Here is a 144,179-nt window from a genome sequence, read left to right on the forward strand (position 1 = left end):
TATAAAACGAAATTTAGTATCCTAAGCCACATTGCAGACAGCCGACTTACTGTTTTACTCGTATATCCATCCTTTAGATGAGAAAAGAGCTTGTGTGATTCAGTACACGTGATAGAAAGAAAGCCTGAATTTGTTTATTATTAAGTTGCGTACTTACGATTCTAAAAATCGTCAAATTTAACTTTGACCTTGAAAATTTTCTTTTCGTTGTATCGATGAAGGTTCGCTACAAAAATGCCTATCATTAATTCGTTTCTCATATCTTAGAACTTTAATTTGAAACCAGAAGAGTGTTCAATATGACATAATCCTAAAATAGTCCAATTTACAAAATAAGCAGACGCTTAGCGAAGAGTGTTTCTCAAGGCACCAATAAGAACTAATGTGCGAAGTAAAAGGCACTCATAATATAAAGAATTCAAGATAATTCGTGTCTGACTAGGTTCGCTTGGAGTAGAGATAGTACAATTGTCTTTAGAATATCTCTAGTATTTTGTTTTATCACATAACATTTCTGATAGTAGTACACTAAATTTTAAATATTGATATCAAAATTAAAATATACTTTATTCAAGTAGGATTTTACAAATAATTTTGAATCGTCATTTTACAAAACTATATTAAGCGATTTTAAATTAACATGGTTATTTTTATTACTAACGGTATTTAAAACGGGATATTTACCATGTTTTTTATTTTTATTTGGTGGTTGATCAACATCTACCCGCTAACGTCAGTCTCGTGAACAAGACATTCGTAGATAATGTCGAAATATCGAGCTCCACCAAATAAAAATAAAAAACATGGTAAATATCCCGTTTTAAATACTATATTAAGCGAAGCTACCACTGACTTGTAATGTAGATTTCACTGAAAGCAACCGACAACAAACTCAGTCTATAGTATATATATAATATCTAACTCAAAATATAGTACATTAAATACGGATTTGTAACGAATATTATATGTTATTTTATGAATTATTAGGGGGTAAAAATGTCTCAATAGGAAGAACTTTGCATCAGAATACCAAAAATAATGGAACCACAAGTGAGATTTCTTACGTGAAGGTTTCTGTTATATTCTTATTTTGTTTAAGTTATAAATTGTTAAAAAAAACATCCTCAGCGACCATCCCCAGGGCTTCAGTTTATTTGAAAATCAACAAGTAAGTTTTCATTCCGACTTAAGTCAGTTTTCTTGGGCTCTAGAGATATAAGCCCCTAAGTTTTGAAGTTAGCAGACAATGTGTTAAATACTTATAAATATAATATACTATATCATACTTTACGGAATATTTCTTGATAAAAATGTATAAGTACTTTCATTGGTGGATGAGTGTCGGCCCCTTGCTCATAAACTCATTATTTTTAGAGATTCCTCCAAATAAATCTGAGAAAAGGAAAAGTGGGTCCAACTGAATTTTGGTTTGGATTTGTCAACGTAAAATATAAATACAGTTAGATCATAATCTGTCTCGAGAAATTGTAAACTTTCGAAAGATTGTGAAAAGAAACTTAATAGTTACAATTTAATTTACTCTTCGATAGATTATAATCTACCGAAGGTAATGAAAATTAAATTATAAAAACTCTAACCTAATCAAACTGAAAGATGATAAACTATCGAAAATATATACGTTTTTTTGTAGTTGAATCACCAATCACATTCTTCCGACAGTTTACAATCTCGCAATATACATTATAATCTAACAATATTAACAATTCTACGGTGATAGACACACTAATCAAAAACTACATAAACAATACGTCCTTACAGAATAAGGAACAAATTAAAATGTGTTTTTCTTAAGAAGTGTCTAATGAATTTATCAATGGGCAAGTTTGATCATCAACTGATGTTCCCAAGAACTTTCTCCATATGTAGAATATCCTTTTTTATAAATTTTAACAAGTACCTTTTTAAATATAGTTTAATGGAGTTGTTCCGCAAACTTATGAGCAACACTTCCAAGGATTCCCTGTCCGCTTCTGTTGTATTTAATTACATTTCACTTGAACAATCGTGTTTATTTCTAAGAAACTATGTTGGTATGAACGTAATCCCTTTTAAATATCTTAAAGAATTAAAGACGACGCGAGTTAATGTCCAACTTATTATCATTGTATTATGGTAGAGGAAATTACGATATTTACAAAGTCATCGGTTTCATGGAATAAGTAACATTTCTCGTATAAATCGTAAATGTAAAGTTAATCTAATTTTTTATGTTATGTTTTATCTAAATATTTTTCTAAAAGAAGTCCAGACCATTTCTTCGTTCATAATTTGTAAATCTGTCTAACACGAATGCTTAATCCGAGATTTCTCTGAATAAGAAATGTAGGCAAAATTCGAAATGGATTCAATTCAAGCTTTCAAACGACCTAACTTTTATATTCAAAGTTTACTGAGTCGCCATCTAAAATGTTTTTCTACAATCAACAGTACATCGAAGTTCTTTTTATATATTTTATCTTATGACATTAGAATTATCTGTGAAAACAAGAAAAAATATGAGAAAATTTATCATCGTTTGTTGTTTTATTTGAAATACATACGACTCGAAATACGGCAATAAACGGAACATGTTTCATAGTTTTGTTTATTTTATAAGTTCTATTGTTTTATAAGTGATGATAGTCCTGACCGATTACGGCCACGGCGGTTCATCTCTAGGGAAACCAGCTAACTACGCAGGACATAGTACAGCACAGGTGTGTATGAAAACATAGGTTCGATCAATTCCCTCACCCTATTAATCCGATAGGACGACAAATACAACAAGACCGGTAAGAGTTCAGGCGCAGGACCGCTTTAGGTGCTTTTGGAGGCACGGCAGGACAGCCACCTATGAGGCAGTCTTGCATGATGAGTAACTCTTTTAAGAGGTAAGTGCAGTCACAAATCACACGCTTATTACATTTTGTCGAATTCAAACTTCGAGACGAACAGAAATAATTAATATCAATGGATTACTTGCTTAAGTTTCTATTTATCTTTTCAAACCATTGTTTTACTTATAAGAATTGGATAGAGTTCAAATTTTCCAAGATGTGGAAGTCATAATAGAAATCTTCGTGCCTTTTCATAACTTTGGCTACCTGTGAACTTTCTTGTTCTAGAAATAAGTAATCGTCTTTTGGAGTTTTATCTCAATCCATCAAGTAGTTTTCGTATTTTTAACTTCTCTATTGCCATGAAAGTTTTCGGTTCAATCGATGAATTTGAGGATTTATTGGTTCTGAACAAGTGTTTTAGTGATATAAGGAATTGTGTGAACACTTTTTAAACTACATTACAAAATTATAATTATACCAACATTAATCTCATAAAACTAATAACAATATGCACTTTTTTAGTTATTTATATAGATACTGACGTTTATGAGCATATTATTAGAAATATTATAGAATTTTAAAAATGAATTATGATTATTATAATTAATTTTTAGATGAATTTTATGAATTATATGCATTTGTATTGTAAACGTTATTTGATTTAAAAATCATTGTAAATAATTATCCATAGGTCCGGAACTAATGGTCTAATCCTAAAACAATCTCACTCGCAGAAAGTTACCTTATTCTAAATGCTATAAATTATATTTATCTCTATCATTTTGTTTATTAATAAATTTAACCTGTTCCAACCGGGTGGTTCGCTAGTATATTTTAATTTGATGACCCAAAAATCAAGAGGTATTTAAATTGTTGTTGACTATTTTAATAACGCCAGAAGTTAAAGAAAACACGAATTGTTTCAAGCAAATATTGAATTAACATGAAAATACATGGAGATGACAATATTATGAAAGACTTTTTTTCATATGAGTATAAAATTTATATTATATACCTATATAATGCGAGACTACTTGATTGTTTGGAAAGTCAAAAGAAAATTTTGCATTTTAGACTTAACATATTAAAATTAATGTAACAGAATACTGTAGTTGAAATGAGTACCAATGAGATTTCACGTTTTTGCTTTTCCACACAGAACAATATAAAAGTTAATCAGAATTTTTTCAACGTATCGTATTACATTCGGATACCAATTACGTGAACAGATACATATTCAAATCGTATTGGTATCGCACTGGGTTGCAAAGTTTGAATACAATATCACGGTAAACGAGCAAAGTGGTCCAAATTATAAAAAGGTTCATGTAATTGATTATCAATGAATTGCTCATTATTCCTTGATCAATAACACTAAAGCTAAATTTTGTTTTCAACTTGATAATGTATCTGTTTCTAGTACTACATCGGTCTATGCGTAGATAACATACTTCATCACCGACTCAAATGTATATATATGAACAAAATCAAGTATTTCACCAAAATTTTGATCTTCTACGTTCCTGTGAACTTGTATAGGTATACTTGATTCTGGAGTTTTAATATTTATTTTTGTATAACCCTTTATTTTTCCATGCTTAACTCTTTAAAGTCAAATATCAGGATAATGTTACTAAGTGATATGATGTGCAACTAAATATGTACCGACGCAGATAAGGAAATATGTATAAAATAAAAAATATTAACTTTATAATTGATGGTATTAAAAAATTATCCAATTGCAATTATGGTGCAATTCATTGTTCAATCTTTAACTTTATTAGCTAATCCAGATTAAGCTTGTTAATTTGGTCCAAGGCTCAAGCAAATAGGATAAACACATTGTAACCGACGTTGTTGATACAGCGAACCTATTTTGTCAGTTTTGTATAGTTAGATTTATAGTGTCTTGAATTCTGTGACTATAAATGTTACGCGTGTCGACGGTGATTTTAAAGTATTAAATGTATTGATGTATAATTACTGTCTTTGGTAGGATTGTCACCTTATGTCATTATGAATTTTTACGAAACAATAATAAATCAATTACTGATAGTCGCCCATGGGTTTGGTCGCGTTTTAGTGGTTGTTTGCCGGGTGTTAGCCATGAAAAAATTAACCTATGTCCTTCCTTGGGGTTTAGGCTTGCTTGAAGTCCAAAATTATAAATAGACCGGACGGACTCTTTTGTAAAATAAAAATAGTTTTAATAACTGTAGCGTTAGCGATATGTAATATGCCATAAGACTATTATAAAAATAACCAAAATCTACTCGTCAGCAGGGTTATCCATATCAGTAAGTCAAGTTTTAGAGTTACATTAACATCAAACCTGGTAACTAAGATGTCGTTTCCTCTGTGCCTGTTGCACAAACTCACTCACCCTTCAAACCGAAACGACAATATTGTTGTTGTTTTGCGGTTAAATATGTGACTGGGTGGTTCCTGCTTGTTGTTGGATTTGTGCAAAGCCCTACCACCAATGTACTTATGAATAACATGTGAAAATATTGGAAGCTCTGTGTGATACAAGCAACAGTACGGTCCAGAGAGAACTCGATTTTAAATATTACTGCTATATGTGCCACATTTTCTTTTTTTTCTTAAAACGTAGGCTTTAAGTCGCGTCACAATCTACAGAATGAGGTCGGAGAGACGCCGGTGAACGTATTTAACTTGTTACTTAATTAAGGTTTTTCAACGTTCGCTATTAATTCGTAAAGGCCTTAGAATTATAGGTTTCCTTTTAGGAATATTTCATGTGGCTTATAATTTTATTTCTCTTTTTATTTTTTATTTCTGATTCCCAGCTTTTTTTTTAATTTAAAGGTTCATGTTAAAATTAAGTTACTAATTAGCTTGAAGTATGTAAATTTCCTTTTTTTATTTTATTTAAAACTGCACTTTATCATCAGCTAAATTATTTTAAAATTAAATATTATTATAAAGCAAAACGTTCTACAAACAAGTATAACAAGATTTTAGTTGAATTGTTTACTTTTCAAGTAGTTTTTGAGATAAATAAATCATGAATTCAGTAGTCCTCACGATAGTTGACTCAATAAATCTTTGCTGGGCTATACCTCCGGTTTGTTTGAAGAGAAGGTTAGACACTTATTTTACCACGCTACCCTAATGGAGGTTGGTAGATACACATGTCCCGGATTATTGTACGATTCATAGCCGGCATGTTTTATATAAGGATGACGAACCGAGCATGAGATTAAATATAAACACAAATAAAAAACACGAAAATACGGTCATACTTACAAGATTAAAACTTGCGCTTAAGCTTTGGGAAACCACATTAACAACCTGTAAATTTCACACCCCTGGGCTAAGGCCTCCTCTCCCTTTAGGGAAGGTATGGAGCACATTCCATCACGCTGCTCCAATGCCGGTTGGTGGATACAAATGTGTCAGAATTAAGTTGAAATTAGACACATGCAGGTTTCCTCACGATGTTTCATGCACGAAATTAATTATAAACACAAATTAAGCCCATGAAAATTTAGTGGTACTTGCCTGCCACTTGCCACGCGTTCTAACCAATGGGTTATCTCGGCTCTCATGGGAAACCACGGCCCTTAATATTTTTAGTAATACTACGAAACATTTCCTATTGAGCCTAATAATTAAAAAAATGGCAAGACACTTTATTTTACTGCCTAACTCAACAAACAATACAAAACATGTTATTGCGTGCATTCAAATTTTAAAACGTGTCGTTCATGGGAATCACTTGGGATCAAAACCCTCCTTTATCCTACCAAAAACGGAAAAGGTATTCCCACTGCCAAGGTCTTTTAAATCACCAAAAGACCCCTTAGTTTTTAAATCGTAAACTAATAATAATAACAGTATTGCTTATTCCAAGTTCTTAATTGGAAAATAGGTTAGAATATAAACATTGCCGATAGTCTTGTCGGCCAAAAGTTTTTTTTTAACCTAATTGCTGAATGAGGACACAAGCCACGACAATAGAGGTCGTTCCAAATGTGACCAAATTGTTTGCTATCGACGGGACTGTCCTATTTCTGCATTCTAGCATCTGTTACTTTTTAGAGTAACTAGAGGTAGCTGAATAAGAATTACCGATGACAGCTTCATGTCCTTGAACCGAATAGCAATAGTAGAAACAAATTAAAGTAAGACTTTTAAAGATGAATCGTAACAATATTTATATCTGTAAGAGGAAAAATACACATGACCACTGGCTTCAAGCTGGTAGCTTTCTAATTTTATATGTATTTTATATTGAGAGTTTTTGCAGATCCATCGGAATCTCCGATGCTACATTGGCTTAAGTTACACAATATATTAATATTAAGATAGTTATATTGAAAATATTGTTAACTAACATTAGTATTTAAGGTAATTGTTGTCTTATGGGTTTGGCCTGAAATAAATGATTATTATTACAATTATTATAACGTAACCTCTCTTTTATCTTGTTTAAGTTTTTCTTCAACTTTCTGGAAATTTCCACTTCCGAAATAATCGCCTGGTTAGTATAGTGATATGGAATGAGCCAGCTTTAACGATCAATGGTTTAAATCACAGAATAAATAATTTTATAGAAGTGTCATCTAGAATTTCATCTGGCTCCTCACTTTGATATAATTTTGATCTGTAAAATATTACAAATATAACAACTATAAATCTATCAATCTTATTACTACATATTATATATGGTAAAGTACATGAAGTTCATTATGTAAGACTCAAGTGAAATAAATTTTACATAGTGTAATTCATGTTATGTATCATTAGATTTGGGAAAAAGATAAACTACTGAGTATCTTGGCACTCTTGTCCGTAGAATCTGTATTATTTATTTAATCCCTCTATTGACGAATTAAGGGCTTGTTCATGCCTACTTGGATAAAGTTAATTAAGTTAATTTTATAATTTTCACACTAGCTTAACACATTACTTTTATAAGGTTTCTTATATAGCGCAACAATGCAGTTTTAAATAATATCATATAGTATAATAATGTCTCATACATTTTTGCATGGACATTAAAACACACAAACGATTACGCACACCTACAAACTATTAAATAAACGATGAACTTCAACTTAATATAACTTTATTGATATATTTGGTTCTGCTTAATGTAATAAGTACTGAACATCTTAAAAAAAAAAAAAGATAACGGCTTAGGATATACATAATTATTTTATACTAATTCTCAATTGCACTTTCGCTCACGTTAGTGGTTGGTTTCAAGTATTAGGCAAAAAAGCCTCTGTCCTATCTTGAAGTTCAAGCTTGCTTAATATCAAACATCATCAAATTCGGTTCAGTAGTTTGGCCGTGAAAGAGCAACAGACAAATAGACAGATAGTATTACTTTCGCATTTATAATATCAGTATTGAATATTTTAAATATATTCTAGCAACATCTCAATGAACACAGTTACGATGTGAGTTGAAAAACTTATATAAAAATAAATATTCCTTTCTTCGTGTCGTATGCATTCCAAAACTATGAATACGATTGAGTTTAAACTTTGTACAGCTGTTGTTGACACTTGTAAAAAGTTTTATAACATTCCACATCACACACGTCGTTCAATTTATAGGTTAGTTAGTAAAAGACAGGTAGATTAAAGTTGGGTAAAACATATTTCATAGTTAAGACTTTTTTTTAATGGTTAAAGTATCCACCATATTATAAGTGGTCACTGCCCATAGACATTCGCTTTAGTCATCCCTCACATCGTCCACGTGCTACTAAACTTGGGAACTAAGATGTTCATTCACTCGTCAATCTAAACACGCATTACTTAGTATTATTTTACGATAGAATATAATATGATTTGAGGATGGTTAGAGCCACAGGCTTATACAAAGTAATGAAATTAAATTAATTAATAAATACCATTTCCAGAACACTTTATGTTCTAAGTGATACAGTATTGTTTATTCCGCACACGTGGCTCCAATGTTTGGACACAATCACTAGTTTGATTTACTGTTTCTCTCAGCTTTTGGGTCTATATTTGCATAATTTGTCCTGTAATCTATGAAATGAAGTATATGTTTAGACAGATAGTTCAAATAATAAATCAAAAAAGAAATCCAGATAAACTTATCGTTTCAAATAATAATTACTAGAAAAATATACATAAGTTTGACAAGTCACTTTTGCTGATATAAGATTATAATTACTGTAAGACTGTAAATTACTGTCATTTATGTTATGGCTAACTTACATCACTGAAGAATTCGGGGTCCTGAGTTCAAACCCCGGGTCGAACCAGTAAAATAATCTTATGTTATGCTTTACTAAAACACTCAACAGCAGCTCGGAGTCTGTTAGTTGACGGTACTAACGCTTATAAAGAACCTAAGCTCTCTCTCATGTCCTGTCGTATTTGACGACTCATTGGAATATGAGTTAGGAAATATACGCACATCAATTAATTTTGTGCAAAAATTTGAGCACCATATATATATTTAAGAGTCTAGTTGGCTAATCTGTTAAAAATGGTCGCCGTGACTTAAAAGGTCAGGGGGACGTATTATTCATATGAAATATGAGGTACTATTCAGTTCGTGTACTTTTCTGTAAAGTAAACAAACGTTATATACGATTTCCAGTTACAATAGCGATGGATGTACAATCTTCTAATAAATATTTATACAACGTCTAAATTACCATCATAAGTCTCATGTTTTCCGTAATAGTTTTGTCAGCATTCGCCAGGAAATCCTTGATTGGAAATTTATCTTTCCCTACATTGACACAAGTAACGACGTCACAGTATAACATATAAATATGCTTTATATTATATATCTCTTTGCAAATCGAAATATAATTGAGGTTAAAACTGTCGGAGGTTCGTTTTGATTTCATTTGATTTCAATGTATTTTTTTTCCTTTTTTTTGTTATCTGGGACTTTTAATTTTAGTGGCTTGTTTGTCCGCTAGTTAAAATGTTCGAAAAGTTGCAAAGGATGATTTATAGATGCCATTAACAAAAACAAATTCATACGTTCTTAATTACGATTTAAATTAGACAAATGGAACATGCTATTCATAAAATATTCTGCTAAATTGTTTTCAACAATATATCTATATAAGGTACTAGAAAAAAAAATTAAACCAGATTATAGAAGCTTAAATCTTTGCCGCAATGACTGCAATAGTTAATCTCATTCGACGATATGCGTCAGTATGCTTATTTTAACACATATTAAGTCAATTATTCTATCTGCCCATATTACTTATATATTACAGTACATATATGTGGCTTCAGATAACTCGATTTGCAAGCGTTCCACTGAACATAACCTTGTAAGGTTTCCCCGGAGCGAAGACGTGGAATTCATATAGGTATCATGTTTGAATGGTGAGACTGACAAGTTATTATAATTTTATGTATGTAAAATATAACTTATTATATTTTTCGATGAACTGTAATGTATGTTTAACTTGCCATTACATTTTTCGTTTTAAAAAAATATTAATTTCCAATGTATTAAATTATATTATGAGAAAAATAAAATATATTTATAATATTGTGTATTTGGTACATAAATTCGGAAACCGCTAAACTTGATCATAGCATCGCATAGTTTACGTTTGAAGTTTAGTTAGCAGGCAGTTTAGTTTAGGAGCAGTTCCTGAATATAAATAATGTTTAGTAGTCTATACCTTCCGGAGCGGAAAACGAGTAGGAAAAAATAGTGTCCAAGGGTTGGCACACACTAGTCAAGTAGTATGTGATAGTTACGATTGACAAGTGTCAAGCGTAGCCGTCACGCAAACAAAAATAATAAAGTAGGCTCGTTATATGTAGATATATATAAAAATTAAGGTATATTCATATAATATTTTCTAGAGATTTTTGTCAATTGGAAAAAGACCTTTAACTGTGTAATAATTAGGTATATTATTCAATAATTTCTAAACTGAACAAAAAACAAGCAAATGTTCCGCTGTTGGTCACAATTTTTCTCTTCTTGAGGTATGAAACGTGTCCCATTCTTTTTAATTGTTACTTTACCGTATGCTCTATGAAAGAGACTTGTAATATTTAACTTCCAAGATTTAACACATTTTATAATAAACTTCGCATAAAGTTTAAATCTCATAAAGATTCTAACGTTTACCCGCATTCTATTATAAAAGTTACATTGGGCGATAAAACGTAGCTTAATCTTGTGAAATGAAAAATATGCTTAAACACATATAAGTTATATATTATTTATTGTTATAGTAAATAGTTTATTTGTTTGAACGAACTAATCACATGTCATATCACTTTGAATTGAAAATATATTTTGGTGATAGATAGCCCATTAATTGAGAAAATATAGTCTATGTAATATAACGCTGTGACTGAAATCGCGTGGAGCAAATGAAGCTATAGCTGAAGAGTTTGTTTCTTTATTTAGACGCGATATCAGTCAGATTTGAAGATTTTTTTTTTTGCGTTAGACAGCCCGTTTATTGAGAAACAGTATAAACTATATCACATTTAGTTATAGCCCATTTTATTTTAACTATAGACGTACGGGAAATAAAGTATGATCGTACTCAATACAACTTTCAAACTTAAACCTCAACTTGGAAGTTTCGGACGATGAACGTGTTTTATAAACTGTCTGTAACTGTAACTGCGTTGCCTTGCACTTTGTAACTACTAATCGTATTTGAACTTTGGACTATTATTTTGATTGTTATTAATAAAATAAAGATTACTTAGCATCCAAATATTGGACTTAACATTACATTATATATGCAAGTAAAATATCATTTTATACGTGCTTTTACTAAAATTTTCTGTGACTAAAAAAAGCCTTTGTAAACAAAAAAGTAAAGTAAAATTGGTGTTGCCAGATCTTTGGGTTGATTGGACCACTTGACATAAGTAATTACCACATAAAAATATAGACATTGGTAGCGTAAAATATATTAATTACACTACCAAACTTGGGAATTAAGGTCTTATGTCCCACGTGCCTGTAGTTACACTGGCTCAGTTATCCTTCAAACCGGGAGACAACGATATTAAGTATTGCTGTTTGGCGGTAGAATATATGATGAGACTACCATCAAGTTAAATTAATTAATAAATTAACAAATACATTATTATTAATCTTTAACTTTTTAATGGTGGTATATGTATCCTTATTACGTATAATAATATAACAAGATTAACTACCTAGCTAATCTGTGAAACCGCTATACAAGGCACTACAATAACTCCTTCGTAGATAGCTTGCTTGTCTGTCTGCGCAAGCGTAGATGAACTCTCCTTCTCAAATTTTCCTGACTCACAAAGTTTAATGAGACAGCAGAAGAAACGGTATTACGAGCTTTCTAACTGCTGAGAAACATGTATTCAATTTATTCGATTTCAATACTACCGGCGTTATGACGTAGCCTCTAGACCGACGATGTATAATACCTATTACTTATTGATACATCTATCATCAATTTATTTAATAGATATTCTGTGGTTAACGATGCAGATTTTGCAATTAGTGTAGGTAATTACTTCGTATATACGTAATGACATTGTTGGATCTTTTTACATATGAAACAATTAAAAACTTCATTTACTACTCGAATAATTGTGACTTAATTATATAATATCTAATAAATTGTCAAAAAATATTTAGGTTAGTAAATATTTACGTTACTTCTCTCGTTTTGGGGAGGGTAATATTCGAATCTCACTTCGATTTCGGTGGACATTCTCGAGTGACGTTATAACGCACAAATGTGTGCGCAAACATAAGTGCATCTATTGCCGCATTCCAAAAACCTTCAACAATTTAAAATATCAAATATGAAAAAGTATTACTTTAAATAGCCCCGCTAGCAAAGTCTATCTTCAGAGGAAATTTATTCAAGTACAGGTTGTTCTACTCAATCCGGGTTTCGCGATACTTTAAAAAATTAATTATATTTGAGACGTCCAAGATTCCTCACTTATATCTGCATCTATTCTCGCATTCCAAAAACCGATGGGATATAAAATCCGACTTAATACTGAGCGTTTCTCAAAAGAAAAAGCTCTAATTGAATATTTTTTATGGGCATGTTATGCAGAGGAATGAGGACCATGTTGTGAATAAGGTCTTGAGCAGGGACGTGGATGAATATATAGGAAGGGGACGACTAAAGAAACGATGGATGGATTGTGAGAAAGACGATATGGCTGGAAAGAATGTTACTTGTGAGATGACGTCAGACAGAGAAATATGCAAGAAAAAGACATGCTGCGCCGACCCCAAGTAAAATTGGGATAAGGGCAGGAGGATGATGATGATGTCATTTTTTTATAGTTAAGACCCAGAATATGAACGTGGAAGAACCTCGAGATCTATGGCTTTATAAACTAGGTACTAGACCAACGCTATCTACATTATAAGGTAAAAAGTCCAGTATATAATATTAAATCCACAATAGCAAAATAAATCTGAATCAGAATTGATATAATTTAAAACAAATCTCAACCAAGCAACTTTGAATAAACTACATTATTTAGTTTACAAGATCGTATTGTGACCAGTACCAAAACGATATGTAAAATTTCAGCTCGATCGAATGAATGGAACTGAATGGAATTGATTTCAAATTCAGTTGCAAGATTTCAACCAGACACTGACAATTGAAGTTAAATAAAAGGTTTTAAAAAGGCATTCATATGGTAAAGTTAACTTTTAACTTCGAGTTGACGGACAGGATGCTTGACTGTTTGCACACACAATGCAATATTTGTTTACTTCACTAATTATTATAATATTTAATTTTGTTTATATCAATAATGTTATTATTATTAACATCCCTCTACGTAACCGTAACTACTTCAACAAAGATGCTTCAATGATTGTTTCCACTTTTGTTTATCACCATGTCATCTAATTTAAAAAGCTTGTTAAATTCTGGTTTAGTAAATATAAAAATAAAGTAATATAAACGTCCCATGGCTGGGAAAAGCCATATCTCCACTCAAGAAGAGAGTTTACAGCTTATTCCAAGATGCTGTTTCAGAGCGGGTTCGGGGGGAAATAGTTTAAATTTAGTTACGAGCTTTGACACACACATGCAACAACATACATAGATGAAACATATGAAAACTTGTTTATTATAATTTAATCCAATTAGTGTTTAGGTTGAGGTTTATTCTAAGAGAGCGCCGTCTTTACGCTTATGCGCTGCTGAAATTTAGCCCTTTCCAATATCGGAAATCTGTCAGTTGTATTTAAAGCCTCTACTTAAGTATCACGGAGCCCCACCTTCAAAATTCAATTAAATATCCTACGATTGTTCAGCTGAGAAAACAAGATAAATAATACTCAGGCAATTAAATTCATTATTTTTAAACGAATGATCTAGTAGAGTAAAATGAACGGTTCCAATTCATTGTGTTTTTGGTCAATAAAATAAAATTTATTATACGTACGACAATTTGTTTATTATAAGCATTAAAAATATTGCTTTACTGGACGGGAGAGATCTCTAGCAGTAGATAACAATGGACTGATGATTATGAACATTTTAAATGAAAAACGTATGGATTATTTTGTACTTTTCCGGCCACGACTAGGTGCTTTTTCGGCAATACTAGGTAAAATTTATCGGTTGAATATGAGTTGTTTTTGATGAATAAAATGTATGAAACTAAATTAAACTTAAGCAAATAAGTTTCGAATTCGATTTAAAATAAATACGGGTAGACTTATTAACTACGACCGTGTAACTAAATATGGTTTTTAATGGTTAACTTCAACAATTTAAAATATCAAAAATGATAAAGTATTACTTTACATAGCCCCCGATAGCATAGTCTATCTTCAGAGGAAATTTATTCAAGTAGAGATTGTTTTACTCACCAATCAGTGTTTCGGGATACTTGTGTGACAAAATTTTATTTCAGACGACCAAGACTCGCACAACCACTCTTTGGAACCAGCTTTCGCCGACGGTTTTTCCGAACCGATACGACTTGGGAACCTTCAAGAAAAGAGCGTACTCTTTCCTGAAAGGCCGGCAACGCACCTGAAAGCCCCCCGGTGTTGCAGATGTCCATGGGCGGTGGTAGTCACTTTCCATCAGGTGAGCCTCCTGCACGTTTGCCACCATTGACGTAACAAAAAAAAAATAATTCCTCATTTAACTAATACCTACATGCTCTATCAACTGTCTCATCTTTCATTCAAATATCATGACATGACATGTTCCATTAGATCTTTAGCTAAACCTCAGAATTTTTTCGACTTCCCAATTGGATGAAATAACTATTCATGATTAGGAGGTGAATTATTTTACAATGCTGTCTCTTCGCCTTTCAGATGTCAAACCAGTGATCATTGCTTATTTAAGCACTGTTAAACAACCTAAGTATTCAAGTAGTGTATTATATGAATAGCATTCGTTTTAGTTTCATACGGGATAAATATTAATTGTACTTAATCAACCCAACTCTGATAATAATTGATGGAATAGATTAATTATTGAACAATAACTGGTTTTGAAATTACGTTCCAAATCGCTGGTAACATTAAATTAATTTAAGCTTCTAAAATGATTCGATCGTGCTTTTAAAAGTCTAATATATCTATATATATTTAAAAGATTATCTGTGATTTTCGTCAAAAAATATATATTTTTTGTGTCCACATGGACTAGACATCAGATTTATTTAAATTTATATTCATTTAAATAATGTATGAATATTAAATTATTGAATTCAAGTTAACAATCAAATGTTATTTTTAACGTTTGGCGCTGACGTTATACAGGGCTGGTAGTTTTGATTAAATTAAACTTTTGCTAAGGCTTCTATTGTTTGCATTGCAAATTTTCTTTATCATGGAAATTGAAATAAAGCTAAGACTTGGAAAACTGCCTTTTCTTAGGAGAGGAGCGAGAAGTTAGTTTTGTTTGTAATTTTTCGGCCTAACGATGCGTAATAAAGTTAGCCATTATCTCAATTTAAAAGTCGGGTCGTTGAATAAATATTATTATTATAACTGTGATTTCATATTCATTTTAATTTCGAATGAAGATAATTTTATTTGATTGTCGAAACAAATCATTCTAGTACCGACTTCATATACTTGTATATAAACGACTTATATAACCGCATAAGTGTATTAAATATTTAATTCGTTTTATCGGAAAGGGCTTTGTGAAAGCCCATCTGGTAGAGTCCCATCCAGTCATCATATACTCTACCGCAAAGCAGCAATACCTACTGTTGCTCCCAAGGCTCGTACTTTAACTATGTAAGGAATTATTAAAATTTCTTACGATGCCAACCAATGTCAATGGTCTATGGTGACCACTTACCATCAGGTGGTCCATTTGCTTATCCGCGTACCTATGTAATAATAATAGAAAGCAAAACTATTTTATTCAAGTAGCCCTTCGCACAATTAAAGTGTAATTTTACAAGGTAATTTAAATTTAAAACAACTACCGGTACCAGTATAGTATATACCATATTTATATTATATTTTATTTATTCATTTATTTTTAACATATATTATATACATTTATGAATAATAATTGTAACCGATGTTGTGCCAAACGACCTGTTTCAGTGACCAGTCAGTCTAAACATTGTATTTCTCACCGCTGCTCTGAAAAAATTACGTTTACATATGAGTTTTGTGTGTGTAATATCAGTTTTATATACCCATTCCCAAATAGCACAAGTACGCGATAAGCTTTATGTAATATAACATACAATAAATAAATATACTTTAATATTATATTATAATACGTGTCCATCTTAAAACAATTACATTTGTAATTGATAAATTATATTATATTGAAAAATACCAAATTGCCTGGGTGGTAGGCCTTGTGCGAACCCGTCTGGGTAAGAAGGTGCCACATCGGATATTCTAACGCCAAATAGTAATACTTAGTATTATTGCGTTCCGGTTTGAAGGGTGAGTGAGCCAGCGTAACTTCAGACAAGGGATATAACAGCAGGACGGTGGTGTATTGGCGATGTAAGAAATGGTTACTAATCCTTACAGGGACAATATCTATGGCGCTGGTGACAACTTACTATCAGGTGGCTTGTCGACCTACCTATATTTCAAAAATAAAATAAAAATATTAGTAGTATTTGCGTGTAGCCGAAAATATATAAAATAATAAAGAAACAGACTTACATCCTTATATCAGTATTCTATATTTATATATTGCTGATAAAATTATTTTGCTAAGAGAGATAACAATAAACGTTTGCCTACGTCATCGCTAGAAAAAAAAATCGTTGAAATATAATTTCCGAGCAAAGAAAACTGTAAACAGCCACATTTTTATATACCCTCGCTTCACTATCCGCATTGCTTCATTTTATTTCATGTATTATAATTGAAACGTACGACAAATATTCAAGCGCTCGAAAACTTTGCTTAGAGAGACAAACCTGTGATTTCAAAATAAATAATTGCATTATAATAATAATTGCAATTTCAAATTTAAAAAAAATATTTCCATTTTTTAAAATAATTATACCACATTAAAATAATTTAATTCCATTCTTTTATTTATTTTTATACTAACGGTTGCCGTTAATATTGAAATAATAAAAGCGCTCTTAAAATATGATAGGTCAATAAAAATTAATAGAAAAATATCTACGGACCAACAGAAACCATTCATCAATGAATCAGTCAACAAAATGTTGACTTAGTGCTTTCTACGCCGTAAGGCCCGAACTCCAATGACATTCCACATCGCGTATTCCAGCTATGGAACACAGTGTCTCATTTCGAACTTGAGTGCAATAATTGCGATCCAACGCTACGAGACGGTAACACAGTGAATTGCGAGGCTGTCGAGTGGGGGAGGGAGGGTGTCGCCAGGCTCCAGGGCCGTAGCTTACATAACGCTGAGAAAAGCGGATGTACAACCCCGGCGATTTGTTCTCTCTTTCGCACTTTGTTAGGGCGCATGCTGTATGGATGAGAATTTTCCAATATTTTATGGATCTTAATACTATAAATGGTAATAAACTTATTATAAGTATAATTGGTAATAAGTTTAAGCATTACGTGAATGTAAAAATTTTATAAATAAAGGTATTATCATCTTCGTAATACCGAATAACAGTATACGTATAGAAAAGGCATGTTTTAACAATAATCTCATACTCGTACGCACTCATTGTGTTATTTTGCCAACACAATAATTTAACTAGAACTAAAAACGAGATTTGATTCTGTGACATTTCCTATTTTCCATCATCATAACATAACTATTAAGAGCATAACGATTTAAATCACTTCGACACTAAAGTTTAAAATAACTCCGTCAGCCCACGTTCGTTGTAGCCTCGCAAATTGCATAAGTCACTATCTGACACATGTCGAGTCGCAATTACGTCAATTAACGAACGATCGAACGGTAGGTGGAAAATCAGTCTCAGTATGCACGCGGGCTTACCTCGCCCCGCACATGCCGACCGCGCTGACATTTACGTAGTGAGCCTCGTGCCGTCGCCTAGACGCACGTCTGAGCCCGCCTTTATATACCATTCGAAAATCGAATGCTCTTTAATTTTTTTTGTGACACAGTTAAGGTGTATATCAAAGAAGGTTTTATATTCGAATCAGTGCAGTCGTTTTTTATTATTTTTTTTTTAATTTTAAAAAGTGAATGTTTCAAGGGCCGTTTTCCCGGGATTGCTATAGCAACGAATGACGTCAAGTTCAGGGGCGGTTGGTGCATTTTGGTTCAATAATCACCCTTCGAGCTGCTTTGTTCCCCGGTCCTCAGTTTTGTTTACATTTTGGATCTGAGGTTTGTGTAATTTTGGTAACCGTTAATAATTTTAGACAAACTATTTTTAATCGCCTAGTAAATAGTTTTCATTGGAGTTATTAATTTCGAAACACATAAAAAAAACAATACACGTACGTTCTTATTTTGAAAATTTATAAACGATTTTTGATTAAAATTACGAAAAAATATTTATCTGTATTCCAAAGAGATTTTATTTCACACGTATATTTTTTAGAACCTCCAAAATATACGTGCGACACTCAATAGAGGTTGTATAGCTCTAGCGACTGCATTATTGATATCAAAATCAGTTCCATTAGTGCGCTGCATACGACAATACTCAATATGACAATAGAACGCAATTATAATGCGACTTGTAGATTTTGAGACACTATAAATTATAAAAATTGCTACATTTTGGTTTTGCTCGCTAGGTAATATATTACTTACGTGTAGTGTATTTGATTAAAGATGATGAAAATTATTCCGTTTTTCTATTCAACTGTTAATTTTTGCCTTAAAAATTGGTTATGATAATATCTAAATATATATATATACATATATTTAGAACTTACTTATATATCGGGATGTAATACATATATCGTTGGAATTGTAAATAATAATAATAAATTTATCAGTCTATACAGACATAAATATTCAAAGGGTTTAGTTTGAGTCAGTATTGCACACACAATGGTAATACAACACTTAGAGAAGGACACGTTTAACAAAGTAGCAAACAAACACACAAACAAGTATAACTAGTTAGTTAAAGAAGAACAAGGACATCGAAGACAATGAATCATCCTAGAATTACATCCAGTACTATATTAACAATACAATCTGAACTCGATTTGAATATGATATTACCCACAAATTTGTATTGAAGCAGCGTGGAATAATCTCCAAACCTACTCCCTCCAAGAGGAAAGGTATCTTTTAAATAATCAATGTGATAAATAACCCAATCGGACTTACTATAAAAAGGTCTTAATTGTACTAAGAAACTGCCTGATACCTATGAATTATGCCAGAAGATAAGATATTACGCTTCTAAGCTACGTAGTCATAACACACTCAATATCACAAATTAGATACATCCTGTCTAAAGTAAGGGAACTTAAATCAGTGTTTTTGAAAGTTAAAATCGTTACTGTTTATTTATCTACTATTCTATATTGTCTATTTAACAAACATCATAATTTTCTATCATTAAAACAAATCATATTAGTCTATACTCATATTATAAATGCTAGAGTAGCTGTATGTTTGTTACTTTCTCATGGCCAAAGCACTAAAGCGAATTAGATTAAATGTGCTATGGAGCAAGCTTGAACCCCAAGAAAGAACATAGGCTACCTTTTTATAACGTGAAATATCCTAAAACGTGACGGCCCCTGAACGCGAGCAAAGCCGCGGGCGACTATTAGTTGTCAATATGTCTCATACGTTTCCGAAATCTGTCAGTAATCATTCATTGATATCGAACTCGATCCAGACAATTTTATAGTCATTTCTAAAATTCAGAACGTTGATTTGAACATGACACCTCATAATATATGACACAAACGTATAAACATACTGATCAATATTTATGACCTACAAGAGAACATACTGACATTCAAACTTCTAAAATCATAACGTTCGTTTTAGCTTCAACGTAGTTTGGTGAAAATATACGGGTTCAAATACGATTCTGACTGCTATAGAGTATCCAATCCACTCTCGGCACAATACTTGCTCTTAATTAAAGGGGGGGAAATTACAGTTAACAATGGTTTAAAAGTAGATGTTATAACTTACTTTAAATATTTATATATATTTTAATTATGTTTCGTTCTTGATTTAATTTTCAATTGTACTTAAGGTACATCTAAAGTTTTGCCCCCAAAATATAACAGACGTATCTTCCTTGTTTTGATATCAAACGGACATAAATGTGTTTTTTTTTAATTATTTGAAGTGTATTTTTTTTTGTATCATGTTGAAATTTAATGCAACGGAATATGTTAAAATCGGTTTTAAACGTGTTTATTCCTTTATATTTAAGATCGCACTATTTCGGTACTAGTATGTGTAAGAAAACTCCTTTGTATAGATTAAGTTACATTAATTATTATAAGTCACACTTAACCGTTAATTCATCAATTTCTCATTTATATTTATATTTGTGATCAACTATAAAACACACGCTATTTTTATTTTTTTAAAAAGACGCTATTTTTAATCTGTAAAAAGCCCGCCGAAACATATCTATCCTTTTTCCACAGATAATAAAATTTTAAGTTAAGTCATAAGTCGATTAACAAAACCTTTGATTCCAGTAGACATTATTAATAATAATAAATATTCTAAATTATAATATTACAAATTATAATCATTTGTTTGCATAAATAAAATTAAAAAAAACTTCTCTATGACTAAAACTGACACCATTGTGACATCTTAGTTGATTTATATATGTATTAGTAATACTAAATATGATTTCACACAATAAAAATAATATAATCATTTAGTAAGTTACGAAGAACAATATGGCATAATTTTGTTAATAGTTTAGGTAAAATTGCTTTTCTTTTAATATATATTATAATATCAATAAATAAAATAAATCACAACATAAAAGATTAATTGTAGTAAAGATAATTATAAAAAATAATATAAAATTCCAATTTCAATATTTCAATATCAAAATAAAAATAAATATGGCATTTAAGTTTATGCTATATTAGCGTTTATGATTATTAAATATTATTATTAAATTTCATATCATTGATACTGACTCTCATATATTTTATAATTAAACATTCCTTGAAATACATTACACATGTGACACAATTAAATCCTTTATAATATGAAATATATATATATATATTACGGACTGTTTTTATCTTCTTGTTATATCTAATGACTGTCAATGACTCATATACCTGATTTAATTAGCGTTCATTAAATTTATTCATAAAATAACTTTATTAATAAACAATACAGTCATACTATTTATCCACATACCAACCAACAATGTTAATACATTTTTGTTTTCAACTTAGTAACAGGTAACAACGTGTATAGAAATCGTAAAAAAAGTTCGTAAAATATACTTTTAAAAATAATTATTAAAGCAATAAATATATATTTAGGAGGTTTTTTTTTTGTTTAATAATATTCGTCAAAAATAATTTGACAGTTTTTTATTTGTAATACATAAAATTTATAAACCATAATACTAAAATAAATAAAGAATTTAAAAATATAATTTTAAGGTTTATTTGTAACGGAAAATTTAATATCTGTTAGTAGCCTAGCATTTTATAATAGTTCAGTTGCATAGGTAATGGTAGGCAACTGAACCGAACACATCATTAAGGAAAATATTTCATACACTACAAAGATACAAATGTATCGAATATAACAAGACTTTTATTATGAACATTTTCGTATCTGCAACATTTTTAAAGACTAAAAGAATTTCCATACATTTGGTAACATTATTAGCACCGATACTTAGTCTCTATTTGACTTACTTATTTTGCTAAACAAAAATGAACTTTAATGTCATTGAAATAAGATGTTTTCGGTCGTTCTTATGCATTAGAGATTTGGCCGAGGCCTCATTGCGTAACGAAATGTTGACATCGCAATCACCGATGGTGCGTGTATGGTGGGAGCGGTATTACTATATGTTTTCGTAGTAAACTCGTTTCACATTAGAGTCGTAGAGCTATAAAAGGATAGATGAAATCATAAGTATAATTCTTTATATGAACGGCAAATGAATGAATAGAAACGTAAAGAATTATTAATATGAAATATTACTGCCGATAATTAGATTTTGAATTTAAGGATTTTTAAAAAAAAACGTTTTATTAAAACCTATTTGGTTGACAAAGGTTTAAAAAAAAGACCAAATAGTGTGGCGATGTTGCCAAGAATCAAGTGTTGAATATCGATAGTATTTTTTTCGAACAAGATTTTTCATCAAAACCAAAACCAGCGCAGTTATATATATATATTGATATTTAGTCGTTCAATTGTACGCTAATTTTTAAATCGTATTTGCTTCTCCTCGCGTTTATAAGATAAATTTATCAATGTGATTATAACATTATTGCCTAATAAATAAGTTATATTCTAGATATTAAAACATAAAACAACCTCACGCTCTGTCTATCTGTATATAAGCAAATTGACAGTAAAACCCGCTACTTAATGTGTTTTTAATTATAAATCTAAAGAACCGTCATTAAGATACTTGTTTAAGTGTGAATTATTATTTTACACGAAATTTTATCACCATTAACATCATCATTATTCATTGAGCCCATTGTAGTCAACTTCAGGATGAAAGCCTCTCCCAAGGTGCCCAGAAGCTCCCGATTCCCCTTCTACATACATTAGGGTCTCATTACCTTCTGGTCATAACAAAATAGGACAATATTTAATGCTACGCTCGAGACTCAAAATATTGACAAACGTGACGTCATTATGCTAAGTCGTTAACATCGATACGTCCACGTCATCATACGTTCCATTTTGATTTAAAAACGAATGTTACTAATACTATATATGTGAAAGTTTGAATAGATGGATGTTTGTGACTCAATCACGTCAGAACGGCTAAACGGAATCGAATGAATTATGGCACAGAAACAGATTATAGTTTGAAATAACATATAGGTAACTTATTATCACTAGCACCCGGACACACCCCGCCCCCTTCACACGAGAACGAAGTCACGTGCAGAAACTAGTATGATATAAAACTTACATATATAATTAGAAAGTTAGTGTGCATTAGACGGGTCAAAAAAGGCTGAATACTTATAATATTACGTTCAAAAGGAACATCATAAAAAGAAACATGTGCTTGGTAATATACTATTTGACTTCCATCAGCTATGACACACGAAGATATACAAATTATACATCTCATTTTGCAAAGACCTTTGGATATTCATTAGTTCAAAGATATGTGCCTTTTTGGATATGCGACGTATAAAAAATTTGAATGGCAAAAACTCGCAAGTGTTAACCAAACATTATACAATAGTAAACGTAGTGACCATAATTTCGAAGTTGACCTAAAACGTGCCACGCTTGTACAGTCCGCATCAAAAATATTGTCTTATTTTTTTATATTTGACGTCAATTATATATTCTGTCAAAATAAAAGTATACCTTAAATTTTAACCTTAATAGGTAATTAATTAATTTGATTATAGAAATTAATTTTTATTGTGTCTCCGGGATTAGTCAAAGCTTCTTAGTGTAATTTCTTAGTTCTGGCGGTGAAAGTTAGTTGCTATTATTAGAACTCGAAGAAGTAAAAAGTAGTCACATAATAATTACTACCTATCGCACTGAAACCACAAAGAGAATTGATCTTATAAAAAACAATTAACAATGTCACGGCACTTTATGTGACCATGAAAAAGAATTTATAGCCATTATATCTCTTCGGACCTTGATTTAATTTTTTATATTTTTATATTTGATTGTTTGTTTAACGTTGAAACTGACTGTACGCTTATGAATGGTAAACGCATCTCATAAAAAACCCGTTTGGACGTTGCAATAGTTGCTATGAATAATCGTAGGTACTCTAACATCAACATGTTTTCCTAGTAATTTATAACAGAAGGTCACATAATTTGCACCTAGATATTGGTATACGACTAGAAAAAAGAATTATTATCAAAGTGATTAGCCCACTTTGTGAGCTATGGATAATTATATAATATAAAATTAGTTTGTCGACTACGGATCTCGCATGTTAGGGAGGGGGGAGGGGGGTCGTAGTCTAGTCTTGTCTATTTCCTTCCTTGGGGTTCAGTGGTTTTGACATAAAAACAGAAGAGTTACTTTCGCATTTACAATAATAGTATAGATGTTTACCAAGAACCTATAATATCCGATTATTATAATGTGTATATCTTTCATTATGTGATATTAATATCATTTTGACGACCTCCGTGGTCGAGTAGTGTGTACACCGGTTTTCATGGGTACGCCACTCCGAGGTCCCGGGTTCGATTCCCGGCCGAGTCGATGTAGAAAGAGTTTAGTTTTCTATGTTGTCGTGGGTCTGGGTGTTTGTGGTACCGTCGTTTCTTCTGATTTTCCATAACACAAGTGCTTTAGCTACTTACATTGGGATCAGAGTAACGTATGTGATGTTGTCCAATATTTATAATATTTATTAATATTCGTGTCGTGCCGTAACAGTCGTGTAGTATTTGCGTCCCATCGGATTATGAGAGCTAGGGAACAGAGAGTAGACCTGTTATTTCTTGTGTAGTTGGCTATCCTTTAAGAATGGCACCGTGGTCGAAATCGGTCAGGAGGACATCATTAGCCTAGTTCATAAGACATTTGAAAATCTCTCTCTTTTCATTCCTTTGATGTGTTTTAATCAAAATACTGCCTGAATTTACTACCAAGACCTAAGTAGGTTCTCCAAGTAGAATTAATTATAGTATTTTATAAGTATAATTTTTAGAACTTACTGGATTGACTGAAAATATTTTTCCTAAACTTTTTATAATATAGAAGTTATTGACCCTTAAATGCTGCAGGCAAAGTCATGACAAATGCAGACTACTATTTAAATAGTGTCATGTCATGTTAAATTAGATCTATCACGTAATGAATGTCGCATGAACACCTAAACATATCGTGTACGTGTGATTCACTAAACGACATATTAACATAAGGATTAAATGACATTAATATACGAGTACTTCATTCATACAATACAATTAAGATACCACGAAATACGTTGATAAATAAAAATAAATAATTAAAAATTCATCCAATCATCCAAGGACCTATTCAAATACACTTTTTTTTTTTTATTGACACGGTCCAACCGCTCATGTTAGTTCAGTTGCATATACGCGTAAAGAAGATTTAATAATATGAAGAGTAAGCGTACTTCTTATTTATTTGGTGGTAGGGCTTTGTGCAAGCCCGTCTGTGTAGGTACCACCCATTCATCAGATATTGTACCGCCAAGCAGCAGTACTCAGTATTGTTGTGTTCCGGTTTGAAGGGTGAGTGAGCCAGTGTAACTACAGACACAAGGGATATAACATCTTAGTCCCCAAGGTTGATGGCGCATTGGTGATGTAAGGAATGGTTAATATATCTTACAGCGCCGTTGTCTATGGGCGGTGGTGATCACTTACCATCAGGTAGCTCATTTGCTCGTCCGCCTACCGATACCATAAAAAAACTAACGCAATTAAATATATATAATAATAAAAACAAAACAATTGTTTATTTAATCCGTAAACTGTAATTAATAAAATTTTGAAGCTGTTAAAGGTTTTATTGTCAGAAACAGGAGTGTTTGCAAACGTTTATCGCAATCCGTTGTTAGGACCTCGCTTAAAATTTAAATAAAGGTTGTAAAAAAATACACGTATAAAGGTTTAAGCGTAAATAATTTATTAAATCGTTTTAATTTAGGAATATTGCGTGAATTAAAATCTGAGAATTCGCGAAAGCCTTTTAAACAAATGTGCTCTGAGATACTGACACCGAATCCTAAATTTTCCGCGTCCAATTCAACTCCACGGCAAACTTTAGCTAGATAAAAGGTAAGGATTTGGATAGGGAACCGACATTTTAAAAGTTCCCACTGAGTGGTTCTGTATATTGACGTATTGGCATTCTCTTACGGGATAAGAAATGTTTATTGAGCAAAGAACTATAAATTTTGAAGTGCACAACATATTTTTTTACTTAAACCGGCCGTTTTACTTCAAGCTCGTATAAAAAGGAATATTACTATGAGATTACACATAAAGGATAACATCTTAGACCGCGGTGCATATATCTTTTAAGCGGAGGTTTATTATTATTATAGAGGGCATCGGTGATTCCATTTAGATTATAAATGTTTCAGTTTTTGGATGTTCGGTTTCAATGACTATCGAACGACTTAATTGATTCTGACAAAATTTGAACAGAAATTGCCAATTTCATTTCATTAACAAGTTTTTTTTTTAATTCCGATAAAAATAATAATTTAGAATTAGAACGAGGGTAGCAGATGGGTAGCTGCTAGCATGTCATTTTATGACGTCACGTAAGAAACTCCAAAGCTTCTCATCAAAAAGGAAAGGAGGCCTTAGCCCAATGGCACATTTACAAGCTGCAAATTGTGTTAAGTAGGAAGCTATTATGTATTATATATAAGATCAAAAACATAAGTGACAGATGTTCATCACGATTAATCTAAAAACTTTCGCTAAGTTATGCACCTGCTCTGCGCCTACGCACGCACTTATTGGATGCAATTAAGGATGGCGCCTTAAGTGTCGTGATGATTAATAAAGTGGCCACGGAAACGACTGCTAAAAATTAGGAAGTATAACGAATTAAAGACGATTAGTCATTCCTTATAATGTAAATTATGAAAGTTTTATATTATTATTTATTAGCCTCTATTGACATATTTCTACGACGTGTACATCTACTTACCATTTAAATTACTCACTTAAATTCTGCTATAAACTCTCTTTATTACAATATACACTAAATAAAAATGAAATTGGATTTGGACGATCATTTAATAAGAAACAGAATATTTAACATAGTGGTATCAATGATACCACTATGTTAAATATGATATGATGATGAGAGCCGAGATCGCCCAGTGGTTAGAACGCGTGCATCTTAACCGATGATTTCGGGTTCAAACCCAGGCAGGCACCACTGAATTTACATGTGCTTAATTTGTTTATAATTCATCTCGTGCTCGGCGGTGAAGGAAAACATCGTGAGGAAACCTGCATGTGTCTAATTTCAACGAAATTCTGCCACATGTGTATTCCACCAACCCGCATTGGAGCAGCGTGGGTGGAATATGCTCCATACCTTCTCCTCAACGGGAGAGGAGGCCTTAGCCCAGCAGTGGGAAATTTACAGGCTGATTATGTTATGTTATGTTTTATCAATGATAATTGATCGTTGGTCTTATGCCTAGATTCAAAGGCTGCCTTCCGATTTTAGGAATTAACCTAAATGACTCCGGTCGTGTCGAATTTTCATCGAATCGGATTATCAGAGTGAGGAAATATAGAATGCAATTGTATTTACGCATACACTTGAGTATTTTAATGTCGCAGTCGGCTTGTCTCTCTCGACGATAGCCTGTATTACCGAAATCGGTCAGTAGGACATTATCAAATACAATGTAAGCGCAGATGCTGACCCGTCTTCCATCGTCCAGCTGAGACAATTCCAAAGCTTGAGAGATGACCTAAAGAAAATCAATGACAGAAAAATATAGAAGAATCTGTTATAGGCTCATGGTAAGCAATCTATTTTGAGCGTTCCTGCTGTTTTATTAATAAAATATTAAATATAATATGTTCCTTTATATTTAAATACAGCACGCACCATCACACGGGTGCATTTTATTAATAAAGAAAATGATATTATATAAATATTATTTATACTCTATAGTACTCGAGCATAATGTAGGTTCCTGGCAGTGTTTTTTTTTAGAATTAAAAAAAAATCCAACAAAAAAAAAGTTACCTACATTATGGATATTTCGCTAAGATCCCACCCCACTGTGCATACAAATACTATATTATAGATAAACAATAAATGATTAATAATTTTTACACAATATAAAAAACATTACGAATGTTTTTATTTTATTTTAATGCGTCATTATAATTATCTTTAATTAATATGTATTTGTCACGTATACGTTACGACGTTTACGTCAATTTAAACAAAGTAAGTTCTCTGTATTCTCAAACTAACTTCCAAAATAACTGACTTCCGTGCTGATTTCATTGAGGAATGGACATTTCTATGAATAAATATAATATCGATTATGTATTCGTTTAAGATCGGACGTCTATAATTCGATTACTTCACTTTTGATAGATTATTATTGATGTCTTTATTTTAATAGCGTTCTTAACAACGCCATCCGGAGGACCAATAAAGTTCTTTCGTATAACGGCTCACTAGTTTTCGTCCCCAAGAGCACTCCGCGTTGTAGGTGGGAGGGGGTGTTAATGTAGGATTTAGCTATAAAATAGAAGCCTATGTATAAATGTCATCAAATTCGGTTCAGTGGTTAAGCAGTGAAAGCGTAATACATAGACAGACAGAGTTACTTTCGATTTTGTATTAGGATAGTTTTGTCACAAAATATATTTTAAAAACTCGTGAGTCTCCCATTTCTGAGCAAAGATGATTTGATATATTTGTTACATGCGACTCACTGCAGGTTGGCACATGACAACACTGTTTACTCGGAATCGAAACCTCGATTTTAGAGCAAAGAGATACTCTTTATGATGGTAGTATCTAAAAAAAGGACAATTACTCAGGTAATTTTTATAACCTTATTAGTTTCTTTATTTAAGTTAGTAGCTTAATTAAAATATAGATTTAAATAATAATGCATCAAAATAAATATAGCTTAAAATATAATTTTAATTTAGTCTGATTAAAACAATTGTTAAATAGACAATTATTTATTCATGTGGCAACCCTACCGTTGTCATTGAATAACACCATTTAGCCTCGTTAACCTCGGGATAACCAGTGAAATATTTTATTAGAACTGTTGAATCAGTTAATAATTCAATTAACTCATTAAAATATTAGCTCAATCGTGAATATATAATGTTATTAATTTAATTTCTTAGCATAAAGTGTGTTTTATTATTGAACATATTTAATTAAGTCATGTCTCTTCCAATACCAACTGTCGATGCTTGAATTAAACATATCCTTTGGTATCTTCATCCTGTCTGACATTAGCATAACAATATATCTGTTTTCCGCAAAATACTAGCCACAGAATAAGAAAATCCATGTTTTTTTTAACAGAACCAGATAGAGTGACCAAGGTGCAAATTATAAAGATTAATAATAGTAGTTTACGTGAAATATTTTATAATAGTCGCTAACATAATATCAATAATCCTCTATGAATACTGTACAAATCCTACACGAATAATAATAAATGATAATTTCCTGGATACATTTTATATTATAGTAACAATTTTGAGAGATGTCCAAACAATTTTCGTTAATAGTGACGTGAATATCATGCACTTAATAGATTTAATTTCTATAGTTTTTAATGAAAAATCAAGAGTGAAATCTGAAATACCGTCACCGAGTTTTCACGTGTTTTATTTTAGTATTTAATTCATGTCATGCTCGGCGTTAAAGGAAAACGCACGGAAACTCCTTGTATCGGATGAAATGACTATTCTATATTTAAAAAGATTTGATAACATAAAAACTAATTTAATGTAAAATAATAACATACTTTTTCTAATACATACATACATATATAGTCGATTTATAAAATAATATCTTGATACAGAGCAGCTGTCGGTAATTGTTTTTCTAGTTTCTTAGGGAACTCTGTCACAACACGCTCAGCATTGTCAATTTTATTTGTTTCATCTATATTCATTCATTTCATTTTCTCGTTTTTGTTTCCCAATTTTCCGTTACAAATTGGTTAATCTTTCGTACTATTATCTTTATTTACTTCAAATCATACGTCCTATACATATGATAATAAATGAATCCATTAATATTATACTACCAGGAAAAGTCCCTTATTATGTTATAATTAAGGCTACCCAACTTCAATGCCGATAGATAAATGTACGTATCTAGATATTCCATCATATTCAGCTTTATTCACAACGTTTCATCACCGCGATACACGAAAATAATTATAAATAAAAATGGAATTTAAAACCGTACAATACTTTGACTGTATTTAAAATGTTAAACCAGCGAATGACGTCATAGCGTTTAGAACAATTAATAAACAATGTCAATAAAAAATTGCATTTACACACACGTACATAGCATATTGAAGAATAAAAGTTTGCAGAATTGCAGAATATTTTTTTATGACAAAATATTTTTTAAAACACTGTATGTTATAACAATCAGACTTCGACATATATCTCTTTACTCTATTCAACATTATGTCCTGTGTTAACATAACTAAAAGCCAACAAATCATTTGTGAGTTCGATGAAGCAAAAAGCGCAAAAAAACAAAAAACGGCTGTCAGTTTTTAAAAGTGTAAAAGTCAAACGTATATCAAATCTGAAAATAATACTGACGTAGCTCGTCGTCGAAATGAAAATGAATATTCATTCAAAAACTTTACAAAGTATCTTGGCGAATTCTAAATAAAAAAATCAGTTAAAACATCCAACTGAAGTCGGAAACATTTTTAAACCACGATATTCTCAATTGCACGTTTTACTGAAAGTAGGCAGCAATCCACAAAGGACGCTGCCTTCTGCCTTAATACATACGAATACTGAACTTAATACTAGTTCTGTCTGCTTGATGGTTCCATTAGTGCATTATACTGAAGATAAAAACTTAAAATTTATGTTTTATGTGTAGGGAGAATCAAACGTTATCCTGCTTGAATTAAAATATTGTTTTATGACTGCAAACTAGATGCGTTATTTATTAACAATTAAATACAAATGAAAAAAAAAAACAAAAACCATAATAAAAGTAAAATTAAAATAAAACAAGGTTCTTTAATTTCGAGATAACAGTTTTTTTTTTAATTAATATATATATAAATATATGTTTTTAAAGCCTCCATTAAATACTTGTGTTCCATCAACTGCTTCTGCTATTGACACTACAATTTAGGTAACTGTCACTATACAAAATTCGGGGTTGCTCGCTCTAAAAAATAAAACGTAAACTAAAAAAATTCAATCTATTTAAATGATTTCCGAAATACTCACTTCTTAGTCTTTTAGTCAAAAACGAATTACTTTTAACATTTTATATAAAATAATGATTATTGTATATTTACAATATTTTATTCTTGTACAGATTAGTGAATAAATGCGTTCATTCAACCATTCATCCGTACAGGTTGAATTAACCACCCGAAATACAAAAATGAAACCAAAGTAGAGTTTATTTGAACCACGATACACGTGGCCATGTTGTCCCAATGTTTGCACAGACGAATATGCCTATTGATATTTACAAATTATTTGTATTTGGTGGTAGGACATTATGCAAACCCACCAGTGTAGGTACCATCCACTCATAACATATTCAACCGCCAAACAGCACTTTTTAATATTGTTGTGTTTTGGTTAAAGGGTCAATGAACCAGTGTAAATCAGGCATAAGGTTTGTGTCGTGTTGGTGCTGTAAATAATTATTAATATGTCTTATAGTAGCAATGTCTATAGGCGGTGATGCTATTTCCTTCATGTGCCTACAGATTTTTTATATAAATAAAAAAAACTCTCGTTAGGTAACAAAAGGAAACAAAACTACAATGTCATTTAATATTTGTCTAATAAAATTGAAAGTTCGCACGTATTTCTCGTTCTAAATATTGTCAAACCCTTGTCAAAGTTGCTGTCACGGCCGGCTGTTCGTCATTGTAGAAAATGATACGGTTAAGTGAATTTAAGCTAACAATACGGCTATTTGTAACATTTTACAAGGATACAATGTTTTTCATTTAAAATGCAATTTTGTTATGTATATATATTATTTGTTCGAACTAGAGCTTTACTTGAAACAAACATTTCTTTTTAAATTGCTTCTCATGCTAGCGTCTGTTATATTAAGATCTGATCTGATTTTATAGTCTTCCAAGTTTTAAGTAAAGCTTAGGAAGACATAAAATAATTTAAAATGTCAGATACTACTTAAAGCTGATTCATATTGGACTTACGATTCATGCTGCTTTCTCGGGGCATTTTAAGCCATAACTCACTGTGGTAGCTTGGGGATTAATAGGACGAATTGGTTTAATTTCCGAGGAAAACATCTGTAGTAATTATTAATTCTAAGGTATTACATATATGTACATAATGTACAATAATAAATAAAACACGTATAGTGTAATTTGCTGCCAATAAATCTAAGCTTACATATGCTGAATTTGTTTAAATTTAATTTATTCATTTTATTCTAATTCAACTTGTGTTTGGTGGTGAAATTCACTCACAGGTTAACCACCGGATTCGTGCGATAACACGATTAAACCTACTTCTCAAAGAGAGAGAGAGGAGTCCTTTGCTCAGCAGTGTATAACCTTACATTAATTTTATAAGAACAGAGGTGACCGGTGACGCGAACTAGATTTTAGACGTTCTGCAAACACATCAAACGCAGATAAACAGTGAGCGGACCTTATTTAATGAGTCATACAGTAAAGACCTCTGGTAGGTCCCAAAATATAACGAGAAACATATAAACATTTTCAAAGCAACGCAAACTCAAAGGGTTCTTTGTAATTGAATCCAAAAATCTATTCTCGTAAATATATCAAAATCAAATCCTCAATTCAAACGACTTTCAAACCTATTCAAACTATGAAGTTGATTTCATATACTCGTATTTACTTTAACAAGTAATTACAGTCCCTTTGATCTCAGCCTTACTTCAACATTTCGTTTAACGTATATTTTATTTTATTCATCCTCTACACCGCAATTTTCGCTCCAGAAATCGCTATAGAATTTTACTATTGTTTATTTTATTAAGAGCTCGCATACCAACTCCTCTCATATCAAATATGCTTTTTATAAGTTTATAGTTATGATATTATTAATCAAATAAATAAATAATATTTCCATGTATATGTATTAAAAACACACACATTGCCATCCTTCTAGAACGAACATTTTTTTTTAATAGTTTAAAAAAAATGTTTTTTTTTTCTTTATGCTTTACGTGGCAAATGAGCAGGAGGCCCACCTAATGGAAATTGATTGCCACCACTCATATGTAACACCAGGTTACTTGCAGATGATAGATTGCGTTGCCAGCTTTTCAGAAATATTTAGGCTCTTTTCTTGAAGATTCCCACAAGTATCGGTTCGGAAAAATTGAAAGCTTGTTCCACAGAGTGATTGTGTCAGGCAGAAAATGCCTTACAAATCGCTCTCCCAAGCTACGCTTCGGTTCCTGATTCTTCGACTTCCAAATCGTGTCCCCGCAGGCGTGCCCTGTAAAAAAATGTACTTAGAACTAAATAATTGGATAAAGTTTAAGAATGGAATGGATGGCGTGAAGGTACAATGGCTCGTATATAACGAAAATTTAGCAAAAACTTTTCTTAATTCTACTAATTAATTCCTAGTTTCCAACTTCTGTCTCCAGTACAAATTATTCAAAGTACATAGATTTAAATTTCTTAACATATATTAAAAGGCTAAATAGTTAAAAACATAATTAATTATTAGTAAAAACTACATTTGTTAATGTTCCAATTAAGTACATTAAGGTTTAATATCGTGTTTATTTCCGATAGAAAATATGTTGGTTAATTTAGATCTTTAATAACCATTAAATCTCACAAGACAAATGAAACATTAGCATAGTCTGTTTTTCAAGACAATTTTTTTGTTTGATAAAGCAAATAGTTTATTATCCAATCAAATATTTTTGATGATGAAATCAAATTATTCTACTATTTCACATAGAGTATTTTTAACGAACCGACTCTAGTGTTAATTTCCTCTCAAGTGTTTTCAATCTTTTGTTGCATCATAATTCTTATCAAAAACATGAAAATTCTCATCACGCTTTTACATTACCATTGTATCACAGAAGCGAACAAAACATCGCATCTTGTACCCAAGTAAAAGTAATAAAACAACACTTAAAGAAAACCCAACCTTATAACTATGGACATAAAGATGCTTAACACTATGTTCTGCCCGCAAGCTGATTCGGTCGACCTTAGTTATTCTTACATAATCTAACAAACAGGCTCAGCTTCATAGTACAATTCATGGCCATATTTTTACTAAATTCATGGGAATTGTTACGAAAAGCTTCCATGTAGTTGTTTTCTTTATTTATAGATCTATTAATCTTCAGAAATATACGAAATATTAATATCCAACGATGTTCTAGTTATATCATTGTAAGAATTTGGACTGGTGATAGTTTTTTGTGAAAGCTCGTCGAAATAAGTACCTTACACTCACCACCTAAGAGTTATTCTAACATCGAAATTATTAATTTCTGTGATATTATAGTTCGATTAGACAGTAAGAATGTCAGATTCGAACAGGGACATTGAGATCAGACCCATTAAGGACATTGTCAATAGTAACATTTTTTTCATTCATTTTTCATTGACAGTCTGTAAATTTCCCATTGCTGGGCTAAGGCCTCCTCTCCCTTTGAGGAGAAGGTTTGGAGCATAATCCACCACGCTGCTCCAATACGGGTTGATGGAATACAAATGTGGCAGAATTTCGTTGAAATTAAACACATGCAGGTTTCCTTACGATGTTTTCCTTCACGCCGAGCACGAGATGAATTATAAACACAAATTAAGCACATGAAAATTCAGTGTTGCTTGCCTGGGTTTGAACCTATGCGTCCTAACCACTGGGCCATCTCAGCCCAGATTTTTTTTTTTACCGATGCTCAAATTCTAAGACCAATCAATGCTATCAGGTGACCTATTTTCTAAAGTGTAACGAATCCAAGTGATGATCCTTTAAATGAGTAAACAGCATAATCAAATAAATTTTGAGTAAGTATCTAAGTTTTATTTTCATTAGTTAAGTAAAAAATTGGACCTCTCAAATCCCTGACTAAGTCCATTCGAGTGACGAAATTATCTAATAGACTGGGTTAACCTCTACCTTTTGGCCTTTCATAACTTTTACGACCCAATAAATTAACCTTAATTTTGCTTGCCGCGTTCGAGACGGATCGCCTTTATTCACATAATATGGATAAATTTTTTTGATAAAACGCATCATAACGATACATTTAAACTGACGTATTCTTCGTCACAGTATGAAACCTTGAGCGGTGACAAAAGCAAAATGTAGCTCACTGTTTTCGTTAGTTATTCTTAGGACTAGTCCTTGAGGTTTTATCCAAAATTGTGACACATGTTTTTGGTTTGATATAATTGTAGTCGTACCAAAATTTACTGGGTAGTAGAGCATCGTGCAAGCCCGTCTGGGTAGGTACTACCGCCGAACAGCAATACTTAGTATTGTAGTGTATGGTGTATATGTGACTGTAAAAGCTCGAACTAAGGTAAATCTTAAGATTTTCCAGTAAAACCTAAGATTTACCGAATTGAGTTGGTAAATGTAAGTATTTATTATAAAGGGACGACTTCTTCGGACTTTTACCATTCCAACTTAACCTAACATGTAAATCCTAAGATTACCAAGTGAATGATGGTAAAAGTTCGAATCCCAAAGTTTAATGGACATTTACCATTCATAATCGGTAAATCTTAGGTTTTACTGGAAAATCTTAAGGTTTACCGTAGTTCGAGTTTTTACAGTAACATATACAAGGCATAACATCTTAGTTCCCAAGATTGGTGGCGGATTGGTGATATGATGCATTTTAATATTTCTTATAATATGACCATATACCATCAGATGATTTTTCCAGTCCATCTATGACTTAAAAAAAAGATTATTGAAAATCGAAGTAAAACAAAAATGGTATATAAAACAGAGAAGATTTTTGTTACGTTCAGTTACTTTATATTGAATATCTTAAGCTAAAAATTTAACTAAGAAATACTCCTATCCTGTATATAATTTCCAATACACCCTGTATTCCAAGATTGAAAATCATTTACCATCTTCGTATACGAAGGCTTTTCTATTTAGGACTATGCGATGCCCCGTCTCAAACCAAATCTGCTAAATCTATTTTCGTTGATACGAATTTGTCTGCGTGTGACATGCGATCCAATCACTGAATTTATTTCGAAATTGTATTACGTATTTTATGCGACGTTTGACTTCACTAAATCAACACATTTAGTTTTTATAACTTGACTACATTATAATCTTTGACATCGATTTGATTTACTGAGTGTTTCGACTAAATAAATATATTACGGGACTTTGACTTCTATTGGTTAAGTATGTCAGAAGTTACACGAAAATCTCGAAAAAATTAATATATAAAGGTATAATTACGACAAGGATATAACAATAACTTTTAATTGGTAGTAGTGCTTTGTGCAAGGCCGTATGGATAGTTTCTTGTGATAGGACTTTGGCATTGTTGTGTTCTCGTTTGAAGGGTGAGTGAGCTGGTGTAACTAAACATAGGGACATAACATTTTAGTTGGGAACTAAAATGTTATAAGGTTTGTGGCGCATTGGTGATGTAAGAAATGTTGCATATTTCTTACGACGCCTTTGTCTATAAACGTTGGTGATCATTTACAGTCCAAATGGTGGTGTACCAATAAATGATGCGGTTCTTACGTATTTCATAACAAAGTACAATTTATAAAGAATAAGATAAATGATTTGAAAGAATTACTAAGACTTAGTTTTTTTTTTATTTCCATAAGAATCTATTAAATACTTATCGATCGTTGCAGGAGCAATTTCACTATTTTAATAATCATACAAAATATTCAATTAAATATAATAAAAGCCAAAATTGTATAACTGTTCAAGACACGCTTCGGTTACGATGAATTTTCTCTAATTATGCCTCAATAAATCATATCTATCGTCGTCGTTAACTCGTTTAAGGGACTTAGGTTCTTTCATTTATTACTTCAAGCGATTATCGTCCCTATTGTAAAGATTTAATGATTATTTTATCAGCAATTAGTCGTCTTAATTTTGGTCAAGTCATCCCTAATTATTATTGCTGTTTCAGTATTTGTTTTTGATGATTTCAACTGTATTGATTAAGAAAAGTGAGTGATTAGTTAGAAATTCTAAATTCAGATTTCGATTGTGTAATAAATCACTTCGTATCTCACTCGTGCCATTCTGACAACCGACTTAAAACGTTACGCCATTTTGATACGTGTATCGTATAAACTGTATAATTATATGTCGCGTATCATATTCTAATATTTATCGCTCGTGTACTGCGGTGTTTCAAGTGTTTTTCTTATAGAATACCTTTATTGAATAACGGTTTTGATAATTCTTTTTTACTCACTATGTATATAAAACTTCGGGTTTGTCTGTCACATCATAATCATGTTGAAATTGTGTCCGATATCGATGGAATACAAACACATGTAGAATCATCATTAAAAATTAAGTATTTATTATAAAATATAAATAAACGCAAAGGTTAAGTAAATAAAAATCGTTAAAAGAAACAACGTGTTTCTATTAACTTTGATGTTACCTAAGACAAGTTTCTATTGCTCTCAGAAGAACAGCTTAATGAAGAAGATTTATTTATTTTAATCTTTATCTATTTTTAAAAGAATGATTGAAGACTTTTAGTTGTCGCTTTAATATCCATAAGCAATTGTAGTCGCTGTTTCTTCGTCTTTTTATTTATTTTAGTTGATTACATTTTTTTTATTATATTATACATATTACTTATTATTATTTATATACACATATTTTTTATTATACATAGGAATTATTTATTTATATTTATTTATACTTATGTGTATTATTATATTTTATATACAGTATATAATTTATCAAAATTATTGTACCCCTTCCTAAATTTGTTTTATAACCAGTCCTCTGCCCAAAGGTTGCCTGGAAGAGATCGCTGTTTTAGCGGTAAGGCCGCCTGTTGCATCCATGCAACTTTTAAATGTTAATCCTTAGGTATAATGTAGTATTTAAGTGTTGGTACAATAAAGCATAAGTAAATAAGAAGGATACATATAATGTATCTCTATATTTATACATATAATAAGTCGTAATAGTTAAAATATTACGTTATAAAACCATTGTATCTGAATATATCTCTAGTATTAAGATAGACACCGATGTTTTTCTCATACCAAGGTCTGTCAACATTCAATTACATGATTGCTTGTGTCTAAACTGGTACTTCTATATATTATAATAATATATACAAAACCTTCGTTTGTAATTTCAAGTGTTTTATATCTATATAATTGCAGTTAGCTAATAATAAATAAAAATATTTTCGTATAATCCGATCTTAGCGGATGTCTACAACCTATAAGGAACCAAAATTTAATATTTGTAGGTATAATCGTTTCTGAAATTTCGTGATTAATCAGTGAGTGGTATTTAGCTTTTATTAAAATTAAAATTAGACTTTGTTGAAGTATTTTCGGCGAAGCAGCTAGCACTAATAGTTATTAGATATATAATTATATATGTGTACATGATTGAAACGTAAATGACGTTTAATATAATGTTAACGTAAATAAAATAAGAAAAAATAATTGAAAATATCGAAAAAAAAAAAAACTTTTACATATAAGTTTGCGTTAGTAATTAAATATCAACTCCGCGCGTCGTTCTCCAAGGATTTGCTCCAGAGACGAACAAGTATATCGACCTCAGTGTGTATGTATGTAACAAAAACATTGCAAGAAAAGATCTTACATAGTAACCTCGAGAAACTCTTTGAATCGAGTGTAAAGTTTTCTTGGTTTACAACATTCAAACTATTTAGTTGTCACGATAAAAGACGAAAATTGTTTAACATACTGAGAGTAAGTTCAAAGTTATGTACTTCGTTTTCCATTTGGCTTTATCATAAAATCACCTATAATATTAAATTCAAGGATTTTTTTTTTATTATTATTATTTGTATCCAACCAACAATTCGCCTTTTTGAATTTCGTTTTATTCGCGTCATTCCGCGTGGTTACTTACGAATTCAAGCTCGTGTACATTAATATTAAACAAATTTATAGATTTTATATCTTTATCTACAATATAACATAGTTATATCCGAGATGGCGCAGTGGTCACAACGCGTGCATCTTAACCGATGAACGCAAGCCCAGGCGACTGAATTTCCATTTGGTAAATTTGTGTTGTCTCATTCGTCTCGTGTCCAGGAAAACATTCTGTTAATACCTACATGTGTATTTACCATTTACTATTACCCTGTACCATTAACCCATTAGCATTATGGAGCAGCATGGTGGAATAAGCTCCAAAACTTCTCATCTAAGAGAAAGGAGGCCAATGGAAGAGAGAGTTACAGGGTATTAAAATTTACTTTACTTTAGAGTAATATGTTACTCAATATTTTTTTTTACATTTGCGTGTATTATACACATATAATCAAATGATGTTCTAACGGGATGAAATCGAATTATCACATTCTTTTTATCAATATATACCTACTCCCTAAAATAAAACACCAATTTATAAATGAATGCTAATCGAGATGATAATATTATTATTTCCTCTACGACTAAGATCTCGAAGATCGTATCTAACGTGATCTCGAAGAGCTTAATTCTCGGCTAAATTCGAAATAATCGATAAGTTATTATTTTACTACCACAATGACAGTTTAAAGTGTAAATGAAGCTATACAATTTGATTCAGAAGTTAAACAAATTATAATAGTTTCATTTGATAATTTGATGAAAGTCAGATTGATTCTAATCACTCGTATTGTCCTAATAATTATGACTAAACTTACAGAACGTACTAGAATTATGAAATAGGCATATTACATATTAAAACCTCATTTTTTATCTGTGCGCTTGTCTTCCTAACAGAGATTCATCCGCCATTCAAAGTAATGGCTTTCTTTTAACCTCAGAATTATTTTTTAAGTAACGTTTGGTAAATACAATAAAAATATGAATTACGACAGTATATTTTGTAATGGGTTTATAAATAAAACCTGTCGATACAGCCCTAAAACGCGAGCTAATTCATGGGCGATAACTTGCGAATTATTAGCGAAGAATGTGTATAACGCCCTTTATGACATCATAAATATAATAAAACATTTCCAGCATTGCGAATATTCTTAATACTTGCAACGAAATGTGAGTTTTTATTTTTTAAAAAGCAATTCCTGGCAAAGAAATACGCTCTCGTATTTAAATAGAAACATAAAAGTTAAGAATATAATTAGCACTGGCGGGTAAAGGGCAAGAATTAGCTATTTCTATCTTAATTAAGTAACCGCTCGCGTTTGTGATAAACTGATGAGTCGTTGACGCGTAAATAAATTAATTATAAAACAAAATTTCAGAGTAAAAATTATTTTAAGTCGGTGATTTTTTTTTTATCGTAAAATGCTAAAGATCCACTGATGTGTGACGTTTAACATAATTCTATGTCAATTTTATATAATTTATTCCAATTAATGAAATTTAACGGACTTACATATTATTTCAAACAAATTAAATTGTCGTTTCATTGATATCACGTTTCTTTCTCGGAATCACGAAACATATATCCGAAATTATATTTAAAGCGCTGGATTCGAAAGGTTAAAGCGCTTAAAGCGATAAGTGTTACCAGAAATGACGTATCAATTTTGTAAATAACATATTGACTTGAGTATTAATTTTTTCGTTTTTCTTTTTATTCAACCGGATTGTAATAACGGACTTTATTTTCTGTAAATCTCGATTTACTCGCCTTTAATTTGTGGACTTTGTGAAAGCTGATCTCGACAACCTTGCATGAAGAAAATTGAGCTTATTAAATTGGGGTTCAGCTAGCGGTGTCTTGCAATTGCAAGACCAAAGGATACTTTGTTACAAACAAAAATGTACTGTTGTTATGAAATTGAGCATCAAATCAAATAAATTTACTATCCCAATTAGCAGATTTCAGAAATAGAAGAATCATAGTGTAACTAAACACCCACCAATAAAAGGCCGACATTATTGTAATGAAACGGGGTCAATCCTTAATCATTTCAGTTGCTCAGCCGGGTATTAACTAAAGATAACGTTTAAATAACTACTGACATTTATCCCTTTATAAAGTAAAAATACTAACATTATCTATTAAAAATGCATACGTATCATTTTAATTTAAGAAATAACTTCCAGCAAATAATATCCATAGGCACATATCTGAAGCATAATTTATCCTATTAATAGTCGATTCCATATTAACGACGACCTTGGTAAATAAATCTCACAGCGGAAGCCTTTTAAGCGGAGGCATAACGTTAATTACATTACACGAACACGTAGATCCATGCATCGTGGCCTACCCATATGGCGTTAGTTTGCACGGACGCATCCGATGCACGAGCTAATCAAATAGATTTACAATAGCATGCCAAGTTTCATGGCTGTGTGGTGACCCATATTAATACAAGCCGAATCGCAATACACGGAACCAAATCTAATAGACATTCGGTACTGAGATACTTTACCATCCACTCTCGGTTATTCTACCACCAAGAACTCTATTTAGTATTAATAGGTTTCGGTTTAAATTGTGTGACTATATGACAAACACAACAATAACTTCATAGTTTCCAATGTTGGTATCGTATTGGCGATGCAAGAAATGGTTAATATTTCTTACACCGCCAATGACTATGGGGAGTGGTGAACACTTCCCACCAGGTCTATTTGTGCTTTAGTGCAAACCTATTAGTAATAAGCTAACAGGTGACATTTAAGTATGAATGTCACTCTAAGCCTATATGAGAACTCCAATTTCTAGCTGAGTCTCGTATTCGAGATATATGAAGCTGTATAAGGCCAGTACACAGACTATAACAATAGTGGCTATTGGCATTATATTAATTAGTAGAATTAATATCAATGACAATATTGAAACGTAAAAACAATTGAGTCTCACGTTTTGTGTGAAGTTAACCACTGAATTTGTGGACTTATGGACTTTGTGAGTGCTGATCTCGACAACCTTGCATGAAGAAAATTGAGGCTGTTTATTTCTTAAATTAGGGTTCAGCTAGCGGTATCATGGTATTCCACCAACGGATACTTTGTTACATACAAAAATCGGCTAATGTTATGCACTTGAACATCAAATCAAATACATTTATTATTTCTTATCCTAATTAGCAGATTTCAGAAATAGAAGAATCATAGTGTAACAAGTAAACAACTAAACACTGAATTTGTGATGAATTCGTTTGTGTACGAAACACTAATTACGGTTAAACTACCGCCAAACATCAATTCTTGGTAGGTAATTCTGTATACCGTAATTACAAGCATGAGAAATATAACATCCCGATTCCTTCCTGATCCTTTCCTGTTTTTACTTTCCATGAAGTGACGTCAAAAAAACCCCAACTGAAATATATATTATAATTTTTACGTTGAAATTAAATTCTTAGTATTTTAATTCATTGGACCGCCGTCTGCTCAAGGATTAATAATATCCGCATAGCATATCTGAGTACTTTTTGAGTATTTGCATAACGTAGCATAATTATTTTTCAGCTTATTCATAAAAGCTTTGGATTTGCTCGTTTGAAATATTGCGATATAGCCAGCGTAATGATGTCTCTTTTATGTTATTTTTCTGGTAAACATTTTCAATTTGATATTTATCATACATGAAATTTTAATATGTAACCCTGTTCGTAATGAGCGACTTCTTTAAAAAGTCGGTTAATATAAAAAAAAATTGAATAAAAAGATTGTCAGGCTTAAGCTTAACATAGAATGCCAAAAATGTTTCGAATATAAATTTTATTTTAAAGTACGTATTAATAACAGATTCAACGTTTAAAATACATAAAAAATTTCAACGTCGTTGACGTAAATCTTTTAGTATTTAATAAAGCACTTATCTGGAGGATATTAAAAGGAGGCCTTACAAAATTGGCTTCGTTATAAGACCAGGTGCTTAAGTAAAAAATGGGTGTGGCAGGATTTTATTAAATTCCTTCCATACTCAGCGAACCTTACAATAAATTACTTTTGATGAAGTATTAAGTTTCCTTGGAAATTTCATGAAAATGTGACTTTATTTTAAAGCTTTGATAAATCTGGACTAGCATTATAACGACCTGTACGTATACCACTGTCGAGAACGCCCGGCATCTCGGATTTGTGTTTCTTTGCTTTTAAAATATTTACGTTACTTGCTTTTTAAAAACTTTAATGTTATTTAATTTATTCAATTATTTTAATAATTTATCAATAAGGAAACTTCATTTATAAGACTAATGGACCATTTCATCTTTTGTTACGTTACAACAAAACTAAGAAAAAACTGTTGTACACACATCGTATTAAAGATAACATAAATTACGTCACTGAAAATGGATTTCGGTGCCTACCGTCTGCGTGTATAGCGACAGCTTTATTTAGTCTTATTTTAATCCAACAATTTTTTTATAACTGAAAATCTAAGTCTTACATCAAATGTCCTATACACACTCCACTTCGCGTTGAATAATTTATATTCGTTTTCAACTTATAAAATACGGAATATTCAACTATAGTCTTTAACACATTCACATCAAGGCATATTTTCCTCTGTTAGATATTTTTTTAGGCAATTTGTTTGAGAATTTCAGGTATATAGAGTATCGAAAAGAGTTTTATTTTTATATAAAAATGTTCCACGAGTCACTTTATCATATTTGACATTGTTATTTTTATCAAACGAGTTCTAATGTTGCTTATTTGAATACAAATAAAGAGAGATTCCAAATTTAAAATCATTGTGTTTATTTTTAAATTTCGAATTATTTGCGCAATATAGTGTTGATTGTTTTTGTTAATTCTAAAATGATTTAAAACTTTACCCGAAGTGATTATATAATCTTTAGAGCCTCATCAAACTACTTTTTGATCGGCCAATAGTATCAGTAAGGTGTTCAATTGAATGAAATCTTATATATTAAAAGCGGAAGCCGATTTTCGTCCTAGTGATTATGGGACAACCTGTCACTGGTTTCAAAATTCCTAAAAAACTTTTTGAATAAACGCGAAGTTTCGCGGGAGACTCACTAGTATATTTTATAATTGTTTCTATCCAACGATTCAATCGGTCAGTGCATTATACGATGATGTACCGCGATACAATTGTCGGCAGATTGTTTGGCAACAGTATGTAGTAGCTCTTATATTTTTATCGTAAATTTGTTTTTTTTGTTTTATGACATATATATTTAATTGATTTCCTATAAATATATTACATTAAGAACAAGTAAGGTTAATTCTTTTATTCTCTATTTAGTTAACAAATAAATAAAGAACCGTTACACACTTAACAAGATGGGGTATTGTATTATAAATATTATTAGAAATGTTTTTGTATTACAACTCCAATTGTTCAATTGCAAACGGAACAAAGAATTATGAAATGTATATAAAATATATAAATAAATAAATAATGACACAAATTACTATGATACTAGAACAAAAAAAAAAAAAGTTTTTATATAGAAATGTGATTGGCCTCATCATAAAACGATACCCAGATAAGAAAAAAACGTTTGTTTAAAATAATACATATGGACTGATTCTTTTAGTTCGTGTTGGCTCGGATTTAATGAGACAATTTGTATGTAGAACTTTTAAGGAGATCATCATTAATCGTTGTTTATATGTGGGATTAAAGAATATAAAATCCCAAACTGTTTCGAAGGCCGTATGGAAAGGAAGCCGGCATAGTTTCCGGTTTAATCCGGATCGAAACGAGGAAACGAGGAAATTGGGTCGCTCCGTTAATTATTATCAGTAGTAAGATTTCACTTGAAGGTTACTTTAAGCTCATTTATATAAGAATTATTTACATTATGTACTTACATAACTATATAAAATTCTAACTTAAAAACAGCTTATATACAAATCACGATCGTGTTGAATAGTGACGGGAATGTTAGCATCATTTATTAGCGTTGAATCGTATTCCGATTTCCAGTTTCAGAACTCCGTTCGTAAGTGGAAATAACAAGATAGGGTGTTATATATTAGAATCGTTTATTGTATTATAACTCCAAGTGTTTCAATTGCAAATGGGACATCGATATATAAAATAAATAAATTTACATAACATAAACATAATCAGCCTGTAAATTTCCCACTGCTGGGCTAAGGCCTCCTCTCCCGTTGAGGAGAAGGTATGTAGCATATTCCAATACGCTGCTCCAATGCGGGTTGGTGGAATACACATGTGGCAGAATTTTATGACATGAATACATGAAAATTCCAGTGGCCCAGTGGTTAGAACGCGTGCTTCTTAACCGATGATTTCGAGTTCAAACCCAGGCAGGCACCACTGAATTTTCATGTGCTTAATTTGTGTTTATAATTCATCTCGTGCTCGGCGGTGAAGGAAAACATCGTGAGGAAACCTGCATGTGTCTAATTTCAACGAAATTCTGCCACATGTGTATTCCACCAATACGCATTGGAGCAGCATGGCGGAATATGCTCCAAACCTTTTAGATAAGAGTTTTTTAAATACATTGGTTTTTTTTTCATGAAGATAGTAAGTAACATTTATGTGATCGTTTTGTTTTTATCTCATTTTTATTTTTTGTTCTAATATCAACATAGATTGGTTGTTCTAAATAAAGATTATCCTCCTTTCCTTTTCGTTTCTCAAGTAATGGAGCATTTACGAATTACATTACTTACATAATATCTCAAATGTCAACATTAAAGTATCGTTAAACATGTTTTTACCAGAAAAGTATTAGTTTATTCATCATATAAAGGAAGTATTAAATTTGTAATCGTAACCGAAAATAATTCAACCTAAATATGAAACTATGTAATATTTTACTATGTAAGCATAACAAATCGTTGTGTGATAGTGAACCTGTGGTTAAAACATGTGAAACTTTAACGCACTACACCACTAAAACGTCATATATATAACGGGGCGAGATTACTTTGATTGTTGATTTGGATAATTAATAAATAGTTGGCAATAATGTTTGATGGCTGATTTACTTTTAAGAGCGGGTCACCCCTAATGGAGTTGTAAGTGTCATGGCAACGCGAGTCGTTATGTTTTGACAAGCGACTCGAATGCGGTGGTTGCTTGCAAACCCATTTGCTCTTAATAGAGATGAATTATTGTAATCCTTTGATATTATTATGATTCTTCCAAATGTCGGATCAATCCCCGAACCCAATTGTTCGGCATCCTGCTCCTCCGACATATATATATATATATATATATATACTTACTTCAATTCAATTCTTAGTTTAATGGCTTTTAGTTGTGCCGACAGGGCACTGATTATTTCGCCAATGTCACGTAGGATGGAAAAGACACGAAAGAGATTGATCGGTACGGTTGAGGAAACAAACTCAATTAAATTTTGAAGACTAGCATAGTAGTAGCAATTTCCTTGTTAATCCTTAACCTAGAACAACACAAACATTAAAGGTTAATAATAAGGTAAATTAAAAATAATTGTTAGTACTCTAAACTATATGTACTAAAATATAACACTCAATTGGACTATTCACTACTTAATTTTATTACATTTAATATATTTACATAAAAAAGAACAAAATGGACTAAACACAAACGTCAACAAACATTTATAGGGCGAGGGACTTTAGGAGGGAGAATGTCGTAAATGGGATGAAGAAGTTTAGGACAAAGGAACAGGATATGGGTTGCGGAACCTTCGTCTAGGCCACATTGACACAGCGAGTGATCTCGAACTCTTATCTCTGCTAGGTGGGTAGGTGTGATATCCTTACTTAATGTGTCATTGTAATTTAACACGTGCATGTGTCGGACGGAAATTTGACACATCTACAACCTAAGGTCGAATGAACTCCAAAACCTTCCATTCAAACGGAGAAATGTCCTCAGCTCAGTAATGAGATGTACAGAATTGAAAAAAATACCTTCGCTTTTGCCTGCCATTCAAATGTTAATTTTTTGAAAAGGTCTGTATGTGTGGATTTGAGCATGTTAATTTGTGTTTATTACGTTAGTCTCATAACACTGAACTAACCTCACGTAAAGCGTAACTAACAATTGATTCACATATCACTAAATTCGTTTTCGTCAGAGTAGTGTTCATAAAAGAAATGACATTATTTGAAAACTGTTATTAATAAGCGACTTTGTAAGGCTGCAATTTATTACTAAAGAAAGCCGTTTCTTACAATATATGATTCCCATCACGCTAACGATTTTTTGGTTTCACATAATTCGGAAACGGTAATATATTTTCTAGACTCCTTAGAACGGATGTTCCGTATTTATTTCTGACTTGTAAGATAATATAAAAAAACTATAGCACTCAATACAAACGTATATTTCAATGAAAAATATGTAGAATTGGATCCTTAGTTGCGGAGATTAGATCACCCTCCCGTCGCATACAGACAAACAAATTTCACCTTTTTATTATATTTGTATAAATTAATTGTCCAATTGAATCTAAGGTAACATTTTTTTTTATAAAATTAACATTGGAAGATATATCTATGTATAGTCAAGGTGTTTATTATACTTGTGGTCATTATACTATGTTTTGTATCTTGATCCTTTCGTATAATACGTATATAAAGATTTAATCAAAATTTTCAAATATAAATTCTCGTCTTAATCGGCCGTATCCCCGAATATCGTTTCGGCAAATACCTACACGAAACCAATATACTTGAAATTCAATTTTCGCATTTCATTGGCTTGGACTGTTTTATGACATTCGATAAATCGGTCGGATTTCAATAAAGTTTAGAATCTTGAATCTTAACCAAAGATTGTTAGTTGAAGTCCGGACAAGCGCCACTAAATTTTTATGACTTTAAACCTTCTCCTCAAAGGAATCTTAGCCCAGTAGTGGGCCATTTACGCGCTGATACATTATTTTACTTTTAAAATTAATGAACGCGTGCTCGAGGTAGGGGATTATCAAGATTATACCGGCATGAAGTGTGAGATGAACAAACCTGAATGATGATATTATATTTATAGCTTCAGTAATTGAAGTAAGACTATATATTATTAATTCTGAGTGTAAATAAACTTTACTTGATGGTGGAGTTTTATGCAAGGCCGCTTGGGTTATTAGTTGTAGTAATACTCGTATATTCTGCTGCCAACAGTGCTTAGTATTGTTGTGATCCAGTTTGAAGTGGAAGTGAGCCCTAGTAACTACAGGCACGATGACCATAAGTTCTCAAGGTTAGAGAATAAAATAAAATATGAAGAAAAAAAGCCTTAAAACACAAATAGTATCTTTAAAATTAGACCAGTTTTTACACGAACAATATGTAGTTTTATAATTATATCATCGTATACTTCTAGTATAGTTTAATAATAAGCTTATACATGATCGTTTCATCAAAATCTGTCCAGTTTTTGTTGCGTGATACCCGAACAAACGGACAATTACTTTTTCGTAAAGTCTCGCTTTTTGTAAAATATAATATCATTTATATAACTGTATGACCAGAAGTTGTATTTTTAATGAAAACAATTCCAGAATAACTCTGGGTTTATTACAAAGAAAAGTGTCACGGTAATTGCGTGTTTAATTAATTCGAGTATTACATGTATTTACTTGGAGAGTCTAACGAACTCGTATTTGACTAATTCTTGAACGATAATTAAATCTCCTACTACGAATATATTCACGTGAAACTTAATTAACATATCTTTACGTAGCTTAACTAAAATGTTTTGACAACCTCCGTGGTCGAGTAGTGTGTACAGCGTTTTTCGTTGTGTACAGCGGTTCGATTACCGGCCGAGTCGATGTAGAAAAAGTTTATTAGTTTTCTATGTTGTCTTGCGTCTGGATATTTGTGGTACCGTCGTTACTTCTGATTTCCATAACACAAGTGCTTTAGCTACTTACATTGGGATCAGAGTGATGTATGTGTTGTGATGATGATTTTTGTCAAATTGTTACGAATGCATTGTTCTGGTAGCTTATTTTCGTATATTTAATGTAAAGTTACAGGTTCATATCCGGGTAAGGTCGAATAACATTTTAGGAGACCTGTATGAATAATGATGTGGGTGATGAGATTGTAGCACACGTGTATCGACTACCGAAATATAGGAGCGTAGTGAAATATTATCCTTAAAGAGGCATTTACATCAGTCATTTACAAATTTGTTTCTATATTCAATCAGATATTTTTAAATTCATTTTAAAACAGCTATGTTTCTAACTAAATTTCTGTAGTGCCTCTCAGATGTTCGCCGATGCTCGTGATGATTTTCACGGTAGCATGAGGAGAAAATCGCGTCAATGTCAGAAAGGTTACGTGGAAGCACCAACGACATACTAAATTTGCTTTTTATTAAACTTGATAAAAAAAAGAGCATTTTGGAACACCCGGTTGGAACGAAGTTGCTTGTATGAAATGACAGACGCAATAAAAAAAATTAACAACATTTGCGATTATTTAAATAACATTGAAAAAATTATTATTTAAAATCCAGAGTGAAGAAATATGGCTAGAATAATATTTTACAAAACCGCATACAGTAGAAAGAGTCAGAGAGAAAGAGAGGGAAAGATCGCCTGGAGAATAACGCTTTTCCTTTAATAAAAATTCGTTCCAAGTCATTACAAAATAGTATAAATTAATAACATACCTTTATTATTAACTATGGTACTTCAAATTAAGGTATGTAACATATTTTGTGTTGGTTTTATAATCTGTTGGTTTAACCTTAGAAATCAATGGAAGAGTATAGTTTCGTTCTATTCATGTGTTTGTAATTCATTTCTTGCGTGTTATAGGCGTTGCGTTTTTAAGGGGGAGTGTACAACGTATTATATAGAAACATCCTTGACTTCATGGTTAAATGAATATTTTCTAGCCTTTTTTTGTTTTTCTTTGATATATTATTACATTTTGAGTAATCTCTTTATGATTTTTGGAAAGAAATTCTTTTACGCGGCTTCATGTAGAATGAACTGGCCGAAATCGTCACGTAAGGAAAAGGCGTTATGCGCCCACGAGGCGACTTTTCCCCCCCTTTCTCTTTATGTGTCTCTTACTATTGTAAACAGTTTCATCAAAAAAAAATTATTTAAATATATTTTATTCAAGTAGGCGTTAATATAAATAAAATTATCGACTTCGTTCCAACTGGATAGTCCAAGATATCTCTTGTTCTTTTTCATAACCTTGTTTGATAAAGAAATCAAATTCTGAATTGTCCACATTCAATCTTACAACATTAATGTCGATGAGAAATGAAAATCATGTATGGATGGAATGGAAGATGGCTTAAAATTTCTTACGACGCCATTGTCGCCACGTGTATGGGCAGTGAAGGCCGCTTACCATCAGTTGGCCCGTCCGCCTATGCGATAAAACATACATTATTTATATCTTTGTTCATGAAAGTACCTAAAAATAATAATGAATCTTAATCTGTAAATGTTAATTTATATACAAACATTTCGGTGACATTCCGTGTGAACAGGATTATTTAATACACGTAAAATACATCATCGTCCCAAATAAACAAGACGATGAAGCTGTCTTAGGCGGAGAATTGTCGGTCGTAATTCGTAATTACAACAACTAGTCAAGCTTTATGTGGAGACGAATTTATTTATCTACATCTTACATTCGTAGCATGTCTTAGACGTTCATTATGATACGTGATAGGTGCCGTCATAAACGTAACAAGAACCGCCCATCGCAGCTGTTAAATAAAAAAATATGATCTACTATTCCAAGACACTTTGGTCTTATACTAAAGAGTTTTATGATTTATTTCTTTGTTTTAGTATAGTTATATAATAAAACAAAGTCTATTCGGGTCTGTTCGGGTCTGCTCGGGTCTGTTCGCGTATGTTCGGGTCTGTTCGTTTGAATGCAATACACTAAAACGTTCTCACCAATAGATGATGTGATGTGTGAGGAACATTTATGGATATAATTTCCAAAGTTTTTGTGTAAATTGTTTTGAGATAAAACGATGACTCTTGATGGTTTTAGAATAAATCATATCGACTGGAAGTTTTACTGGCGTGCGACATGTAAATCAATAGTATATAATATTAGGCATTGCGTTTTAAACGTTTTATATAAACCCTTATTCCAACTGTGCGAAGCCGGACGGCTGCTAAATGATACTTTGGAGTTGATTGGATTAGGGCGATGAATGGAGACTACTGTGCCCTTTTCGAAGTAATAATTTCTCAAATACCTTTCTGCTTTATCAAATACAATAAATTCTTTAACCAGGTAGGCTTATAATATAAGCACTTTTAAATCGTTATATTACAGGATTAAATGGAACGTGAAACTGCCACCGGATTGAAATGTAGATTATATTAAGAACTGGCGAGTTTTATTTTTTAATTATATATATTTTTTATTGCATATTTAAAATATTTCAATCGCTAATTCATTTGGGTAATTAGTCATTTTATTGAAAATATATTCAATTTTCAAATTCCTTTTTTTTTCTTTATTATTAGTAGGTATTATAAAATATTATAATTCAGCCGCATGGCTGGTTTACACATTTAAAATACGAGGTGCAGATTAGCCAAATGAAAAATTGATATTACCGTACCGTATTTGAGAGAGAAGTCGTTGACCCAGTTTTCAAATATTTTTTTATACAAACCTACATGTATAATATTGTTTTTCGCTTATTTTAAATATACTTTCACGATATAGTATAGTCGGTTTCAATTCAAACAAAAACTAAGGAAATATATTTTATTAAAAATAAAGTTAAAAAAAAATACTAAGAAATATATAGCTAATATTTTATAAAAGAAAAAAAAAACAAAAATTATCGCGAGCAAATTTTGCATCTCACAAAGTGAAGAAAGTCGAGTACATGATACTATACTTCGCGTATTTCTTTAATTCTTTGCACGTGAGCACGTACAATTTTTGATTTAATAAACCTTTTTGTAAGAGATCATAACGTTTTATAAGCTTTTAGTTAACTTCACCTGTTAGAATGTTTAACTACAAAGATATATATACATAATAACTACAAAGGCGAAAATGAATTTTTAACCAGTTTCCACCAAACAGATTTTAAATTGAACACACTTTTAATCCTGGTTATATAATATTCCTGTATAGTAAATTGTATTCGTTTTAGCACATCAATTAAATAAAGGATTGTTGTTTCAACTTGGTAACGAATTTAAATTCGATATTCAAATATTTATTGTATACCATTTTAATTACTTATTTTATACAACAGAAGACTCCAATTAAAATGATATAAGTAAGAAAAACCCTGTAGTTCTATTGCAGGCTTTCTCCCTTCTTGAAGAGATGGCTTGGAACATTGTTTCGTATACCGCTTCACTCCCGTAGATTTTCATTCAAAACAATAATCATGCTGGTTCCTCACGCTGTTGTCATTCACCTCCAAACAAGAAAAAAATTACGAATCTTTCAAGAAAATCAACGAATACTTACTGAACGCTATCTTATTAAAACAATTTGAAGTGAATTTTAACACAAATTATCTACTTGAAAAACTAAGTGGTTCGTGACAGGATTTTAACGCGTCTTCGTAAAGATTCGCGTGTCCTATCATCGCCATCTTGACTTGTTAATAAATTTAACAATATAGACTAATTCTTTTTTCCTGTCGGACTTCAAAGAAAAACTAGAAAATGCTGCTAAGATTCATATTCACAATGCCACCAGCGTAGTCGTAATGCTTAAAATACCTAAGTATTTTTTATTTTTATCTGTAATTAATTGCCCTTACAATTATTTATTGAAAGACTGATCATATGATCGTATAATAATTTTAACTAAATAATTGCGATATTTGAATGTTAATTAAAAGAGTAACTTTATTTAGATCTATTAGTAAAATTAACAGATAAAGAGATGTTTATCTCTTTAGTATTTTCTTCGTTAGAATAAATAATCATAATGTGTTATATTATTTTTTGTTTTTTTTTTATTTATTGGCTGAATGTCAGACTATCTTTGCACTTATTCCGTAGTATAATAATAAAAAAAAGTTATGTATCAATGCATGGTTGATAATTCATAATTTCATTTTATTATGACCACATAGACCCGTAAGTAGATTTAAATCCAAGGTATTTTTATTAATTCTACTGTCTTCACGCCTTTAAGGCGAAGAGTAGCAAATAAATTTTCTTTACTTTTATACATTTTTATAGTTATATAATACTTACTACCAGTCCAATCGCTACTTGACACCTTTTATCAATAAAAATTAAAAGTTTAATTTCATAAGATTTATCGACTATAATATAAGAACTCAAAATGGCTAACCATTGTTCGTATTTCCTTTCCACCTTAACGTCAACGTGCTATGAATAGGAACGTCAATTGCTCAAGACATCAAGAAACCTATAACTACATGGCAAGCCATTAAGATCTTGATGATTCAATTAAAGAGTTCCAAATAAATAGTCTTAAATCTCGGAATTATTTTCAAAATACAACAAAATACTGACGCCAGTCTGCTGTATAATGTACCTATGTTACTACCATTTTACTCGTAGCTTCGGGCGCTGAATCTTAACAAGGGCATAAATATTGATTCCACAGACTTTCGCAGACCATTTTATCAACATTCGAACCGAATATGAAATTGACGCACATATTCATAATTCAAAATAATAATTAACTATATAAACAGGCTCATTTATTAATATTTTTCCTCAGCAACATCGTGACAATTTATTTGACAGTTACAATATTAATTATTAAAAAAATACATTTGTTATCAGACAGAGACACCCGGTTGGAACGTATTAATAACAGACATAATGAAATAAATCAAAAACGTTTGTGCTATGAACTAATCACTAAACCAGCACGGTAGTTAAAAAATTATACCATAAGGACTAGTACCTGTTGATTTTCATCAAGGACATTTTAACTGAAGTACTTAATTACTTGAATGAATTGATGTATATAATGTAAACAGAGGTTATTCTTTAATACTTATAGAAGGTAAGAAATATTGAACTACCGTCAGCACTTCTCGGTGGAATCTGTATTGCGGACCGATTAAATGGGGTTTCAAAACGGCTCGCACGAACTTACTTGAATAAAGTATATTTTGATTTGAAGTCATAAAAACTTAACTAACGTTTTATACTACTGATAAATACTATCAATCTGCTATCGTTTTGTTTACATTGATATCATATGATATAAGCCGCGATAGCTGAGTGGCATGTGAATCTTAACCGAAGATAGCGGGTTCAAGGCCAGCACCCATTGAACCAACCACTGAAATTTAATTTGATTAATTTGTGTTTATAATTAATCTCGTGCTCGTGAGCCTACATGTATCGGTTACAACATATCTACAAATCGTATTGGAAAAGGAGGTTTTAGCCCAGCAGTGGTATGGCTGTTACTGATCTTTAGTGTAAGATTAATAGCAACTTTTTTGTTAATATAAAACGTACGCAGATACGTTTGATTGATAATGTAAACAGTCAACATCTATGAGTTGTATATTTGATTTATAAAATACGATTCGGTTAATTTTATCGCGTACTCGACCACTTGATTTATGACGGCTGTTTTATTTCCAGAACATTCGTGGTTCATTTCTAATCTCTTATGACATATCTAGGGAATACAGAAACATGGTGAAATTTGATTTATACGAAAAAATATATATAGACAAGAAATTATGTGACGATTCATTTTGCAAATGCATGGTAGTCTTAATAATATTGAGAATTTCATAGGAAAAAAAATTTACATTGTATATGTTTATTGTAGAATAAACTTTTATAACAATTATGCAATATAATATGCAAAATAGTAAGATTACTATTGTTCTGAAGCTTGCAACTTAGTTTAACGGTCGGATTTAAACAGTTATGGCATAAAGGTAACAACAACAACGCTTTATAGTAGATTTAATAGAACCATATAAAATGTTATATGTTAAATTTAACGCTTTAATAAAATAACATGAACACTACTTGAAAAGTTAATTTACCGACAAATTATTTTTTGTAACTTTAGTTACGAAGTATTATATTATAGACTGAACTGTATATTTTATGTAGTTATACTTAAAATATATATTTACATTATTCTAAAATGTATAAAAGGTTTATTTTACCTGTCCTCGGAGGTAGGGATTTGTGCGAGCTTGTTGGAATAGGTATTAACTACTCATCAGGTATTCGACCGCCAAACAACAGTACTCACTATTGTTGTGTTCCGGTTTGAAGGATGAATGAGCCAGTGTAACTACAGGCACCGGGGACATAACATCTTAGTTCAAAAGGTTAATATTTCATACAGCGCCATTGTCTATGGCCATCAGGTGACCCATTTACCCGTACACCAACCTAAATCATATAGCCTAAATATAGCTAAGTAGTGGTTCAATTCAATCTTGAATTACTTTATTTCTTCGCATAATGTTTAATTCTAACAATATTATATTTATATTGTACCTATATGTATTTCTTACAGCACCAATAACAATAATATATATACATATTTATATTATAGTTTTCCTTCGAATGTGATGGCATGCAGATTTAGGAAAAAATATTGTATCAAAAACTGTGTACCACAGTTTAAATAACAATGAGTTTGTTGTGGCTGTCGATACATTCATTTCATTCGTTCTCAATCATCCATTATTTGTAATATTTATTATCTGTTCAAATTAGAGTTGACTGAAACACAAAACCTTTTGGTATAATACATTTATACATATCTTTCCTTGATTTATGCAAATAAATATATAATTTCAAAAACATCATAAAGTTATCAATACAAATAAATAAATACAAAAGACTTTTACATAATAATCGGCCAAAACAATAATCTGAGCGCCCTATATTCAACTATTTCAATCTTTCCAGGATGCTGACCGACTGAGCCGAATGCTGTTTTATGGAGAAGTGCACTTACGTTTGCAGTCATGGTAAGTTCATTACGTGATAACAACTTGAAAGCTTTAAAACATGACGATGATTTATACGTCGCTAGAAATAAAATCATATTTGATTTATGCAAATGAGTAATAGAATATTTCCCACGGCTGGGCAAAGACCTCCTCTCCTCATAGACAAAAGAACCTGGTGGTTAATATATTAACTATCATATATACAGGTATATCATAGACATTCAAGCTCGGTCACGATAGTTTTTTTTTTTACTTAAAAAAGAAAGGTTTTTGTTGAGTAATGGGATATTTTGTCTGTTCGGTATGTACATCGTAATTCAAATCGATTAATCTACTGTAGAAGAATTACCTACTTACTCGGATTCGGAGAAGAAAATACATGGACCGGAGAAAAGTAGACAAAAGTCCATCACCGGAATTCGTTTGTATTGTAAAAGTTCAGATTCAAGCATTCCATACGTGTTTTAGGAAAACTGAGCATTACTATGAGCAATCTGAATCCGATTTAAAAAACCCTTTGCCTTAACCCATTTATAAAAGAAGGATAACGTCACGTCATGTACACCGTTTAACGTCAGTGACTGCCTCGTTGGTCTAGTGGCAAGATATAAGGTCACAGATTCCGAGGTTCTTGGTTCCCTTGATGAAACCGATGAAAAGTTATTAGATTTTTACGGCGAAAATTCTAGAATCTAGAACTTGAAAGTGTGTACTGTATGTTGCAAAGCACGTAAATCCGATGCGCCTGACACGTTCCGGTCGTGTCGGATTCACCGCCCAACGTTATGAAAGTGAGGCAATGAAAGTGCACCTGTGCACACACACTTGTGCACACATACTTGTGCACTATAATATGTTCTGCGAAGCAGACTAGTTTTTAGAGAGAAAGATATTACATCCTCATGAAATCAAATCAAATCAATTTTATTCAAGTAAACTTCACAATGAAGCGTTTTTGAATCGTCAATATTTAAACACTACCACCGTTTCGGAACCCAACCTTAGAAGAAACGGCAAGAAACTGGCATAGTTGTTATACGCATGTAATACCGCACGAAAGGATCATTCTGCTGGATCAGCTAGTTATGAACATGTTTTGTTACTACAACTATAAACTTAACTATATTCACACAGAGTTTATTCTGTCTCTTTTATCTAATATTTTGTTGAGATGGTAATAAAAAACTATTTTTTGATCAGATATATGTTAATTTGTGTTATAAAAACATTCTATTTTTATTGAGTAATTCGCTCGCAAAATATTCACAATTATTTTGGTTAAGTGCCAAAAAATAATATAACATAATCTTAAACCAGTAAGTAGATGCTTAGTATTATAAATAATTTTGACAATTCTAATTTGCGCATATTTAAAACGTATATTTAAAAATATAAGCGTTAACAGAAGTTTAATACTATGTTGCTAGATACCTACCTAATAATAGTCATACCTACCCAGGTATGGCTGTAAATAGTCTTACCCTTGCCCTACATTAACTTCTTTGTAATAACAATCAATATAAATTCCTTTGAATAAGTCGTGTGAATTTAACGACTTCGTAATTCAATTGTGTGCCAACATACAAATGCATTTAAGTTTGTCCACCAATCAGCTCTCGGCCTTGACTAGATTAACCTCTTTTGACAAACGTTGCAGGAAATATTTAGGAGAACTACCGCACAGTATAAGTTAAACTTCTTCGTTATAAACCTCATTATATTCTATTCGAAATTTAAAAAATATATATATACAATTATCTGGCGCACGTATTTACACTTCATTATACTACTAAATTAAAAGTGTGTTCCGATTATGATCAACGAATAATGTTTCATTTACACTATTTATCGGGCATACATTTCATATTATTATGCATGTGTGTGCACAAACACCACCTGTGTTTCTCTTACTGTCTATACTCTGTGTTTCTCTCACCCTTAAACCCGATGGGATGGCGAATCCGATACAAACGCAAACGGTTCGGGCGCAGAACCAACGGTATACGTATACAATACTTACTATACTTCTTTTGAAAGCACGGGAGGTTACACACAGCCAACCTGCAGACGCTGGGCTGCTATTGAGAATTTTTCATTGCCAGTCTCACTAGTTACTACGTATCTTACTCGTATAATGTTGAAGAATTATTTACGCTGATACGCCATTTTGATGCGTGTACCATTCAAATGTTACGACTATTACGGTAAATATCGCGTATCAGATACTTATATTTCACGCGTAATTCAATGGTTCTACGGATTTACTTTACTTGTAGCCAAAATCTTAGGCTCAATTTTAATTAAATACGCAAAGCTGTTTGTGTTTTAAGTCAATGTATATTATTACACCTATTATTTGGGAAAGCGAAAGGGTTCCTAGGGGATAGTCATAAAATGTAAATGGGAATGGGTCCTACGTATATAGGCTTGGTTGAATATGTGTTTGGTAATAAAGACCCCCGATGTTAAATATATGACAAAAAGTAATTCCGCCTCGGTTATCTATTCATTATAGCAAAATGTATATAATAATGTTAAACGTATATATTGCTCACATAAATAAGGGAAATAAATACAGACATCTTATGACTAACGATATAAAAAATTACATATATATTATGTGAAACAGTGGCTTATTGTGAATATTCAACGAAAATTGTGGGTTTGATGGCCGGACGTACACTTTGAGCTTTAATGTGCTAATTTGTTGTGCTAATGTGCTCTTTTATTTCGTTTAATCCTCGGAAGGAAACCATGTTAAAAAATATGGACGTTTCAAATGAATTTACGTATGATGTGTATCCTCTAAGCCGGTTTGGAGCAGTATGTCACATGGGTTGTGACCCGAAATGTGTCTCGCAATAATGGAATATGCTCAAAGCTTTTTCCTTAAGACAAGAAAAGGTCCAATATCGGAAAATTTAAACATATTACTTTGCTACTTATTTATGTTAAAGAACGTCAAAAGTAATGAAGTAATCGACCAAATGCCGAGCTATTTACTGCCCTTTCATCAGATATTCTATCGCCAAGTTTTAATATTCTCATTCTTCATCATTACACGATATGGTTAGCGGTCCATTGGCGTTAAGATCTTTAAAAATCTTCGAGTGTCAGTGTCTACGGGTGAATCTCGAGGTCGAATATGTCATTGCTAAATAATAAAAAATAATTAATTCATAGTATATTTTATTCGATTAGCTTTTACAACCACTTTGAAGTCGTAATTTTACTGAATTATTATCATTATTTTAAATGTACAACCGATTCGAAATGTAAATTCTACCGAGAAGAAACGGCAAGAAACTGACTAGTGACACTTTCCAAAATATCAAATACAAAATCGTCTGAATCAAAAATGATTAAATTTATATGCATTGCAAAAATTACTAACTCCATGCTTTTCGATCATCAATGTAAAACTGCTCTTACTTAAAGAAAATAGATTCGTAATAATGAAGCTATCGATCATCACTGGAATAACTCAATCCGTTATAATGAAAATATAAGCATCCCATAAGTACGCTTACCAACTCTTGCTTAAAGAAAAAAAGTCTAAATTAATTGTACTCTTCACTAAAAGCAAGCGAGAGAGTCCACAGATTAACTCAAGAAAGGAAGGAAGGAAGCGAAATTCTTAAGACCATTATTTTTCTGACGCTAATGCTTTGGTTCAGAATTTTTAAATATATTTTTTGTTTAGAAGGGTTTGTCAATTACGCTTTTATCTTTTTTAAACATATATAACCGTATTTACTTAGTGGTAGGGCTTTTTGCAAACCACTCATTATATGTTTAGTATTGTTGTATTGCGGTTTGAAAGGTGATTAAGAAAACTATTGAAGACCCAGCTTCAAGTAAATAGGAACGTCAAATAATTAACAATATTTAATATAGTTTACAATATTTATTTTTCCAGTTTTTGTTACAATCATCCATTATCTTCCGCTTTTCAACCCAGATTCACAATTCCCATGTCATATTCAAAAATATTCTTCCTCTACTTTTATTATAAAAATGTCAAACCAAAAAGTATTCATCACATCTATATAATTCTGTGATTGAATATAACTCAATAGCTAAAAGCTATACAACCTTAAATGATTATTTATAAATATTTTATATAAAATAATTTATAGGCTTACACTATTGACACAAGGGACTCGACACCTTATTTGACACCAAGATTGGTGATTTATTGGCGTCGTAAGTGTAGGTAGAAGTAGTAGTAGTAAGTAATATTTCGAACAGTGCCTGTCTATGGATGGTAGTTACCACTTATCATCAAGCGGCACAATTTTTAGTCATCCTCTATAAATTAATGTATGTTTATATATCTACCCTCTCTTATGACAAAAACATTGTAAATTTTGGGTAATTGATTTATTCCCGTCTCGGAATTGTAAGACCTACTTATTACTAGCCTACCTTCCTATACGAAATTAAAAGAACATACATTCATGCTATGATAGGTAGTAATTTAAGAATAGGTACCATTACCTATTCTTAAATTACTACCTTGCTGGATTGCTACCTCGTTGTATTGCGTAGTCTTTTTAAGCATTGCATATGTTTTTTAGATAAAAGTCTGTTAATGTGGTTTGACAGATATTATCGGTCCACGTGCCTTCTCTATTATACTAAAAATAAAATTCGGACTAAACTCAATATCACAGATTCGCATAAATGTAATTAATTGCACTGTTTACAGTATTCTCGAATTCATTAAAATCAAACTTTACGTACGAACAAACATCGTTAAAACTATTTAACAATAAAATGGTGATTGAATTTCACCGCAATACGATATCAGAAACGTTTAATCATTACCACGGAAATCATTGATGGTTCTAAAGCTTTCCGTTCTGAACTAGGTACGGTATGCGAAGTACGTATTCAATGGAACGAATTTAATTTCGTTTGTTCAATATTAATAGAAATACATTCATATTTATAGATTTACTTGGTGGTAGGGCTTTGTGCAAGTTCGTCTGGGTGGGTATCACCCACTCACCAGATATTCTACCGCCAAACAACAGTACTTAGTATTGTTGTGTTCCGGTTTGAAAGGCGAGTGAGCCAGTGTAACTACAGGCTCTAGGAACATAACATCTTAGTTCCCAAGGTTGGTGGAGCAATGGCGATGTAAGGAATGGTTAATATTTCTTACAGCTCCATTGTGTATGATCGGTGGTGACCACTTACCATAAGGTAGCCCATATGTTCATCCGCCAACCAATGTCATAAAAAAAGAACACAAGATTATGTAGATGACAAAAAAGCGTTGTGCTAATAATTATTGACTTTCGGGCATAATCTGTATTTAAACAAACATAGATTTGTATTTCAAATGTTTTCCAAACAGTAACTACAAAGTTTCTTGACGGATCTTCTCGATAAAATTTACATTACGAACCGGTAGCTTTACTTTTAATATAGTTCTGTAAACTGACGATTCGAATATAATGATAAATAATTTTGATTGAATATTTTGTAATACATTATCTAAACTATAGCAAAACATCCTACGCTTGGCTTAGCTATGTGAGATCGTCGTAATGGGTTTTATATTTATAATACCGTACGAAACCGTATTCAGTAGATTTTTTACGACCGGCAACCTTCTTAGGGATGTTTTTCTCGTCGGGTTGATTTTCGGACACAATGCGGTTGTAGCGCTGGCGTACTTGATTGATTTATGTGCTTAACAACAATTAGTCGATTCTTATAACAACCACGGAGACATCTTGTCCCTTTTTACTTTGATATAAACACACATTTTTGATATTGTCTAAGGTCTTTGCCGTTTATGTGTCAGAATTACACCCGACGAAATACAGGTTTCCTAATATTGTTTTATTTAAATGCCGAGTACAAGATGTTTTATAAGCACAAATTAAGTAATCGCATAATCTAAAATACAAATCTATTAAGGTTTGGAATTTTATAAAATACATATAGACGTTAAGGGGGCGGGGGGTATTCGGGGGCGTACACTAGTACTAACTGTACTAACAATTATTTGTATAAAGAATCGCTGCCGATTCCAAGTTTGTCAGGGTGAAATAAGACTTTTAATTCCCGATAGCAGCGCCTCCTATCGGGTCCAACCTGAACCATCTATGGACCCACTCAAATACACACAACAATGCTTAGAATTATATCCATTACATACAGACATACAGATGATTATTGTGTTTATAAGATATGAATTAACCATTAAACTGTAAAATGACACAGTTCAATAATACTTTGTAAGTTTTAACCTATTTCGATCAACTAGAATGAAATGAGAGCACTCAATAACAAAGTTAATTAAAAAGACGTCTATCTATAAGTTTGAAAGGTAGTGCTCAGAGGTTTCATGAAGTTCTTCTATCTTTTTACAAAATAATTATGTCGTGTATTTCCCGTTTCTAAATGCTGTTGAGATAGGACATTTTAGAATAGAGCGTTCTATGACGTCAACTGACGTTTACTAGTACCGTTAGCAACACTGTTATGGTTTTATTTAATTTTTGTTAAATTATATTAGATCACACACACTCACACATTCACGGTCATTAGAAATCAATCAAAATATTAAGTAACATTCAGTTGTATCTTATTAAAGAGAAGAACAATATCACATATTAAAAAATAAAAACACAAAAATAATTATGAGATTAGAAAAAAAATCGAACGGATTTTTTTTTTCTCCGCATGAAAAAAGAACAAAAATTAAATACACCGGTGTACACACTACTCGACGACCTCCGTGGTCGAGTAGTGTGTACACCGGTTTTCATGGGTACGCCATTCCGAGGTCCCGGATTCGATTCCCGGCTGAGTCGATGTAGAAAAAGTTCATCAGTTTTCTATGTTGTCTTGGATTTGGGTGTATGTGATACCGTCGTTACTTCTGATTTTCCATAACACAAGTGCTATAGCTGCTTACATTGGGATCAGAGTAATGTATGTGATGTTCTCCAATATTTATACTTATATAAATATATAAAATAATATATAAATATAAAATATAAATAAATATAAATAACATCCAGTACCAATAACGATCATTGCTTTCGAGTAAATAAAGTAACATGTGACGTTCAATGACGTTAAAAAATTAGGTGATATTACAAAAACGATAAAGTGCACTTATAATTTTGTTTATAACGTTAACTACGTTTTTTTAAGTTTTAAATTTCTTTATTTTTTGTAGCATAGTTGACATTACACAGTAAAAAAAATTTTTTCCGACGATTATTTTACTGACGCTACAAGTGATCACAACCGCTTAACGCGATTTGAAACGTTCTATCCTAACCTGTCCTCATCCTCTATCCTAATCCTATTTTTATACAGCCATAGCGCCGCTCTCTACCCAATAACTTTTTTCCGTTCTCTAAAATTAATTATTTGTTACATCGTAACAATTTAGTAAATTGCAATCAAGAATCTTCTTTTCTATTTTTCTGTACATCTACCGCTGGAGCTCTTCAAAATGAGACCATAACCGATTTTTTATGTGCAGCTATCGTCCCATAATGACTACTCCCATAATGACTGGGACAAGAATCGGCTTACGCTATTAAAATATTATAAGATTTATAAAATTCTTCAGAATTGGCAACAGTAATTATGGGAATCTCCGAATGGGAGATCATTTCGTCCCACTTTAAGAGGAGCAAAGTATTACCTTTTATTATACTTTAAAAAAGCTAAAATTTTGCTTACGTATTTTATGACTAATAAACTTAAAATTAAACCATAATTGTGACGAAAAAATTTATAACATTACACTGTTTTTAATGAGCCCTTAAAGACGTTTATTTGCCGATTTTGGATTCGAAAAAGTACTAAACTGTATCTTGTTTAGTGTGGACACGAAAAATACAAAAATATTTTAGATACTAATTAAATTTGTTCTCAATTTCATGTATTAGTTAGATGTTCCTATATTTACAAATATTAAAAAATACATATCAAAATCAGTTTCTTTACAACAGTCTTCTTGTTTTTGCGTTAAAAAAAATTCATTTAGAATTACATTTATATTGGAATTTGGAACGTTATATGTTAAGTTGCATTTTAAAATTCACCTGAGTGATAAAGCAATCAGGCCATCGATGCACGAGCACGAATATGCAAACGGTGCGTTCGTCATTTGCCTCGTGTTCTGTCTCCGCGCTCGTGATGCTCGCGTATTTTGGACAAGAGTCAAAGGGAATAGAATAGTAATGCGAACTAGTGCTTTCACATTCGAATGTATTACGGGTCACTCGACTCAACCTAAATCCACGAATGTCGCACCAACCAATCTGTCGACAGGCGAGGCGAATCACGAGCATGTGCAAATGTTTTAAAAGAAATGGTAGAAGAAGTAGAAGAAACGTTAACTCAAATTCAACCTTCAAATTATCCTCTTCACGCACCCAAAAACGTGCCCTCTGCCCAACAGGCCTTTTTATGGGACGTTCTAAAAGGCTGTTCGAGCTGTTGTAGTAAATGTGGAAGCGTACAAACGGCACAAATAATCGTCTCCAATTTCAAGTTATATCTTTCTGCCATTTGAAGTTCAAACCCTTAAAGTAACGAGCGGAGCAGAGCACGGGTGGAGCAACGGATACGTTAGATCGAAACGATTTCGCATTCCTTCCAACCCATGCCGAAGATGGCCAGCGTGTTTAGAGGGTAAAAATCCCCCAAATTAGGGGACTAGGTACCCTACATGAGGTTTCCAATGCGTGAAAAAAGGGACCTTAAAGCAAAAAGGCGAAACCTTCACTAATTCACATAACAATCCCGCCTTAGCCTAGCCTAAGCGTCAATTTGTGACCGAAGGTCTGTTTAATATTTCATTCAAGAAGGCGTGCATTGTTAACATTTATTATTGTATAATTTATATAATTATTAGATTTAATATGTACATATTTAAGTCTTCAGAGTGAATAATTTTCAATGGTTATTAAAAAAATGTCTTTTTATTTATAACTACGGATTTTATTAAAGAACCGATGTACGATTTTATTGTACCGTACGTCGTCAGTACGGTCGTTCGATCGTTTCGTCTCGGCTCTAAGTCTAAAAAGCAATTTTGTCTGGATTTCTGTTTGTGTTTCAAGAGGAAGTGTAGTGGCTGCTACTCCTACAAATTGAAACCGAATTTTTGAGAACCAATTATTGAAAGTTATCAAACACTGAACTGTACGGTTGCCGGTCATAGTTTTTATTGAAATCAAAATTTGTAATTGATCATGATTTTTTTAAATCAAAAACTCTATCAGTTACATTTTTTATCGCTGTCTTTTTATTTTTCAATATATATTTATTGCATATGATTTGTTTCGTGTGTATGTACATATGTGTTAAATGTCCCAGAATTTCTTATATATAAAATATGATATCATAAAAACATGTCTGGCTTGTGAGACAATTAACAAAAACACACCCAAAAAAAATGATACGTAAAGTATTTAAAGCGAATTGAAGATTATAACGATAACGCTACTCTGCCTTAAAACGTCTATACATACAATAATATGATGTTAAATTAATGTATCCTAATGTATAACGGATGAGAATATAAGCCAATACAATTTCAGATAGCACATGACGGTTTAGGTCCAAGTTATTTAGTACTTTAGTCTTATTATTTTTGGTCGTATTGGGCAATACCAAATGCAACGAAGATACTATAGATATGGAAAAATTATGTTTACTGTATGAAATATATTAATTATTAATAGGCAATTTTTTTAAGTTATATTGTTCGTAAAATATAAAAGACTTTTATTGACACTGTGACGTATACATTATGACGTCACATTTTTTAACATACATAAACATAATCAGCCTGTAAATTTCCCACTGCTGGGCTAAGGCCTCCTCTCCCGTTGAGGAGAAGGTATGGAGCATATTCCACCACGCTGCTCCAATGCGGGTTGGTGGAATACACATGTGGCAGAATTTCGTTGAAATTAGACACATGCAGGTTTCTTCACGATGTTTTATAAACAAACAACTATAAACAAATTAAGCACATGTAAATTCAGTGGTGCCTGCCTGGGTTTGAACCCGAAATCATCGGTTAAGATGCACGCGTTCTAACCACTGGGCCATCTCGGCTCATTTTTTATACTAATATAACTAGAAAATAGTAAGTTAGTTATGAATATTAATCGACTTAACAGAATTGATAATTCATTAGTTCAATGCATACATTATAGCATCATTACCCCAGAAAATGTTCAAAATTATTTAATTGTATATTTCAAAAAATCAAAAAGTTTGTGTACTAAATGATTTTATAAAACGAATGTCTTCGTATCATTAGAAGATAAAACACCTTCTGAATATAACGGATCGAATTGAGATAGTTTAAAAAAAAAAAGGAAATTGCAATGTAAATGCAATATAAAAACTATAAATAAATAAAGATATAAAAATATTTTCGTCGTTTCTTTTCAAACTGAGGAGTTTCTGAAACGGTGGTAGATTTCTTTCTTGCTATATTGAATAAAAAAATTGACGTTTAACTTTTTTTGGTATATATATATAAAATAAAAAGAAAAAATGAATGAATTTCAATCACGCGTGCTGATTAGAAGAGGTATTTCTCTTAAAAATTAAACTAAATGAATCGTAATAAGCCATACTTGAATTAATAATTTCGTATTAGCTCCAACCGTTCATCACAAACTAAATTTTAGTAAGGTAAATTACATTAATGTTTTTAAAACGTCATCTTCATAATCTATTACCCAACGTAATCGAGTTTTGTACCAATTTTATCAAAGTTCGTCCAGCAGTTCGAGCGTGATTGTTTGCCCCAAATTTTATTTTTCTCGTAAATTCCGTAACTTATATACATGCCTATGTACGTATACGCCCGTCCCTAACAACCTTTATGGCGAATATTGTGATCTAATTATACTGGTTAAGACGTGATAACGTATCAAGCAGACAGTAATCGAGTTTCATAATTATAATACCAACTATATTAGATTCAAAGCAAAATATTTGACTAGAACTTAGCGTTGAGAAGAAAGCAATATTTTTATCTCAGGCACTAAGACACTTCTCAAGAAATACCAGGGATATTCAAAAACTTTATCTCCATATCAAAGGAACACAAAAACGAAACCTTGAACAATGTTCATGCAAATGTTTACATACAAAAGTTAGAAGTACTTGCATAATCCCTGTTACGAGTACAATATTTTCTTTTTCTTCTTTCGTTTTGAGTTTTTTTCATATATTTTTATAAGACACGGCAGCCAAGCAAATAATAATTCGAATGGTTGTGTCTGTACTTAGACAGTAGCGCCGTAAGAAATATGATTTTCAGCTTTCGATGAACAACCAATCATGAAGTTTAAAACTAAGCTTGTATGGAACACTTATTCATTCTTATTCAAAAAAGGAACGCGCTAATCCAAAAGTTCATGTTCAGCGGTAGAGTTCACATCAGTAATTGGCATGGCTGCACAAAAGTCCTGCTACAAGTAAAATTATAGTTCCCGTTTTACTCCTTAGATGCGTAACTCTTAACGTACTATTTATATTATGAGGAGTTTATTTATTTTGTTTGGAGTTTCTTCTGTGGTCACACAAACACTACTAATTTGATTCCCACATAATTGAAAAAAAAATCACATCAAGATTGTCATGAGCAGTCACAGTATCTGATAATAAAACTAATTATTGCCCCTTTAGTGACCGACTGTGGCGTTAAGGATGATTATAGTATTAAAGTTTTTTAAAATTTGACTTCGGCTGTTACTATATATAAGTTAAATTACATCATATTGAATTATGGATTTCCTTAGAAAGAAAACGCGCCCCTTCAAATGAAACTACTCGTAAGACTCAAAAGGTAATCTTCAAATCCATTGTATTTGTAACGTCCTTTGTTTTATTTGTCACCGTGACCGTTTTGTCATAGAGTATAATATACTTTATGATATAATCATTTTTCACACTTAAAGAACTGCTCTGAGTGTTGCAATTATACTAAATTTTTTAGCAATTTGAGGTTTTTTTTTATGATATATGTAGGCGGATGACTAAATGATAGTAAGTGGTCACCACCGCTCAAAGACAATGGCGCTGTAAGAAACATCGTAAAAATATGTTATGACCCTTTTGCCTTTACTTACACTGGCTCACTCACCTTTCAAATCCTAGCACAACATTACTGAGTGCTGCTGTTTGGCCGTAGAATATCTGATGAGTGGGTGATACCTACCCAGACGGGCTTTCACACAGCCCTACTAACAAGTCGAATCGAAGTAGTTAGAATTAAAGCTGTTTACAATTTTTGTTTCAAAAACAATTACGTAGCATTTTTCGTAGATAACTTTATTACAGACAGTTTTATCACCAACACGTGTTGAGAACACATACGTTTACCATATACGAAATACTTAAATATACAAAAAGCATTACCACAGATATTATATAAACTTCACTCTCTAATCAAGATACGGCATTCCATCAACATATCACTGATCGTGCTCAGAATAATTCATACCTATGCTACTTGAAACATAAAAACGACCTTATGTATTACGATTTAGAGTTTGAAATCGCTTGAATGTGATACACAATCGTAAACATTATTGTTTGTAGAAATTCGGACCGCAATTGCAATGTTCTTCCCAGCAGATGGATTGAAAATAACATATGGGAATTGATACCTAATTAAATTCTACCACAAAATAAATAATTGTATATAAAAGGATTAATATAATTTCGCAGTATGAAAAGGCATAAGTCTTTTTTATAGCGATTACGATATTCTATATGAAATAATATATTATATAATTCTTTATGAACTATTATTTTCTTTATGAAAGAAAGATACATTTTCGGTATTACGGTCGGTATGTCTCCGTATATGCAGAGAACTATAATGTGTAGCAGCCTAATTAATATGATGGTAATTATAGTAACTGTTTTTCAAGAGACTTCATATATTTGCTGTTGACTTGATATCAAAACTTATTTCCAATTATATAGTATACTAGCTACCTGAGCCGGACGACTAGAATAAGGATTCATAATACATTTATATCATAATATACATCTCTATTGGTAATCATCAATATATATTCGCTAATTTCTTTTAATGAACTATACACCTAAACATTTCTCATGAATCACTCTGTTCGTTAGTCAAAATCAAAATCAAAATATTCTTTATTCAAGTAGACTCATAAAACTACTTTTGAATCGTCATGTAACAGTGTTGAATTAAATGTAAATCCACCGCCATAACATAAAAACCACCAGTGTAAACCGTATAAAAACCCATTCGAGTGTATTTGAGTTTATCGCGTACAGACATTCGGACGCGGCGGGTGGACTTTACGTTATAATATGACAGATTATAATAAATAAATTAGTTATTTGAATGCTTACTATTCTGAATGTGAATGATGTTATAATAAAATAAAATTAATTTCTAATAAGCTAATGACTTAGTAGGTACTTAGTATCAGTAGAAACTTAGCTGATGTATGTGATATTGTATATTTTTATGCCATCAGTGTCATCTCATTGTTTGTTTCCCTAAAATAAAAAAATAAAGTTACATTTTAATTATAATGTCACTTAATATAGAAAGAAAATATTGAAAGAGATATCTTTTAATATTTTTATATAAATACTAGCTGTGCCCGCGACTTCGTGCGCGTTGTTTGAATTTAAGTTATTTGGATATTGTAGCGTGATTTTATTTTTATTCTATATAATTCTAAAATAAAAGCCCAATTTACTCCTTATTACATACGCTATCTGCCAGTGAAAGTCCCGTCGAAATCGGTTCAGCTGTTCCAGAGATTAGCCGGAACAAACAGACAGACATCAGACAAAAATTGTAAAAAATGTTATTTTGGTATATGTACCGTGTATACATACATATCCATTTAGTAAAAATGGGTTATTTTAATATTACAAACAGACACTCCAATTTTAGTATATGCATAAATTAATTATCGTTTTGAAAATAGACTACATATAAACCAATGTTTCTGGACATAACTTAGATACAACATACAGTTGCTACAATATGAAAACAAATATATAGAATAATAATCATAGCACTATTAAGTATTCTGACTTAATACTAATAACAGTAATTTCATTTGTGTTTGATGTTCTAGCAGTTCTAGTTCTAGCGCCAAGGCATGATCAATTGGATACGAATATTAATTGTAGTTATATACAAAGTTCAACTTGTTATATTGACGTATAATATTAGTACATTAGAGCCGAGATAGCCCAGTGGTTGGAACGCGTGCGTCTTAACCGATGATTGCGGGTTCAAGGCAAGCACCACTGAATTTTCATGTAGGTACTTAACTTGTGTTTATAATTCATCTCGTGCTCGGCGGTGAGGAAAACATGGTGAGGAAACCTGCATGTGTCTAATTTCAAAGAAATTCTGCCACATGTGTATCCACCAACCCGCATTGGAGCAGCGTGGTGGAATATGCTCCAAACCTTCTCCTTAAAGGGAGAGGAGGCCTTAGCCCAGCAGTGGGAAATTTACAGGCTGTTAATGTTAAAAAAATTAGTACATATATGTTTTGCAATCGAAAAAAAACTTAAAAATTAAGAAATACGACGGCCCTGAATACACGAATCAATGGAAAGATTCCAACGATACCCCATACATCCGAATTTGTTTATGCATTTATAAGTAAACTAACATATATACACACATGAACCTTGTAAATATTACGACTTTTTTAGGTGGTCGTGGCGAAATTGTCTTTTTACATCCTTTCAATAAATAAATTTACGTATCAAATCCTCTTTCGTATTTAATTTAAATATTTGAAGTTACATTACATAACATACTAAAGCTATCGAGTATTCCGTTCATAAATATAAAAATATCAAACATAATATTCAAATAATACGTAATACAATTTATTACATACTTCTTTATCGTATAAGAAAAACATTCATTTTGTAAATCCTTTCGGATATCAAAACCCCAAATGTAAGGGTTAAACAAATATTTTACATGACATTAAAGTTAATCTATACATTCATAAATATTTGCAAAAGTTATATCGGTAGCTATACAACACTTAGGTACTCAAGTAACATCTACATATATGTATATTTTATTGTTTGTTTTGTACTATATTCGTTTTATAATTATATTATAAAATAGCAAAGTAATGTTATATTAGTACGTCTGAATGACCTGACCCTCTTACCTTTTAGTACGCATTACGAGTTGGGGGGGGGGGGGTTATCGCCGGTACCCTAGTACAGCGTTAAACTAACTAAAAAACCAACGGTATCCTCTCCGTCGGTCCTCGGCGAGCGCCTCGGGATCGCTTTCGCATGCTACCGTGACGAAAACCGACCCTATAACCTACACTACATTTTGCATCTATGAAAAAGATCATTCTAGGCAGCAAAAAATATGTCTAAATTTATGCATCTTTTCTCATCATATATATATTTTTATAATTTATTTTTGATAGATATTTCCTTTTAAAATTGATTGAGGTCGAGATGTTGATTTGTTTTCTTTTTGTGCACGCTGTGTTATTCTTTAAGTAATTGTGGCACTTAGAAAAGAAATTTGCTTTTGTTATATTATATTAATGGTGTTTATGTTCAACGATGTGTACACTGCACATCGTTGAGCATAAACACCACGTGACAAAATCATCACTTAAATAAACATCATTCTTATGAAAGATAACAGATTTTCTCAAATTTAAAGGTATTATTTTTATAAACATGTATGTATCTCAATACATATTCAAATATTAACAATGTTTTAGTATTATTATATTGTATGGGACCTTTTTTGAATTTATATCTTTTGTTACAGAGTTTGATGGCGATAATCAAGTTCGGATACACCCTCATTGTGGTCACATTCATTTTAATGATATGGGCGTCCTTAGCGAGAGCTCTAGAAGTAAGTACCTTCTTGAATTATTACCCTTATATGATCATAATATTTGTAATGTTAATTAAAAGATTTATATACTTACTTCTACTCTACCAACTAAATAACTTAATACGTATATATACGAAACTATTGTAACGAATATATTTGAAATTCATTTATTTCTCACAACAACCATTAATGTCCAAATCTAATGTGATATATACTGTCGTTTTCTAAATTAATTCAACAATTAATATCAATTTATACGATAACCTTTTTGAGGCTGAGCAAGGCCCGAGCATATTTTGAGCAAGTTACTTCCATTCTAAAATCAAGAGTATCATTAGTAGTACCAACGAATGTCTCTTAATGACTAATCATTTTTACACCAACCAACCTCTGGGATGAATAGAAATTCATGAAATCTGATAATACATCTCGTGTGGAGAATGACAATAATACAAAATTAAATATTGTATATAAACATACTTAAAAGACTGAAATCAGTAATTTAACTGAACTGTTCTCTGGAGTATCCGATTCTCATAAAGAAAAAAAAGTTATGCTCTTATTCTAATTTCAAATTTACATGATTATTATGATAACATGATGTATTTATTGACTTTTTTTATCTTTCGCTAAGACAAATAACATAAGAATTGATAACATTAAGTGCTTAAATATATATACAAATATGAATTTAAAAAAGTTACTGTATAAACCTTGACCGCGTGGAATGGTGGCAAGAATGCTAGCGAATGTATTGTTAATCTTTGAGGACGCTCATTTTGGGAATGATCTTCTAGTTCTTCAAATAACTAAAAGCCTTTCGGTAACCATCGTAAGGCTTTCTAGCAACAATAATTATTATTATTTATTTACTAAATAAATCAAAGTTAAATACGGAATAAATTTTCAAATTTAAAAACTACGAACTATGAACTGTATTAAACAGTTCTATATTACTACAAGTATTTAAAACGGGATATTACAAAATTAATGACTTCTTATAATTAATATTATGATAACTAAAATTAATTAAAAATATATATATCAAGTCTCTATTCAAACGTAGTACATAATTATATAATTCTGATGAAATAAATACCAAAACAAAGCTATATGTAAAGGATTGTCGTATGAAATTATACAATATAATATTCAACAAAATGAGATCGACCTTTTCCCGATACATTCAGGGTCATTGGTTCGTTAAATCAATTTAATATAAATGCCTACTTAATTTCACGGGGTATTAACGTTCAAAGTACTCAACATAAAATATATGTAGCAATAAAATTTTAAAATATTAATTGTTAATTTTAAACAGACTTTTTAATCCTTACCAAAGATTTACAATGTAAAAATTTAAATTATTTCTGGCGTATTCTTCATTTCTTGCTTTTTGCTTGTATTGCTTTCTTGCCGGCATTATACTAAAAATAAAGACTTGTCAATTATACCGAATGATTATTATTAATGGGAAAAAAGATACAGGTCGATAATAAAATTAAAAGATATCAAAGCTTATATTATATTGTTTTCATAATAACTGGTAGAATAACTATACCAATTCCTTTTAAAAAAATATTTAGTCTTATCTGTTTAAAATTAGAATATTATCTTTTAACAATTCCAATTAAATATTAGAGTTTGAAGATGGCTGGCTGGCTCCAAACGGTTATTTTAGATAGAATATTTAATACAATTACAAAAATAACAATGCGATTTTGTTACAGTTACACGTAGACACCGGTCACCCACCATGTCTCTTTCAAGCTCTCTGCACGTGTTCAAAGCCGGCTGGTGACCTAGGAATAGTGACCTGCAAGCATGTTCCTATCCTCCGAGTACCAGCTGCAGTCAACAGCTCGAAAGTGTTCACATTGCAACTCACTGGAAACAAGATCAGAGATCTTGAGCCTCATTTCTTCCAAGCTACGGGTGAGATAATATTATTGACAATTTTAATTCGTAATATAACAAAATTGTTTTTACATAAAATATGCCTATCGAGTTAGTCTAGATTTTATCGCTACAGATAATTAATTCTATTTATTTTAAAATTACATTATCAACAGTTTTACAACAGTAGCAAAGTAGAGTCTCTATTTGAAAGGGTTCTCTTGGGTATCAGGTGTTTTATGTAGAAAATAGCTAAACGAGAATAACTGGCCGACTGCGGTGGACGTTCTGAATAATACAAGGGCCTCCGTGACCCATTACGAAGATTGTTCAGCTCCACCTTTGAAACAGAACCTACTATTAAACTTTTTTTTTTGTACTCCACGTACATAGCTTTCATATACTTCGCTATCTTTTCCTGATAATTAATAAATAACATAAAAGTATTATAAATGTTTTGTTAATCTTTGAGGATGCTAATTTTAGGAATGATCTTCAAATAACTAAAAGCCTTTAGGTAACCATCGTAAGAAGCTAGCAACAATAATTATTTATTACTAAATAAATCAAAGTTAAATACGGAATAAAATTTTGCAGTTCAGATAAAAAAATACGAACTAAGAACTGTATTAGACAGTTCTATATTACTACAAGTATTTAAAACAGGATATTTACAATGTTTTTTATTTTTATTTGGTGGAGCTCGATATTTCGACATTATGAATATACAACGAAGTCTCCTGAACAAGACATTCGTAGATAATGTAAATCAAAAACATGGTAAATATCCCGTTTTAAATACATGTAGTAAGAAAAATAACCATGTTAATTTAAAAGTTCTATATTAAGTTGTTATTAATATATACTGTTATATTCAACAAAGTACACTGTCAAAGTTAGGGCACCGAGATTGCCATTCGCCAACGAGACCACCTGAACTTGTTTAAACAGTTAATTAAGAGATCGGGTCGACAATATACGTATACGTATTATATGTACATGGTTTTATGTAAACAACGTTTAAATATTTGAACGCTAAATAAACTGCATTCCTTAACCTTTTTTGTATATTATGGCAAACACTTGAATATATTCATGAGAGATATATTTTATAGGTAGCAGTTTTAGTGGGGTTACTACCGTTAATAATTCGCGTATAGCTCATATTCTAACTTATTTCGAAAATAGTATTTTTTCTCGTATGATGGTAAACTTTATGTTACGAAATATACCTTAATATTTCGATGCGTTGGTTAACAGAATTACGAAACATATGATACAAAATGTAGGATAGATATTTCCTGAGGCACAATATTTTATTTGGAATAATGTATAACAGATTTGTATAACCTTATAAATTCCAGGTATGTACAGACTGGCTATAAACCAGAATCCGCTAGAGAGCATCCAAGATGAGGCATTTTATGGACTAGACAATACACTCTGGGAATTGGAGCTGAAACAGGACAGGTTAACATCGGTCCCGAGCCGAGCGTTGAGGTACCTCCAGAAATTGCGCCTACTTGATTTAACGGGTAAGAATTATTTTATTTCTATTTTAAATTTAAATGAATAAAAAAAAATCGCTTCCCTGAATTTTTAAGTACATATTTTCAGAAGCAATTTTGCTGGTATATATTTAATATTTACCGTAAGTCATAGCAAAAAGTAATTGTAGAAATGTATAAGTATCTAGATCATCGCCAGCTAAGGGGTCTCGCAAAGGCTGGAAGGAATTTAATAAGGAAATATTAAATCATGCCACGATAGCCTCTCAAATAGATCTAAACATACAAGAAACCAACGAGAACAGGGCCTGTAACATATATATGTGTATAATGTATATGTACATATATATTGTACTCGTGTTATGTGTAAAGTATTATACGATATATGGTGTTTTAAAATATGAAATTTATAAATAAAATATTTCAAAAATTCAATTGTAAAATTTAAAAGAATCGTTAAAGAGCGTTTTTGTGTTGTGTGAATATTACAAAATTAACGACTTCTTAGTTGATTGCACACCTTGAAAGTTGGAAATGAGATAATCGCCTCCAGCCTATTTCAAATAACGAAAATATAGTTATTGTTACTGTATGAAAACAATAATCATAAAATATAACGTTTAAAAAAAATATCCCGCTGTGTTTCTTACGCCGATTCTTCTCAAGTTTGATGACTTATTTCCGAACCGGTGGTAGTGTTTTGACTATCAATAAACAAGCGTAACACTTCTATATTGAATAAAGATTTTTGACTTTGACTTTGATGTAAGGAATAATTAAAATTACTTACCGGTAGGGTTGGCTAATTTGCGAGTCAGCCAATAGAGGTTATAATGAAATAATTGACTCTCTTTTATTGTGAATTATTATTAGTAAAAATTTGCAAGTAAAGTAATAAAAATACCAAACTTTTGTCGTCTTCTCCATTTACTTCGTACCTTATACCAAAAAATTGGTCATTTTTGTTTCTTCTAATATGTGACTGTCAATATTTCAGTCAACGAATTTACATTTGGGCCTTTTTCATAAGAGATAAACTTTTCCTTTTATGCTTCTTGAGTGGTGTTAATTTACTCTAAAGATGTTTGCATCTAATAATTACTTGTCTCCTTGCGTTGTAAATTGCTCCTGTTAAACTTGTACCCACGTTATGTTGCTTTTATTTCAAAATGCCATTTAACTTGTGATGTAATTAATTCAACAACGTACAATTTGCATTACAATGATAAATGGAATGTTGTGAAATTAAAAACATAAATGAAATTAGATAAATTTTGGCTTAATTATATTTTATAACTCAAAATTAAAATAGTTCTTATTGAAGTAGACTCATAAAAGTACTTTTGTATCGTCATGTTACAGTATTGAATGAAATGTAAAACAACCACAGGTTTGGAAAGCAGATTCTAGAAAAACCAGCAAGAAACTCAGTAGTCACTATTTTCCACCATTTTAATTACAGAATATGTCAGTATAGTACAATAAAATTTTTAGATATCGTGCCTAGAAATTAACCAATACTAAGTCCACGTTTTTTAAATTTAATAGAATCTTGTATAGAGCAAAATGCCTTGTTGATTAAAGCTTTTTGACATGAGCCTTAAAATTTATCATAGGCCAAGTTAAAAACAGCCGTGAAATCTTATTATAGAGACAATTACTGTAGCCGCTGTAGGAAGGATATTTAAATGAGAATTACCAACAATATTTTGTCAAAAGAAAGTTAAAAGTATTTTCCATCAAACACTCTTTAAAAGATATACAAATTTAATCTAAAGTCATAATTACTACATCGGGTTATGGCATTCTCAATGCCTCATTACAGTTTTTTCCTCGAGGAAAGAGCTTTTATTATTCCAGCTACATTATTAACTCAGCTAACAACCTAATAAATATAATATTCTCATCATTCATTATCCGTCAAGAATTGTGTGTGGGGTATTTTTTATACTTAATTACTTGGGTTATTTTTTAGTAAATGCAGCTGACGTTTTGTAGGTTTTGACATGACGATGACGTAAAAGCTTTGTATTATACCAAATTTATGATGTTAATTTTATATTTTCCTAAAGTTTTAGTGGCATTTAATTTGTTGGAAAATAGGCTTGATCTTACAAAATGAGTTATTTCTTTTCCCGCACCAATATCATCATTATCATCCTCCTGCCCTTATCCCAATTTTACTTGGGGTCGGCGCAGCATGTCTTCTTCTTCCATACTTCTCTGTCGGACGTCATCTCACTAGTAACATTCTTTCTAACCATATCGTCTTTCACACAATCCATCCATCGTTTCTTGGGTCGTCCCCTACCTCTATATCCATCCACATCCATTTTCAAAACCTTTCTCACAACATGGTCCTCATTCCTCCGCATAACATGCCCATAACAAGACAGCCGGTTTCCAGATAGCTTCTCGGTTTCAAACTTCCTCTTATGTACTCATTCCTTACTCTATCCATTCGCGTAACACCACAAATTCCTCTCAGCATTCTCATCTCCGCCACATGCAATTGTCTTTATTCTTTATTATTATTATTATTTATTCTCGCACCAATAATGATATATTTTTGTTTCAGGTAATGAAATCACAGAAATAACGGGTGATAATTGGCTAGGATTAGAGAACTCACTACAAACATTAATATTATCTGATAATTCAATTGCTACCCTACCTCTCGATGCGTTCTCGGGACTGTTGATTCTCGAAACACTTGATTTACATGGGAACCATTTATCTGTGATCGACAGTGGAGTCTTCAGAGATGGTATGAGCAGACTAAGTAAGGTTAGTCGTAAACATATAATATAATGAATAATATTCTGTTAAATTACCTAAATTTGAAATATTTAAGTATTTTTTAAGACTTATAACTTATTATGACCAAAGATAATAAAATGGGAGATTTCCATTGATTTGAGTGTATTTTTTATATTATAACGAATTAGATGTTATAAAATGACAATTAACACTGTCTTAATTATTTAATTTTTTTTTTCAATTTGAAGTCGTTTTGGTAGAAATTTCTTCCATATTAATATATCTACCTTACTCTTACAGCTTCTCCTTGGTGACAACCAGCTCACATTGATTCCTTACGAGGAGCTGTCTCCACTTCGCCAGCTCCGTCACTTAGATCTTTCTAACAATCTTATTAAGCAGGTTCCACCAGCTCATGATCTTAATGGTGTGAAGCTATCTCTGGATTATCTAAAGTGAGTTCTTTCAATGTAACAATCGACTCCTGTTCATTTTTTGGGAGAATATTTTTTGTCACTTTCCTGCCCACAAATTATCTCTAAGCTAAAAATCAAACTGGTATTTGTGTATTTTTACTCGCCTCCCAGCGCGGTGACGCTGAAGTGCCCGGCCCATTAGGGCCAATAGTCCGACAAAAAATATACAAGTTGGACCATTGCTAAGTTACAAATAAGTGAAAAAAATCTACGAAAACAATTGAATTTTAAAATCATTCCTTATCATTTTCAGATTGGACCAAAACAACATAAAAATCCTATTACCGGGTTCGTTTAAATACTTTAATATTTTAAACACGACAAGTCTCAATGGAAATCCTATTTTTACAATAAGAGTAAGTAATGGGAAATTATAATAACCCCTCCATTAATTTATACTCTTTATTATTATTTTTTGCTTTTAAATAGATATTTTTTAGGCTTAAAGTATGCGAACTGTGTGGGTGGGTACCACTCATTCATATCCTATCGCCAAACCTTATTACTATGTTCCAGTTTAAAGTGTCAGGTACCCAATGTACATGCACAACTCGGCTAAGATTTTTGACAGATTTACAGCTAAATAATTGTTTTTTTAGTTATGCAACGAAAAATATATAAACAGTAACAACTCGCCTGCGAGTATAATATAATTATTTGTGCAAGAATTTCTTTTTCATTTCATTATATTCATGGGTTTTTATTCGTTTCACTTATTTTAATGTATTTTTCAGGAGGATGCGTTCCGTAATGCGAAGATAAAAACGTTATCTCTACGAGACTGTGGTGTGACTGAACTATCCCCAGCCTCCTTCGCCGGTCTCGAGAACAGTCTCCAGAATTTGGATCTGTCTGAGAATAATTTGACGATGATATCAAAATTCATGTTGAACAAGTTAGATTCGTTGCGTTTCTTGAACCTTAGAGAGAATAAGGTAATGCTTATTAACTACAATAAAGTATGATCATTATGAAAACCTTTATTGATAGTAATATTTAAATATTAATTATTTGTTCATTCATTTTTTATCCAAACGTTCTATTGATTTGAATACTTTCGTTTTGACTAAAACAATCGCCAATGAGAAACATACAATAATGTTATTAATAAAAATTTTCATTTAACATAATAACTATCGTAATTATAATTCAATAAAAATCAGCTCAATTGTTATTTTGACAGCATAATATGATTTGTCAAAAAAATTTACCAGTAATTCTTGATCAGAAACTTAATCAATGATTTATCAGAAAAATAATGCTCAGTCTCAACACAACAGTATTATACAATCGGTTGGCATACAAATAATATTTATAATAAGTTATTATTTTGATGAACAAAATTAAATATTTTGCCCAATATAACATTATTTGCTGATCGATAAAGTTATTTTTGCGCTAACCAGAAGCAGCTCATGTACTTTATTTGCTAACAAAAACTGGTTAATTTATCTGACCGTTTAAGTGACAGCCATTATGTTTTAGGTTGACACAAATTTACTGGCAACAAACAATCCTTCTGAATACTCAACAACACCGTCTGTTAACAATTTTCAATACAAATTGTTCTATTTGGATATCAGTGGTTCGTCATCACTAGAAATGAGCTTACAAGACGTCAGAAGGTCAGTTTTCGTCCCTATTTTCTTAAAACTCGATCTAATGATAACTAGATTTAACTAATAATATATAATAATTTACACAACCTAAAAACTTGTCTTATGAAATTTAAAATAAACATTTAACAATCATATGTACTTTTTGATGTGTAACATCTTTCCTCTCGCTTTCCTGAAATCTGTGAGAATGATTTCGTAAAAAGGGACGGAAGTGTGTAACAGGAAGTCGGAAAAGTGCGCGTTTGATTTGACCAATGAGCGCTCGGTGCTAGAGTTAGCTGTCATATGGTACCAAACGATTTTCCGAGAGGATACTGTTAATGTTTTTATTACTAAGGTGAGATATCAGATGTTACACATCATATTCGAATACTGAAAGTCACGTTTTAACTATGTATTTACAGATAACACGTTAAAACATGGTAACGAACTCCGTTCCGTTAAATCACTATTAATTAAAATTGGTATATATTTTAAATACTCTATTATTTATGTTTATGGTTTTATTTTATTCCAATATGTATATATTCTCTTTAATTTATTTATTGTAAATTTTGACCCACCTTATGTATTGAAAAATGTTATATAGTGATGTTATTAGTTCAATGCATGCATTAAGTTCAATTTTGTACTATATTATAATAGTTTTTTTTTTTCAAATCTTAATATATTTTATAGTATATTTAAGTTTATAAGCACTGAAAAGAACAGATGTATTTAAGAAGTAATGTATGATGTCTTTAATAATTTAACTATCTGACACTGCCTTTTTAATTTATTATTTTGCTGTCTCCTTAATTTGAGTAAGTTAGTCTTTGCTATTAAATAAATTTAGTACATTACTTCGTATCTTGTAAAATAATACTTTTTTTTAAATAGTTTTAGCTCGGCTATGATTTTTATTAATTGTAATTTAGTATTTAAATCAGATTTTAAAACTAGTGTTAAATATTTAGCTTCGTACGAGTCTTTGCTATTACATTTTGATTACAGAAACGAGTCTGACATACAATTTTGCCGATATCAGAGCAAGTAAGTTGCGGTATGTTTTTGTAACCACACGAGGCTTTATGTTGTACTACGTTATTGAAAGGATGTCGGTGTTTTGCTTATTTCATCACTTTTCAATGCAATTAGTTTAACATTTTTAAGCGTGTTTTGTTTTACTTTGTATTTTTTTATCAAAATGTATCCAATGATTTATGTGCATGTAACTGATGTGGCTACGTAAGTTTTTTTGTAAACATTTATTATTGTATTACGTTCATATATTGTCTGTGATTGAGATATCATCTCATCTTAAAAATGAAGACATGCTTTTTATGTTACGATACCTAAACCGATGTCATCAAAATCATTACTATCAGGTAGACTGTGGGTAATATGCGTTGTAGAATTGTTGTTGACTCTTGAATTTTTTTATGATTACGAAATGCTTGCACTTGTGTTATTCGTTGTGTTTAGATATAGAATTAAGCCGGTAATTTCTGTGTTTGATGTTTTCTTAACTATTTTGAGGGTGATGGAAAATTCGGTAGCTCCCACAAATAAATAATTTAAGCAAAGTTTTAGGTTGTGTAAATGCATAACATAAAAATATAGAAAAATAAAATCTGATATTAGTTGCACAACGCTTTTATTTGGTAAATAACGTGAGTACTATTTAATATATGTGATGCATATTTTACGTTTCAGAATGCGTTCTCTGCGATACTTAGCAGTGAGTAAACTGATAAGGCGCAGTATTACTTCAGAAGATTTCCTCGAATTTGGCGTGGAATTGGAAGATTTGAAAATTATAGGAAGCACAATTAATCGAATCGAAGCTAGTGCATTTCAACATGTTCGAACGATAAAAACATTGGATCTCTCTGAAAACAATATAGATTTTATAGACCCCTTTGCTTTTGCTGAGGTAAAATTTTATTTTAATAGTTCGTCTTAACTTTTCATTAAAATTTAGACAAATAATATTATTTTATAATTTTCAGTTACACAGTCTAACTACACTTAAAATGGCGAACGGGTTAGCAGATTCCGTGAAAATACTGCCTTTTGAACCATTAAAGGCTCTTATTGAATTAGAATATTTGGATTTGAGTAACAACAAATTGAAGAACGTACCTGACACGTCTTTCCATTTTATGTACAAATTGAAAACACTCAATTTACAAGATAATCTGATTGATCAATTTTCTAAGGGAACTTTACAGGTAACGTATTCATAAAATTTTATATATTTTTGATTGCTTATAATTTCTAAAGTAACGGCCTATAAATTTCTCATTGCTGAGCTACGGCCTCTTCTTGAAGATTATTGTTTAGTTAGTTCTAGATCTATTACATTTTAAATTATCTTACCAAAAAAGATAAATAAAACGCACCAAGTGATACTATAATTTTTTTTTACAGAGTGACATCCATAGGGAGTTGGAAAGTGTTTGCTTATCATTAAATCAACTGCAGAGAATCGATCAACACACTTTTGTCAATTTGAGAGAACTACAAGAAATCCTCATAGAAGACAATTTAATTGAAACAGTTTACAGAAGATCTTTTACAAGCTTGGACAATTTGAAAGTGATCAGATTAAGGGGGAATATTATCACAGAAATAAGTGAAGAATCATTTCAGAATTTACCAGCGCTGAAAGAGTAAGAGTAAAAGAATAATCTTAGCATCTTAAGCTAAGTTAAAAAACTACTGAATATTACAAATTTTTTATTTTCTAGGTTAGACATATCGTTCAACCAATTGGAAACGTTTAAGTTTTCAATTTTCGACCAAGTAGGTTCAGCAACGGCTTTGAAAGTAAATGTTTCATACAACAGAATCATTACGTTAACAGATTCGAATGCTCCTAGTTTCTTTACGTCAAATTTCTATCCCCCACCTAAAGCACAAAGTAAGTTAATAAATATTACACATAATTATTTATAGCGTTTGATACTTCGATTCTATTTTTTATGCTTACTAATATTGTTTATCCTATTTTTCTATTTTTTGAGTTATGTCACCAAACTTTATTTTTCTTTTTTGTTATTAACATTTTTCTTCTTTGCATGCCTTTGTTAACCTCGCTCGCTTTTATCTCAGGATTAGTATCAGAGGATCCCAGTCCTCTGCGTATTGAACGAGGTGATTCTTAGATTTTAGTCCTTATAATATATTCTATGTTTTATTATTTTATATTCATTTTTATACATTGCTTTTTAATTATTTGTTCGATTATAATTATTTTTAATGTTTTTATCATTAAAGTAACAATAAACCTCTATTATTTTTAGGTCTTGGAACTGTTTCAGTAAATATACGGGTTTTAGATTTCTCTCATAACAATATTTCCTACATTGCACCTTATTACTTTAGGTAAGTTAAAAAAAGAGTCTCAAATACATCAATAAACTATTATCAAGCAAAAATAACTAATCTTTTCAGAACTTCTTGCTTTCAAATATTATCATTTCAAATTTTACTACAAAGAATAACAACAAATTAAAATGTATTTAACTTTCAGACATGCCGATTTAACTCTATCGGAATTATATCTTTCATACAACTTAATAAGAAACGTAACTAGGGAAGTTTTCGGCTCAATGCTCATGCTGCAATACTTGGACTTATCACATAATCAAATATTTCATATGGAATATGATTGCTTCAAGAAAGTTAAAAACTTACAGGTAAGTTATAAATCGCTACTAAATTATTTGTAAAATTCGGTTAAGAAAAAAGAAGACATTTTACATTTGGACATGATAACATATTATTTAGTACTATTAAGAGTTCCAACTACAAATATTTACTTGTATATGTTCCATATCAGCCACACATTTATTTTGATTTATATGAAATTGAAATTATAGAAAAAAATTAAGTTTAAGATATTTGAATCATAAAAAACAATGTGTTGCTTTTTCAGATAATAGACTTATCTCACAATCATCTGATTGAACTACCCGTTGAAGTATTCCACGACATGCAGGCGCTCACTTCAGTCGATCTATCTGATAACAACATTAAGAACTTGGCAGACAACCTCATTATTTCCCCGTCTTTAGAAAGGTATAATTTCATTTGATAAAAACTATATCATGTACATTGATAAAATAATATCAATCAGAAATTTTGAGATGTTGGATATTTTTGAAATGAAATATTAATGTTCAAAACTAAAATTATTTTATTCCGTTTTTACAGGTTAGACTTATCCGATAACGATCTATCAAGAATACCAACAAACAGTCTATCACCTGCTGCAGCTATTCATTTAGTTGAACTTGACTTAAGTGGCAATACAATCCCAGCTGTAGCTATCGCGGATTTAGTTCAAAGATTCAGAGTAAGTCCAATTTTTTTCTCAGATACAAGTTTTGATAGTTGTTTAGTTCGATACTAACTGCTCGATTAATGGTAAAGCAGATTAAAAATATTATGAGGTAATGTACAGACGTTTGTATAAATTTTAATTTGTCATGTCATTAAAAAGATTCGATTCTTAATGGCATGGTTCAAATCCGTGTTTAATAATAACCGATGCATTATTTAGTTCCATATCCTCTTTTTTTTTCAATTTATTCCGAAAAAATCACAAGTCTTAAGATTTCAATTGCAGTCCTTGCAACTCCCCGTAGTGTAATGTCTCAGTCCCGTACCCTGTAAGTGCGTTCATAATTTTTTGTTGTCATAGAATTTTAATATTTGGAATATTAAAAAGTACGTGGAGGCTATGGAACAAAGAGAATCCTTTGTGAACGATACTAACCAATAGATAGTTACGTGTTGCCAGTCAGTGGCGTAGCTAAGTGAGAAAGGGCTTTGGGTTAAGACTAGTTCTAAATGAAGTGGCAAAATACAGATCATCAATCCTTAAAAGTCATATTTGTATCGAAGTGAACTAATATGTCTAACGAATGATAAACTTAAAGGAAAGTCCATATAACTTCGAAATCCAGACACTAATCATGGCAATGGCTTCTTAATTTTACTTTTACCGAATTTTATTTCCAAAACTTTTAGAATTTTCGGTATACGATTTATTTGGTGAGCTAATCCCACACGAAGATATTAAATTTAGTTTGGTTTAGAGAGTGCTCTCAAAGAATAGCAACTAATGTATGCTCAGGTCTATTAATCTTAGGGCCCTTTGCCTAAAGCTACGCTACTGTTGCCAGTGTGTGGTAGATGCTAATATGTCATGTCCAGCACGAACCGAGCGAGTACTGGCTGGAGGAGCCGGACTACAGTGACGAATACATGTACCACACCGCTAGACGAGACCATCCCAGAGTGTTGCACCGAAAGATACAGTACCCGCAGAATGTTTTGTATAAGGTAGATCTTCTGTACATAACGCTTTGGTGTTTTCATATCAGAACACTTTCCGTTACCTTATAAAGACAATTGACGAATACATTCAGTCATGTATGTGGCAGAATGGGTTCGGATTAATAGCTTTCCTGAAAATAGTAACGGCGCCACAATTTTTTTACGATATATTAAATTATAGCTCATTTTGGCTAGAGCTATTAGAATATATCCTATATCCTACAATTAGCCGAAGAGTTTAGCAGTATAGTTTCAGCAATAGAGTTTTGTAATAACTTTAGTACTCAAGCAAATATTTAATTTAAAAAATGTTGCAAAATAATTTGTCAAATATTAATTTCAAGAAATATGAAAATAATGACAAGCATATTATTTCAAATAAGCCTGAAGTGCTTTCGATTTTGAGGCTAGTCGCATAATTCTAAGAATTGCTTTAAAATTGAAATTTCTTATTATAGATATATTGATTGACCTTGAATGTCCAACGGTTTAAGTCTTAATTTGAATGCTATGAAAACATCAATTTCTTTTAGTCTGGCTTTTGCATGAATCGCACTTTGAATAGTAGATTTAATTATTGCTTGTTTGCACGTAATATATCTTGGAAAACTTTTATTTTTTGCAATTTACAAATAGAGGACATATCTCATTATAACCTAATTGTGTTTTGTATTAACGATTATTGTATTTTCAGTCGCTTGCCTGGTTGGACCTCTCTGACAACCATTTGGTTAGAGTTGAAAGCGGTTCTTTCACGGCCTTACCAAAGTTACTTTGGTTGGATTTGAGTATGAACACACCGTTCAACAACGGTGAACGTGGTAGTAGTATCTTTAAGGGCTTGGAAAGAAGATTATCGCATTTAGGATTAAAGAATGTTAGCCTAACGTCTGTGAGTATTAATGTTCTAAACATTTTAATGAACGAATTCGTATTTTTATACATTATTTATAAGAAGTCCTGATTAATCCTCTCTGATGCTTATCTTAGAAATATACAAAATGCAAATTACTACAAATAAATTTTATTTAAGGTACCATCAATGCCATTGCCGAAGTTGAAAAGTTTGGATTTATCATACAACAATCTCCCATCAGTGCCGACGGACATTACTGCAAATCTGACCCGTCTTCGATCATTAGATCTTTCGTATAATGACTTAACGAATGTTCCAGTTGTAAGTATATCCTAATTAACATAGAAATGTTGCAGATACGTATAAAAGCCCTCCTCGCTGACAAGAAAGTATTTGAAGGAGGTGTAAGATTAAAAAACTGTCTATTGGGATCAATGATATTATAACTGTATCTAATTTATATTAATAGCCGGAAAAAGTTACAATTAACTTCTTGCGTGGTATTCTCGATGGATTCTATAATCTGAGCTATTGGTAGATTTGAATTTAATTTAACCCTATAAATTGAGTATTAAAAGGGCTTGTCTGATCCTATTGAATAAAGTACATTTAATTTTGATATATCAAACTGCTGAATATGCTTTAACTAGTTTATGATACATAATCGAGACACTAGAATTTTACTGAGCTGAACTGAGTCATATATGATAGATATATTATTTACCTGTTAAGCATTAAATAAATGTAGCACTTGTCAGTTGAATTATACTTTCTAATAAGTGTTTTAACTACCGGTATATCTTCAGCTTAGACGTAATTTGTTCTATATACCTAAAATATTTCAGGCAACACACTCATTGAGCGAGCTCCGATGGCTGTCTTTATCTGGTAATCCTATATCGGCTCTCATGAACACTAGCATGTATGGAGTCTCACCGCGACTTGAATATCTTGACGTTACGCATCTAAAATTAAGTATATTAGAGGTAAAATATTTTTTTATATTCGTATATATACATAATAATCCAAAGAAAACTCATTTGGTACAAAAACATAACTTTTATTTTTCAGCATGGCGCTTTCAGTAAGATGTATGGTTTGAGAACTTTAAAGATATCGGTGAATGGTAATATCAGAGATTTTAATATACCTAAAATTCTTACACACAATGATGCTCTGGAAAATCTTTATCTACAAATTGATAACACGCAGGTCGATCTGAGCAAAGAAATGCTCGGATTTTTGCCATCCAAATTAAATAATATCACAATAACCGGACGGGCATTGAAATTTATGTCCCAGAATATTTTAAAAGTGAGTATATTTTGTAGCATGTTTCGTAAATATAAACACATTACATTTTCCCATAAGGCTTAGTGCTAAATGCAACTTCTGAATTTCGCATGGTTATTTACCATGGCATAAACAGGGCGAAAAGGCTTATATAACTTATATTTCATTTTTACAGGGTGTAACATCACAGACGCTAACACTAACAGTTTACAACACTAGCATCGCAGAAATAGAGAATGAAGTTTTTTGGAGACCTGGTCGTATCAAGAACTTAACCTTAGATTTGAGGGATAATATGATCGCTAGAGTACCAAACCCAGCTAGGCACGAATGGCCTGGTGTACCCAACTCTTTATTCCTTCATAATATTTACGTAGCTGGAAATCCTCTTCAGTGTGATTGTCGTATCGGGTAAGAAACAAATTAAAAAAACTCATAGAATACGACTTATGACAAATTTTATGAAAATTATCATCTTGTATTAAGATTAGAGCCTTAAAGTAATGTCAAAATATAACTATGACTATAAAAGTCTACTAACATGACATATCAAAGTAGCAGTTGAGCTAAAATTTATCAGTTTTTTTTCGTTTGCAGATGGGTGCAAGCATGGGATAGGAAGAGAAGACAGTACCTTTGCGATGGCCCATCTGACTGTATAGCAACAAGGGATGATGTCCGATTTGCAAAATGTCCTTCTCATTATAATCGAACTTTCAGTGACGTATGTATATATAGTAAACAATATTTGAATATTTTAGAAAATAATTATTTTTTACTAACAAAATCTATATTAAATAACTATAAATAAAAGATATGTATAATTTTATAGGTTATAGCGAAGGACCTCGATTGCAGCTGGAGTAAGGGATTTTTCAGATCACCAAATATTTTCATTATTATAACAATGTCCATTCTGACATATCTTTATATCTGAGGTTTGTTTTGGCTCCTTGATATGTCCGAAGAATTCTACAAAGCTATGGGAATGGTTTACAAAAATAATTAATCTCTGAAGAGAATTCAACCTAGTCAAACTATTTTGAATATGCTTAACGTATCGTTGAGTGTATTGAAATTTGATTGATGAAGCCAATGAAGAAACAGAAGAGGTAGTGATATCATCAACTCAACTCACAGTACCTTAACGTGGCCTATTTGAATTATTCCGATCTAAGCAACCAAATCATAGTTAGTATAGTGATTCGGAATTACTCTAAGACATGTGGAATGGGAAGATGCAGATAAAAGACGCATTACGATTGCTATTAATAGGAAACAAGTGAAGCCTACAAAATTGTGATTTAAAGATAATCTGAAGCGATGTGTGATCTCAATGGATTATTTCTACAAAGTTACCATTCAAAGATGTTATCATTAGTTTTTTCTTATACCTACTGCATAGAATATTTTCCGGATTGTGTTTTATTTTTAAGTATTTACAGTAAGTAATTATTTCGAATATATTTTGCATTATTTAACAGTGAAATATGTGATATTGATATACGTGTTGTTTTAATATCGATTGGCACATCGGAACTGAATTGACATTGAGAGTGAAGTGCACTTAGTGTGATCGAAGAGTCGCATTTGGAACTTTAAAGAATTTCATTCGAAAGCAATGACTTTAATGGTAGCGTCTGAGTAGACTGCATTCACTCGAATGATATGTGTTCGTCCATTGTTAAGATAATTATTTATATGTGTTTGTGTATTAGGATAATAATTACTGTCAATGATTTCATCATTTGCGACTCATCGTTATATATTTTCTTGAGAAAAATTTCAAGGTACATTCGAATCTGTAATTTAAAACGTTCTTTGTCTCTTTGACCATTATTATTAGTGATATCTTTATATAAAAGCTTTACTTATACAATTTATTATCTTAAAGTAATTTTTACTCAGAGTATCTTCGATCAAATCGCTTTCTTATATACCCTCTAAATTTCATTGTTTCAATTTCAAAGTCTATCAAGTTATCTAGTTTAAATTCAAAAAAATATTTTATTACATAACGACATATTACTATTATATCGATTAAATACATACGAAATATGATGCACGTACGTACGTACGCAATGGATCATTAATTAGAATTACATTGACTGAATTTAATTTACTCCAGTATAAAATACTATATAGCGCTTAGTTTTACGGTGTTCGATCTTCGTAACTAAAAGTAATAAATTATAATGAGTAATCTAAAATTTTACTTTCAGCTTTAGTTAGTTTGTTAATTCCATTTAAAATTTTAAATATTTTAGTACACTTATTAGGCAGTCGCGTTTTATTGCATTTACATCTTTAGACAAATGCGTGTTAGTCGTAGCTTGATTTAAATTAAAAAATAATGAACGAATAAATGGTATACCTCTTTTTCAGTGGTCCATAATGAATGGTGTCAGGCCTACATGTTAAATTTTGTTTTCAATACCGCAAATAATTTTTAGTTCTTCATTCTTAGTAACTACTTCAATTAATATCGTGATGCAAGTATTAGTATCTTATTCATCTCACTAATATTTTGTAGTTGAAAATGAAACTTAAACATACTAAACGTTTAAGTTTAATAAATATGCGAAAATCAACCTATTAATTTATTTTCTGTTATTGTGGTATTGAAAAGGAAATGTTATCGTTTGTTGTGACAATGAATATATTTTGTGATATATATTAATCTCTAAACCTTCTATTTTTGATAAGCCTACGATGAATATTGCCAAACTTTATGGGAATTGTATAGCAGAATATAAAATGGTTACTAAAGTACAGCAGATGCAGCTTATGTGCAGATACTGAATAGAATGTCACGAATGAATTAATTTTAATTGAAATTGCTGATTTGCCAAATTCTGTACCTGACCTTTTAAAACATTTTGTTCAAATTTCTCGTCCAAAAACAGTACTAAATGTTTTAATTCTAATAGAAGCTTCATTTAATTGATAGTTATATTTTTGCTATTGCGTTATTTTATGTCTTTATTTTTGGCGTAATCTGCAATTTCATATATTATGTATGTAATTAACTTTCAAAATAGAAACGAAGGAAGTTCGTTGATCAATAATCAATTTAAATTATAAATATCGTGAACTATATTAAATTTTCGATGTCATTTTTATCATTGATAATATTTTCAATGCGCATTTCGTATTTTTTTATTGCTTGTTCAATATCAACTGTCAGATTAAGAATCCTCTGTGCTTATTTTTGTTTTTTTTTTTTTTAAAAATGTCATCGCTGCATCCAAATGTGATAGTAATTAGTTAGTGCCAATAAATAGATTAAATTTAATAAAGATCCTGTAATTATAATTCTTAAATTTTATTCTTAATACTACAGAAATATTTCACTTCTTTCGATTGGAGTCAAATTAAATCAGAATATTCTTATTTCAAATGAGATCTTGCGAACACATTTGAATCAATTTAAGGCTAATAGTTTTATTAGATCTTAGATATTTTTTGACAATATCAATATAGAATAATAATCATTTGATTATACATATATCTAAATTCAATTGAAATCGTAAAGTCAATTTACCTTAAAATTTGAAATTTTTGAAAGACCTAATGACGTCGGTTTATTTAGTTAACGAGAAAGTAAAAGGCCATTAAATTTGTGCCTCTGAGCGTGATTGTTCGGGTTATTACCGCTGCTTAATGCTTTCAAACGAAAGGCGATATTTTATAAGTTCCTTCCAAAATGAAAATAAATTTTTCAGTCGAATTCGATAACTTAAAATAAATTATTTTAGTATTTTGTATGAACAGATTGGATTCAATAATTTCATTGTGTTTAATTGATAATAAAAATCCAGCATCGAAACGGAATTTTTCTTTTTTATTATTAATATAAAATAAATCAAACTGTCAACTATTGTTGTTTAGTCCACTTGTTTTTTGAAGCTATATTTAATATCATAGTTATTATCGTAGTTATTGATATATATGTACGTATTAACGACGGAATACTTGATCATACTGAGGCAAAAGTAATTCAATAAAGATCCTATCGAAAGAAGTGAATATGTAATCTATGTAATTGTTTATTGCCTGTGAATGTTGTATATAAACAAGTTAAGTATCGAGGAACGTGCTAGTATTCGATGGTTTTGTAAAGTTAATCGAAATGGCTAAGAACAAGGATTGTATTATCTTCACTACTAATAAATTAAAATGACTCTATAAAATAGTGTGAAATAAAATAATTACTGAATTATTAGCGTATGAATAAATTATTGTTTTATTTTTAACTTTATCTGTTTTTTCTGTAAGTTGTCAACTAAAGTGTAAGATGATTTTAAAAATCGAATTTGCGTTTTATCTTTACGGACCAACATCTAAGCAATATAAACCCGTGTAATTATTTACAGAAAAAAAATACAAATAAACGTAATAAATACCCTAATAAACCTAATAAATTAAAAATATGAATGATTTTTTTATACCAACTTTTATTTTCAATTTTCATAAAAAAAGATATAAATATAAAAATTAAGACAGAAAAATATCACGATAGAATGATCATATGCAAATATTATCACTTTAAATTTCGTCTCCTGAACTTTCCCGATTTGGCGTACAGACGAAATTCACATAAATATTTATCGTTGTCCTTGTAACTTGACAAATAAGGGCAGCCGCAAAATTAGATTTGGCACCATGAAATGTAAACAGCCCGTGAAACGAGACATAACCAACCATAATGAGTTCTAAAAACTGTAAAAAGCTTTATGTAGCATCGTAACTAGACTGACTATGTAGTCGGTCCTTCTATCTAGAGGGAAAACTTAATAATTTGTATTCTTGGAAGATAAATAATTTTAAAAAACTTTAAATGTCTAGTCAATTTAATCATAAGAATAGTTCAAATATGAATAGAAAGACAGTGCGTAATTATGCCAATGCAGCCTCTGCAGCCATGGAGCCTCTTAATCCAAGGGGGCTCCGGCGGGCCACAGAAAATACTTTTAATTCAAAATACTTTTTCGAAGAAAGCCTATATTCCAAGTGTCCTAAATTACGGCACATGCTTTTGAAACTGTACTATTTTTTATGCGGAACTGAACCGCACCTATGTTATAAAAAATCACGAATGGTAATCTAAGCTCACGGTTCTTCCTGCTCTTGGTTTTTAAGTGAGAGTGATATATCTCGAGATTTTAGATTTAGATAGTTGCTCTCTTTATCAAGAACCTACAGTGAGTTTACTGAGGTTACGGGCTGCACTGTCCATACGATGTAGACACGGTGAAACGTCAGAGTCGACAGTCCAAGTTCGCTTTTCGTCTATTCATTTAGTCCATTTCGTCAACTTCTTTTCAAACCCAACTTGTAACTGACTGGTATATTAAATAACTATTTGGAAACACATATTGAAATATTTTGATATTTCAGTTCTGCGTAATTTATGAATATAGCTAAAAAATACAAAATATTACGACGTAATTAAAGGGATAAAGAACATAAGATCGTGTATCGTTCGTGTATATTAAACAGACTAGCATTTCTACGAGGTGTCAATATTCCGGTCCTGTGGGTCATAGCTTGATATTTATAGCCCGTGTGTATGATGTGGATAGTCTATAAGATTAGGCTATGAAATGCAAAAAATATTGTTTCAAAACTCCAGAGTTGTCTCCGGTTCGTGGTAGCTCGTTCAAATAAAAAATAAAACGGATAATGCGAGCCAGCCTCGTGCACTGAGAGTTCCCGGAGTTATCACCCAATACCAAAAGATTTACCGACGATTCTAGGTCAACGGGAAGTGCCTTATAGGTTAAAATTTCCTTTGCGAATGTTCGAGAATTGCTACATAAACGGCCATATATTTTAATTATATAATCTTGACAGACAGACGGACAACGAAGTGACCTTATAAATAGATAGATTATGAATATATTCATACTAGAATTTCCATTTGTTTATCTTATTTTAAAATTAACGTCTTTCACACAATCCATCCATCCGGTGGTACCCAGACATTACACAAAGCCCTACCACCAAGCATATTTTTTTATTATAATATACCTATGATAATTTAGTCGCATTTGCAACATAACAATATAAAAACACATTTCATTACTAAAGTAAGTAACAGAACGCTCTCAGTGTTCTATAATTCGATGAGATATCCCGCTGACAACGAATTGGATTAAAACCATCACACACTAAACGATAACTGCACTATCTGATACTTATTTAGTTTATTAAAACCTAACTGTCCGAACCGGTTAGATCCGAATGAAAAAAATATATCGTATTACGAGAAATCGATCGATATGATATCAGGGTGATATTAAACATAAACGTTCGTCTTTTTAATCTAATTAAAATGTAACTACTCTTATAACACGGAGATCTGTCACAAGAGATGTCACCTAACAACTGAGATGATGTTATAATTGACACGTAGAAAATTAAAAAAATAATAGCAGAAAACAGCATTATGTGCGGTAATCAATTGGGCTACTACTAAGACTTCTGTGACAGAAAATTCAATTAATGTTATCGGTAGTATGAAATCAAATTACGCATAAAAATGCGTGCCCAGATTTTAGTTTACGATATTTGCGTGTATTATATATTCTATAAGCTACTTCAGCTCTCAAATAAATGCAATGACCTGTTATAGCCCCGTAGGTTCCAGTAATCTGATAAGGTGATATTATCCATTACTAACTTATGACTGTGATTCAACCAATCAATATGAATGGTTAATCCTACACAAGCTGTTCTGAGCAAACTTTAAGATGAATACATTTCATCTAATGCAGGCGAATCAGGCTATAAATTAAAATATTTGAGCCGACACTCTGTCTAAATTATTGCTAATTTTAACTTTAATTATGCTTTATTTAATGTATCACAGTTATTATTTCAAATATGATTATAATTATAAGTTCTAACTAGCTTTTGATATCCAGTGACTGAGATAGGTATGTATCAATACGTTAGTTTTTGATATAAACACGTCTTTCTTTTTATAATGAAAAGATAAAGTCACAGGGAAATTGAACACAATTTTATCAAAAAAAAATACATACTGCTAAAGTGGTAGAATGATAGAGAATTACTTTGTATTTATAAAAAGTTTTGGTTTCTTGATTACAATAAACTTACCAATAAAAAAAGATGTCTAAGTTACAAAAATATTTATCAACGGCAAATATATTTAAACATTTATTTAATTGTACAACACAAAATATTTATTGTACAAAAATCCAGATCTACTAAAAACTTTGGTAGTTCAAGAAATAATTTACATTTATAACATGAATATGCAATTAATACATGATATACTAAAACCACGAGATAAAGTGAGAAATTAGATACTGTCTATTTAAAAGTATTTACTACATTTTATAGGATAGAAAAATTACGCTTTATATTTGGAAAATAATGGTAAGTGATACACAAAAGCTTATGGCGCCAGCTCACATGGTTTTATGTTTTCACCATAAATTACAGATTCAAGCTAATGGCAAAATCGTGTATGTGGAGGAGGTACAACAAAAAATACTTAGAATAGGATTACCAAAATACGTCATCAAGCATTTTATTACAAATATGTGGTGTGTAATATCTATACTATTGTTGAACGAAGACTGAGTGACGTGGCTTGGGAAGTGACGTCACCGGACAGACGACGTGGCCTAAGAAAATTTAAGACGCGCGCGCGGCGAGGCGGCCATCTTTGGTTGACTTAAGATAGAGAATTGAGTAGTCGGTTGCATGTTAAATGAGTTCCTTAATGTTTTTGTCATTTTCTAAAATATAATTATAACTTTGTTAACTAATGAGTACTTATGTATATTTTTTCAATATTTTTGTGAATGATAGATTATAATACTGATATTATAAATTCAAAAGTAACTCCGTCTGTCTGTCTGTTATCACGACCAAACCACGGAACCGAACCAATTTGATGAAATTTGGTATGAATCAAACTTGAACTCCAAGAAAGGACACAGAGTATTTTTTTTATACCTAAGCCCTGTAGGCAAGCAAAGCCAAGGACGACAACTAAAATAAAGCGGATTCAATAAATCAACAATATTCAATGCAGTTTCCCAAGGATCCAATCTTTATTTTTATTACATACAAAACTTTTTCATTTTATGCATGCAAAAATTTTAATACAATTCTCCCAACACGTAAAATTATAATTTCTGTAACTCTCTGAATAATTCAAATTTATCATCCTTAAAATTTTACACTGTCACTTCTGAAACCGTTTCAAGCGTGAATATCTAAAATATTCACATCAACGCGTATAGGACATATTGATATTACATAAGTGAAAACTGGGCAAGCCCGACTGTATTTAATAAGCTAAATTTAGTAAGTTGAAACGAGTTAAAATAAAATAAAAACAAATTAAATTCTGTTCAAGTTTTACTGTCATTTAAATTATTTTATCATTAAAAAGGAAATAATTACAATTTCTGAACATTGAGTTCACCGAATCCCGTTTAGTTTATTTAAATTATCATAAATGATCTATTTTCTTAGGTGTGACATATAACATGAATTCAATAGTTGATACTCCTTCGTGATGCCATAGTTTACATTCCAAAGCCAGCGATATCCCCAACGTAAAATCAGAAATCTGAACCGCTATCAATGGAGAATCAGTGCTTTTAGTCAAAGGAAACATATTCGGATCAAATCCTGGTGGATCTGGATAATACGTGAGTTTACCCAGATGTTCCTTATCATATGAGTGAATCCCATCACAGTGTAACCATAATTTCTGTTCCATTTTCATCCATTCCTGCACCTTTTTTGGAGCATTTAGCTTTTTCGCTATATCTGCATTCATTGGTTTTACTGACCATTTGAGTTGTTTATTTATTCTTAAAATGATACAAGGGCTATGCCCATAACCGTATGGAGATGAGCCACATGCTCCCAAATCTGTAATATTCTTAATTTCCCTTTTCTTCCTTTTATTAAGTACATCTGCCACCGCGTCAACATACTTCGCGTAATCTTCTGGGTCATTTCTGTACCAAATAACAGGTAAGCTGTTCAATGATGTCGGGGTTGCGGATAAACCGATCCCTTGGGTTGAATAGGTTAAGAGTTCAACTTTGTCGATAGTTTGAAAGTCATCCAAAAACTTGATTAATGACAACGAACCAAAAAGGAATATCAACGTATACGTACTCAGGAAAATCAGATACATGATGGAATAAACAATAATATAGAACCAACTCTTACCACTCCTATCACAAAACAAGTTATTTTCTCTGTCGTACAAATAGTTGCAACAGCTCTTTCTCCAAGAGACATTCTGTTTCGTAACATTCTCACTGCTTCCTATAGCAGCCGGTTCCTTCGACGATCCGGGGACGGGTAAAGAAGGGTGTTTGTCTGAAATGTTTTGGGATCTTCCGGTCAATTTCTTAAACATTACGCTTATAACTTTCTATATCTACATACAAGACATATAAAATACGATAATAATGTCACAATACTGACAGTTAGGATTTGTTTCAAATCTATGTAGCTATGGATACTCTTGGACGAATTATTTATTTTACATATTTGAGCAAAAAGTTATTACTATAATGCCTGGATATAAAAAAAACGGTTAACATCATATAACTGACAGATATAAATTGTTGTTAGTATAAAAATAAATTTAAATGATAAAATAATTTCAGTTCGTCCACCTCTTCATTTGAATAAGCAAATTGAGTTAATTTACTTAAACTTTCTCATAAGAAGCATTTCTAAGCATGAACTATTATCTAAATTATTTCCTCAACCTTTATTATTTTAATTAACAATATAAAAATATAAATATTTTAATTGTTACTAATTGTTACCATCTATTATAACATACCATAAAAAAGGTGTAATTTACACATGACTCATAAGTCTTTTCGTCCAGTTCTTAAACGTAACGCTTAAGAGAGTCCTATCCAGAACGAACCAGAGGATAAAAAAACTATTAAATCAAAATTATATCATACAGATTGTCAGGTTGTAATTAAGACCTCTAATTCAAATTAAATCCATGATTCCCACTCATGAAGTTTGTATCTAATAAAACTTCAACTAGGAATCATAGAAATAGGATTTAGTCGAAATAATTTCTAAATTTCTTGGAATAATGTCACCAAATGGGTTTATGTTTTTTATGTTAGTGGTCACCACCTCCCATAGACATTGCCGCTGTAATAGATAATAACCATTCTCTACACCTGTTGTTCATGTTGAAGATGTTATGTCCCTCATGCCTCGTTTTCAAGTTTCGTTTCGTATATTTAAATTAACTATTTAAGAGATGATATAACGTTAGCAGTTTATTAAGTAGAACCTGCAAAGTGTTTAAAAAATATATTTCGCATAAACTTCAGTGTAAGAAAGTAATAAATGCCACTGTTTTATTATACTTTTGTTCAATAAATTCTAAAAGTATTCATCTGTGTTAAAGTTAGTCTGCTAACGCAGCTAAATACCAAACTAAATGAAGACTATACACATTCCTTATACAAAATTTGAAGTTAAATTCACAAAATCTACTCACCTATAACTAAAAAATCCGCATTTACCTCATTTGTCTTCTAGACCATCAATATATACAAAAAAAAATTACTTGGTGGTAGGGCTTTGTGCAAGCCGGTCTGCAAAGGTCACTCACTAGTCATATAATATAAAAAATACCGCTCGTCACGACACCTTTGAAATTAAAGGTCTTATTGATTTGAAATTAAGCAATAGTAGGCATTCCTTTCACGACGTAGATGCTGACTAAGATTTTTGAAAACTTCAACTTTTAAGGGGAGAAATGGGGTAACGTTGTATGTACGAAATCTGGACATACAGCTACGGTTTACAATTGTGTTTAACTGTAACATGTATTTAACTGAAATCTTGAGGTTCTGAATTTTAAATCGGGCAATAAAAATTTACTGAGTATTTCTAACTTCAAATTGTATTAAAGTTAATTCAATGATCCTGCTTGTTTATATTCTGTTATTAATTGCACAAAATATCCTTTTTAATTTAACCTGGACGCTAGACAAGAAATACATATGAAAACGCAATTTAAATATTCAAAGCGGATAGAGTCCCTCCTAAACGAGAGAGTTAAAAGCAATTGTCAATTTCCTTTTTTACAGTCAGTTACCTTTTTATTTTATTTCTGAACGTTTTTCTTTAGAAATTTATCATTTAGGCGGCATAAAATATTTTTTGTCTGTGCTATTTAAGTACCTACTGTAAGGAATGTTATTTTTATTTTTCATGTTATATATACTAGTAACAATTATAAACAAAGTTTTTTTTTTTAATTTCGTGTTTATTTTAGACACAAACGGCTACCAAGAGGTATTCTGTAAGAAGAAAATCGAAACTCACCGCTGAACGCAAATGTGAAATATCAGAATATGGCCTTTACAATAATGATTATAAAACAAATAGGAGACGCGTATTAAAATGGTGTATCGCCGTAAGTCCATTTTTAACATTTTACGAGTGAGATACGAAATAAATTCTTACAGAATCGATATAATAATGACAAATGTAATGTAATAAATTATATTTATACATTTAATTATAGACTAACAATAATTTAATACAGAATTATATTGTGAAATATATGTAGGTAAAGACAAAACAGTTCAGTGCCTTATTCTCTTCTGTTTGTCAACAGTTCACTTTGTGTGTTGATAAAAAATTAAACAAATTTATTATTATTTGCATTAAACTGGAAAAACTCGATACAGTTTTGTTTTCTGAAAAATTACAAATATTAGTGTCGTAAGAAACTCATCAACCCTTTAAGATAAATTAATCTATAGGTTTAGTCAATAGAAAACCTTTTTAATAAGTTACTCAATAGCTCGCGTACATTAACGTGACAAAAATAAGTACCACTATTATTAAAATATTCAAAATAAAACTGAATACCAAAACACACAATTTGTTTATGTTAAATAGCTTTAAATCACTTTTACAAGTTAAAATTTCTTCCATTACCAAATATAAGGATGAAAGGCGCCGTGAAAGTCGCAATTTATCAGAAATTGCGTACCGATTGTCGAGTTCAGCGTCCGGAGGGCGGGATGTTATTCCATAGGAATTGTTATACTAAGCTAATAATATAATAATCCTTAGTGAATATTAACCGAACATTGTGAGTTCCAATACGAACAAGCTGTACTGATTTGCTTAATTCGTGTTCATTGATCTGTGGCGAAAAAAATATAGGAAGAAAAACATGGGGCCAATTCTACTGAGTTATAAAAATTCCGATAAATTTCCGATGTCATTCTTGTTATGTAATTGGAATAGGAAAACCACTTAAGGGCAACGATTATGTTTCGATTCGAATAAAATTACATTTTGTTAGTAGAATTAGCCCCCTGCATGTGTCGGATAAAAATCTAACATATGTGTATAGAATACTCTTAAAATGATCTTCCCAAGAGCAGCTCAAAGCCCAGCCGAGGGACAAGCCAAGCACAAGCTGTAACTATCGTTTGTTTTGGTTGTTTTTCAACTTAAATGTATTTAAAGGTATTTTATGTATTTTCTCCAAGTTTATCATATCAGAATAATGTCTTTAGATATCATGATATCCATTGTCAGGTCATTATATTTAATATAGAAATATATATGTCTGATGTTAATTCGATATCTATAAATCCTAATAAGTAATAAATTAGGAAACACGACGACTAAACACGAAAACGACGACGCGACTGCAACGCTTACATTTTTTAGATTTATTATTTTGATGAAATAGACCCAAAAGTTCAATATAAGAGACACGAACAACCTTATTTTCGTCTTTACAAAGTGTCCTTTAAGATATTTTATTCACATTTGTATTTTTTTTTAATTTATAGCCTTTATTAAAAACATGAACATAATACATTAAATGAAAAACATTAATCGCTTTTTAAAGAATAGAATCCACTGGAAAACAGTTCTAAGACTAAGGTTCAATATGCGATAAATTGTAATTGTAAGGTTTATATTACATCGCAGTTTAATATAACATATACATACGATGGCAATGAAGACTTCCAATTTCCACACAGCGGTAGAGCGTCGCTGTATTATCGTTAAAAAAATGGAGTTCAGAAGCCCCCGTACAATGCATATACAGTTCCTTAAAATACAGCTTTAGACACGGTCTAGTAGTAATGTCCTGACCCGACCTATTTCAACCACGGAGGTTAAACTCAAGGGAGACCAGATAACTATGCATGATATATTATGTCACAATTGTGTGCACAAACACAGATGCACTTTCTATTGTGCACCCTCTCTCCCATAACTTGATTTGATGGCAATTCAGAAACAACGGCTTTACGTGTACAAGATACCTTGATCTTTCTGACAGATGTAAATTTTTCTGATCGACATAACTTTGCAATGACGAACATATTATTTTCTTAATTTAATGATTTTAAAAATTGTAAAAATATTAAAAAAAATATGTATAATACAAAAGTACCTAAAGCGTTCAAGTGTTATTCGAAAATTTTAAGGCTTTTTCTATTATATATTATTGCTTCAAAGTAAAATTTAAATAGAAACACTGAAAATAATAGACACTTGTACAATGTTACATCGGTCGGACGGCAGAGACGCGAATAACAGGCAGTAACTGCTACAAATATCGATTACAAAAATCCTTATTAAAGATCACTGTTAAGTTAGATTCTGGTCTGTTATTGAGTATTTTTCGACGTAAAAACTCAATAACTTTTTTTCGTACAATTTTTTTTTAACCCTTCGGGAACTGCGGCCTTATATCTCGTTACTAAACCAACGACGCCGTTAAAGGCTAGAAGTACTATGAACTCATTGCATGTATCACTCGTTAAATATTGAAAACCGAATTATGGTGACGTTCTATTTCTATAATAATAATTATAATAATCAACGTTACAATACCTCCTCACATTTTACGATTGCGTTCTGCGGTGAGTTCATTGTTTGTTCTCACCGTAAAGCTGTTCGTTCTTAATTTCGCAAATAAATTAAGGAGTAATTTATAAAACAGATCTTTGTATATCTAGTCAGTCAATCGGTAATATAAGTTAGTGCATGCCGATGCTATTTTGTGTGTATTTTTTATTTTATATTTGAAATCTAAGCGACAATGTTTTGTCTGTTCCACTGTTGACAGGAGGGCTGGTTCGTTTTTAGCCCAGAGGATCGGAATTGCGATTCAACGGGGTGCTAGCATTCTTGCCTTTCATTAATTTTTAATTCTTATTTGTATATATATTTAAGCACTTAATGTTAACTTAAAAATAATCAATGTGGTGATTGTGGTGTAATATGAACCTTATATAAGAATTTAGCTCATTCGCTTATCAGCTAAATTCTTATATATGGTTCGACCGTTTCGTCCGCGAAATAAAAGAAAATTTATTATTATGTTGTCAGCGCGACACATTGTCTAATCCCATATTCGTTTCGGTTTCAGCTCGATTACGAAAAACAGAGGAGAGAAAGAGGGCGCAACAGTGTCGTTACATTACGAAGCAAATGTTTTCTCCTCAAGCTAAAAAGTTTGCTAGTACAGCGACAAATCCAACATTTTCGATTTATAACTTAAATACTTCAAGAATCGTATCGAATACAAATTCCTTTGCTTAGTAAAAGAAATATAGTAATGATTGTTAATGTAACTTTATCAAATAATGAAAATAAATGAGCTGATAATTTGAGCTAAACTGAGTTTATATACTAAAATATATTTCAAAGATGATTGCTATCAAAGATTATTAACGTGATATCGATAATGCCTTTGAATATTTTAAACAGATTCTTATAGAGCATCTTCCCATCCGGTTACAGTTCTAAGGAATTTAGAAGGTTGCCAAAGTATTATTTTATAACAACAAAAAAATATATATGAAAAATCTTGCTCGTAAGTGGAAGGATGAAAGCCTTTACTTACTATAAATAATAACCTTTTGTAACCATATTATATAGCAGCCGTCTATAAATATTCCCTTGCTTAGGTAAAGCTTTCTCACCTTTCGATAAGAAGGGTTTGATGCTCATCCCACCACTCTTATACGATTGATTCTTCGGGATATTATCTTTGATACGTGATAAAATTATAAATATAATATTAAGTTCATGAAAATTTAGTTTTGATTCCAAAAATCTGGTCAGAATTCTTTTCAACTATTTGACCATTTTACATACATACATTACATACATTAACAGCCTGTAAATTTCCCACTGCTGGGCTAAGGCCTCCTCTCCCTTTGAGGAGAAGATTTGGAGCATATTTCACCACACTGCTCCAATACGGGTTGGTGGAATATACATGTGGCAAAATTTCGTTGAAATTAGACACATGCAGGTTTCCTCACGATGTTATCCTTCACCGCCGAGCACGAGAAGAATTATAAACACAAATTAAGCACATGAAAATTCAGTGGTGACTGCCTGGGTTTGAACCCGAAATCATCGGTTAAGATGCACGCGTTCTAACCATCCAATCCATCTCGGCTTCATCATTGAGCATTTTATTTCCATATTATTATTACAGTCAAATAATGAAGCGAAAATTTTCAAGATCAATGTTGATTACTTAATCTTAAATTTTTGTTACTTTTATTCCTATGATTCTTAGCTATCTACACTGCTTATCTCGCAAGTCGATATTATCTTGAACGCTACAATATCAGTCAACACATACCATTTCGATTCAGTTCATTGAGTTCATTGACATTCTTATTGTGTTGTTTATAATGACATTGTTATTCCTACTTTATATGGCTGATGTGTATCGTACAGAAATAGAAGTTAATTTAATTCGTCTCCAATATCAATGCTCTCTTTAGCTCGTAATAAAAAGACAGCTGACAGAACATTAATCACTAATAACCCCAAAGTATTAGGTCCAAGATGTCATATATTATTTTATAATAAATTTTCTTCTCAGTTATCATTCTGTCATAAGTATTATTTATCAATACTAAAGATGTTTATAGTACGAAGTTTTAAAGAGGCCTATTTTTTTTATAGCCAATATCTCTGTCCTGTCATTATTGAATACCCAGATCTACATGCATAATTATGTAGGAAGTAAAATAATGTAACAGGTTTGAATCTAAGTCCATTACGCTACTCCAATGCAGTTTGGCAAAATTTCATTGAAAGTAGAATCATACAGACTTCCTCACATAGTTGTCCTTCACATCCGAGCACGATATGAATTATAAACAGAAATTAATCAGATGATTCATGATTTAAGTGGTGCTTCCGTGAGTTTGAACCCACAAACATCGGTTAAGAGGTTCTTATGCCATCTTGGTTCTCGGTTCTATATATCCCCATATTATTAAAGTACCTCTACAATGTATATCCTACTACCCTTACTTTCCACCATCCTGCCTTTGAAAAGGCTTATCGACGAACTAAATCTTAGTTAGTAGTTGTCACATGATTTAGACATAGGTACTATTCAAAAGGACTTCATTGACCTCCTTCATTTGCAGTCCTCAAACTTTTTCTTATTATTAACAAGCGAACCCGCCTGACAGATATTGTTCTATTAAAAATCCGATGGAAAAATATCTAACTTTTTTTCGAATTTCCCAATTTTACTGGTAACTTTTCCAATTTCACTTTCCCAAAAAATCTAATCCGGACTATTATGATCACTTAAAAAAATAATTATGCAAATTCTTTGAGCCGTTCTCAATCGATTCGCTTACCAACGAACAGCATTACATTTTTATCTGCGTAGATTGTATCTCTACAGACATTGGTGACTGTAACATTTACTGAATTTTTGATACGCTCCATAAATATTAGTTTAATTTTAAATGTGTTGTAGACATATTTTAACAACACCATATTATAATTTTTTATATAAAATTATTCTTACTCATTATTGTGTCAGCACTGGTCCTCAAATTAAAACCATAACTTATCATTTCCTTATTTGTGACAAAAAAAATAACATACACTATTTTTACAGACCAGAAGTGAAAATTCCTTGTAAAAAAATTAATACTATATGACTTTATAATAGAAAAAACAATATAATGAATTGCTTTAAATGAATAATAATTAATAACAACAACCGACTAATAATAAATTTTCTATGAAGCACACTCCTCCTCACCATAATGCAAGCTCTGAGACAGGCGATCGCGCGCTCTTTTTTTAATGCATTGCGCTACAAGATACTGAACCATTAGGCGGTTAAACTATTATACATATAATAATAATAACAGTACATACTAGTAGTAGTATATATACACTACTACATACGTATTTACGTAACGGTATACAACGTAATCACCATTTCTCTAGAAGTTTAATAAAGTTTCATGAACATATAAGGACAATATAATATTTCGTGGGAAATCTCATTCCACGCGAATACGTAACCTCCAGCGACTATCTAATAATCGTGAAAACTGTACTCTAGAATAGAAACGTTTGAACCAAATACCCATCGCACATTGTGGATGATTTAAAAATAAATATTTTAAGATAAAATGAAAAATTTTAGTGTAAACACTAAACGGTAAAAATAAACGTTAATGGAATTTCGAATGCTTTAAACGAAATAATAATTCTAAGCTTTAGTATAATTCATTTCGGGAAATAACTCAATGATTACGGTTGTATAAAGTGACTGCCGCTTTATGTCCCACTTGTGGTCAAAAGCTATTTCTGTCTCTTTCCTTCTTCTTACGTTTGGATCTAATTCCTTCACGCTACTCCAGTCAGGGCTAGGAGATACTTAGAGTAGATTTTCATCTAAAATATACAGCTTTCCTCACGATGTTTTTCTTGAGAGATTACCAATGAGATTAACATTAGGCGATGATTGAATATGATATGATATGAGATGAGGTTAATATTATAAGCAAATAAACACATGAAAAACACAAACACAGAAAATAAATATAAAAAGAATCAATGGTCCTTGCCTTTAATAGAACCGCGGTCTTTTGTTTCAATACACATGTATTATCTACTGAGCCGTCTTCGCTTGGTTATTTTGCTATCAATAAATTGCCAAAATGTTAAAAATATAAGATTAACAGCCTGTAAATTTCTTTCTCCCTTTGAGGAGAAGCTTTGGAGCATATTCCACTACGCTGCTCCAATGCGGGTTGGTTCAGGTTTACTCACGATGTTTTCCTTCACCTCCGAGCACGAGATAAATTATAAACACAAATTACGCACGTGAAAATTCAGTGCACGAAATCATTAGTTAAGATGCAGGCGTTCTAACCACTGGGCCATCTCGGCTCTAAAAATATAAAATAATATCAAAATCAAAATATTATTTATTCAAGTAGGCTCGCAAAAGCACGTTTAAATCGTCATGTTACAGTGTTGAATTAAATCTAAAGCTACCACCGGTTCGAAAACTAAATTCTACCGAGAAGAACTGGCAAGAAACTCAGTAGTTACCCTTTTCCACCATTTCAATTACAGATTGTAGTCAATAATAATAAAATTTTGATATATATTGCCCAGAAGTCAATAAATAAAAAGTCCACGCTCTTTTATATTCAATATAATCTTGTATTGAGTAATATGCCTTATTTATCAAGCGTTTTTTTTAATAGGCAAAGTTAAAAATAGCTGTGGAATCTTATTATGGAAACGAATACCGTGGATATATAAGATAGTATTATAAAATATAGTACAATAATAATAACAGTCTCAATATCGTTGTTACTCTTTGCCCTTCGCTATCCGGACGTTATTTGTCTTTTTCCCTGGAGCATGATAAGCTAGTCCACAACATGACGCCAACTCGACAAGGATGGCCTTTCAAACTAATGCATAGTAGCAATATACGTTTAAAAATAATGTTGGAGTCGCACATATGAATAAAAAATAATGCCGCGATCGCACACTTTAAAATCTTCTTGTACAATGTTCTAAAGACAAAAAACGCGTCTATTGACACGATATAATTGACACGGTATAAACTAAAGATCAATTAAATTGTATTTTCGATTGATCGAGTTTAAATCACAATGATTATAATGAGTATCAGTTTAAAAAATTGTAAATGCGTGTATTTTTTATTTCGAATCTGTAGACAGACTGAAAAATGCACCAACTAAGGGTAAGCTGTCACCACCATTAACCAGCTCTCATAATACCAATGTCTCACTCACCCTTTAAACAAAATAGAAGGATATATAATTACTGTCCCGCGGTAGAATATGTGATCAATGGGTAGTACCCAGACGAGCTTGCACAAAGCCCTACCGCCAAGTAAAATTAAATATAAATATGCTCTTTACGGGGTCGTTTATTTGTTATATGCAATGTGCACCAAACAATATTTATTTGGAATTGTCTCATGAAAACATAGCAACATTTTTTTATAAAAAAAAAAAAAATATGCAAAGAGAATGTTATAAATAAAAAAATATGGAGGATACAGAATTACGTGCGGTGATACATTACAACCTTACAAAAAAACGTCCATATAAATCAGCTGCGGACATATCAGCTGTATATGCCGCATTCAATGACATATGTTTATTCCACATACACATCGATGAGTGCATTTAAATAATCAATAAAAGTACTGTTATTATTTATTAAAACTTCAAGTGAAGTTTACCTCTTCCAATGGGTAGGGGTAGAAATGACAATTCAACTCGTAAGGTCTTCAGATTAGTATCTAGGTATTTTTTGTGTTGTTTTAGGTTATGGGCTTACAAATAATCTATTACTAATATGACTGCAAAATTAAATTCAGCCTGTAATCTCGACAGTACCGTTCAATCTCCTTGGTGTCTTTTCCAACGCCCGTGACGTTGACAAAATATTATAAGGCCTATCGGCATAAAAAGAAGACACAAAAAAATCTACAGATATACTTAAATAATAATAACTATACAATTACCTACCTAAGTATATTTTCTTACAAGTAATTTTCCTATATATCTGAAACTACTGGACCGATTTTAATGAAACTTTCGCTGTTCCCAAAGTTGAATAGTACCTAACTTAAATATCTAGATACGACTTTTAGTTTTCGAGAAATTCGTGGAAAAACATACATACAAACATACACTTACGAAATTAAGCACACGTAATTGGAAGCCTGAATGGATCATCATATTCAAATATAATGACAATTCTAACAATGTTACATACATACATGTCGAAATGATAACCTTCTTTTTTTGAAGTCGGTTAAAAATGGAGTTCTCATTTCTACCGTCGTAGAAATGTAGATACCCAACTCTTATATCATTATTTAATTTAAAAGTTTGTCGCTAAAACTGAAACTAAAATGTTGTTATATTACTTAATTTATATTTAAATGATGGAACGTTTCTTCTGTACAAAACATTATTTTGCTAAATTCGATTCTTTTACTGGTTAAATACTAGTAATATTCACGGTATTTCGTTAAAATATTACTTGTCACAAAAAAATACGCGTTTTTACTTCGTTCGCTAGGATTTTGTCAATTTACATACTGAATAATCGGTTTCGCCATCTATCAATCGGCCCTCCAGCCCAGCCATAGACGTCGAGGCTGAAATAAATATTAACCATTCCTTACATCACCAATGTGCCCTTCTCAACCTTGGGAGTAAAATGTAATGTCAATTGTGCCCGTAGTTTGCTGTTTCCGATGAGTGGGTGTGACCTACCAGACGGGTAGGCAAAGTATCACAAAGCTCTACTACCTAGGATAGTATTTCTAGATTTCAGATCTTTGGACTGTTCTCCCCTCCATAACAATGAAGACACATAGAATAAAATATATTCTAAATATATACTTATACATACTAACAGACCTTTTTTGTTTATTTATTGATTATATCTTATTAAAAAAAACTAAATTCCGACTGCAGCGCCACCTGACGAGTATAATTTAAAACATTCAAACACATACCAAAAATCATCGAACTAAGTCATTACAAAAAAACGTCTCCAAATTTATTAGTATAGATATCAAAACTGCTAGTATCATTTCTCCATCCATAAAGCCATCTCAATTTCCAACTTAAGAATTCTAGCTAAGGAATAATTATTGTCTTAACAAAATTCGCAATAGAATTTATTACTCTTTGTAACCCAAAGCTTGTCCATTTGTCCAAGCGTAGAATAGGACGCGACCGTAACAAGGACTGCCATTAAATAAATATAGTTAGTACAAGATAAGTATCAGGATTAAGTGGTTAACACGACACCATTATTTTGATCAAAGATTTTATTTGTAACTAGCTTCCACCCGTAGTTTTGCTTGCATATAATTATGAGGGACAGCTGTTAGATACTATATATATATATATAGATATCTTTATACCCCTGACAACTTGTATGCAAAATTTACTGATTATCGGTTAAGTTTTTTTATGATTTATTTATTTAGATGGACGAGCTAATGATCAACCTGATGCTAAGTGATCAACCACCATAGACATTGATGCTGTAAGAAATATTAACCATTCCTTACATCACCAATGCAATACCAACCTTGGGAACTAAGATTCTGTATCCCTTGTGACTGAAGTTACACAGGCACACTCACCCTTCAAACTGGAACACAATAATATCAATTATTGCTATTACCCGGAATATCTGATAAATGGTTGGTACCACAAAGCCCTACTACCAAATAATGGCATATTAGCTGCTTGTGACATGTTCAACTGACAATTTCTTCATTGTCATACAATACATGAATGCTTCTTCTTTTTGAATGATTAATAGCAAGAATAATATATCACACTTGTCATATGACGCAGCTACTTGAAATATTAAATCTTCTTCGAAACGCACTCCAGGTGTAGATTTTATGTTATACTTGTTAAGTAATTTTTCAGTGAATTACAAAGAAAACGTCTCCACATTTATTAGTAACAGCTACTTATTACTAGACTACCAGACTAGTATATACTACTAACGAGTTCTAAGTTATTTTGGTCATATAGCCCAGAGACAAGCCAACAGACTGGATAAACTAGTTGTAGTAGGGAAAATCGAAGGTAACAGATCACGCGGTCGATTACCTATCCCCTGATTCGAAATATAACAAGACACAACGAACGAAATTTCGACAGCCCTGAGACTAGCCGACGAAAGAATGGCGTGTAAGAAGCTAGTCGACACATCGGTGAAAGCTTTTCAGAACAAGCACGACCTTCAGTAATGAAGCATATGAAGAAGAATATCCCCAAAAAAGTTGCCTTAAATATTAATATATCAGTATGTAGTAAAAATGTCGATGGAACACTGATTTGAATCAGACGAAAATTGAAAAGGAAATTGAATTATTTAGAGGTCTTTCTGGGTAGTAAAACGAAAAAATATACACGCAATTTAAAAAAAGGCGTTCATAAAACTGACATAATGGAATAAAGCTCCAATAATCTGAAAACAAGCGTTAAAAGCTTGTTGCTTCGAATGTGAGTAGGTACGTTTAGATGGAAAATGTTTGTGCACGAGATTTAAAAAAATAGTTCGTTGCTGGTTGGTGGTTCACACGAAAAATTGATAAAAGATTAGGCATGCAGGCAGAGCATAGCACAGATAAAATATTGTTTACTAATGCAGTAATATATTTTTATTATGAACATCATTCAGTAATGTCTATGTCCAACTTTGGTGCACTGCGTTTTGATTCAAGGTTTAATTCTCATTCTATTATAATAAATATAAAAAAGCGTAAATTGTCGATGTTATCGTATTAAAGTACAGATTAAATTTAACGAATGTATTTTATCGTACTAGACACGTTCGTTCACACATCACACTTTTCTGAGATCAAGCAACTCCACTAAGGTATCATTAAATTGGTACTTCTATAAGCTCGGGATCGCTCTGAGCGAGATTTTATGATGCGATTAGAACTCCAGCGGTTTTTTATCGCGCTCGGCACTCGTCAAGAATCGTTAAGAAAAATACTGAACTTCGTTATAAATATAGAGAAACCCTAGGAAAATTCGTTATAAAAATAATACCTATGTAATGTCTAATACTTATGTACTTTGAAAAGGTTTAGAACTTATTTTACTACGCTGTTCCAATGTAGATTGGTGGGGCATGTAGCAGATTTACATCGACCACAGGAAGACTTCCTCGCAATGTTTTCTTTCGCCACCTAGCACAATGAATAAAAGAAACACATTAAAACTCAAATGTGCTTGCCCCACAATCTTTAGTTACAATTGACCTCTGGACTAACTCGGCTCATCTGATTGTCCAAAATTTTCAGAAAATATTAAATTTATCTGATTTTTTAAATATTTTTATGTGTATACTTACAAACCATTTTATGAACTAAGACTTGATAAAATGATTTGTACTGTTATATTTACTAGAATATAAGTATATCATCATTTATAATTTGGCCTCCTGGATGTAAAATTCGAGTAAAATTTAATTATTTACAATTTATTTTATTCAATAATTTACGATTTACAGTTTCGAAATAGTTATTTTCGTTTCACATCCTTGCAATACTTTATTGTAGAATTTCGTAAAACCAAAATCTCTGCCAAATTCCAAGTTTGTAGGTCTTTTAGTTTTAGGGTAAACGTGGTGAGAATATTCTAAAGAGGCCCAAGGAGATTTGCGAAGACGAAGAAAATAATATCGATTTTCGTCTGTAAGTTTAACATATTAGGATATAACTTAAGTCTAAAGGAAGTTAGCTGGAACAATAGAATAAAAAAAATCTCTCCATTATATGTAACTCCTTATACTATAAAGATAACTAGATATTGGATTCCTGATAATTCATCACCGAGGGGATGACAAAGGAGAGCCTTAATATTCAAAACATATCCTATTTTGGCAACATTTCCAACTTTTCGAAATTGAAAAGATAGTCGTACGTACGTAGTACGCTACGCATAAAAAACGTCTTTTCAATTTAATCTTTTTAACAAAGTATATGCCGATATTTATTACTAGATGTGTCACATGGTTCTCACGTAAAAATTATATTTTACATAGTTTATGAGATACTAAAAATAATATTATATTTATTTTGTAAATTTATCAATAATATCAATAACTTGCAAATAGACATATTAACTTAAAAACACAATTTAAAATTATTTAAAAAAAAATACAAATTATACATGTTTTTATATGATTTATTTTAAATTATATCTAATTTTAGTTAAAATAAATCGCGAGGATGCGTTTTAACATGTATTCTTTAAAGTATTAACTATATTAATAATCGCAATTATTATAAAACCATTTTATGGATAAATACTCATTATTATTATTAATATTTTAATATCTTGCTGGCAGTTAACTTTTGTCAAAACTCAATGATTAATTTACATTTGTATTATATCTTGTTAAGCTGATAAGATAGCCAAGTAAAATTTAGCCGATATAAGATCACTCGCTCAAATTTAAGTGTAAATCAATAATATATATATTTTTTATATATAAGTAAGTATTTATTTTCAGCGTACGTATATCTAGAGTTAATATATCCAAATTGAAAGACACTTCTAGCATTATATACAACTATACATCATTGTTCGTGTTCGGACTTCAGTCTCTTCTCTGATCTCAAAGCGAACGCACGTTATAATCTCGCGGACTATCGAACTTTGCGATGTAAATAATAATAAAACAATTTATATATTATATTAAAATAGGGTCATATTATGTGTGTTTAGTGTAATGTGATTTGTCCGGATAAAACTTTCAATGCCCGGTAAGTTCTTAATTTAAAACGGGGGTTCATTTTGAACAATTTTGTCCCTTTTTTGATTTTCGCAATTCTAATATCTCAGTCTTAATAATCAATGCTTCATTCGTAACTAGGCATATTTAAAAAGATTTTATTTAATTATGTGGAATATTTAACCAGTTTCGTCGAAATTACGTTTATTTATTTATTTTTAAGTTTGTGTGTTTGTTTATATGTATATGTAAATTATAGTAAATTGTATATTAATTTATTTTTCATATTGAAAACGGATGAAATTTCACCTTATCTCGTAGTTAGATAAATATTGGAAATTATTTTTATAGATAATGAATTTTATTCGGTGGTAGAGCTTTGTGCAAGCCCATCTGGATAAGTACCACTTACTCATCATATACACAAGCACCAAACAGCAAAACATAGTATTATATCGTGCCAATTTGGGAATACAAGCACATAACATATTAGTTCCCTACTTTAGTCGTGTATTAGTGATATGAGGAATAATTTTTATTTCTTAAGGTAGGTAGTGATGTCGATGGAGTACTCACCATCTAGTCGTCCGTTTGACACGCCGCCTAACTAAAAAAGTTTTAGCATAAATATTGTTTTACCACATTCTTCCTCATTTGTTTTCTCAAATCCAGATTCTGATTTGCACAAGTAAATTGACCTACGCATAATTTCTACAAAGTTTTCATCGATTTTTCCCAAGTGCTATTGTCACGTCATGTCAATAAAAAACAACTAAAACCTTTTTTCTCATCGGTCTTTAGTATAAATAATAAATTTAATAACAGTCTGAAGTGTCGTATATAATTAATCTTTGCCCTACGAACACAATTAAAAGCCATTAGCCGTTAAAAAAATAAATAAAACCTATGTTTAAATAACGTAAATATTTGCCACGAGCGACCCTTGACCATCGACGATAATGGCTTAAGCCCGTAATGTCTGTTTACTATATTCAATAAATTCAAAGTAAAATTCACTAATTGCCTTTTTTGAAATCAATAGTATTAATCGTCTTCATTTATTAAAAAAATATTCAAGTAGGCTTTAACAGGCACTTTTGAATCGCCATTTTACAAACTATATTAAGTGAAGCTACTACTAAGAAGGACCGACAAGTAACTCAGCAGTTATTCTTTTTCAACATTTAAGTACATAATTCTTCTGAACCTACTACTGCTATCGGTAAGCAAAACGAAACGTTTCTTAAATGTTACCAATTAATGCCAGCGAAGTTTCCATAAAATTTAAATATATAATTAATTGAACATTGTCGCAAATAAATTAATTAGTGATCAAAACCACAATGTCACGTAAAATCAAAACCACAAAATTAGAATTAGTAATTCTGCATCTATTTAATATTTCGCTGACAGTAGCTGGGTTAGTAATTAAAAAAAAAACACATATATTTTCTAATAATGTTTGTACAAAGGAAATATTGATAATATTATATTCAGTGTTACACACATACACATACATACGTACACCTTCATCACACTCGCCTCACTAACACACGTGCACTTTGTAATATTAATTTCAGTTATATTTTTCTTTTTATTTATATTAATTAAAAGTTTATTTATTCTTTAGTTGGTTATATAACACACGATGTTATCGAAGAGTGGGCCCCTCTGATACGAGTATGTATTTTGGTTACTAGACAGACCCAAACTTAAATATGCTTTGTAAACTGTGTAAAGAATAAACATTTTTATTAGTGTTATTATTATGACGTCAAAGATATATATATATATAACAATTTATTGATTTATCAATTCAACCCCCTGATAGTATAAATGTCACTCGATGCTTGTAAGTTCATAATTCAGTTTTATTTTAAAACTAACATTAATAATGATGGTGATCGTCCTGACCGAATTGGACTACGGTCTTCTTTGAGATTGCTCAAAGAAGACCAGCCATTACTAAATAGGACATATTATATTGCACAAGTGTGTGACCGGTAAACGTTCAGACACAGAACCAACGGCTTACGTTCGTTCTGAAGCACGGGGGATCTATCGACAGAAAAACTCTATTACTTTTAAAACCTGAGGTTTGTACCAAATACGTCGGGATTTACAGCCTTATATCTATATAATATATATAATCAGTAGACCAACGAGGCGGTCAACATTAATAATAGGGTATTAAGAAATCGATAAGGGAGGGTTAAATTGATATCAAGATATCAATGGCTCCACGAAGTTCGTAGGGTAGGGTATTCACAGCTGCTTATATTAAAAACATATGAATAAATATGGAATAAAGCATTTATTGGTGTCAACCAATATATCGGGCAGGATATAACAATGTATTAGTATTTTATTAACATAAAAATGTAATTTAATTGACGGAAAAGATTAACTTCTGATTTTAAAATCCGATTGATTTAAAGATGGTTTGTAGGATATTTCATAGACATTTATTATAGTCTTGTAAAATTGAGATTTAAAAGGTATATTTGAATGAAAATCAAATCAAATTATACTTTAATCAAGTAGGCTTTTACAAGCACTTTTGAATCGTCATTTTACATCACTATATTAAAAATAAATAAAGCTACCACCAGTCCGAAATGTAGATTGTACCGAAAAGTACCAAAAACTTAATAGTTAAAATTTATTATCCGCCTTAGACTACTCTTCGATAAATTCCAAAAACCTTGTCGTAAATAAATTCGGTTTCTTAACTTTTCTTATGTGACTCCTTAGAAATAGACATTATTGAAAGGATGTCCTCAAAGACGTAGTTTTTATTACACTATAGAAATATTATTACACATTTGGTATTATAATAGGCACAAATAATAGCAAACAAACGACAGCCCTTTAAACTGCAAAGGCCTTTAATATTTCGTCCGCCAAGCGATGCCTTAAAAAACCCTAAATTCAGCTTGGCGCTTCAGGTTCATCATTGGTAAAATGTTATCTTATTTTTCCATGCAAAACATGATACGAATTATAAATAAAACTTAAGCACTTGTAAAATCAATTGAGCTTGCCTAATTTTGAACCTCGGTTAAGATTCACCATTTATAAAAAAGTTATATTGTGAATTAGTTACCATGCAAACAAACACACGAAATACTTGTACGCTGTATTACTTAACATTTCACCCCAGATAAACACTGTTTATTGTACGAAAGACCCTTCTAAAGCGATGTAATAATATCAGCAAACTAAATATTTTGGTTAACAATATCCGTTTGTAAACATAACCCGAAGTATAACCGAACTGAAGTGGCAGTGGGCGGAGCATATAGGTCGTAGAACCTAAGGCCGTTGGGGGCGAAACGTTCTCGAGTGGCGACCACTAAATGGAAAACGCAGCGTGGAATAACGGAAAGCCCCTACAAGGTTGACTGACAATTTGACAATGCGAGAAGCAAGACCGGCTTTTGTGCAGATCTTTGAGGGTGGACCTTTGTCAATCAGTGGTGATGATGATGATGATGAAACACATTTGACTGCCTCTTAAATCAATGTTTAAATTGTTTTGTAATGTTGTTAAAGTATCATCACAATAATATTATAAGCTAAAGCCTATTTCAATCGAAGACGAAGTAAATATAAACCAACCTAATATTTAGATATTACATAGTATGATAAATTTTGTCCATTCACTGTAAACTGTTCTTGATTGATATATATTTATTAAACCCGTGGACGGGAAAATGGGCTGTTGGTAACCACTGTTGATTAACATTGGCGGAATAAGAAATATTAACCATTCCTTTAATCACCAATGCGCCACCAATATTGGTAATTAAGATGTTATGCACCAAAGTTCCGATAAAAGATTCGCCGACATTCAAAATGCTTTCACGAATATCATAAATTATTCAAGATTTCGACCAACGACCTGATGTCAATTCAACGTCAAAGTTTTTTATCCGTCTGTACTACTGTAAGTAGAATTGGTTTTAGCCCGACCCAAATACGGATTAAACAATAATTTTATCCTGAGATTTCTTTTAACCACAGATATACTAATATACTTATAGTTCCAATTATGTTATTATATTTAATCTGACGACCACCGTGGTCGAGTAGTGTGTACACCGGTTTTTATGGGTACGCCACTCCAAGGTCCCGGGTTTGATTCCCGGCCGAGTCGAAGAAGAAAAAGGGTCTGGGTGTTTATGGAACCGTCGTTACTTCTGATTTTCCATAACACAAGTGCTTTAGCTACATACATTGGGATCAGAGTAACGTATGTGATGTTGTCCAATATTTATTTATTTATCATCTATACTAATATGATAAGCGTGTGTCTGTCAGTTCGTCTTTTGCTCTATCACGGTCAAACCACTAAACCGATTTTGATGGACATTGATATGAACGAAGGTTGAACTCCAAGAAAGAACAAAGACTTTTTTATGCATAACACCCGATGATAAAATAAGAATGCAACTAAAGCCGCGGGGCACAACTTGTACAATATAGTTTATAAACTGGAAAATATCTTAAGCATCTCGCCTCTTATTTATTTTGTAAGAATTCTAATGAAATAATGATTATCTTTAATGAGTTATCTTTTGGGATATAGATATTGTATGTATGGTTTTATGTAACTGGTTAAGTTCCTAAATAACAAATGGTAACCACCATCCAAAAAAAGAGCCGAGATGGCCCAGTGGTTAGAACGCGTGCATCTTAAACGATGATTTCGGGTTCAAACCCAGGCAAGCACCACTGAATTTTCATGTGCTTAATTTGTGTTTATAATTCATCTCGCGCTCGGCAGTGAAGGAAAACATCGTGAGGAAACCTGCATGTGTCTAATTTCAACGAAATTCTGCCACACGTGTATTCCACCAAGACGCATTGGAGCAGCGTGGTGGAATATGCTCCAAAACCTTCTCCTCAAAGGGAGAGGAGACCTTTAGCCCAGCAGTGGTAGATTTACAGGCTGCTAATGTATGTATGTAATGTAACCACCATCCGTTTTGGTCTAAGATACAAATCTTGCGTCACTTCAGCTCTTCTAATATTTTCGTCTCAACATGCGCAATTTTTCATTGGTCAACATAATTTATCCATTGCATCCATTGGCCAACATAAAGTGATTTTTATACTGAATGAATGGGTTTCATGGTTAAAATCAATCGAAAACTTTCATATCCGAAGTCGACTTATATTAGATCGCAATTCGTTCGTATCTAAATAAATACGTAAACGATAATAACATTTCATTTTGCAGTCAAATGAGAAATATATTTTACGCGTCGCGTAACATCCTGTTATGTTTCTTGAATGAAAATAGGTTGGTTTAATTTTAAATTATACTTGGTTATATTTAAATTTCATTACTCGTAAACAATTAGCTTTCGATACTGACTTAGTTCGTTTAGTGTTTAAACAGTCTATACGAATATTATAAATGCGAAATTAACTGCTGAACCGATTTTGATGATTTTTTGTATGTACATAGTTTGAGCGCCGGGAAAGGACATAGGCTACTTTTTTAATTCACTCCTCGAGGGGGTAAATATTGGGGGTGATAGTTTGTGTGCTACAGATAAACTTATAAACGCAGGTTCACGTAAGTTGTTAATAAGTCACAATGTGTAAATGTCCCACCGATGGGCTAATGCCTCCTCTCCTTTCGAGGACAACTTTTGGAATTAATTCCAGTAAATAGTCAAGATTGCTCAGTGGTTAGATCGTGTGCATCTTAACCGCTGATTACGGGTTCAAGCCCCTAGTTAGTACCACTGAATTTGCATGTGCTTAATTTGTATTTATAGTTCGTCTAGTGCTTGGCTGTGACACGTCCGTAGGAAACTTGCGTGTATATAGTTTCAATTAAATTCTGCCACATGTGTATTCTACACGAATTAGAGCGTGGCGAATTTGCTCAAAATCATTAAAAACATATGCGTTTTTAATATTAAATGTGACATATATTTATGACTTTTTGACTCTATGTTTAGCGCTACCGCCAAACAGCAGTACTCAGTATTGTTGTGGTCCGGTTTGAAGGGTGAGTGAGCCAGTGTAACTACAGGCACAAGGGACGTAACATTTTATTTTTGCAAATGTCGGTGGCGCATTGGTGATGTAAAGAATGGTTAATATTTCTTACAACGCCATTGTCTATGGGCGGTGGTGACCACTTACCATCAGGTGGCCCACTTGTTCATCCGCCTACCGATATCATAAAAAAAATTACAGACAGGCTTGGGAACCTCCTACTCATCAATCAGTCTACCACTTAACATCAATATTGTATATGTGATATTATTTCTATAATGTACGATTTATTCTAGTTGAAGGAATGTGTAAGCCGATGTTGTTACACGGATAAAAGAAGTTCTAGACAAACAGTTTGGCAGTATAAACAATAGTAGTGCCTTCTGTAACTCATAAAAAAGAATTTAATGAACCGTCTAACATTGTTTCGAGTTGAAGCTTTGAAAACAACCATGTTCTCTTCTCCCTAACCTTGAAAATACATTTCAACTTTTGAGATATAGTAACTTTTTAAAATCTACCTTAAGTCTTATATACTAATAAGTCACATATGAAAATTTCAATATAATGACATTAAGTATACAAATTAATTTTGGAATTGGTTAAATGTCTTAGTCACAATATAGATGCACTAAAAAATAAAATATTCAATATAAGGAATTAAATATATAAACCTTATATGTTTCAATTGTGACTAAGAGCTTAATACCAAGCGGGTAAGAGATTAGAGGTCTATATTTAATAAAATTCTATCATCCTACGTATATATATATATAGCTTATATAAAAAAGCAACTACCCAGGTAACATAATCCTAATTTGCATTTCTGTGCACTCATGCCAAGATTTATGTTAAAATAACCATTTGTCTGTAAATACTTAATAACTTTTTAACAGATATTTCTGAATTTATGAATTTAATTATTATTATTTTCGAAAAATTATATTATTTGAATTTAATTTATTTTCTTATTAGTACAATTATTATATACAAAATCACCTGACTGTATTAATATAATTGTTACGAGCAAGCCGTGTACACATGCTTAGGAATGTAATCTAGCTCAAAATTGTTAAGTCCGTAATTTTGATGTATGTTCTTATTGCATTATGTTTGTGTACGTAGAAAAGGTTTGGAGCATAGTCCACCAAGCTGCTCTTATGCGAGTTGGTGGAATACACATGTGGCAGAATTTCGTTGTAAATAGAGACATGCAGGTTTCCTCGCGATGTTTTCCTTCACCGCGGAGCACGAGATGAATTATAAACAAAAATTAAGCACATGAAAATTCAGTGGTTTGCCTGGGTTTGAACCCGAAATCATCGGTCAAGATGCACTCTAACCACTGAGCTATCGCAGCTCATTTCAAGTTCAAACTGTCACGTTTGCACAAAATATATTAATGTATATCCATCAAATTATGATTTCTATAACAATTATCAGAAGAAAGAAGTAACTGAACTGTACTAACAAATTTAACTTGTTTAGTTAGGTTTAATTGTTAGTAACAATATATTTATTCAAGGCTTTATACATTAACTATGTTAGTATATTTTACTTTAAGTTATTATTTATTTTATTGTATCGTTCGTGACGAACGTTGAGTTCCAAAGCTTAATGTACTTGTATAGCTTAAGCTACTGAAATATTTAAGAACGAAACTCAGTAGGTAATATTAGACACGAAGAGACTCGAACTTTGAACTTTGATGAAGAAGTTCTCTTGTACGAAGGTTACATATATGAAATGGAAATTAAAACATGGCGTATATTCATATGTATTTATATGTACTATTTTATACATATTTCATTTACGCTTTAATTTAAAAAATTGGCGTCAATTTAATGCAAAGTAATTGAACGATATTGAAAAATGTCTAATTAAAGTAAATCAAAAACAAACATAGTATTTCGTTAATAATATGAATATTTGTTTTTATTTGTAATCACAGGCACAAGGGACATAATATCTTGGTTCCCAAGGTTAGTGGCGCATAGGTGATGTAAGCAATGGTTAATATTTCTTACAGCGCCTTTGTCTATGGGCGGTGGTGACCACTTACCATCAGGTGGCCCATATGCTCGTCCGCCATACAATGCCATAAAAAAAAAGATAAATATTACATATAGCAATGAAGTTAAAAAAGCAGGAGGGGAGAGTGGTGGCGAAGAAGTGCCACGACGGCTTTAAAGAGTATCTCCGTGCAATAGTAAAAAAAAATCTAATAACGGTATTTCGATCTTATATATATATTTTTAATTGGTGTTTCATTAATTAAGAAACTTAAAAAATAAATTTTATTTCAGTCAAATATAAGCATAATATTGTTGGACATAGTCATATAAGTCAATGAACATAATAAAAACAATCATACGCTGTCAATGTATTACAATATATCGAACGTGTTAAACGTCACGCTTAACGACCCAAAAGTGATAATGAAACAGCGTGACATGTCCGGAAATGAACAACGCAGCATGACAGCACCCAATTCAATTATTTGCGTTTTTCGTGCTACAATGACTATTTCATATTTAGTCTATTATTCCCCATACACATAGCCTACTAATGTAAGATTTCTAAGGTACTCTTGTTATAGTTTTATCTATTCGTTAACGATATCGATTCGATAACTTTCGAAAGCGCGTTTACGAGTAACACAATGTAAGATATTCTCCGTTTAATCTTGGGTTACATTAACCGACCATGTGTGCCATTTAGTTATTCCAAAAACACATCAACTCTTAGATAACTAAATTTAAATGTGTTGGTAATTATAATAAATATCTTATAAGGACTATACGCATTTTAAGAAATGTTCCAAAAACATTTTCTTCGAAAAATACATTATTGAATGGATGTTATTGAATACTTTACCAAGAAAAGGGGGATTATTATTACTTTAAAGTAATAATATACATATGATCATATATACAAATATTTATTTTATAAGTAAAGTAAAGTAACAGCTTTGTAACGTCCCAATATTATGCAAAGGCACTTGTAAGTAAAAAGTTTTGAGCTTACTCTACCGCGCTTTTCCAAAGGTAGTAGGTGTTTACACGTGGCAGATTCTCCTCCTTACGATGTTTTCGTTCACCACCGAGCACGGGAGATATTATAAATACAAAAAACAAGCACATGAATTCAGTGGTAGATTGTGCCATACATCTGTACGATGGTTGAAAATTCAAACGCAGGACAATCTACCACTGAATTCATATGCTCATTATTTGTATTTATAACAAGTGGTAATAAAAAGTGAATCTTCACTTTTTAAAAAATAATAACAATATTTATATAAAATAATAATAAATTGTGTTAAATACATAGTCAATCAATTTTAAAGTGTATATATCAAAACTAATTATTTCAATAATAGTGAACATTCGATACAATGAAGTTTCCATCAAATGTCACGCTAACAAGTATTATTGTCAGCGTGACGTGCCTTGCTATGGACAGCTCAGCGTGACGGCGTGCGATTCAATTATTACCACTGTAAATTATATAAACTATATTGAATATTTATTAAATAATTTCACTGAAAGTACAAGTACAGTTAATGAGACCAAAATTTTATCAATCGTTTTTTATTTGTATCTAATCTTAAGGTCTGATTTTATTTTTGTCTGGGTTTATAAGATATGTGCAAAAAAAATGTCAAATATACATACTACGTGTTCGATGTTCTTTCGAAATTTTTTTCGTACTTAAAATTTGTGACTTTTGACTACTTCAACTAGTTTAATAAAATTTGCCTTTCAATTAACAGCCTAGCCTTTTTACTAAATGGCGTTCAAAAAAACAAGATATAAATATTATTGTTTAACGTATTTCTTTAAGTAAAAGATATTAGTAGAAACTCTATATAAAAAGAAAAATAAAGAAAGATAAAGATTAAAGATATGTTCGGATTCATATGCCAAAGCGAAAAATAATTTCAGAATTTCATCGTCCACGACGGATAAAACTTCACAGGTCTGTAACGAAAAACTATTCGAATAAATTAACATTTTTAAATAAATTTCCATAAATATCAAGTTACAGGCACAATTTCGTGACCCAGTTTTCATATTTATTTTTTGTGACCAAAATCGGTTTTAGTTTTAACAATCATGGGTCTAAATCTGGCTCGTAACAAACATCAAGGTGAGTTTTTTAAAAACACCGCAATTTTGGAAATTTTTTTCTTCAAAAATTTTCCGATAGGTTAAAAGTTTATATTTATGTCATGACTGATTTCTACCGCTTAGGCAAATCTCAGCGGCGACGCAGAACATATTATATTATATGACTCATAATCCGATGGAGCAGTAAATCCGACGACCGGAAAAAGGTGCATTATCAATGGTGGCGTGCTTTCCAAGGCACCGGAGTGAACACGCTTCCTACTTCCAAGCTCCGGACTATCTTAGTAAGATTCTCATCCCAGGCTCTCGGGCTACGTGACCTTTTATCTTGTCCAATGCCTATTTGGAAAGGTTAACCGACTTTACGTCATAACCCGATTGTTCTATGAAGAAAAAGGATCCATTGTACTCCTCAATAATGGAACAGTTATATATTTATATACAATTATTCTGTACTCGTCTATGCCATTGAACTTCTTCTTAATGCCTCGAGCGATTTTGATTACAAGTTTTGCATTTATAATTATATATCCTGGATTATTTAAATTGAACCAGGCTTCGGCGTAGAAGTTGTGATGCTATTGGGTACCAGGATATAATAGATTTATATAAAAAAAGTAGTCTTATTTCACCCATACGAAGTTAAGACGGGCAGTATTTACTATATCTATATATAGTTCGTTGGAAATTGGAAAATTTCTATAAAAGGAATAATTCATATCATCAAAAGTCGCACAACCTCTAGAAGAAAGAAAATTACCTAATATTTTTGAGAATATTTGAGACTTTCCTTTGAAACATAATATGAGGAGGCTATTTTAAAAATCAGCATTACTTTGTGATCAGCAATCCAATATTAAATTTTACTTATTTCATTGGTAGATTCGTTATCTACATCGTTTACTTAAATTTTCATGAATATTCCCATTTCTGCAGACGAACTTGGAAATACCAATAATTGGCTTATTTCCTTACGCCTTATTGTCTTCCGTTCAAAGAATTTTTGATTGCTCTTTAATATAATAAGAGGTAATTTGCCCGTCTGTAATTATATCATTCTGTTATTTTATTAATCTGCAACAATCAGATTGTTCTCTATATGAATTAAAGGCGCGTGCGATGCGTATTATTCTGGCAAAAACTGTGTATCAGCCGAAAATATTTTATAATATTCATTAAACCAAGATTTGGTTTCATAAAACTATAGCATATAGCCTCCTAATTTCCCTGAGGAGACGCAGAGAAGAGAAACACTCCTCCATAGCGGCTGATTAAATTTCATCTAACACATGCAATCCTCGTCACAATGTTTTTTTCACCGCCTGTAAGAATTATAAATACAATTTAAGAAGAGAAAAAGCTGATTCAGATTTAAAGCCTAATTTCATTGAATGCAATTTTTTAGTCACTAACCCATTTGAAATTATGACTAAAACTCTATTTAAATCTGCTAGGCTAAGTTAGTTTATTCCCAAACGTATAGGCTCTAATCCAAAACTGGTATCTGTAAATCCATTTCATATACAAACAAGAAATAATATTAAAACTAAATAACCAACTTAAGAATTCTTAGAAAAGTGATACCAACGCTAATTAAGTGGCACAGACAAAAGAATACTTCAATCAAAAGTTGTCTAGTTACAGCCGAAACTTTCCATTAGAATCACGATGTATGTTCTCCTTAACATTGCAAATTGAATTTATCTGATTTTTGACAAGTGACTTTGATCGAATATATTTCATTTTTATCAGAAAAGGTATTTTTTTTGAGTCTGACACACAGTTATGTTGTGTATTGGTTTTTTATGTTCGTCTTTATATTAAATTGATTGAATTTACGAGTCACCTTCATATTTTTATTTCCAGACAACATCGCAATGGAAATTTCAGGATAACAATATTAATCACCTTCTGTGTTTTAGACCTCTTTATTAATGTTTGAAAATTTACTTCCTTTAAGGGGTCTTCGTGAGATTATGGATTCCAAGGCTAGTTTAGATGGTACTTCATCTCACTTACGAACAACCATTTTTAGGTCCAAAATCTTAAAATCCTTGGTAGTCGCTGTTCGTTACCCTCTTCACCAATAACCCTGCCCTGGGTTTACTGTCGTCAGATTAGGTATTTAAAACATCGGCTTACGATAATGTTTCTTAGTATCTTTTTGATTTATGAAATAGTTTTCATCTAGCAGTTGCCACTTTTAAAATTAATTATCACCGAATAAATATATTTCCCTGGAAACAATAGCAAAAAATCATGATGTGTTTGTTGCGTCGTATTCTTACACACTGCATAAAAAAGTCAACATACCTAAAAGATGAGAACTTTTTGCGTCAGAAACGTTCACGCAAAACGTTGCACTAACATTCAACATTTAAATTTAACCGTGATTGATTCCCATCACACTTAGGTAATCATTTATAATAACTATTCTGATACGATTGCATTCAATTAAAATAATAAATAACTGATAACCTCAATAATATAACGAACTACTTATCTCAGAACTTTAAATGATTTTCATATAATTAATTAGGGAACATTTTAAGCAGTTAATTAGTATGCCAGTTCAAATTATTATTACACAGTTCGGTAGAATCTTGATGATTCATAACTAATTAGATTGTTGCCAAGCCAACGATGTAATTTAAACTTGAACGGTGTATACTGAGATAATCTTGAATATTTCAAACAATGTTTAATTTTACATTATGTTCGTTAGGTTTTATGCGTCTTTGGATAGAGAGGAAAATAATAACTGAAATTTAATTAATATAAAATATAATCATCTCAAATATTTTTCACGACTTCAATTTTAAAGTTGAATCTAATTGGTCTACATTTGTCAAAAGCAGAGCTGGATTTAAAGGAGTGGAAGCCCTAACTATTATTTTATAAATTAAATTGAATAAATTCATTTATGTCAGCCAGCTTTGTCAATAATATGTTAACTGTATGCAGCAGTAACTTTTAACAGTAATTAATAATATTATTATAAGTTAACTATATCTCGATGTTTGGATGTAATATTAAAATTGATAACTCTTCGGAATCTCTATCGTGGGGTCCTTATTCTTGTGGAGGTCCCAGGGCAGTTTCCCTCCTTTAAATCCGGTTAGAATAAGTTAGTTACGTTAAATCGCTAATAAATAAATAAGCCTTTCCATAATGATGTTCTAGTTCACTAGAGTTGAATATCTGAAAATATTAAGAGGTTCTTGCTTGAATTTCAACTCGTGTCTTTCAGATAAAATGATATACTCTAAACCTCTAAGAGTGAGTGAGCCAAGATGGCCCAGTGGTTAGAACGCGTGCATCTTAACCGATGATTGCGGGTTCAAACCCAGGCAAGCACCATTGAATTATCATGTGCTTAATTTGTGTTTATAATACATCTCGTGCTCGGCGGTGAAGGAAAACATCGCGAGGAAACCTGCATGTCTGTAATTTCAACGAAATTCTGCCACATGTGTATTCACCATCCCGCATTGGAGCAGCGTGGTGGAATATGCTCCGAACCTTCTCCTCAAAAAGGAGAGGAGGCCTTAGCCCACCAGTGGGAAATTTACAGGCTGTTAATGCAATGCAAAAATACCTCTAAACTTCTAACAACTTTATATTTCTAAACCACTGAACTTCTTCAGTTACAAATTAGTTTAAAAACAAAATGAAAAGGAAATTAACACAGGTCACCACGCTTCGCTTATATTAAAGGCAAGTGTGTCAAATGGACAACTTACACGAACAAAAAGTAAATAATGTCACAACAAAAACAATATATACGTTATAAGATTTTAAATTAACATGGTTATTTTTATTACTAACAGTATTTAAAACGGGATATTTACCATGTTTTTTATTTTTATTTGGTGGAGCTCGATATTTCGACATTATCTACGAATGTCTTGTTCACGAGAGTCAGTTGTTGTTCAGTCTCGTTCTTGTTCATTTTAACTCGTTGGTATATTAGCTAACTTAGTTGTAAAGGTACAATTACATATTTTTTTTCTTTTTTAAGATATGTAGGTGGACGGACAAATGAGCCATCTGATGATAAATGGTCACTACCGCCCATAGACATTAGCGATGTAAGAAATATTAACAATTACATCACCAATGCGCCACCTACCATGGGAGCTAGGATGAAATGTGCCTTGTGCCTGTAGTTAAACTGCCTGCCTGTACTTTTACGCTACTATTTATGTCGTTATATTTCTAAAACTACTGGTTCGAATTGCTATGTTATAATGACAATGTATATCTACGTAAAACTTTTAAAATTAATACGTTATTCATTTTGATGAAGATAAATAAACAAAGTACAATAGTAGCCTGTCAATGTCCTATTGCCGGGCTAGTTCCACCACCGAACTAGACCGAATTGCACATGCAGGTTTCCTCACAGTGTTTTTTTTTATTTATAATTACTTTGAGACAATTATTTTTGTCAGTGTAAGTATCTATAAAATATAATAAGTAGACTCTCATCCTTCGTATCGGAACCTGTTGAATCTGACGAGTCTAACCATCGTCGGCATATTGAGCATTTTCTCAAAATATATAAAACATATTAACATATTATGTAGCTTATGACCGCCTTAAGTTTCTAGGGAGTATAAAAAACTCATATCAATCACAAAAAAAAAAAACAAAAAAGTTACCTTTTTAATGTTAATACGTGAAACCAAGAAATGTCGAAATATTATTAGATATAAGTCTTTCTGTCTCTTGGGAACATAGTATGACGCAGGAATACTAATATTTTAGTCCAAAAATATTTTTGAAGCAAAAGTTTTTTGCAATATTATAAATAGATACTATGACAAGATATAAATTGTTTGTAAAATCCCATGGGAATTAAAACAATATTTTATAAAAACGTCGATAATGGAAAAAGATAGAAAAAAAGGAAAGAGAGGTGACCTGGAGTAGACATTACCCTTTTTCCTAAAGTGACAGTTCTGTCAGTTCATTCTACTGTAAAAGAAGTTCGTTTAAAAGTCTGATGGAAAGTGACTACCACAGCCCATGGACATCTGTAACACCGGGGGGCTTGCAAGTGCGTTGCCGGCCTTTAAGGAAAGGGTACGCTCTTTTCTTGAAGGTTCCCAAGTCTTATCGATTCGAAAAACCGCTAGCGAAAGCTGGTTCTACAGAGTGAGTGAGTGATTGAGGCAAATTATTTTTTATTTTAAGAAAACCATTTTATAAATAGGAACATAGATTACGTTAATAAAATTAAAATAATATTTTTTCATTTATCCTAACGTAACAGCCTGTAAATGCTCCACTGCTGGGCTAAGGCCTCCTCTTTCTTTGAGAAGATTGTGGAGCTCATTCTACCACGTGATGTTTTCCTTTACCGTCGAGCACAAAATTAATTATAAACATAAATCAAGCACATGAACACTGAGTAGTCCTTGCCTGAGTTTGAACCTACAATCAATTAATAATATAAAGTACAACATAAATACACGAAACGAAACATACATCAACGAAATATATAGTACACAAGCAACCACAAGGGGGAGGAGAACGGCGTTGAAGAAGGACCATAACGGCATAACCGACGCGACGTTTACCGTCACGGTATACGAGTCAGTTTTAACCTTAACAGACGTTTCACATCAAAAGTCACACTGTATTATAAAATGTATTTAAATTACACGAAATTATTTATACACAATTTGCAATAATGAAAAGAAACGATGCGAGGTGGTTCGAACCCGGGCAAGCATCACTGAATTTTCATGTGCTTAATTTGTGTTTATAATTCTTCTCGTGTTCGGCGGTGAAGGAAAATCGTGAGAAAATTTGCTCGTGTGGAATGAGAATCTGCCACATTGAAACGGCCTAAATCAGTCAAAAGGAAAATATGAGATTTACGAGAAAAATAAATTTGACGCTTTAACAATTAGTCAACTAATAAAAATCTCATATTATAATGGACATACTTTATTAAACTTATTATAATTAATTAAATACAATATTTTACAGAAATTACTTAAATAATATACAATGAAAATATTTATATTGTTATTCAAAGAGTTAATATTACCAGCGTTGTGAGCACAATGCTAGAGAACAATCTTTTTGATGGCATATTTATTTCATAACTTTTTATTTTCTAAAATCTTATATTATTCCATGTTACAAACACAATTCCCTAGTCTTCAATATCAACATAGTTATACAGTATGTAATATGACTAAAAACTTGAGTTGGTTGAGTGCTTCCACTGAGTTAACATGTGATATTTTTTATTTATAATAATTAATCTCATGCTCAGTAGTAGAAGCAAAAATTCAGTTGGTGATAGGTCTTCCTGTAGACCCATGTGGGTGGTAGGTGGTAGATGGTTGAGCGCATGGGTGATGTAAGGAATGGTTAATATTTCTTACTGTCCCAATATATATAGGCAATGGTGACCACTTACCATCAGATAGCCGATTTGACCGCCTACCTATAACACATAGAAGGCAATCACGGTGAGGAAACCTGTATTTGTCGGAGATTTCTGCCACACGTGTATCCGGTCACATATGCCAGCGAAATAGACTCGAAGTTATCTCATGGGGTCATATAAACGACTATTACAGGCTGTTACTTACGACTTAATTAATACGTATAACAAATATTTGTTATAGCAGCCGAATAATGGGATCGCTGTTAGCCAATTATGTTCAAACATTATTACGGAAAATAATTTAATGGCTATAATACAAGTGTTATGGTTGTGTATTGAGTAAACTTTCTTTGATATGGGTTATACACATATTCAAGGTTATTTGAACATAATTTTAATAACCATTCACAAAACGTACTAATTGAAACATTTTTGATATTATCTATCCTACTAAAGTCGTGTTAATTACTGTTTTAATATTGGCAAATAACCAGTGTTTAATCGTTTTTATAAATTAGAAGGAAAAAATAGATTTTAATTGATACTTTTTTTAAATAAATTTTTGATGTTTCATTTTTGACTTATTTTGAAAAAATCTAAAAAACGCGATAACTCAAAAATGGTTCACTTTTGCAGTGTGCATATGGGGGTTAAAATTATCGCAAATAGTCACCCCGATCACCTCCTAACGGGAATACGTCGAATTATCAATAACCCTGTATATTCATGTGTATAAAAGAAATAATAAAGTAATCAATTTAAATTCTATCAAACACGTAAATAAAGAGTTATGACCAACATTTTAAATAACACCACGACGTACAGTAACGTTTATCATATCCGAATTCTTCTTAATACCGCACGTACGCGTAGGAACAAGTCCAACTAACTAGAAACCAATAATATAATGTTTTGCTTCCAAATTTAAATAAAAAAAAAACCATAAACGCAATTGCAATAACAAACATAATCACTATCACAAATACACTAATTGCTATCGATATTACTTATTCATAATCATTTTACTGGTAACGTAATGTGCCGTTTGATGAAAATAATTAGATATAAATCAGTCAATAATTGGGTAAAGTTCATTAATGAATTTTACATTCAATTTACATCCCGATCGTTATATGGATGTTGGTTTTAATTGGTCCTAATGGAAAGAGTCCTTCGTTATTGGATGATTGTGCTCTATTCATTGAAATTCGAATGTGATTTTAGTAAAGCCTATAACATAATATTATGTTTATAATACGATATATTATGTAAATGAGATTAGGTTTTAATTTATGCGGATAAGTTATTTTATGTTTATGTTGGATATGCTGGCTGTATGGAATAAAGCTTTTGCTTTACATGAAATGAGAAAAAAAAAATTGAGGTTAGTTTTTATAAAAAATAAATATCGAACAACGAACGTAAAAAGAAAATAAATGTTGAGAGCATTGGCTCAAAAGTTTACGGAATCGCGTCTTTAAAGGTGAAACTTTTATCTTTTAAGTTAATCAAGACTGATGTCCTTTAGACCGATTCCGGTCACGTCCAATATTTTATTTAGAACCGAGGATTTATTTCGTTTCACGTTACGCCGTAACAGCATAACTAAACGTCATATAATTCAATCTTCTCACACAAGCATTAACAATTCCATGCATGTCAAGGCACGTGTTCAAACTATCACAAGATAAACTCGCGCCTTAAACAATCACTTGTCATTATACTAGTTTGTTTTGTTTATAGCTAAATTCCGATATACATAATGTTTTATCTCAGGAATAGTTTTATCTCACGTCAAAGGGAGCTTAATACGCTATCAATGTTCATTGATAACAACGATAAAGTTCGATTTTTTAACATTGTTATGTTAACCTTCTGAAAGCGGCTTTGTATAAAGATAAAATCAAATCAGAAAAATGTAATAAAAACAATACTGTTATTATTATTCCATTTATGAACATCTCCTAAATCATAATTTATCTTACAACCATATTTAGTATAGAATATTTTAACAAGCCTGACATACTGACATAGAAACCCTTTACATCCTATATACTTACAAACCAAAACACGAGTACAGCATCTTATAATATCTTCTGGGTCTGTACTATAAACAGGTGTTCCACAAGGATCTATTTTAGGTTCATTTATATTTTTAGTGTTATAATTGACTTAGTCACACCTAGACAAGCCGCCTTTTACGTGAACTAACTACATTAAAATTTGTTTAGTAATAAACACGAAAGCGATGTGGTCGCGAAAACAGTCAGTGTGCAGCGCTGTCAGTGGCGTCTCAAAGGGCGACGACCAGGATGCTCATCTACCGGCTGGTTTGCGGATATATCCCTTCGCTATTGCATTACGAGTTAGAGTCTTACAGGTATTTATTTACATTCATTTACATATAATTTGAACATATTTTAAACTAGAGCTGCCTCGACCAACTAAGATTATCTTGCTTTGAGAAAAATCACAAGAGAAAATCTGAATTGTTTGTTATTTGTAGTTTCTCTCTATCTCATTAAGGTCTTAATTCCTTTAACATTACTATTCCAAAAATAATCAACTTCCAGTCTTGTTAAATTAAAAATGTAAAACGAGTTGTTGCTGCGAATTAATTCCGTTATATTTCATTAGGAAAGAATAGTGTCCTAACCATTACTAAAGAAACTTTACATTTTCAAAGATAAAAATATTGTTTTAATTAAACATAGTTTGACCTAAAATAATAATATTTTAAATTCATTCTCATATCGTCATATTCCGCATCTTATTAAGGCAGATAATTTCACAAAATGTAACCCAAATATTCCGTAAGAATTGATTTTATCAAATTATACTTCACTTACATTGAGAAAACCGTCACAAATTTGTCGTAACTACTTTAACTATCTGCAAGACGCTCCTCAGTAAAATAAAAAAATCTACTTTTATTCTGTTCGCAAGTTATCTTGCCATCCATAATACTTCTGATTTTGAAACGTTCTTTAAACTTTTACCTTCGTACGGATCAGGTCTCGTTCATCCGGAAACTCATTAGCTATATAAATTTTCCTTTACTAAGAGCTCTATAAAATAACTTCAAATGGAACTCTAAACTTAATTGCTTTTAAAGTTGCTCTACAAAAAGATAATATAAGTTGTACACTTTTAATGTGAGATTATTCCGACTTTTTGAAGTAGATATTTGAAAGTTATCTGATTCAATCATCGTGTATGTTGGTACGTACACATACACGTAAGTAAGTGAATATTTATTTTTATTACTCATAATATGTAAAAAAGTAAAAATAACCTTACATTGCTAATATAAATCTATAACTGTTCATATGGATACTCGGGGCCGGGCCGACTACCATTACTCAGGAAGCTGGACTGCTCCTCGCTGTTCGAGTAATCGCGTCCACGTGAATGTTTATTTTGTCTTTCTGTATATAAACTTGAACATCTATGACGTCGACTTTATCTAAGTTACATTCACTATTGTCGTTATATAATTTTAAAATCCTGTGTCCAATGACTAATTCAAATTAAGTTAAGTTAAATTAAGTTAATAAAGTTATCTATGAAATTAAAAAAAAAATGTCCAGATAGTTTGCGGTATCGGTGGCCTTGTTGTTGGAGCAGTTGGGTGGTTAGAAGAGCGACAGAAACCTGAACTAGGACTTGGTGTACCAGCTGGAGCCGTCACTGTTCTTGCAGCTGGTAATTATATTCTCAATAAATATATTATAAATATTCAACCATATTTAGAGAGATTAGAGCATTCTGCAATACATATACAAGTAAATTTATTCAACATATCATCTGCATTACTATATACACACTACATATTCCTTTTTTGCACTTAGGACGTTCACTCGATTCCATTTGAAGGTTTAAAAAATATTAAAAACCTAGCCTATTTCTTACTGCTGGAAGAATGCTTCATATCTATCCACTACACTGCTCCAATGTGAATTGTTGAATACCCATGTGACAGAATTTCATCACACGTGCACAACATTAAGTGCACGAGATAAATTATTATAAACACAATTAAGAACATAAAATCTCAGTAGTGCTTGCCTGGGTTGGAACCCGAAATATTGGGTTTACCTTGACTGGTATTTGAGTAATATCAAGTATAAAAGGCATTAACCGTTAAGAAGTTCCTTAAAGTGACATTGCACTGCCAACCTTATGGTTCATTAATCATATTATTATGATTAATGATGCTATGACATCCACACCTGTAATTGCATTTACTCCCTTCTTACCAGAACACGATACATTATGACGTTTTAATAAATGAGGTAACCTAAAAATAATCCAATAGGGCCAGTCCCAAGACATATTACTGTTATCATTAAATGGTTCAATTTATCGTGTGTGTTTGTGAAGATATTCCAAATAATATCGTGAGTCTGCTCCAAAACTCTTATATTTGAGATTTTGGGTCAGCTTTATATGTAATACTTTTTTCTATTTAATCACATAATTAACTACATATACTTACATTTTAAAGACGTTTACAGCGACGTCTGTATACTACAGCCGGGGATTTGGCGGTTGGGTGTCTGCTAAATCGAGAACTACAAGAAATTGGGGAACTCCTTGGAGAGCCTTAGGACCTTCGCCGTGTGCTGCTATCCCGCTGACGTTATTATGGACTGTTGCGATCACTGCTCATGTAGCAATGCTTGCTTTCTGCATCAGGTCATTGATGAATTTTGGGTAAGAATAAATATAAATTACTCATTTATTACATAAATTCTATTCCGATATTAACAGACTTGTATCAGCTTAATTTTATACACCAATAGAAACATATCTTATATTTTGTCATATAGATGCAGTAGCAGAACTTGTATCGGAGTGGCGGCAGCGCAGTTAGCTGTGTCAATAACTACTCTAGCAGCTGCCGTGTTTTTGTTCCAATTGGATCTACGCTTTGATGCTGCATTTTCACCGCCGCGGCCGTCTGACGCCAACATTTGCACAGCAGTATCGATGGTAAATACATAAGCATCTTTATCATTTTAAAAATATTAAAAAAATATATATTAAATATTGGACAACATCACATATATTACTCTGATCCCAATGTAAGTAACTAAAGCACTTGTGTTATGGAAAATTAGAAGTAACGACGGTACCACAAACACCCAGACCCAAGACAACATAGAAAACTAATGATCTTTTTCTACATCGGCTTGGCCGGGAATCCAACCCGGGACCTCGAAGTGGCGTACCCATGAAAACCGGTGTACACACTACTCGACCACGGAGGTCGTCACTTTTGATGATTTTTGTCTTTTTATTATATATATATTGTGCAATTTCAGGTTTACAACTTAGCTCAATGATCAATTACTTTCCGGTTTTAAACACAAAAACTTACGCCAGTCCATTGCTTCATGAAAGAAAAACTACTCGTGATTTGTGTTACAAAATCAATTTGTTAAATATTTCCAATTAAATTAACTTAAATAATTGGCACTGCAGAAAAATCTCATCAAAAATAGCCTTTAAAACGTTTTTTTTCGTGCGGGTAGTGAAAGTCGTTAATTTTTACTCTGCTTTTAATATTAAATAAAATTACATATTCTTAGTTTAAAATTGTATTAATGTACTTGTGATCACCAATTGCCTGCCAGCTATTATACTGATATCCTTATAGAACATTGCAACTTTCCTGTGAGTAAAATACAACACATAATTATTAGCACCACATTATGGAGTCAATTAAGCACACAATAGATGAGCTTACACTAGTCTTCAATGCAAGAATGAATGACTTTCAAAAGGAATTGAAAGGTATTACTCCTGCCACCAGTCCCATGTCGAACATCAACTCACAATTCAATGTTTCGTTCCTTTGTCTTAACTGCACTTCAAAATCTACAACTACAAGTTGAATTTCTGTCTAAATTAATATCATTCACATTAATGCTCAAAGTGTTCCGGCTCATTACCCTGATATGCTTGCATCATTTGACTCCCGCAATATTCATGCCATCCACATCTCCGAATCATGGTTAAAGGCCTGCTTACCATCGACAACTTAGTCGTTGCCCGGCTTTCAACTGATTCGCAATGATCGTAGCGGGAGGAGGGGTGGTGGCGTTGCGATCTACTTACGCTCCTATATCCCTTGCACAGTTCTCAGTTCGTCTGCTCAACCACCTCCGCCCGATGCGGTCGAACATTTGCTTATCGAAGTAAGTCTGTCCTGCTTTAAGCTTCTCCTAGGTGTATTTTACATTCCTTCTTCTCTGTCTAATTATTTTACTACTTTTGAAAATGTATTACATAATTTTATCCCTACCTACAGTCACTCCATTATAATGGGTGATTTTAACAATTGTTTACTCAAAAATGACTCTCGGTGTAAGAAATTATTAGAAATAACTGATTCCTACAATTTACATGTTTAACCTCTTAAGTCTACACACCATTCTCCTGGTTGTATCCCATCCCTTCTGGATCTTACAATGGTTTCATCTCTTGATTTTATTTCAAAACATGGCCAATGCCCTGCTAATGCATTTTCCTATCATGACCTGATCTTTCTTTCGTACAAAATTCGTCCTCCTAAAGCTTAATCTAGAACTCTTCTGTATCGTAATTTTGCGGGAATAGATCAGATTCGACTGTGATGAAGCTCGCCAGCTGGATTGGTCATCGGTATTCGCTGCTGAGTTAATTAATTACAAAATAGAAATATTTAATACGCTGCTTACTCAGTTATACGATACCCATGCTCCTTTGAAACCGGTAAAGATGAAACACCTTCCAGCACCGTGGTTGTCGGACGAATTAAAAAAGCTGATTGAAAAAAAGCCTTGCTAAAAACAAATTTAAAATGCATGACAATGACATCGATCGCGATAAATATATAAAAGCTCGGAATCGATGCAATACAGCATGTAGAGACACTCAACGACGCTACATTCACAAATCCGTCGAAAACGGCGACACTTCAAAAATCTGGAAATTTCTAGAAACACTTGGAGTTGGTAAATCATCACATAATTCTCCTATTAAAATTGACGTTGAGCTTTTAAATAAGCACTTCTCTTCCCCTTGTGTACTCGATAGTGTTGATAAACATCGCACGCTTAACATTCTTTCCTCGCATCCAACTTCTAAATTTTCACCGTTTACATTCTCCGCTATCACTGAATGTGATGTTAAGAAGAACATATTATCCACGTCTTCGAATGCCTTTGGTGCTGACTGCATAAACCGTAAAATAATTATTCCCATCCTAGACATTATTGCTCCTACTTTAGTGCACATCCTAAATTACTCCATCACCCGTAGCTAAAAATAGTTTTCCAACAGTTAAACACTTTCCTCAACCATCACTCCATCCTCAACCCTCTCCAATCCGGTTTCCGCGCAGGTCATAGTACGGTCTCTGCTCTGGTTAAGGTTACGGATGACATTCGTGCAGCAATGGATAATAAACAACTAACAGTTTTGATTCTTTTGGATTTTAGCAACGCATTTAACTGTGTTGATCATGAAATCCTTTTGAGTTTGTTAGGTTCTATTAACATATCTCCATCAGTGGTAGATTGGTTTCAAAATTACCTCAAGGGCCGACGACATCGGATTCGCCATAATGAGACTTTCTCCTCATAGTGTGATGTCCAGGCTGGGGTTCCTCAAGGTGGCGTCTTATCTCCCTTACTCTTTTCAATTTTCATTAATTCTATCACTTCATGCTTTTCTTCTCTCTAGAATATGTGTGCAGACGATATCCAGATTTATCGACATGCAACACTTAAAGATTTTCCTGCAGCAATTGGTGCTATTAATGACGATCTTGTTTCAATCTCTGAGTGGAGTAAGCGATACGGACTTAACATCAACCCAATTAAATCGCAGGCAATCATAATTGGTAGTCCAGGCACGATCTCGAAGGTAGATTTATTAAATTAACCAGCAGTTGAATACAGAGGCACTACAATACCCTACTACTCCAACGTTAAAGATCTTGGTGTGTATTTAGACCAGACATTATCATAGAACAAATAAAAGAAGTCAGTAGGAAAATATTCGCTGCGTTGAGCTCATTATGGCGACTCCAATCTGTACTTCCAATTCCTACCAAAATATGCTAGCAAACTCTCTCCTTTTATCAATTAAAGATTACGCAATGCAAGCTATCCTGATCTGACCGAGGACCAACTGAACAAACATGAGCACCTTCAAAATATTACTATACGATTCATATTTTGCCTACGAAAATATGACCATGTCTCCGAATATCGTTCAAGACTCAAGTGGCTTCCTATACGTCTTCGCCGGTAACATATTCTTTCCCTTCTGTACTGTGCGCTATTTAACTATAGTATTCCTACGTATTTAAGTGAAAAATTTGAATTTCTTGGGGATGCTTCTTTATTAAGATCTAAGCGGTACCTAACACTCAAAATGTATGTTCACAAAACAAAATTCCTAAACAATTCGTTTACTGTACAGGCCATAAAGTTATGGAATGCCCTTCCGGTAGATATATGTATATATGTAGTAAGTATAAGTATTAGTGTGTAAGTATTTGTATGTAAGTTTATGACTGCACCGCATACGCCGATGGTTTCAAAAATTCTCTCTCAGATTGGGTTGTCTGGAAGAGATGGCTAATTAGCCATAAGTCCGCCCATTGTACAACACTCGTAATCAACATTTATTTTGTTTTTGTATTTTACTGATTTTGTTTTACTTCTTTTTTTTCTGTGTGTTTCGTGTTGTTTGTGGTGTACAATAAAGTATATTTCATTCATTCATTCATTATTAATTTAACTTGCGTGTTAAAGTTACGAGATGTGGTTATATTCGCTTGCATAAACGTGCGTTGAAATGTTGCTCGCTCTAACGTTTGTTCTTACAATTTGCAGTGGAACTGTCGAGTTTAACGACGTGGAGAGTTGTTTATGACGTAAATTTTTCAATGTTGTGACCTAAATTTGCTACGTATCTAACAAATAAGTATTATCTTTGTTATAAGAATATTCATGACAATTAATCATGATTGTATATTTTATATGTTTTTATTAAGAAGGCATAGAAACAAACAAAGTTTAGTTTAGTTTTTACTTGGTGGTAGGACGTTGTGCAAGCCTGCCACCACCCACTCATCATATATTCTACCACCAACAGCAATACTTAGTATTGTTGTGTTCCCGTTTGAGGAGTGAGCCAATGTAACTGCAGGCATACGATGCATAACATCACATTCATCATATCCATTCCAAGAGTCATTGGCAATGAGAGACAAGGTTATTTTTATACCGCCAATGTCTATGGGCAGTGATTGGCATCTAGTGGCCGATTTGCCCGTTTGCACTGCCTATGACATAAAAAGTAGGTTTTATAAATAATAATAATTAATACTATTTGTCGCATTGTATCAAGATATGCTGAGTACAGTATCCTTAAAATAAACTGAATTCACGCGGGCGAAGCCGCAGGTTCTGCTAGTAATATATATATTATTACTAATATTGTAAATGTGAAACAATGTTTGTTTGCACATTTATCATTTAATCACGCTCGGACGCCCAGGCGGGCTTTAATTAATTTCTCATGTCGATAATGTCGAATATTGATGTCCTCTTGAACGCTTTCGGTCATGGCGACTAATATCCACGGAATCTCAACTAACCAACTGCATAGGAAATACTACAAAATCTCCTATACCTCAATTATATTAGCAAACATAGGTGCTCTCTATTCCATAATTCAAGTCCTTTGGTTGAAACGGTATGCCATCCAGGCAATCTGTTCCAACTAGAGAAAGTTCTGTCGCAGACAATTTAGTGACAGGATAATCATAACGTTATATTGACCTAATCCAAGGTTTGACCCCAATAAATCGGAATATGAAGCCCTAGAAACTCAGCTCTGGATTATCGAGTAACGGTATATATTTATATTTAAAATATAATAATATAACACGGTATCGTTACTTATGTCTAAATTATTTAAAAAAAATAAGTGGTAACTTGTTTGTATGCTTATAAATTAGAGTCAGCAGTTTTCGATATTAAAAAATTCTCTATCAAATCTATAAAACAGAGGAGAGGTTTTTTGTTCTCCAACTGAAAAATCTACTGAACTTTTATACTTAAAACTTATACCTAAATAGGTTTTAGTATACAACGTATGTAAAAGGATAAACGCATGTAAAAGAAATTCGCCAGTTTGCAGTAATTTTTATAAGTACTCCACAGGAAGATAGTTTGGTTAACTTGATATTTATTGTAACGCAATATAATTTATACCTAATATTATTTAAAAAAAGAACAAGGGGTCAACTCTATTTTAACTGGTGCGAAACAGACCAAATTAATTAATTCATTTTTCAAAATTATTATAACGACTAAAGAAATGAGCCTTCTGATTAATGTTTAAAATTTTTCTTGACTTCGAAACCGTTGGAAATCTTGACGGGAACTCATTTATTTTTCTTAAACCTCCATTATCTTTCTGTTCACTAATAGTTATATGTATATATTATTGCAAGTACAAGATACAAAACTGCTTTTATGAACCCGTAAATATAGTTAGATATTTGATTTGAATAATGTAGAATTATTTAGCAAGACCAAACTCAAATCTTTATTATACATATAAAACCATTTCACTACAATTATCATCGCCAAACAGTAAGTATTTTGATAATTGTATTCCAGTTTGAACGGAAAGTAGTCCATTTTGGTTCCCAATGCTGATATAATTTATGCTAATAGAATAATTAATATTCCTTACCCAAAACAGAACTATATCATAGAATCTTCCCATAACATATCAAGATTAAATTCATCAGCGAATATTGTCAAACAATACATAACTTGAATAAACTACCTGATAATTGTACTTACGTTGTGAATGATATGACAGGGGAAGGAACACACTGTGATAACCATTGTCTTGGGTAATTCATTCTGAATGCGAGTCACGTAATGAATGAACGCGGGTACTTTGGAGAAATATGATATGGTCTTTAAAACAAGAAGTAACTTTCTAGCTGTTATATATCTTTAACGGTATTTTAGTGAATTTGTGAAATTATATGATAACGATATTTCATAGTTTTATGGAGAACTAGCTGAACCTGCAGCTTTAATCGCGCTAAATTTATATAACTTCACCTATAGTACACAAATCGTCACCTCCGTTTTCTTCTGTCGGGGGCTGAATTAAAAATATCTTTCTCCGAAACTTAAACTATCTCCACGCCAGAATTCATCTTAATCTCTTCAGCGGTTTAAGCGTTCATAGATGTTATACTAGTTGGAAATCCCGGGACCTGGATCGTATCTCTACATGATATAAAATAAAGTCGCTGCTTTGTTATACGATCTTTGACTTTATCTTTCTTCCGCCGTCTGTACGCTCGGATCTTTAAACTACGCATACTGCATATTGCTGCACAGAAAATCCGAGAATTTCTACTTTTCTATCCGGAAAAAAAAAACATTTTTTTTCCTTTTTATGTTTTCAATCTAAAAGTTTTATATATGTATTTAATAAATAATACATTTGCTTAAGATTAAGTTATGACTTTGCCGAGTAAAAAGATGAATCTAATGTTAAAAACTTGATAATTTTGATACAAGATAAGTAATAATTCAATTGTATTTAATTACTTGTTGGTAGGGTTTTGTGCAAGCCCTTCCAGCTAGATGGCGCCCACTCATCATATATACTGCTGTTTGGCAGTACTCAGTAATGTTGTATTCCGATTTGAAGGGTGAGAGAGCCAGTGTTACTACAAGCACAAGACACATAACATCTTCGTTCCCAAGGTTATGGAAAATTGGTCCAACCTTGGGCGTATTGGTGATATGAAGAATGATTAATATTTCTTACAGTGCCTATGTGTAGTGACCACTGATCATCAGGTGGCCCATTAGCCAGTCCACCTACCGCTGGACATAAAAAAAAAAACAATTTAACTTAAGTGTCGGAACAAGAGTAACTACGGAGTTACATGTTGGTTCCTCTCGATAGAATCCACAATTAGAAACGAACCTTACATAATTTAAATCGAGGATTCCAAAGACCTAATAAGAGCCTATTTGGTGTAAAATAAATACCTGCTAATACTCGTGGTTAGAACGTGTACGGCTTATCTTACGCAAAATACATTTTTCAACGTGCTTGCTCAGATATATCTCTGTAAACTTTAAGTACGCACGTAAACCAAGCTCCCCGTCTTCCTATACGGAGAAGACCTCTTGTGATATTGTTGTAGAGTCCCAATTGTGTATCTACATATATATATATAGTAAGTACATTATTTTCACCCACAGGTTCCATTAACCTCAGTGGCGATCAACAGCGGAAATAGCGGAGATGGTGGTCCAGAGGGAAGTCCTCTCAGCAAGGAGAAAGTCCAGCCGCCGGATCCTCCCACTTGATGTAATAACTCGATGGACTCTTAAGGATTTGTGAATCTAATAAATAAACCCGAAGGTCTAGAAAAAATTAAGTTCGTTAAGTATAAATAAGCAGTCAATATAATTAAAATTAAATTAGTAAATACTCTAGTCACAGTTACCTTATAAAATTAATTCAATTTTCATATTTTCAACACATTATATATGCATATGATGTTTTTACAAAATAGTCTTTATTTCTGATTAGTTAAAGGTGTCATCGGGAATAAATGTCATGGTTATATGTTCTTCTGTGTGTAGCAGCATTAAATTTTGTAGGGTAGGGTAGTAAATATGCAAACATATCTGAATTCTCTATTTATTCAATGTCAAAATCCAATGAGAAGCTCTCTTCGCTTTTCTTCCCATCATACATAAATCCAATAAATTAACGTGCTCTCCGAGCGAAGGTGTAGTCTCATACATATTAATGATAAATTGTTAATTGAAACAAATATTATTCAATAAAAGTTTTGTAAATTAATCTATTTCAATTTTCATTTATAGACAATGTATTTGGGTGGAGCTTAATTAATAACAGTACTGTTTTAAGGAGAAGATAACCGTTTGTCTATGTCGATTACTGACGTATTTTACGAGTGAGAATACGGCTTGATAAAATTTCGTAATATCAAATTTTTCGAAAATAAAAATATATCATAATAATATTACGGGAAATCATAATAGTATGTATAATTGTAATATATAATTTTAAGTACAAAATATATTTTATTATTTTCAAGTAACAAGTCACCAGTCAGTAGAGTACTTGCTGGTATGACATATTCCATTCCACACATTGGACGACGAAGAGTGATACTTCGCAAATTCAATTGGAAATTTTCGGAACATATCTAAATTATCCACATAATAAATACATAAATGAATTCATTGAAGTATAAATTCTGAGAAATCAAACATAAATTTTAATTACTCCACTTGTTAGATATAGTAAACTATTGTACATACCTAATTACTAAATGTAATTAAATAATTGCCACAAAATATATACACGTCTTTATGTAAAATAAATATTATGTCCAATTTTGTATTTACCTGTAAATAAATGATTAAAAAGAAAAAACATCTTTTATTTTTATTAAATTAAAACTATATGAGTATTTTTTAATAAATTAACTAATATTTTAGATATAAACTTTATCATTAATTAACTGAAAATAAGCGTAACAAACGAGTTGTGAATTAATTAACCGTGCTTGTGTGTATTGATGTAATTACAGTTGTTACGTATGTGTGCGTACCTATTCGACGCTAGCTAATTACTAATTATTTCAACGTACACTCACTTAACGGGCGTCAATTTTCCAATACATACATTTCAAATACAATAATTTTCATTCAATTCTTAATTTAAATGTTTTCATATTTACACTGATATTATAAATGCCTATGTCTGCCTCTCTGTATATACAAAATTACTGGACATAAACGTTATTGCAAGAAATAAAAAAAATTTAAAAAAAGAATTTTTGATTAGAGCGAAACACAAAGCAGCGATTCTTAATAATATCCAATCAAGAAAAGAGATATTAAAATATAGCTAAATCCGCCGCTTTACATGCGCGAAATTTATAAAACTGCTGAATAATAAAAAGCCTATGTCATTCCCGGAGACAAATTATCCCCTACTACAAAATTTCATTTAAATCGACTAAGTAGTTTAAACGTGAAGAGATAAGAAGAGATAACAGTCAGAATTACTTTCCCTATAATATTAGTAGGGGTAGCCATTTCATTGGCTCGATATATAACAATACCTATCCAAAATTTCCATTGAAACGTCAGAAAATTAACATTCCAAATCACGACAAATTCCCATATCCCATTTTCAATTGCCTGACATCTGTTGCTACGTCATATGACAAAAGAACGGTACCGGATCTAGTTGAGAAGTCTAGTTTAGTCATACATCTGTTTTAATCAGTTAATTATTCCGTAACTATGTGGTGTGATGCGACTAATAGTTATTAGACTGATGCTAACACTAGGGTGTGGGTGACCTACTTCTATAAATAAGTTAAAAGACGACGAAGAAATTGCATTAAAATTATATTATCCATGCTTTAAACGTCTATCGTTTTTTTCACACGAGTATATAATAACCAAGCTATTATTAACATTTATATTGATGTAGGTATGTTGTGATGAAGTCTGATGTCAACCCTCATTGGAATGCTGTTGCTGGTAGGTTGCCACCACTTAAAGTTGAACCATAATATGTTCTATTCTCTTGGAAACTACATAGCGTATTAAATATAAAATCATTAAAAAAAATAGTTTTACTTATTTTATTATTTTTAAAATTAAATCATTCGTTCAAAATCAAAATCGAATTATTCATTCAACTGTTAATAAGGTACTTAAATAATTCATCGTTAATTTGTATCATACTAGCGAGCCGCCCCAGCTTCGCATGGGTACAATGCTGATTTTTCACAGCTTTTTGTCATTAGACAGTAAAAACCGCTGTCCCCGCATTTTAAATCTGTAATATCTTCGAAAATATTCATTTAAAATACATGCTATAGAGGTATATATTGATCTATATTAAATTCACAATGTATTTAAGGTTTTTAATTGGATAAATATTTATGTTGTATTGCTAAAATCACTTCGTAAATAAGCCATTATTTCTCGTAAAAAGTAAAGGATGAAAAATGGTTATT

The 144,179-nt window shown here is 31.7% G+C and overlaps 3 protein-coding genes across 8 annotated transcripts; 2 read left to right on the forward strand and 1 right to left on the reverse strand.

Annotated features, from left to right (window-relative positions):
* The first annotated feature begins 18,257 nt into the window (after window positions 1-18,257).
* Window positions 18,258-89,783, forward strand: Chp (chaoptin). Of its 6 annotated transcripts, none has more exons than XM_064216394.1 (29): window positions 18,258-18,414; window positions 18,500-18,633; window positions 56,137-56,198; window positions 72,028-72,117; window positions 73,830-74,034; window positions 75,360-75,530; window positions 78,082-78,290; window positions 78,564-78,718; window positions 78,993-79,095; window positions 79,474-79,674; window positions 80,225-80,364; window positions 81,352-81,390; window positions 82,054-82,273; window positions 82,350-82,571; window positions 82,771-83,012; window positions 83,091-83,263; window positions 83,455-83,496; window positions 83,646-83,727; window positions 83,876-84,041; window positions 84,281-84,423; window positions 84,559-84,700; window positions 85,564-85,692; window positions 86,381-86,578; window positions 86,720-86,863; window positions 87,388-87,528; window positions 87,614-87,856; window positions 88,011-88,246; window positions 88,433-88,559; window positions 88,668-89,783. In XM_064216394.1, exons 3-29 carry the CDS (start codon window positions 56,196-56,198, stop codon window positions 88,770-88,772), a joined length of 4,071 nt encoding a protein of 1,356 aa, XP_064072464.1. In that variant the 5' UTR covers window positions 18,258-18,414; window positions 18,500-18,633; window positions 56,137-56,195; the 3' UTR covers window positions 88,773-89,783. The 6 variants fall into 6 exon arrangements, with proteins under 6 accessions (XP_064072464.1, XP_064072467.1, XP_064072465.1 ...); XM_064216395.1 differs by having other exon boundaries at window positions 18,266-18,414; window positions 18,487-18,633; XM_064216397.1 differs by lacking the exon at window positions 83,455-83,496 and having other exon boundaries at window positions 18,265-18,633.
* Window positions 89,784-96,321: 6,538 nt separating this feature from the next.
* LOC113393120 (probable sodium/potassium-transporting ATPase subunit beta-3) lies at window positions 96,322-97,195 on the reverse strand. Its single transcript, XM_026629834.2, has one exon. It carries the CDS (start codon window positions 97,026-97,028, stop codon window positions 96,330-96,332), a length of 699 nt encoding a protein of 232 aa, XP_026485619.2. The 5' UTR covers window positions 97,029-97,195; the 3' UTR covers window positions 96,322-96,329.
* Window positions 97,196-112,378: 15,183 nt separating this feature from the next.
* Window positions 112,379-141,509, forward strand: LOC113393048 (uncharacterized). Its single transcript, XM_026629741.2, has 6 exons — window positions 112,379-112,526; window positions 131,287-131,435; window positions 132,646-132,760; window positions 133,573-133,771; window positions 133,888-134,050; window positions 141,367-141,509. The coding sequence occupies exons 1-6, from the start codon at window positions 112,520-112,522 to the stop codon at window positions 141,472-141,474; spliced, it is 741 nt and encodes a 246-aa protein (XP_026485526.1). The 5' UTR covers window positions 112,379-112,519; the 3' UTR covers window positions 141,475-141,509.
* Window positions 141,510-144,179: the final 2,670 nt, after the last annotated feature.

The sequence above is a fragment of the Vanessa tameamea genome, chromosome 12 (assembly GCF_037043105.1).
Source record: "Vanessa tameamea isolate UH-Manoa-2023 chromosome 12, ilVanTame1 primary haplotype, whole genome shotgun sequence".
In the NCBI taxonomy this organism is placed as follows: Eukaryota; Metazoa; Arthropoda; class Insecta; order Lepidoptera; family Nymphalidae; genus Vanessa; species Vanessa tameamea.

Excerpts from the sequence above, each read along its gene's own strand:
- Chp (XM_064216394.1), top strand. Across the intron at positions 82,274-82,349 it reads ACCCCTTTGCTTTTGCTGAG|TTACACAGTCTAACTACACT; the intron begins GTAAAATTTTAT and ends TATAATTTTCAG. Across the intron at positions 83,728-83,875 it reads ATTGCACCTTATTACTTTAG|ACATGCCGATTTAACTCTAT; the intron begins GTAAGTTAAAAA and ends TTTAACTTTCAG.
- LOC113393120 (XM_026629834.2), bottom strand. The coding sequence starts at position 97,028 with ATGTATCTGATTTTCCTGAGTACGTATACGTTGATATTCCTTTTTGGT.
- LOC113393048 (XM_026629741.2), top strand. Across the intron at positions 131,436-132,645 it reads TACGAGTTAGAGTCTTACAG|ATAGTTTGCGGTATCGGTGG; the intron begins GTATTTATTTAC and ends AAAAATGTCCAG. Across the intron at positions 133,772-133,887 it reads AGGTCATTGATGAATTTTGG|ATGCAGTAGCAGAACTTGTA; the intron begins GTAAGAATAAAT and ends TTTGTCATATAG.